Source organism: Xiphias gladius, chromosome 5, assembly GCF_016859285.1.
Source record: "Xiphias gladius isolate SHS-SW01 ecotype Sanya breed wild chromosome 5, ASM1685928v1, whole genome shotgun sequence".
Taxonomy (NCBI): Eukaryota; Metazoa; Chordata; class Actinopteri; order Istiophoriformes; family Xiphiidae; genus Xiphias; species Xiphias gladius.
The window spans coordinates 15,285,626-15,402,521 of NC_053404.1; the positions used below are offsets into that span (position 1 = coordinate 15,285,626).

General features: G+C 39.1%; 4 protein-coding genes across 6 annotated transcripts; 2 read left to right on the plus strand and 2 right to left on the minus strand.

The window, feature by feature from the left end:
• The first annotated feature begins 53,169 nt into the window (after positions 1-53,169).
• rnf32 (ring finger protein 32) lies at positions 53,170-61,824 on the plus strand. Its single transcript, XM_040126578.1, has 7 exons — positions 53,170-53,276; positions 53,750-53,990; positions 54,073-54,215; positions 55,571-55,728; positions 56,294-56,402; positions 59,895-60,062; positions 60,997-61,824. Exons 1-7 carry the CDS (start codon positions 53,190-53,192, stop codon positions 61,225-61,227), a joined length of 1,137 nt encoding a protein of 378 aa, XP_039982512.1. The 5' UTR covers positions 53,170-53,189; the 3' UTR covers positions 61,228-61,824.
• A 28-nt stretch (positions 61,825-61,852) lies between these two features.
• lmbr1 (limb development membrane protein 1) lies at positions 61,853-96,181 on the minus strand. Its single transcript, XM_040126577.1, has 17 exons — positions 95,973-96,181; positions 92,597-92,669; positions 91,474-91,513; positions 90,019-90,158; positions 88,089-88,192; positions 81,486-81,612; positions 80,931-80,999; positions 80,789-80,853; positions 80,361-80,433; positions 76,368-76,457; positions 75,228-75,304; positions 74,651-74,728; positions 70,539-70,612; positions 70,186-70,276; positions 69,425-69,491; positions 65,355-65,516; positions 61,853-64,782 (listed from the first exon to the last, which is right to left on the minus strand). Exons 1-17 carry the CDS (start codon positions 96,033-96,035, stop codon positions 64,697-64,699), a joined length of 1,479 nt encoding a protein of 492 aa, XP_039982511.1. The 5' UTR covers positions 96,036-96,181; the 3' UTR covers positions 61,853-64,696.
• Positions 96,182-96,239: 58 nt separating this feature from the next.
• On the plus strand, positions 96,240-104,671 carry nom1 (nucleolar protein with MIF4G domain 1). 3 transcript variants are annotated; one of them, XM_040127268.1, is made up of 12 exons: positions 96,257-96,328; positions 96,505-97,439; positions 97,544-97,656; positions 99,080-99,275; positions 99,841-100,164; positions 100,345-100,455; positions 100,806-100,976; positions 101,647-101,768; positions 101,914-102,046; positions 103,225-103,356; positions 103,474-103,583; positions 104,036-104,213. In XM_040127268.1, exons 2-12 carry the CDS (start codon positions 96,507-96,509, stop codon positions 104,211-104,213), a joined length of 2,523 nt encoding a protein of 840 aa, XP_039983202.1. In that variant the 5' UTR covers positions 96,257-96,328; positions 96,505-96,506. The 3 variants fall into 3 exon arrangements, with proteins under 3 accessions (XP_039983201.1, XP_039983203.1, XP_039983202.1); XM_040127267.1 differs by having other exon boundaries at positions 96,240-97,439; positions 104,036-104,671; XM_040127269.1 differs by having other exon boundaries at positions 96,240-97,439; positions 104,044-104,671.
• A 2,556-nt stretch (positions 104,672-107,227) lies between these two features.
• On the minus strand, positions 107,228-109,674 carry mnx1 (motor neuron and pancreas homeobox 1). Its single transcript, XM_040127270.1, has 3 exons — positions 109,176-109,674; positions 108,172-108,332; positions 107,228-107,515 (listed from the first exon to the last, which is right to left on the minus strand). The coding sequence occupies exons 1-3, from the start codon at positions 109,672-109,674 to the stop codon at positions 107,228-107,230; spliced, it is 948 nt and encodes a 315-aa protein (XP_039983204.1).
• Between the last annotated feature and the right edge of the window lie 7,222 nt (positions 109,675-116,896).

Below are 116,896 nucleotides of genomic sequence, written 5' to 3' on the forward strand. Positions count from 1 at the left end.
GATGGCCTGTGCGCTTGGCACACTGGTGTGTAAACCCGACCAAAATACTCGACTACCAGTGATGGCTTTCAGTCTACATATCACTGAATTCCCTCTGTTTTACCTAAATGTCGTGGAGTTTCTCAAGATGTCTTTCTTAGACACATTTCAGCAGCTGTCTCTGCAGAGGTGCTGTTCAAACACAGAGCTGACAGCAGTTGTGGTGCCTTGAGGGGCACTGGAGGTGCTGTTTGGCCTCGGGTCAGAGTCTTGGTTCAGGTGGTCACAGCTCTGAGATAAAACCTGGCATGCCACACGAACGCCTCAAAACCACGGAGACAGGACAAGGAGGCAGTGAAAGTCCTTGGAGGTCTCAGTCCTCAAGTCCCGAAAAGTATAACGGTGTAATAACAATAATAATAAAAGTGACTGTAAGGGGTTCTTGGTAAATGAACCAAGTGACAAAATGTGATGCTAAGGCAAATGAATAATGCAGAGATTGCAATGAATAATGCAGCCTAAAAGAGCAAGGTGTGCTGATTTGACAGCTTAGATGTGAACTTGAGTTTCTCCCACAGAGGAAACCAAACATCTATCAGCTAGACCTGGGGCAAATAGCATTTGCAAACATTAAACTTCATTGTTTGGTTTTGGCCTCCTCCAGTGCCAGATGGGTGGGGTTTGCAACTAAAGGCAATGGAAATCACAGCAGACAGTTTAGCCAATTAATCAAAGTATGTAAGGTCAATTTAGTATATGAACTTTTGGTTGAGAACATAACACTGATAGTGTCTGAAAAACTCAAACACCTTAAGACAAACACAAAAAACACTTGCGGTTCTGCAAAATGCAAAAACAGGGCTACTGCTTTTGGAGTGAGCGCCTGCTGAGATGTAAACCACATGTCACCAGACTGTTGTAGGGTTAACACATGATCGAGAATAATATATTCACACACGTATGGACAATCTAGAATTTCCCCTTCAGCTTCTGAATAGCTGTTTTCAGTTTGCCAAATGGGTTTTGAAAGGATTTTATAAACCCAACAGCTAAACCACAAAGGAGCACATAATCCCGTGATTTAGGTTATAACAAGCAAACTGGAAATTTTCACCTGACAACAGCATTATCTGAGTTTTTTGGAAGCGTGTCTGTTGTAAAAAGTATCTGAACATCACAAACAAAGAATTCTTTCAGGTCTTAAACAAAATAAACAGCTGTAAAGCTATGTGACACTCTGTTACTCTTTCATTTCCCCTGACCTTAGTTTCCATATGAAGGTGACACAGCAAACTGAAGCTGATTTTATGAAATAATTCTGGAGGGATTGAGGCCATTTCACAATTCATATTAAGAGGCCTGTTGCATGTGATAGCTAATCCAATGTGAGGCGTGTGACCGGCCAGTGAGTCATCAGTTTTTGGCTCCTTCTGTGTCCCATCAAGACCTGTACCCCAAAACACAGACCTCGCATCCACCCACTTAACCCTCCACCCACTCTGAAATGTCTACATCTGCTCTGTTACAATGTCTTTTTTTTTAAAAGGCTCCTTCTTCAGCCTGACATTCAAGGGAATTAAAAGATACAGTATGCTTCGATTCAGACTAAATCCACACCCATGTTTGATTTCTTGTGCCACAGTCTCGATCAAGCACGAGCGAGATGCAACTAGAAGTGGTTGAGCAGAGTTTTACCAGTGTAAGTCCCCCCAATTACTGCTTTAAAGCCTCCTCCTGTCTGAATGTTTTGTAACATTGTTAGACGGATTAGGACTACAGAATAATCACGCACAAACATATAAGTAGTATCAGGCTTTCTGTGTTGTTTTCCTTTGCTGAAAGTATGGTTTCTTTTCTTCCAGCCTAACAGAAAGCTGGCCCTACCACAGCTCCCTGTGGTTTTCTCTCACAGGTGGGGTGTGCATTTATCCTGTTCTGAACTTTTCGACAAAGAGTATATAGCACAGACATGTTGCCGTCTACCATGTGATCGTGTGTACTCTTTTGTCAGTGTAATAAAGTTTGAATAATGTTTTTCTAAATGGTTTTTGCAAGCTGCACGCATCAAGCATTATGTTGAAGTAAAGAGTCTGAATTCAGCTGAACAGATTCAGGTGCCCTGAGGCTACTCTGTCAAGCACAATGGAAATTTCACAATACAGTATCTGGAATCACAGCCCTCAGCGTGCCCCGGAGTCTGTAAAGGCATTTTATTTGCACTCTCCAGCCGCTCCCAATACTTAAACATTAAACGCCAAGGCTAGACAGGCAAAACTACTTTGAACTGCAGTGCAGGGTGAACTCAGTGGGAGGGGAAGGAGGTGAGTGGAGAGCAGGGGGCTGGTGTATGCGCGATACTCCACCAGGTGAGTCAGTGCTGGCCGCTGTGCAACATCATCGCAGTCTTAGGCAACGGTGTTGGAGAAGGGAAGGGCTCAGTGGTATTGAAAAGTATGTGTAGCTTTTTACTCTCAGACCTAATTGTACTGAGAGTTTCTGAGGAAACACTTTAAAGAATTTTCATCGGAATAAGTTGTTTTGTCTGTTTCTGAGCCTGAGAATTTTCTTTATTTATTATTTTTTTTAAAAAGGTGACTGCCACTGGATTGAGATTATTTCACCCCTTTCTTTAAACAAGTCAACTTGTTAGTTTTATTTTCTTTACAGTACATGTAGCTGATTCCAGTTCACTTATGTCCATAACTGTACAAAAAGTTTCTGTGGTTATACTGTAAAAAATCTGCATTTTAAAGGAATAAATTAGCATTTTAGGAAATACATTTGTTTGCATTTTTTGGCAAGAGTTAGATGAGAAGATCAATATGACTCTTGCATCTGTATACCAAAATGTGAAGCTATAGTCACCACCAATTAGTTTAGCTTAGCAAAAAAATGCAAATAGGGTTTAACAGCTAACCTGGCAGTGTCTAAAGTCTCATTGTCACCGTGAGGTTTTCAGACTACCAGCCTAGAGTCCAGAAAGTCACTGTACCTGGCCAAGAAATTGTCCTGCATGTGACCCCTAGAAAAAAGTTGTTATTTTTACATTTTTGTTTTTGTACGAATTAGACAAACAAGAATTATCATGTTAATTAATGAATTTTAGAGGTGCTGACAAGTGTTTTTTTTTTTTTTTAACCTTTGGACAGAGCCAGGCTAGCTGTTTTCCCCCTGTTTCCAGTTTTTATGCTAAGCTAAGCTAAACTAACTGTCTTCTGCCTCCAGCTTCATATTGAATGAACAGACATGAGAGTGATATTGATCTTCTCATGTAATTCTCAGCAAGAGAGCAAATAAGTTGAACTATTTCTTAACCTAGGAAAAGTCAATTTGTCTGTTACTGTACTCCTAAAATGTTATATATATCATTATTATTGTAACTTAATATCCTTGAAGGGATATTAGGTTATAAGATTCACATGAGACCAATTGAAAAAATGAATGGTCAAATTAATGCAGCAATGGCCACGATATCTTAACTTTGAGTCCTAGAGGGGGTCAAGTTCCGAAAACACTGGATCCTACAATTCCCCTAATGCAACTCAACAGCGTCTTTTGCGACTCACTGCCTGCCTTGTAAATGCCCACACCTTTCAAACTCCATGTCCTAAGTTTGTAACACAGGCTTTTTGCTAATAATTTAAAGTCTGATAACCCTGATGACATCACGATAACATCATCACGGTCCTTTTCTTAGACTTTCGATGGCTCCCTTTGGAGATACAAAGGCCATCTTACAACTCTTCACAGCTGAGTAGTTATCCTAGACACTGATGGGTGGAGTGTCCCTTTAAAATGAGTGGAAGAAAGAGCCAAAATGGTGAGATTTCATCGCTATCTCATTATTTTTGTTTCATTTTATTGATGCTACACAGGTGCAATCTGTAACCTAAAATATAGTTTCTAGATGTTGAGACTCATTAATAGAAAATCTGTGACTGAATTATGTCACCCTACAGGTAGACTTAAAGCCTGAATATGAGCTCAGATGCCTTTGTACTATTTTGTGTGTCTGTTGTTTAATTGTTGAGTACCTCTCAGAAAAATGTGTTGATCAACAAGATTACAGTAAAAAATTTGATTGAAAACACCACCAGTGACTCATAGTTGTGAAACAGTCAAAGTCTGGCTGAAGTATCAAACGTAATCACACTGGTGTGAGAATATCGGCAATGCAAATACACTTTTTAGAGATGAGCAATCTGCTTCAACATGAACTCTTCAGTGTTCGCTTTCATTAAAGTGAGGACACTGATTCTATCTCTCTAATGAGCCCTGAGTGCTTCAAGTGTGTGCCATTTCACCCCAGGCTACTAAAATGGAGGTTATAATTCTCGTCTGACTAAAATGAGGTGTAAGAACACAACAAACAGCAGGAAAGCTTAATCATGCCCTTTTAGCAGGCTACTACACTACCCATGCCAACCACACAAACCACCTGTGTGTCTGATAGTCAGTTGTGATATGCTAACACGCTGCGCAGGCATTCTTCTCCTCAATCAGCTCTTTCTCATCTGCCTTGATGATATCTGCACACTGTCTGTCATCAAATTGACGCCCAGTTGTTTATTTGTTAGGTTGTTTGCTTAAATATAGATTAAGGGCATATTTCCCATGAATAAATGTTACTAAATGTAATTTCCTGTGCTGTGGCATTACAGCTTCCCTTTGATTCAAACTAATTTTAAGTTGATATGCTGCAGATATTCCAATTTATCAAAAAGAGGAAGTAGTGGCTGCTCTGTGGTGTCACAGTTTTTGCTAAATCAAGGTTGACAGTGATCAGTTCAACAGAAGCCTATATCCTTCCTGCTTAGTGCGTTCATTCAAACTTTACTAATCCAGGAAATTGCTGCCACTGATCAAGGTTATTGCTTTGAAGGAACAAGGAAGCCGAACAAAAGGGACAGTGCTTCATATCTTATAATGAGTTGGGGCTTTGGATAGACACAGATCTTTGTCAGCTGGATATTTGATAGCGTTTCAAAGTGAAAGTGGCAATAAATTATGTGTCCAATACTGTGGTCTGAGCAATGATAAATGCTCTTTCGTGGTTAACAGAAATGATAGAGATGAGAAAGACAATCATACAAATATTTTCCTCTAGCATTTATATTGTATCTGTTGATTTGTTGTGAAATGTGTGGATTATTCACATCCAGCTACTCACATCAAATGGTTTACGGTAAGTGTACCTAGTTTGGCTGATAAATATCCAGACAAAAACAACTCAGTCTGAGCAACCTATTTCCCAGGGTTCAGTTAGGGACTGTATGAAAGTATGAAAGAGAAAAACTGATATACCTTCCCACAATATCTCAAAAAACCTAGAGATAAAGATATCATTTTTTTATTCCACACATTCCTCTTCCTTGTCAAAACCTAGTGCCTACATCACCCGCAATGCAGCACTACCACAGACAGAGATTTGGGTGTGAGTAGCAGCTAAAGTAGCCGCCAAGCCACTAGCCTCAAGAGGTGAGGAGTGGGCTACAGAGGTCTGGTAACCTCCCTTGCTTCTGACTCCACAACTGCACTTGTTTTTTTTGTTTGCTTGTCTGGGTTTTTTTTTTGTTGTTGTTGTTTTTTTTTAAATTTTGTTTGCTTGCTTGTTTTCAAACTTGTAGTCTTCAGCCCCAACCCACGCTGCCCCAAGTGGCATCACTTGAGGCAAATTAAAAGATTACACGTAGCTCCCTCTCGACTCACAATCAGCTTCACACAACTTTTTTTCAGGTATGCAGTGGTACTCTCCAAGACCTGTAAACCGACTTTGATGTGGAAATTCCCCTTTAAATTTTTGAATCAAATAACAGTTTTTACATAGCAACCAGTTTGCACAATAGTGGAATTAGCAGTTGACAAAATAATGTTAAACATGACAAAATGAGGCATCCTATTTACTGAATATTGCAGCCATTCTTTATTTATGAACCAAGAGCTGTCACTTGCATTTTATATGACACAATTCCATTTTTTGACACATTTTTACTTTATTGTAGTTCTGCTTTCTGTTAAAATGCAAAATTAAGTGAAGATGGGTGCTGCTGTATGATAGTACAAGATGGCATGCTCTCTGGAAAGATTAAGTTCAACCACTAAAGCCCCTCCTCCTCCCTCCCAAAAAATATAAACTAGGCTCCCTTCAGCGAAAAGAAAAAAAAACCCATAACCCTCCCCTTTTTCTAGACAGCCCTCCCCCTAATAATTTTCATATAGTCCCTTATCTATGTGAGAGTGAAAAGTGATGTATCTGTTGAGCTTTAATCCAAACAGAAGGGAAAAAGTGCACACTTATCCTGTCAGCACACTCCAAAATCAATTCATCTGATCAGAGGGTATCAGACAGAAAGTGAATACTGCAGCTGTAGTAATTCACACAAGAAGCAAAATGTCAAAACATGTCAAAATGGGCAAACTGACAAACACTCCACTGCCTCCGAGTGGGAAACTTTGACTGTGGATGTATGCGAGTGTGCATATGCAAGTGCACGTGAATATATGACTATAGCAGAGGGAATAACAGCACAACAGGAGTTAATGAGGCGAGTGACTGACGGAGCTGCCTGACTGTGTCAACAGAGTATGGAAGACAGTCTGCTTGGGAGCTGAACGTCTGAGAGAGCCCAGGTGAGGAGAGAGAGCGAGCTGGGAGCCAGTGTTGATTGGAAATGTCAAACTCTGCTCCAGAGGACGAGTCTGATTAGCAACCAGACTGCAATGCAGCTCTCCCTTGCACCTTGGAGATGACCCCTGCCGCTTACACCCTGACACCCTGAATAACAAAATCCACCTCAAGACATCTTCACTTATTTTCTTAACAAGCAGAAACTCCCTGAGAAACTTCAAATGAAACACGGATGGACCAAATCCCTTTATGGAGGCTTCATAAAAAGCTGCCAAACACCAGCACCTCAGACCTATGTTTATGATTTGTTTAGCCGGCGTGCTTGTCTGGGCTCTGGGTTAATTGTCCTACGTGGCAGAGGGTTTTGTTTTAGTACCCTGAGAGAAAACGTGGGGCACTGACCTGCATTAAAACTCCTTTGATCTCTGATCAGTAACAGACAGATTAAACTGACAGACAATATAATGAAGCAGACAGTAAGACAGACAGATAAATAGATGGATGTGTGTATTTACAAAATTGACCCACACCTCTTACCACATGGTTTGCAATAACCTCATTAAGGGAAACTCTGTCTCTTTCTCCAAGGGCGGTTTTGACAATATATTGTTATGATAAGTCTTTTAGTCTGGTAGAGTCGGGTGTGTGCAGGAAGACTTTGGAAGGTCAGCAATGACGTGACACATGCAAGGACAGGTCTGACTTTTATTTTGCCACTGATGCAACACACCAAGGAAACATCAGGAGAACAATGGCGGAGATATTGGGCGATACCATGATGAGATGCCCGAAAGGCTGAATTGTTTGACTTGTTATTTTGGACTGTGTTATAATCTTGGAACTTGCCATCAGGCTTGCCAGCTGTACCATCATGAACAGTCAGCAAAAGGACGTTGAGTCTCGATGTAATACAGAGTTGGGTGAGTGAAGGTCCAATATTCACTGCTTTTTGCTTTATTTTGTTCTCCACCAACTTCTGACGGAAATATCTAGCTCTGTGGCTGTTAAATTCTTCACTGTGTTCACCACCTAGTTGCTAACTGTATCTGTCTGCCGTTTTGTGCCTAGCAGGGAGCGTACAGTGGGTTTATCAGAGCTTTTTCACTCAATGCAGCAGCCTGCAGTAGCCGAAATCGACGCCATGAGAGCTATGAGAGTGAACCAAAACAGTAAAGTTGCGGACTGGAAAACCAAAACAGTGAGCTTAAAGATGCTAAAAAGCTCCCTTGAGCTGAGTGGAACTGCAGAGTTTGGTGACAGTTCTTTATGGGTTGGTAACTACAAGTGACCCTTTTCACATGAAAAGTACTAATTAAGGTGCAGTGTATCGAGCTCTCTCAGCCAACGTCATATTATGATATACATCAATATTCCCATATATATATATATATATATATATATATGTGTGTATTCCTGTCCCTTGACATGTGCTCAAATTAAGCCAGTTACATTCTTTCACACTCCACCAGGGTTCAAACAGTCTAAAGAGCAGACTGCTTCTCTTTCTCGATAGTTCTGTGTACAGCTCGGTGAGCTGGGGCTAATCCTGTAGTGCCACTGCAAATAAAACCCCAAAGGCTAAACACATTTCAACAATAAAAACAAGAAACTGGAAGATTGCTTTAGGTTAAATATACTGTATGGAGAAGAAGAGGCTGCATGGGCATGTCAGAGCATGTTCCAAGCATCATATTTCTTCGTGTTATCACAGAAGGTCAGACCTTATCGTTAGCCAGACAGTTGTCCTGGATGCTAATGTTATAGATGTTATAAATTGGACAGGATAAGGTGTAAGAGGTGAAAGTACAATCAAGCCTGTGTCTGGCAGCTCTGGTTGTAAGTGAACTTCTCTGCGTTTCCTGTCTACAGGTGGGAAACTCCTCATCCTTTATCTTTATTGCCTCAGAGAATGGCTGCTCCATCAGGAGCAGAGGGAGGAGTTTACGGGTTGAAAGTTTTTTCGAATGTGCTACTGCAGGGTGCAGGAGGTTTATAAAAGGCTTAGATCACAGGTGAGGGGATCACAGAGGAGACTGTGCAGGTGTTTGAGGAGTCAACTGAAGGTTGTTTTAGTACCGTGTACATATGAACATAATATCATATCTCACATTATCTTTCAGCTTTGTGAAGACGTGTTCTATCTGCAGATCTAAAGCACAGGAAATTGACTTGCTCACAGTGGGGACGGTGGTTACATCTTGCAGTGCAGCCAATCTCACAGAGATTATCTTGCTCAAGGCTCTTATTATTTAATAGTAGCACAAATTGATTATTGTTTAGTGCTGCTCAAATTGATGTTTATGCTCTAGCTTCACAGAAAAGGTGTTTTCCCACCTTAGATCCTCTTTTGTTTCTTAAATAACCTCCCCTCCTACTATTTCTCATATGAAAATTCCATATTATCGTCACATTATAGGACATTTTCAGTAGCTACATGGATTCGTTGGTGTTTTTGCCTCTTGTTAAGTGTTTTTGTTCAGTTTAGACCCTCTTCTGTTCTTTTATAATCTCACCAAACTATCAGAGGCCGGCTTCCACCGCTGGAACCGTTTTTGGGAAGGTTGGGGCTGGTGTGAGATTTTGCCACATCCTCTGCTTGCGTAGCTCCCTGAAAACTGACAGGGCAGTGTGTAAAAACTCACCCACTCGCTACATTGTCAAGTAAGCTGCCGACCAGACTGGAGTTCGGCGCTCAAAAATGTGTTGAATTTACTGCATTGAATGCTTTTTCTTCAAATTCAGATACTCTGAGACACAGGGAAGAGTTACCCAAACAGGCAGTAAGACTTATACTTACAGAGGTTTTATCATTTTATACTGACAGTGAAAGCTCACTGATGGCTAGACTTTATATTATAATCTAGTTTATGTGAATCTACACTGGGCAACAAACATCCAAAAATCAAGATGTGCATAAATGTAAGTAAAACTGATTTGTATTCAGCTTGTCTACTGGTCTTGTCCCTGTCAGTGTGTTTGTCTGTCTGCATGTCTCGGCTAAAACAGCGTGCAGTGTGGCGCACAGCAGGCTGATATATCAACCAACACTGCAGAAGGCTGATCAGAGGTGTCTTTAAGCTATCTGGCTTCACAGCACTGATCATGACCTGTTGGAGGTCTGTGGTAGTTTATGTCCTTTGATGTTGAACAATCTAATTAAAATGACAGAGGTTTTAACCGAAAATCTGATAGTAGATTCTTATAAATACAGCTATTTCTGTCTTATCTTATTGTACTCTGTACCTTAAGCTTTGGCTGTAAAAACCATAAAACATACAGGTCATCTTCCTTCATCAGATTATTTGGAATGTCAATAATTTAAAGGGAACAATCACAGTCTCATATCAAATGTATACACTTTGCAGATAGAAATTACAGACATGACGTTACATTTCAGAAAAAAATCTCCAAAATGTGAACTTTTTAGGAATTATGAAATCATTGAATTGAATGGCTGAAAGCATATTTGTCTAATTGGTTTTTAAAAGGTTACATAAGGGTTACACAGGGTTGACAAAACTAGTGAAGGTCAAAAAGTAACAAAACTAAAACTTGAAAATCAACAAAACTGAAAATATAAGGCTTCACACACCAGCAATGAATAATAATAATGTGAGGCTCTTTTCTGAACCCTAAGCTATGTTAAGAGCCTTATTTTGCTTTAAAGGGACATTTAAGGCACTGGTATAAAAGTAGCAAATGAATAAAATTGGAGGTAATGGGCGTGGAAGGATTGCCGGAGAGGCTTGTTTAAAATCATCCTCTGATAGTACTGTCGTTGTTGAAAAGGTGGTTGTTAACAGCTCGGAGAAAGACTTTTACTGAGGCAACTGCCGCTGTGCTTGAAGCACTTAAAGGGCATTGAGTGCATCAAAGAAAAAAAATGAAAGAGTGAAAAAGGACAAAGTGAACAACGTTAATGAGGGTATGATCAGTGTGCAGCTGCAGTTCTTTTCGTGGAGTGACTGAGGAAGCTTGCAGGGCTAGAATATGGACTTCTCCCCCTGCTGCTTGCCATAATTTCCTCCCATCAGAGCACCTTACCTCACTTCTGCCCCTATATATCAATGCATCACAAAAAAAATAGGGAAGGAAGGGGGTACCAAGCAAGAAAAGACACTAAAAAAGAGAGGATGTAGGTAAAAAAAGAGAGAGAGGACAATAAGAATACGTAAAAGTGATGCATTTTCTAAGTTTGTCTTACATAGCAATACCAAATGGATGCATGCATATGTTTTGATGAACATTAAATAATCATTTTTTCCCCTAGTATATTCACAAATTCTCTCAGGATGAAGTCTTGTTTTTCCTGAATGTGGAGGACCAGTGTGTTAGAGAATCAACAGATGATTTGGGGGCCAATAGGGGGCACTGGGGACCTAATCCACAAGTTTGGGAGCAAGCAGTAGTTCAACACCCATGCTTTCCCTTCTACTTCGACACTGTAACACTGAACCTAGTTTGAGCTGGTAAATTGAGAAAGATGAGACTTCAAGACTCTTATGTCATTCGCTGAGATTAATCTGGGTTCAAGTGGCCTTGTGCAATCAATCTACTGTGCTCGGTGAGACCGCGAACTCGGCTGCTGCTGTCTCAACGATCATCAGCGAGTCAGTGATGTCTAATCAGAGCTTGATTGGCACCCTGGGTAGAAACTGCCTGTAAATCAATCAGATGTGAAGTGCTGTTTCAAGGGCTCAGTCAGTTCCCTGCAAGCATAGATGCTTCTGTGCTTTTGTCAGGAATTACATGCATAAATACTTCTCATTTTTCTACATGTTCTCTGTTTGTGCCTTTTTAATATTTTTTTAAGAAAATCTGCTCATTATCAGACTGCATTTACCCTATTCAACATCTTTGAGAAGCCTTCCCACTAATTATAACTCTACTCTGCTTCTGTGATGTATTTGCTTTAGCAAATTGTGATGAAGTACATTGTTGTCACCAATTACCCTGCATAGAGAGGCTGACCTGCTCTCTTTCTATACCTCCTGATCCGTGGTTACCAATGGATACAGTGCAAGGCTAACATTTACCCTCACTCTTTTGTGTGATGTATTGCAGTAAAAGATGAACAAAGCACAGTAGCATACTGTGTGTGTGTGTGTGTGTGTGTGTGTGTGTGTGTGTGTGTGTGTGTGTGTGTGTGTGTGTGTGTGTGTGTGTGTGTGTGTGTGTGTGTGTGTGTGTGTGTGAGTGAGTGTTTTTGTGCGTGTGTGTGTGTGCGTTTGCGGTAGACGAGGCTCTGCAGAGACTGAACTTTCTCAACTAATGTACCTTGTGAGTCTGGTGGTGACAAAGATAAATTAGCCAAAGAAAGAGCAGGCGACGCTTCAGCAGCAACCGACCCTCCGACACCAATTAGCAGATTGATTACGCGCCTGAGAGAAGCGGACGCTTGTCAATCAGCGCCACACAAGGGAAGCGACAGGAAGGAGCTGGCGTGGATGTACCTGGAATGTTAAAGGAACAAGAGGCTGTTCCAGGGGATCCATACAGAGGCACTGATCCATAGGACTGTGTAGCGCTCAACACTGACACATTGAAACAGCAAAGGTGCAAATACCACTATGCCACATGGAGGCCTGAATACCTTCACAGGCTGCAAACTCAAATACCTGTATGACTGGAGGCACACAGGCCTGTTTTGATGGCTGGCCATGCACCCAGCTTCCTGTACTGTATTATCTGAGTGGATTACTACAAACAGTAATTGTGCAAAAGGAAGTCTTTTTTTGGTGTGTGCACAAGTGTGTGCATGCATAGATTATTTGCACACATGTATATTGTTGTTTCTCTTCATGCCCACACACACACACACACACACACACACACACACACACAAACAGGTGTACACATCCCCGTGTTATCCATCAACTCCTGAGGGGCTGGGCAGTGCTGTCCTCTGGATGGTGACAGTCCTGTTCGCCTTCATTTAGCAAGGACACACCAGCAAGGACATAAAGTAAATAAACGCCAGCCACTAAATTTAGTGTTGCCTGACAGATGCAAAGGCCCAAGGAAGAAGAGAGAGTTCATCTTTTTAACTCAGACACAAGAAGACTGCAACTGCTTCTGTTTTTTGGAGGTTCAAACCAGGTTACCTGCATGCTGTCAGTATCAAGAAACTCAGCAGTCCAGGCAGCTCAATCCTTTTCAATGGGGCAGTTAAACTTGGAGATGATAAGGGCACAATTAGATTTGGCTGAAGGAGGAGAGACGATTAGGTCCTGATTCTCTGCCTCCCCCTCAGAATATATGGTGCACAGTCAGTCTTAAAAGGATGAGACGATGACATCACCTCCATATTCAGAATACCTACTGCATGAAAGAATGAAAAAAAGGAGAGGAAACAGAAACCAATTTGTTAGATTAAACATTTCTCAAGCAGTCGCATGATTTAGAAGGTCTGCTGACCGCAGTCGCACAAGGTTTTACCTCCCCTAAGACACAGCATTCTGTCAATCTGGCCCAGCCAGAATTTCTAATTATAGGCTGCAGACGCAAGAAGGTCAAAAGCTTATTAAAAGTCAAGATTAAAATTCCCAATGCATATTATAAGCTACCTCCTCCCCTGACTAGCAATTATTTGCTAACTCATGCCAGTACAGTGAGCAATATTTTGTCAGGAGGAACAAGTTCTGTGTGAGGTGGCTGTGTGAGTGTATCTGTGTGTGGGGGTAATAGTGTTATGAATGATAGTGCTGCAAGTTATTTGACTTTGCTGACATATACTTGCACCTGTCTACTTCCTGGTCATAAAAAGTAATTCAGATCACTTTAAAAGCGTCAAATTGCAGTGTAGTTGGTAGAAACTTGTGTTGTCTTGTGATTCATTTGCCTTTTAATGGTTTGTCCTAATCATTCCATAGATCAACTTTTCCTCCTAGAAAGCAATTCATTCACCCAGATTCTTATGTGATGTTGACACTAATTTCTCACTGAAAGGCTATATGAATGTGAATGCAGTTTGAACAGATGGTGTCCATGTACTGGCAGGTCAGGAGTTTAAGAAAAGCAGAAAATATCCTCCAAGTATCTCAAGTCTTTCACAAATAAGTCATATCACTGTTGGTCTTTATTTGAAATTTAGCATGGAAGCATAATTCTGGTTCATTAGAACTTGGGTCTTATTTGTAATAGTTTTTGCTATCGTTCCCATCGGTTTTTGAAAGTTTGTAGTTACCACGGTCGTTGCTGAGATCTGAAACTCTTTATTTGGAACTTAAATTGAAAGTGAATGAACCTGAAATCTCTCACTGAACAGGAAACTTCATGAACATTGTACATCTGGAACGTCAAAGATGAACGAAGAAGTTTCTGATGTTTACATCAGGCAACTTGGGCAATAATTTTACAGTTTGCCTTTTTTTCTCATCCAAGTAACTCTGGCTAACCTGATGGTTTGAAACCTGTATGATTTTCTGGCTGGCTGCTTGTGTTTCTTACCACATTGGACTTCTTTTTAGTGACACTGCTAAGTTCCCAGATCTCAGTAATTAAAGGTACCCTGTGGATGTTGTTTTCTTGTAAATAAGCAAAGTAATGTTTACATTTTTTCACCATAATGTACTGTATGCATCCTTGAGGCTTAACAAATGTACATGTATTTCAGTCATCATACAACATGTGCAAAGCCGCTTTCACTTTAACACAACAGGGACTCACTGGTAAAGAGGTAGCTCCATAGCACTACTAGTGGTCAAAAACTCCATAGAGTATCTTTAACTTGGAGAGTATAATGTTATTTCTTCTGATAAGTTTGATGACGATAACCATAACTGTTATGAATTAAAGTGATAAAATAGTATTATGCTTTAAAATATTAACACATTTTTGAGTCCTATAAGGATCTGTTGATATGATAAAATATGTAAGCCTGACTGTAGCAGTGAAAGAGAGCCACTTAACAAGTTTCTAGGATGTGCAATGTTAAAAAAAATACAGCTTGAGATGTATTTTGTACTTGACAGACCCCTCTAAAAGGATACATTTTCAGATATCCTCGGTGTAAAGGTTTTTTCTTTGAGCAAAAATTGAAAGACTCAAGGAAAATCTAACTGTAATAAAGGAAAGTCATTTAAAGGCATTTCTTTATTGATGTGTGTTCAAATAAATATGTCATGTACAGAAAAATCTGGCGCTGTACTCCATGCCATGTTGATACAGTTCCAGAGGTCTTTACTTGTAGATCGTCTGAAAGTCTAGCCCTGGAGTAGCATGTTTTTGCACCATGGAAGCAGCCTGACAGTGTCAAGCGGGGTCATCACAATAAACATCTTTTTCTCCCTCTTGCTCAGAGAGACTGCTTTACACACCTTCTTTAAAGAACCTCCCAAAAGATGTGAGGACAGACGCCTCAGTGGACCAGCTAAGCTGTTGCTAGCAGACATGGTCTGTTATGAACCAAGGCCATTTCAGTCAGCAGGATCGATCTAGAAAAAAAAAGTCTCTCTCTCTCTTTTTTTTTTTTTTTCTTCTTTGGAAAGCTTCCAGCGACATCTAATCACCTCGCTGCTCCGGTATACATCTGACTTCACCTTCCATTACAGCATTACAGAGGCTGAATCATAATTGAAAAATTGATTACAAAATAATGACATGACACTTGTTTAATCAACTCACTCCAAGCCAAGCAAATAAACTTACACGTGCACATACATACACTTTCTGGTGTGTGGGTAATGAAAGCTGCAAGGTGAAAAGCACTTTATCAAATGAATGGCTGAAACACTACAGACCATAGTTATTATCAGTCCAGGCAGGAGGCTGAGACTCCTGTGAAAACTGGGATGCAGCTGAGAGTAATCTCTAACTGGGTTTAATTGCTAGGTGGAGAACGGGTGTGGGGAGGAGGGAAGATTGGGGGGATTGCCATATTTATGAAAGTAAACATGATACCTCGCTTCCATGCTGCCTTCTCACATGTGGTTTCCCGATCTCAGGTCATCTTCCCTGCATCTGCTCCTCATGAAGGCAACTGCTGAGGAATAAAGTATTAATTATGGCTGTGTGGTTGAATGGTGTCTGGGGGTATCGGCGTGGCAGAACATTTTAAGTTTTGCCCTTCATAATTCCTGTATGTTTGAGCTCAGATGCAGGACCAGGCATGTTTACAGTCTGAACGGATGTTTTCAGGGTCTAATGCAAACCCTGAGGAAAGCCATACATCTGTATTCATTTATTCACAAAACAACAATGACCCTCTCTGTGGCTCCAAAGGGGGATAACACCAGCTATGACACATCCACACAGTGATCAATTTACTCCGCCACACAAAAATGTTGCTGCTGAGCCCCCTCCTCTTTCTCTCTGATCTTTTGGTTTGGGTGACTGGCATTGCACAACAGACAGTCATCATCTCTGAATCCTGTACTGGCCGTGTTATCTACGTTGTAATAATAGGGTCACTTGATATTTCGTGGTTGTCCACATTGAATCATTCATGGCACCTGCAGGACGCTGGGGAAAAAAAAAACCCACTTCATCTCACTATGGTTTTATACATTTCCATTATGGTAATTTTTAAGTCTCAGTTTTTGTTTTGAATTTCCGGATAGAGCTTATCATCTGCAGACTTAACCATACATTGGATCACCATGTTTTTAGTTTTAATTTTAATCTTCTTTTGATGTCTTCTTCCACGCAGGAGAGGTAGCTAAATGCACACGTATCAGTAGGAATTACAGGCGGGCTCCTGCACACTGTCAGCCACACTTTCTTGTGGCTTTCTAAGTAGAGTTGGCTGCTGTTGAAGATGAAGGGCCACTGTGAAGTTTTACATAGATGATCATGCCTGATTTTTTTATGTTCTCTGCTCCAAGCTTTGAACACAGGATGTGTTTCCAAGTCAGGTAATTAAGTCGGTGCACTGCCATTTTCATCCACAGTCCGTCAACACAGTTCGAGGGAAAGTTACCAAATAATGAAAATGAAAGAGTGATACTTTGCAACATTACATGGCCAGTTGCATTATTGTAAATGTGCATGCGACTCATTTGCAGTGATTACTTAAATTGTGTAATGACATCATTGAAGCAAACTTAATTCGAGCCAAGTTCTAAAACCATTTTTGCTTGGCTCATAATTCAGGAATGCCTCAGTTGAACCCATTGCTCCAAAGAGGAAAGTATATTAAGGATTATAAATTGCAGAAATAATTAATGACAACGCATTTTTTGCATGGGAGAGTGTGTGTGTGTGTGTGTGTGTGTGTGTGTGTGTGTGTGTGTGTGTGTGTGTGTGTGTGTGTGTGTGTGTGTGTGTGTGTGTGTGTGTGTGTGTGAGTGTGTTTGTTTATGCGTGAAAATTTGTCCAGTTTTTTTGTTTTGTTTTTTGTTACTTTTTTTCCCCGCCTAAATAGCAAATGTAATAGAGTGCATTACAGAGGATCAAGGCAACTGTGAAACAGGAAGAGGAGACAGGGAATTTTGACCTGTAATAATGCCAGAGAGAATCAAACTAAAAGTGCATCCACTCTGTGTCCTACTGTGTATACTGGAAAAGAAAAAGAAAAGATCAGACAGCTGATCAGATTTTCATCACAAAATAACTTACACAACATCAAAAATGGTGGATATTATAAACTAAAAGAAAAGTTTCTGTAACTAACATTGTAGCATCTGAATTCCTATACTGATGATACATCTCTGAAACCTAATGATGAGCCTTTCACTACTGATAAACAGAAAACACAAAGAGTACAAAATATACTATGTTGACTAAATCAACTGTGCAAATACTCAACAATAGGCCGACAATACTAAATTGGTAAGTACTGACTCACAAATGGCTAAAACCTTCTTGAAACAATAAAAACAACACTAAACCTTAGCTATAGCAAAAATAGTCCTAACATTTGCTGCACATACACTTAACACAGATCCCAAATCCTTTATGCTTCCACCAAACACCTAAATACTCAGAATTTTTGGACAACAAATCAGTGACATGCTTTATTAGCCAATTTAGCTGATCAGGGGAGTTTAAACACTAATATGATTCAGAACAGTATGTGTTTGTTTCTGTGCAGCGAGGTAGCATTCAAACCCAGTCACCGTCTCTCCGCCAGTGTTGATCAAAGTCCGCGCCTCACTTAAAAGTAACAGTCGGTGTCAGTTTATTCGAGCGTGACAGATAAAGCCATGCCTCTGGTTGTGCGAGCTGTCAAGTGAGCTATAACTTTGCATTAGTTACAGTTTACCTGCTGCCGTGATATGTGCAACACAAAACGAGATTCATTCTCAATTGGAAAGGCAGTCTTCAGTCGGTGACACCGACAGCATGGATTTAGCCAAAATGAAGAAGCAGGCTGGCAGCCTGAGTTTGCATGCGGCTGGTTAGCTGGTTGTTTGCTAGCTTGATAACAGTGGGGCTGCCAAAGGTTTGATGTCGAAGCCCACCAAAATGCATGTAGAGTAAGATACACTCCCTAGCTTGTAACTTAAAGAACTGCTTTTTGTTGTTATGATTTAGTACAGAGCAGCGTCTGTACACACTGCAAGTTAGGAGACAATTGAATAAAAACATTGGTCAGAAGAGTGATAATGTGAAGATTCTTCTCTCCCAGATGCTTTTAGTATGTTATGTATCATCAAAAGACATATTTTATGAAAATGTATATTAAATTAAAAACAGAATATTTACTGCTTATGGTTTTTTTCAGCAATTTGCAAATCAGTGTGAGTATTTAAGGAATTGCAAAGCAAACTTTAGACAATATGATTGCACAGAAAGTATGACTTGAATAAGTTTCGAAGGAAAAATGTGCGCTTTAATGAAACTACTTCACTGGAGACAAATGTGCACAAATAACATCAGGTGAAACTTTGCTTCGGATTTTGTTCTCTCAAATACTCTTGATGAACCCTGAACCTCACTTTGGGAACCACTGGCGTGCTGTGTCTATCCTTGTCCCCAAGAAAGAATGTATAGGAATTAGTTTTCCTAATTAAATTGTGATAAAAAAAAATATAATCACTGCAATAATTATATTCAGAGGCAACATTTTTACAACTGAGGGAAGTGCTACATTTTTTTACCACACAGCTGTATCTGCTACAAGAGCAGATATTGCAGGAAAACACATGAAATATATTGTAAATGAACCTTTTATTTATATGTTCAAAATCAACATTTAGCGACTTGCCAAAGCGTCAAATAATGATGTTTTCCTTCCAAAATGTATCTGCTTTTGCAGATAAGCAGTATCCAAGCATAACTTTTAGGTGTTAGGGTTGCTGCTTAAGCTGCAGACCGGTAGACAGGGAAGATTCTCCTGTTGCCTTCACTATTTCCAGTTCCAGTGATGCCTCCAGTGTCAGTGTAGCCCGAGCATCTCTGCCTCATTGCCAGCCATTGGTAACAATGATGTAATGCTCATCCAGAGGAAAAATACAGATATATGACATTACATCCTCGGTACCAAACCTGGGTAGAGTGCACACACACGTGCATACAGTACACAACCGCACACACACCTACATGCACATTTAGGATAATCAAGTTTTTTATGCTGCTCAGCCTGTATTGTTGACATTCAGCAGCCTTTCAGAACTTTTCAATGTGCTGTTAATTTGGCAACAACGGTGCCTTTATCATATAGCAGATGCTTTTCAATCATGTGTAATACAGTGGGGGAAAATTAGGATCTCAGGATAGTCTAGAGGAGCTTGGTAAGTTGGTTGATTTCGGGGGGAAATGAGGAAGCTTTCAATGTGTCTACACTCAGGGTGGGTAATGACAAGATCAGGGTGCAGGAAGAAGCAATTATATCCCCTGAATAATTGTTTGACAGTTTTATAGTGCAACTTCTATTTTCTCTATCCTCCATATCGACATCTGTCTGGGGAAAAGAGTGCCATTAGTTTCTCTAAAACACATCTCAATAATTAATGTTATGCTTTGGAAAATCACTGAATATGGTGGATAGAAATGTTGTAGATGGGCCATTGTTTTCACATCGGTCTGAAAAAAGTATCAGCCTTTATTCTCGACGTATGCCTCAGGGCATTAAATGTTCTAGATGTGTTCTTACATGTTTAAAATGAGACACTGACAAACATAAATGCTCTTATGACATGTGTAAATCATTTTAAACACTCTCAGGGCTCAAATGTCGAAGTGTTTTTATAAGTAGATATCTTAAAGTCTGTAATTATAAAAACCTGACAACAAACACAGCAGGATCAATAACTGGTTACTCCAGAATGAGATTTCACGGCTGTGGAGAGGTTAATGCAATCTAGACATTGCAAAAAATATCATATCTGTATCAACAGTCAATTAAATCTTAACTAAGTTAAATAATGCAGCACTGCAAAACAGCTTTGTTTCTAATTTTTTTTTTTATCTGCGCCTTTGTGTCCTCTGTCCTTATCTTTTTTCCGGTCCACAGCAGAAAGAGGAAATGCATGGCCATATGGAGTTTAGTTACACGAGCGATAAGGATGAATTTCCAGATACTGCATTCCCGGGCAGCAAATATTTACCTCTCCCTGCTAATGAGCCTGCCAAAGTACAATTACACTCTATAACTTCCAAGAAATTGCTTTTAACCATATCTAATGACGAACCTCAGTGTTTGAGTATCATTAAGCTTAAAATATGCTCCCAAGAAGATGGGATTAAAATCAATACCAATTTTTTCACTTCATTTTTTAAAACAATAATAATTGCCTGCATCCAGAATATCTCTACATAACACTTTTTTCATTTGCCTGTTGTGCAAATTTGTTATAATAAGTGTTACAGTAAGTTGTTATGTTTCTACTTACGTGACCTGACTAATTTGTGCTAATATATGACTTTTTTAAAATCAAAACTCATTAATTCACGTGGTGACTATAAAACACAATCCAACTGGACTAGATGTTATATCAAAGGAAAATTTTGGTCATGAAAATAAGATCTCAAGTACATTTACACTTGAGCAGTAATTTTATGTTTTTGTCTTAACAGTAGACTGTAAATTAAGTTACGCTATCATCAGTCAGATCAGTGAGTAGCAGACAGCATTTCCTCGCACGATTCAAATCGCTTCAGGTCACACACTCTCGCCCAAGTAGCTTCCTCTCCAATTAACTGTCTGTTGCAGTTGAAATACAATTAAAGTACAACACAAATTACAATATATTGCATAAACTGCATATAGTGTAATCTAAGATGTTATTGATTAGCACATCAGCATTTGGGATCAATGAAACATTCCTGTGAGATCTGTCAGAGCCTGCAACATATTACATTTGCATCCCAGTTTATTGCAAACCGGTATGACAGAATCTGTTCATCAGCTGCCAGAAAGATGAGGAGCTACACGTCTTTCTTTTTAGGAGTCTTCTCATCATTATAGGTCCTTCTCTACAGTTTGGAAAACCTGTTACACTCAATGTAAAAATTAAGTGGATGTCTAGAGAGATGACGCATCTTAATACAGATGGCCCTAACAAAACATAACACATTTTCTAGAGCTCCTTTTTCAAGTAGGTGTAGCTGTATTGAGTTAGAAGTTTCCACTGACCAAGTTATTTTAATAAACTCTAGATAGTAATAAAAATATTGCCTTGAGCATTCATATATATATATAGTTCTATTACAAAACAGAAAAACCTGATCTTACTGATAAATGTTTTGGAAGATGCAAGGCTGCAAGAGGTCGCCCTTTAAAGCCCCTAAAAACATTTTCTCAGGGCTCAGTTGGAAAAATGGGATGTCATGTATTTCCATGCAGCAATCACAGTTTAGTGAGATTTGAATCAAAATGTAATGAAAGTTGGGTTGTTCGCTTGTGTTGCCAGCACTGTCAGTCAAATCTGATCAAGCCACTCCCACACAGTCCCGAGGATGCAGAGTAACTGAGTTTTTGAGTGTCAAACTCTTCAATAATATTATAGAATGTCTCTTCTGAACTTTTTACCTAAACACCAGAATTTTATTCTCCAGTTTACATAAAAACCAACATTAGCTGTTTTGCTTTTCTCATCCCTTCAGTATCCTTTGGTTCTAAACTGGAGGGCAAGCTGAATAGAATATCATAACCCAGCTCCCCTAACTTCTCATTCCAATTTATCCAATAGGTGCTCTATTAGTTGGAGATGTGGGACGCAGGTAAGTGGAGTAAATGTGACTACACAATACTAATCCAATGGAAATATCCATTAGGTAAAGGGTAAATTGTGGCCGCAAATCTGATCAGCAGCATCATGTTTCGATGATGGTTTAGATGTTTAGATGATGGCTTAAATGGTTGTGAAGGGTCTAATAAAGGGTCTAATTAATACATATATATGTATTCAAATACATATTTCCATAAGCTTGGAGTAGCTATATGCACTGTTGAAAGTGGATTTGTGTTGTTTCAGTAGCGTAACTCCTGCCAGCGTGTGCCCTGACGTGGCCCTCTGCACATCACTGTGCTGCTATTGTCTTCAGAGTTCTCATCAGTGAGTTTAATCCAAAGGTCTGCCGCAAACTGGATGTTTATTGAAACAAAATTGGCGAATTCAAGTACTTAAAAATCCCCCGACTGCTGCAGCTGACGCGCCTGGCATCAGCAATCATATCATGTTTGAAGTTGCCTAAATCACACGTTTTGCCCATTCTCACCTTTAGTACAATAGAATCTGACTGCTGACTCACTGTCTGCAGGATCAAGCTGTGTGTGTAAACAGGAAGATGCTCCTAATAAAGTGGCCACAGTGTATATATGTAGGGAGGAAAACCCTGTCTGTTTTGACCCACCCAATGTTTCCCCAAAGGAGGTATTTCATAACTATATTGTTATGATGCATAAAATTCCTTATATAACATAGGCGTCAATGTATTGCGGCTTTTGTAGCCAGTGAGAGTTCTTGTTGCCTCTCACAATTACGTGTTAGTGTCATCACTATTTAGCTGAATACCCTGTAATATTATTTCTTCTCACCGTGAATTAGGGACTATGAAAATTACAGGCTGGAGGTCTGCCTCACAGTTTTATGAACTTTAAGTGCTGATATTGATGGAAGGGTAATGGTAGTCCTCGGCCCTTAGTGTAAATAGTATCTAAGGTGATTATTCTTTTATCACGTGGGGAAAAACAGGGAGAAGCACTTAGGGGAAAAGATATAATGTTACACCTAATGCAGAGGGCCACAGTCTGAGAAAACAAACGCTGGTTTCGTTTCATCCTGATATTTCTTTCTTTATTAGTTGTCAGATTTGGTCTATGACTGAAAAATTAACATTAACTCACATTGTGGTATAATGTAACATGCTCATAAAATGTCAGTTAACAGGAGAAATGAATAGAACTGAAACTGCAAACATAAAATCATAGCTTTTCTCTCTTTTTCCACCCTAATTATACTCATTTTCATTATTACTATATCAGTAACACAGTAACAGTTGAGATGTACATATAAATTTAAAGTCATCAATATCTAATGATGCAAAGTAACTAAGTATATTTACTCAAGTACTGTATGTGAGCACAATTTTGTGTCTTCCTTGTACTTGAGTATTTCCCTCGTCTGCTACTTTATACTTCTACTCCACTCTGTTTTAAAGGGAGATCTGACAGCTATAGTTAATTTACAGTTCAAGATTATACGTACAACATATACGACAGGCCAATAAATACGATGCATTATTACAAGTTAAACTACCCAGCAGTATATACTATAGTTCAAAACTGCTCCACCTGGACCAGCTTCAACAGTAAAATGCTGCCGACACATTAATACATCAGTAATAATAATCCAATAACAGAATATATGATAAGGATACACCTATAGGGACCATTTTCCTACACGATGGGGACTTTAAGTACTTTAACTACATTTTGCTGATAATAATTGTAAAACTAATACTTTCACTTGAGTAAGATTCTGTAAGCAGGACTTTTATATTCATTATAATGGAGTATTTTTGCATTACGTTTTTACTGCTTTTTACTGTAATTTTACATGTTGTCATTGTCTCTAATGATGCGTGTCTCGCAATGTTTTATACAGCTGAGGTGTAGTCAAAGACAAATTGCTATGAAAGTAGAAAGTTGTATCCCGTTGTGTTTTTTAAATGTTGGTAGATTTTTTGGCTTTGCTCTATCTGTAGTGTTAAATGTTTTATTATGCCATTTTTTTTTACAATGTGTAATAATTATAATAACATGTATAATAATAACATTTTGGATGCAGCCCTTATCGAAACACGTAAATACACACGTGCAGACAAACTTACCCAAACTGAATAAGATTATAAAAAAAGGCTTACACTAAATCAAAATTATCAATTTTGTATGTGTAATGCACATGTAACGTGTCAAAATATAATTTTATGAGACTCCATCTGTACGGTCAATTTTAACATTTTGACAAGGGGCTGCAGATGGAAATACATCAGTATTTGCTCATTTTTACATTTGAATTGAATGTTTATTAATCATTAATATTCGTGCAATGTGTTGAACTCGGTGTGTGTAACTGCAAAATAGAATAAAATACAAATATATCCATATACTTATGTGTGTTTGGGACAACAAACTCACTACAAACCTAGTGCACTTTATCTCCACTGAACACTGTTCAGCTGCATGTGTGATCTTAAGATCTGGCAGTGGTCCATGATCTGTTCAGCATCGCTCCACAGCTGAGGACTCACCGTCACAGAACAGCAGAAGGCAATCTGAAAGTTGCTCTCCTTTGCTACATCTCCAATCAATCTGCTTGGCAGCTCCTCTGTTCACGGTTAAGCAGCTGTTAAATTGTTTTGGTTAATTTATATCTGGAAGCTCTCGTTACGCAGAGTTCACTAAAAAGCTCTCTTGACACTCATGTCGAAGGGTTAAGATCTTTGATTTTCATCTTTGAGTTGTGCCTCCCCTCCTCCTCTACCCCCCACTTGCATTTGGCCTCCTCTCTTTGGGAAGCCGAACATATAGCTGATATCTTTCAATCAAGAGCTCTCCTGTCCTTGCAATCACAGTGTCATTGTTCGTCTCATGTTGTGGAAAGCTCTTTTGACAGAGCGCTGTGATGAATCACCTGGCTAAGGCTCTTGGAAAAGAAGCCCTTAGATCCCATCGCCCTCTTTTTCATAGAGTTGGAAAAAAACAACATTCAATTCATTTCTCCAGCTCTTTCATGTCTCCTGCTGCTTTTTTCGTTTCATACACACTGTTTTAAAAGTTATTCACAGCAAACCCTCCTCTTTTCTTCTTGCTGGGGTTCGCAAAGCAAATATCTGGCGGGTTTAGTTCATAAAGGAAGCGCTTTTACTTGCTTAAGGTGCTGACGGCAAGGCACACTCTGTTATGTTGGAGGCTTAGAAAAACAAAACTTCGTAGGGTAAGTCTCAGCCGCCAAATTAAGTGGCAGAGGCTTCTAATTCTTCCCTGTTCACCCTGTGGAAAAACGAATCCCCTCACTCTTTTGTCCAGTAAGCTGTAGCAGTGAAGAGAAACTTATGCTCTTTTTCGGGATTGTCATGAAATTCTGCTGTTTTTTTTCCCTCTTATATCAACTCCTAAAAGTGAAAAGGGGGGCAAATATAAACTTGCAGGAGCAGCATGTGAGCACACGATCGGGTCCAGGGTGAGTGTTTTTCAAAAGGCTGAACACATCATAGAAGAAACCGACTGTGGGAGAAGTGCAAATGACACTCCCTCAAACCAGGCAAAGAGAGTGATTTAGAGCACCTGTGATTTTGCTACACGAAAGCACAATGTGCTTTCAAAGCTTGTCAATGATCACTCATTCTCTTCAATAGCCTGGTTATAAACACTTAAATATGTGCAGCATGTATCAGTGTTTAAATCATGTCAAGCGGCAGATTAGCAGGAACATTTTCCTGAGATTAGGAAGCATCTTGTTAGGGTTGGTACCTGTAGCAGCTCTATCAGAGGGGTTGGGTAAAGGTGAAGGATGTCATGCATGGAAGCCAAAGGGAATTTATAGATCCAGACGCATTGTACCTGCCAGCTGTGCTGCGATCACTCCGCCCAGTCCTACGAATGCAGACATAACAAGCCTCCTGAGTGATGGGATACAAACTTTTGCACTAGCCTCCAAAAGCTTAACCTTAATCAAACACTGCAAATTTCAATGACACACAGATCAAACCATATAAATACTCATATACTTATACACCATGAAATTCATGATCACACCAAACACTGCGGTGATCTGCCAAACACCCTAGGGCATGACTTTTTATACACTACTGAGCAATTAAAACACCTTATTGCAGCTGTATACAATGCAGGATAATTATGTGTTCTTGATTAATGTTGTTTGGAAAGAGTTTAAGCACAGTGCTTAAGATTATTGCATACACAATACAAAACTGGATATTAGACAAATGTCAGTTTGTGAGTGTTTAAAGCTCGGAAGTTTTCTTAAGACCACATTTAAAAAACACTACTTCCAAAGGTGTTTTGTAAGATTCTTCTGCTATTTCTCACAGACTGAAATGTCTAGAATACAGGGCATGTTTCAACATTTCAGCAAGGAGCACTGTTATTTTGTCACGGCTATTTTTTAGAGGCTCTTTCATGGTGATATTGAATGAAGCAATCTGTACAATTAAGGCACAGAAGCTTCAGCAATGTGAAGTTCGGAGACCTGGACAAACCCTTTGCTGTCTGCAGCGGGAGGCCTGACACCTGGGCAAACACTGCAGCCTGATGATCTGTCATCAGCTATGGAAACCAGCACCAACCTGGTCGCTTTTGTCAGTGCACAAAAGAAAATGCCTCAAATTAATTTAGCACTCTGCATTCATCTTCTGTTGAGGCTTAAGACCTCATCTAAGCTTGCGAAACAACAAGGGGCTCATGGGGCTTCATGTAAGAATTTTGGCTCATAGGTGAAGCCAAACGCTGTTAAGACATGACATGTTGACTGTTTAGTGAAGTATGTGCATCCTGTTAATTCAGACAGTTGGTAATACCTGGGATCTACGAAGCCCTTAGATGTACTTCTGTGTGTACCCTCCTTCTCTGATCTCTTTTACTCAGCCTTTCCTCCACAATGCCAAACCTCTTGAGGACATACAAGATAATTGTCCCTCAGCCTCCTCTCTTCCACAGACGACTTCAAACAGGGCATTGCCAATTCAAGATTATGTTGAGCATTGCTGGTGATGACTTCTAAAGAGCTCAATGATGACATGTTGAGTTTTGTGGCGGCTGTCCCAGTGACGCATTGCTCAGACCTGAGGTAAATATTCACACAGTCTGGAATGCAAATTATTAATATCGTATGACTTAGACATGGTTATGTGTCACAGCTGATCATTTTTCTTTGGAAAATGTACATCACAAGAAATTAAATGCCTTATTCACCCAATTTACAAAACAAACATGCTGCTGTGAAAAAAATCATTAGAGGTAAACTGTTATTTATTTTTGAAAGTCCCTGCAAAAATGATATAGTTGTTCTGAAGTCCTCCAAAGTCCAACTTACATCGTACATCTTTTCCAACTGTCATGTACATTTCAACAGAAGGGACGCATGAAATTCACGATAGCAGTCAAATTAACTAACGCTAGAGTAAAATGAATTGTTAACAGACAAATTGTATCAGTATCAAAAGTACCATCAGTGGTAAAATTCTACAAATACAATCTTGGTTTCACTGCAAAGTTTTTTTCCAATAACATTTTGAATAACAGAGGGTAATATATGTCCCCTAAGTATTTTTGGATAAGGTCACAAGAGTAAAATAAAGAATATTAGTACCTCTGTGCAACCTTTACTCCTAGAAATAATGTTTATATATTACTAATTTGCAACAGCAAATACTTTTGAGAGAAATGTTAATGTTAATAATAAAAGTAGCTCAAGTCAGATTTTATCTACAAAGCCCATTAATCACAAATCACAATTTTGCCTCAAGGGGCTTAAAAATCTGTACAGATTACCACACCCTCTGTCCTTAGACCCTTGAATCCAAAAAACCCTTTCAGGGGAAAAAACTGAGGAGACTTCGCGAAGAGCAACAAAGGAGGGATCCCTCTTCCAGGACGGACAGACATTCAATAGATGCTGTGTGTATAGAATAGAGCAACAAAATAGATTTACAGGGTGGACAATCAGGACAACAACATTATAGACTGTAAACATTAATGAAGAATATGATCTGGGAGGACATTGAGCAACTTCCAGGTGCCACCAACAGATAGGGCCTGAGCCACACAACCTCCTCTCCATCATGAATACCTAGAAGGGGACAGACTACACAAACATACAAGAGGCAAAACCAAGCACATCATTCATATGTCTAGGAGAAGGAAAAGGACACACTGCTCTTCCGGGCCAGAGACGCCAAATTGTTTTTTCCAATCAGTCTAGGAGTATACAATGATCCATGGTATCAAAAGCTGCCCTGAGATTGAGTGAGAGAAGCACAGAGGTGGGATCTGAATCATTTACTGCTTTAGCAAGTGCAGTTTCAGTGGAGTGACAGGCCCTGAAAGCGGATAGAAAAGGTTCAAAAAGATAATTGAAAAAGGTGGAGATGAGGAACCAATTTCGTATCTAATCTCATCTATTTTATTGCAGAAAACCCATAAAGGGCAGGCAACTAAGAGAGGGCTGCTTCTGAGTAAGTTTGGCTACAGTGTCAAAAAGACATCTAGGATTGTGTTTACTGTCACTGATTAAACGCGACTAATATGCTGCCGTCTTATTTACCATTTGCGCTCCGACCTCCTGCAGGCCAGCTTAAGGGCACATTTTTCTTCAGTAAACCAGGGTGTAGACCTCTTTGACTTGTCTAGTTTTGGTGGTGAGAGGTGCATCTGATTCACAGAGACCAGACAGACCTGTGTTTAAGTCACTGGTACAATTTTCAACAGGGTCTGTTGCGACAGTGCAATGAGCCAGGACCACAGGTAATCACTCAAAAAGAGAAATTGAAGTTAATGGACCAATGTGTATAGCGGTTAATACATCTGCAATAACGACAGGCTGGCGTCATTTCAAATTTGAGAAGGTAGTGATCTGACATACTGGATGTGATAGGGGAGACAGTCAGATCAGAAACCACTATCCCATGAGATAGAATCAGGTCAAGCATGTTACCAGCACAATGAGTAGGTTCACGCACAAACTGGGTGAAACCACAAGTATCAAATAAACTGCAAGAAAGCCTTTCCTTAGAGCATCAGTGGTCTCATTCAGGTGAATATTGAAGTCACTATAATTAGAATCCTATCAGAATGACTAACAAGGTCTGAGATAAATTCTCCAAATTCTTCTAAAAAAAGCTTCATTTAATGGTAAGAAAACATTTGGCTTAAGCCATGTTCCACATAAACCAATCATATCCAGATTATGCTGAAGAATCAAATCATTTATCGGTAAGGCTTTAATAGATAATGATCTGATATTTATAAAACCAAATTTGAGGGTCTTGTTGAGGCTGGGGTTTACAGCAATTGGCCAATCTGTTGAGCTACTAGTAGATGATGTACTTATTGGAATAAGACATTGTGTGGCCTGAGCACATGTGACGGTGTGGAGATACAATTTTGATTACCTTAGGAACTGTATTTTGAGGGACTTTATCAGGTGTTTTGTGTTGTGGTAAGGATGATAATTAGATTTTTGTGATTCACATATTTAGGGAAATTGTGAGTAGTATGGTGGGGGAGGGAGACAGTCTCAGTGTTGAGCCTTGGCTATCAGTCTGCGAGACTTACATTTACAGCAACGATTTGATGTATTAAAACCATTTTCCGGAGACAAACTAGAGTAAAATATTTGAAAAGAAACTACTCGCTGCAGAAGAAATCATTTCTATGAAAACTGTTGAGAGATATTTTGTGGATTATCCAGAGGAGCAGGGACACCGACAATTAATTTTTTTAAGTTCATAAATCTCAGACAAATCTCACAGTGGCATATCTCAAAACCTCCACTAACAAACCCAAAACTGTCTTCATGGCTAGATTCTGTCAGGGATAAGTGAGAAAATATATCGTTTTGTAATTTGAGTCAACTAATACTTTAAATCTCTAAACATTCTCATCCTGATTATATTTGTGCTGCATTCTCTATTTTCATGCTTTAACTGCACATTAAACCCACAGCTATGAATACATACATTTGCTGCAGGTACAACTACTATAGATTGCCACAAAGCATAGCACAAAAGAAATAACCTGGGTGCCATTTCCATAGTAACACCATGTGTCTTGGCTGCAATCAGTGCAGCCTAGCTACGGCTGTCACACAAAGCCATTCAGACAGTCAAATGACAAGAGACCTTGAGAGTAAGACAGAAAGAGAGCTAGTGTGATAGGGCCTTTTCTTCTTAGCTGTGCATTATAAGGCACACTGCACAGACTTGATCGCACACCAGAGGAACTCATCTTAAGCTCTTTAAACTAGCCAGTAATCCACCAATATGTGCAATGTGACATGAATCTTTTGGCTGGAAAGGAGGGCATGCTACTGCATCGCATTCAGGTCACCTAATTCCTTGTCAGTGTTATCCATCCCACATCCATGTTATTATTCTTAACAATACTTGCTTTCAGATCAAGCACTTAAAAGGGAGTTAGTGTATCATCTGGATTTACTTGAATGGCAGGAGAATTTGGCAAACACATCAACATGCAATGCCAGATACAACTCCAAAAATATTTTCACCATGACATATTTCTTTTAATGTTGTTGATCATTGCATCATATACTCCTGCCACTGAACTTAAAGATTGAATGTTTAGACAGAAATGTCAGACAGTTGACACATGCAAGTCTTCTGAATTAGGATGCTTTTTTGTACCTGAGTAATATGGAGTAGCTTCTTATCCGCAGCTAAGTTTGAAAGGTTGAAATTTTTTGTGGACAGAAAATATGTAAATACTAAACTCCTTCACCATAAAATGAGTTATTTAAGAATAGCTCCAACTGGGCACATGGGCTTCTTTACCTGGAAATGTTAACTAAACATTTTGCTGGGGCACCAATCCAGATGCATGTACACCAATTGTTATTGAACTTTAGGGTTAAAAGTTTAGGCAACAAAAATAATTTTGGTCGTACTTAGATAAGGGGTTAACTCATGGTCAAATAAAAAACATTCAAATTAAATCACCTTGGAGGGAGTGAGAAAACCTTCACTTTGCACTTGTGTGGTCTATTCACTTTAATTAGAACATGCAGAGGAAGGTTGAAAAGGTGCCCACAACTGTCAGAAATGAAAAACAGAAACTGCCCGTTTAATATTTATAGCTAGTATATAAATATTCAATAAATGGTTTCTAACACACTATAAAGTACTGTTAGCCAGATTTAAGCCTTTATTAATGTGAATGTCAACAACTATAACTCCTCTTGTCGGCAACCATTAGTGGATGCTGGTGTATAATCGGATAATGAATGACAATATAGTAAAATACCGATGTAATAATATAAAATACGTCTTCACAGAAGAAGCTATAGTTGTTAACAAATACTATCCATTAATAAACACTCAAAATGTCTTTATATCTGCTTACAACTACATTATAGTGTATTATACAACGTGTATTAAATGTTTATACAGTATACTGCTTTTAAATGCTAAGAAGATGGGTTTAAAGTAAAGTGTAACCGAAAAGGTCAAAACATTATATTTTTAACATAAAGTGCATGGCTTTTAATAATTTATGAAATAAGATATGGTAAAGCACACCATGTGCACAGAAAGTCTGTTAAAGACAGACAAAAAATAAAACTATTCTATCTGGGCCCTTCAGCATCCATAGTGAAAAGAGCACAAAGACGTCTAAACATATTACCTCTCTGCTATATTTATTTCTTTAGTAGTATGCTGTTGCTTAACAGCATGACTGCCATCATGCTGGTACATTCCTTAGGTAAAAAGTTTTAATAAAAAGCTTAAAAACTACAGACGTGATTGATTAAAAAAAAACAAATTGAGTGATGTATCATTCAGTCCTCAGTTAACAAATCCTTCCCAGGTTTCCTTCAGTGTAGCCAGAGGATGAAGAATATACTTTGTCAGCCCACCAGTCTCATGGCTGGCTTCCCTGCAGGTTTCTTTTCAGCGACAGGTTAGCCACCAGGGCAGATTAAGCCTTCTCCCCTCCCCAATCATCCAGTAATACCAGCAGGCTGTATTGAGCCCATGTTGGGTTTTGCCTGTTGAATGGTGGCTTATGGCAGCTAAAGACCTCTAGAGGGGGAATCCTGAGGGGATTACTCTCACGTTCTCCATGAAGTGGGAAATCAAAACAGTCTTGAGCGTCTGGGGATGATCCCAAACACCCAGCATTCCCGCACATGCACGCACACACCCTTACCCACCACACACACACACACACACACACACACACACACACACACACACACACACACACCCGCATCTACGCTCATTTGCAAACATGCACAATTACACAGTCTCACAGACACACACGCACACATAAACTTTAGGCATATTCCCAACCCTCTTACCCATTGACACCCAGGGTTTTTTGATACCCAAGTATAGACATCTAACAAGGGCCAACTCCACTCTGAGAGGATTATTGTAAGTTGGAATGATAATGAAATCATGGGCTGAGTAGCTTTTGGGAGGATTTTATACAAAAGAGGTCTGAATTACTTTGTCTTTTCTTTTTTTCAAATCCTTTATTCTCTTTGGTGAGAACATTAAGAACAGTATGAATTCTGCAGCGCATATCATCCTGTGGCCCCTGGTCCCTCTGAGCAGGGAACCCCAACATTTCCACCGTCCATAAAGAAATTGTTTAGCCCGGTCTCATCAGCAGCGGAACACATCGTCATGGCATTAATCTGCTGTAAGGCCTGCATCGTCTTTCACCACAAGAATTTCATCTGGGATTACACACACAATCAGTGTTCTCCTGCATAAATAGATTATTGCATGAACTAGGTACAACAAGTAGGCTGTGCCATGGTGAATAGTCGAGCGCCATCATGAATTTCTGAATTAGTATAGAAATGCAAATAATCATGTCTTCATTTACTCTTCAGTTCTCTTAGTAGCTCTTTGAGTTGTGAGGGATCATGTGTAATATGTTTTCTTTTTTTTTGAATAAACTGTATGGGGCTCATGTTATGATTTTAAAATAACATTTCAGAATAAGGGAGCGCATACATTTTTTGGTCGTTCATTGTATCTTATATTAAAAACAAAATGGTTTCACATCCATCCATGAATCTAAAAGTATGTCCAGATATTGTTGCAGAAATACTTTGAAAGCAGGGAATTATAAAACAAATGAAAGATTTTCATGTTATAAAAGAATCTGTTCCTTACTTACAAATACGTATTGTAAAAAGAATATTGTCACTTTGTTGTGAAATGCATAACCAGAAAGGCTGTTATGATTTTTAAACATTGGTATTATTTAAAAATAATTTAACCTGAAATGCTAAATGCAGTAATTTGCCAAATAACTGCACAGCTTCAGAACTTCACTTAAATGTTTCCCAATGCACACTACTATCTACAGTGATTATGTCCTTTAATTAAGTAAACTAATCACAACAAAGTGATTTGGTCATTTGAAATAAATGAATCTCACAGGAATGAGATGTTTTTAAGTATATCACAGCTATACCGAAATGTGATGTTCCAGTTTTATAAACTTAATTTTGTTTACCTTAAATGTGTTTCCCTGAGGCTGATACCTGTTCACGGCCTTGATCGCCTGCACTGATTTGACCAACAATGAGGATGCATTCTGCTTTAGAGGTTTCAATATACATTATTTTTGGTCTTGAGCATTAATGTATAACATTTTGCCAAGTTGTGTCATGTCATGTCATACTATATTAAGCTATGTCATGTCATGTCATGCCATGAAAATCAATAGTGTGTGTTGTCACATTGTGTCAAGTCTTGAGCATTTATGTTATATTATTCTGTGTCATGTACCATTTCATGGTGCATTATCCCATGTCATATCAATTCATATCATTTTATGACTCGTGCCATGACATATCTTGTCATGCCACACAATGTGATGTTATAGAATTTCATGTCACGTAACATGCCATGTTATGTTAGTGCACTTTATGTCATGTCATGTAATATTATGTAACATCATGTCATACCATCAAATGTAATTTCAGGGAATGTCATGTCACAGTAGGTCATGTCAATTGATGTAAAGTCACATTATGTCATGCAATGGCATGTCATGTTATATTATGTCATGCCGTGGCATGCCATGTCACATTATGTCATGTCATGGAGTGTCATGTTATGTCAGCTTACATCATGTCATGGTATATTGTGCTATTATGTCATGACATATTATGTCATATTATGTCACATTATGTCATATCAGGGATTGTCATGTCACATTATGATGTGCCATAGAATGTCATGGAATGTCCTGTCATATTTTGTAATTAATTGTCAATTGCTGTTGACATGGAATGTCACATCATAATATGATATGTTATGGAATGTCATATCACATTATTTCATGTCATGAAATACCATATCGCATTATGTCATATCACGGAAAGTTTTATCACATTATGATATATTGTTGAATGTCATGTCACATTATGTCATGCCATGGAATGTCATTCCATTTTGTATCATGTCATTGTCTTGTCATGTCATGTCATGTAATATTATGTCACATTATGCCATGTCATGGGATGTCATATCACATTATGTCACACCATGGAATGTTATATCACATTATATCACACCATAGAATGTCATGTCAGACTGTGTCATGCCATGGAATATCCAGTCACATTATGTTATGTCATGGAATGTCATATAAGATTATGTCATACCATTGAATGTCTAGTCAGACAATGTCATCGTGAATATGATGTCACATTATGTCATGTTATGGAATATTATGTCACATTATGTCATGTCGTGGAATATTATATCACACTAATTAATGTCATAGAATTTATTGTTATGTCAGTTCACATAATGGCATGTCATGGAATGTTATGTCATGTCAGTGAATGTCATAATAATGGAATATCATGACATGGAATGTCATGGAATGTCATATCACATTATGTCATGGAATGACATGTCACTTTATGTCATGATTTGATACATTACGCCACACCATGGTATGCTATGTTATATTATGTTACACTTTCATTCTATGATTGTTATGTTATAGAGAGAACATATTTATACAGCCAAACTACATACAGTGGAAAACCATTCACGGATCTGTCCACCCACACCATCACATTATCAAAGGAAGATTTTCAATGTGAGGAAGTTATCTTTTAGAAATTAAAATTCGAGTGAGTCATGCACAAACGCCCTCTTAACTCACTTTGTGGCAACACATCCATAAACAGCTGTTACTTTTGAAAAGAACATTAAAATCTTTGTTTGTCAAACATTGTGAAACATTTGATAGTGATTTGGCTTTCTTTAGCTTTGGTCAGAAAATACAGATTTCCTTGACGCGTTGAGTCAATCCCAGTGAAACTGACCTGTAGCTTATGCACAAAAAGCTTGGGGAGAAATGTAGGTCAAAAGCTAATTATGTGGTCTGGTAAGTGGGGCTTATATCAAGATATTTCACAAGGCCTACCACAGATCTGCCTGCACATGCTTGCTCAAGACATGTACCATGTGATCAGTCAGGCTATTTTTTGTTTGGGTATGGGATACGGTCACACCTTCGCCTCATGAACTTAATGGTCTTCAAAAGCCAAAGTCCAAATGTCAGCACAAGCTGTCACAGTGCTTTTGTTGACTTAAATCAAAGAGAGAATACAACAACTTACAATGATATTTGTCAATTGTCCCTCATGGAGGGTCTCACAGAAGAGCCGTAATTTAGGGATCAGGAAGGGAGAGCCACCTGATGAGAGAAAGAGGGTAAAAAGGTATCTTCAGGCTTTCCCAGCATGCCTCTGTTCAGAATCAGGAAGTACAGTTTCAGGGCTTAACGTTGCATTCCACAAGTTGCCTCAACTGTGATCTCACAGGAATGCTGCTCTCAAAGTGTGTGAGATTAATATTTAACACAACATTAGTTGAAAATGCTGCAGAGAGTCTGCCGTTTGTATGGCTCTGTTTTCTTAAGAGCTCTGCTGCCACCGTTATCAGGTTCTTTTCATAGCAGAGTATCTAGGGGTTGTCTCAACTGACTGATGCACATGTAGGTGTGTTGATGTTGTCCCAGTGTACATGCTGACTTTAACCAGGCACAGGCAGATACTGTATCATACGGGATCTGCGTTGTAAAAATTAAACATTCAGTAAATTACTATGGAGTGATGATATATTCAAAATATATAGATAAAGTAATTTCAGTAATTCGCTGTTTTAGCAAGAAGCGCAAAAGTGTGATTTATTTATTATTAATAACATCCTTATAACCCAAAATACTGCAACAATCCAAAAAATAGAAACTGTGCACATATATGTCTTCTAATAATACAACAGTTATTAATACACCATGTTTTATATGCAGTTGATCTTAGGTTAATCAATAAGACTTATATAGGGAGACCAGCTTTTCCTGATAACTCAGTTCTTTCAATTTAACCAATGTAACACTTTCAGTGGGAGACAAGCAACTTTAGATTATTTTAATTTTTGTGAGTCTTGATGTATCTGTGATTGCAGCTGACTGTCTAAATGCTATTTGGAAATTGCTCACTGAAAATAAATGAAGCCCCCCCCCCCCAAAAAAAAAAATGCAATAATAGTTTTATATTTTACCCTGGGAAAGTTGAATGACAATGCTGCTTTTGAGACACATGCTGCCTCACTGTAACAACATGGTCTTTACACTAATTCAGACCTGGAGGGTGTCCATTTCAGTGTCCTTCTGTGTGAAATCAGTCATTCATACAGATGCATACACTGATATCCTTCTTTATGTCTGTATTTGTAATATAAAATGTTACAGAGACTTTTTAAGATATCCACCACAAGGTACCATAGAGCAACCTGGGTCCTTGTCAGATCCACATATTGCTATAGCAACAACAGCCTGGCCATTGAGATATGAACAATGTGACAGAGCAAATGAAGCAGGCTGAGACTGGAGATACAGAAGAGATGGGAAACTTCAGCTATAATGAAGATGCATTGGGTGTCTCCTCCAGTTCAGCTGTAGATCAGTCAAACTGTGGATCTGTTGTCCTCTTCCGTACGGTATGTTCTTCAAATTCAGAGGGAATGGTCTAGATTTGTGATTAAACTGACACACCATCATTAAATCACTAGATAATAATTGTTATACAGCTTGAGTTATTGCAATTTTGATGCAAAATATAATACCATAGCAACAGATCCAGACAATACACTACCCAACAATAATGTTCAATCAGTTTTTATCAGTTCAGTTTAATATATTTATCCATTAATGCATTTACATTAATACCAATGTAATTTAATTTTCTTTACTAGCATGTGTCACATTGATGCTGCCCCTATGAAGAATGTAGTGTGTACAGTATACCTACACTAACCACTGTAAATATAAAACAAAAACAAAAACAGAAAACAAACAAATGTTGTAGGATTTTTTCATGCAAAATCATATACGCTGAAGTATTACATCCTCTGCTTGATTGCTTTCAATATTCATGAGTAATAAAAACACATCATGGACAGGAAGCTGTATTAGCTGCACATTAAAATCAAATATTGGACATCCTGCTTTTAGTAGTAGCAATACCATGACAGCTTGTTCTAGATGCTAAACTTTTAAGCAACATAAATATAATCAATAAAAACAAAAATATTATATTTAACATTTCAAAGAAGGAAGGAAACCAAAAGACAGTTTGTAGGTAAAGAATGTAGAGAGTCTCGACTAATAAAAAAAAACTTTTAGGCAAACATAACTCGCTCAGAGCGATCATTGCACTGATTGGGTGACAAAGATGAAAAAGGCCTTTTCAATAACTCAGACTAATGTTGTGCCTTTGCTCAGACCGGCTGTTGCCCTGGGTGCGTGTGAAATGCTTAGCGTGGACAAAGTAAACCACGGCCGGTGCCCATGCTCCATTGTCCTCAAAGCCTCCTAAAGAGGTCTCTTTACAGGTCCAGCAAACACACTCTCCAGACTCTTGGCATATCTCTGAAGATCCTCCTTTTGTGTGAGGAAACACATTACTCTCTCAAGGAGAGGAACAGGGGAAACAAGGCAGCACTAGTGAAAAGGCTTAAGTATCTCACCCCCCACCCCTGTCAGACCGCCTCTCCCCCTTGCCAGATGATAATTGGGACTGAAACACTTTTTTTTGGCCCAAGCCTAATTCAGTGAGTAAATTGCAACATGGGAAAAACATGAATGGGGCCCAAGCTGTGTGGTGACTCAGCCACAGAGACGCTAAGAGTCGCTCTTTGTGGTCGTCTACAAAAGGGAAATGTTCTGTTAATCAGCATTGTTATATAAGTAAGTGTGCTTTCCTTCAAAACTATGTGATTGAATGCTCCCCCCAAGGGGTTGAATGAAAAATATAGATACTGAGGGATGAGTATCAGCACTGCAAATAATCTCTGCATACAACGTTGGGAAAGTAGACTTGAGTGAACTCACAGTTGTAACATCTGTATGCCTGGATTGTCTGTCTCTCAACAGAAGCCTGTCAGGTTTCTTAATTTCTTTTGTTTCAAAAGAAAGTAAACGGAAAGTTTTGAGTGTAAAGTGTAACTCGATCAATCGGTGATTTCTCGCAGCAGTTTAAATCCTTGCAGTTGGCAAGGAAAACAAACCACAATGCTGACCTGACCAGCTTATACCGAATTGTTTCCCTCCACCTCTATGAAAAAAGAAAAATGCAAAGCAGATTAAAATGCAATGAGGAATGCAAAAAATGTCTCTCTGCAAGGATCAGCAGCAGTCTAAACTGAACTACACAAATGTTTACTTCACAACACTGACATACAGAGAGGTTAGACTAACAGATGCACCTCAGAAAAAGGACTGTTTTTCGACACATCAACACAAATGGGTCAGATTGAGTTGCATGCCAAATTGCAGTACTAGAAGCAGGGTTCATTTTTTGCAGAGGTTTGACTTTTAATTTTCAAAATATGAGAAGATCATCTCGAACGGTGTCCATATTTAACATATCACAATTTATTTTAATTTTTTGGCCTATAGTGACTGTCAGTATGGTTTAGGATCCATACAGGTATGGAAGTCATTGTCTGTCCTCACGCCTGGTCACGTATTGTCCATGGAAGTAGGAACAGTTGTCCAAGATGATTATTTCCTCCCCAATATGCGTCTCTACGTATTCAAGAGTTGGCATGGAATGGATATCATGGTTTCACCAGTTAGACGTAAACATCAGTCAACCTTTATTGAGAGTTTTGGCATGTACAGATGAGATGGAGTTTCTTAGAATACAAACAACAAATTATGACTTACAGTCAGACCAGGTAAAATATGGACATGAAAACGGTGAGGAAAATAATATAAAAACAATAGTAATATGCAGTATTTGCTAATTTGGGGTCATGGGACTGCATAGCAAATGCTGAGCACAACTGTGCCTTTATATCATAACATAAATCTATGGTGCGTGTGTACAGTGTGCCACTGTGAAATGAAGCCAAATTATGATTATGCACAGGAAATTATGAATGAAACTGCCTCCCTAGAGTAGATACCAACTCACTAAAACCTTGGGCAGGTCCTGCTTATACCAGGAAGTAGGCTGAAAATAGGAACAAGAATATACAAAAGTATAGCTTCAGGCAATCTCAAGTGATAATTTTCCAAATTGCTAGTCTCTTCTTTCTCCTGTCTCACCGTACAAGTTCAAATCCCTCACTCAGACAGACGACTCTCTCATTACCGCTCTCTCCATACATATGATGTGAACAGGTAAACAGTAGAAATACAGTAGTGAGCTGAATGTGCGTCAAAAACTAAGCTGCGCTATGTAATAATATTGCAAAAGAGGTGAAGTTACACAATAAGACAGGGTGGGTATCTGTGAAACATAATTTCAAATCACTAAATCAGCTAAAACCAAAATGTACACTTTCAGATTAGTGTCATACCTGAAACACTTAACCATACATTAAATTGCATAAGTTTCTGTTCCTCCTTGTAACTTTTATTTAAGGGAGTACATTAGCAGAACACAGTGTTCTTGCAAGGACCCTGGGAATGTGAGCTGTGTTTCCTGGTACATTCTATATATTCACCGCTCGCAATGGGTAGCAAACCAAGGGACATAAAGGATGATAATCTCTTTGGAATTCCACGCTATTTTCTTATATAGAAGAGGGGAGTGCTGGACAGTGGGGTTGAAAGGTCAACGGGACCAGTTTGCTGAGGCCCATCTGTCGGCCCCTGCTCTGTTTACGCACCATCTCAGGAGTGAAAGGCGAGCGTCTCAAGAGCTATCCTGTTCTCATAACACCACAGTGCTTCATATTGGTGGAGGAGACACAGAGGGGAGCTTGTGGTGGTCTGCGCCCAGCTACTGGCAGTGTTTCCCCTCCTATTCATCATCTTCACGTCCGAAGAGACCTGCAGACAAAAAGGCTTCGACTCAAGAGGGCCTTTACTATAGAGATTCAGTGCTTTCAGCTTTGATGCTGAGGATTTCAAGATATTTTTTTTAGCAGGTGAAGGCTAGAAATACATGAAAGTCTTGACTTTGTTCTCTGTAAGGTTATTTTTAGCCAAATCATGGCAAAAAAGGTGCATTTATAGACCACTTTAGGGAACAGACTTGATACAAAGTTATCTATAGAAACATGAGATAAAAATAAAGATAAAACAACACAGTAAATACTACGAAATAGGCTGTGTGTGTGTGCGTGTGTGTGTCTGCACATTTGCTATGTACTGTTTCCAAAAGTGTAGAGTGTAATTACAAATATGACCATCAAAATTGGATTGACGCTGGAAAATATAATATAGCTAGTGTAATTAGTAAGCAGGCTTCCCATTAGCATCATATCAGTTTGTTCATCAGTGTGTTTCTGTTTTCATTGCTCCATATCAAAGTCAACTTGTGTTCATATTTCAAATCAGAAAGCAAAGATTTCATGTTTTTAAAATGACGATTTCACACCTGGAGTCTTGCTGGGTCTAAAATACTCTAAGTAAATGCTTCACACCTGCCATTTTGACTCGACAGTGAGTCATTTCATTCACAAAATCTATGATTATATGTTTTAATAACACCATGCCACTCAATGAGAGAAAGGATGGCTGACTGAATATCAAATAGTGATATATACAAAATGAGATGGTTATCCCAGCCATTTGAAACTATGATACTGTATTTAGAGTGCATTTTGCCTTAACTTGTAAAAATTACAGCCCTGGCTATGTATTTAAGAAGAGCTGACTACAGTCGAAAGGCAATATATGAACAGCCCATGACCACATTAAACGGCACTTTAATATTTTACTTCAAAGTAGCAGAGTAAGAGCACCAGGAAAAAGCACTGACAGCAAAAACAATAATTTCATACATCATTATAAATATTAGTTAAAATTCAGATCTACTTTTAGTTGGGATTTTATTATGTTTACCTCGTGTATAATGAGAAGCTTGGATGATGAATGTGTCAGGTGAGTGTCTCATCGTGCGTAAAGATTCATAAAAATGAGAAAGATTATATGTAGAATACTTCTCAAGTTCATTTTGTATCTATTAAGTTACATACATAGGTTTCAGGAAATAGTTTGACATTTTAGCGTTTGTTTTTAAAGAGAAAGACAGCAGCCAGTTACCTTGGCCCAGCATAAAGACTGGAAAAAGGGACACAGCTAGACTTGCCCCCACCTACCAACACACCGTAGTTACACTTTGTTTTTTGTACAGATTAAACAAACAAGATGTAATATGTTAATTAGTTTGTTTTAAAGGTTCTAGTAAGTGGATTTTGTTACCTTCAGACAGAGCTAGGCCCGCTCTTTCCTGTTTCCAGTCTTTATGCTAAATTACGCTAACCGGCTGCTGGCTGATTCATATTCACATTACAGACATAATATTGGTATGAAAACGTCTAATCTAACTGTCAGCAAGAAAACAAATAGCGTACAAATATTAACCAAAATGTAACTATTTCTTTAAAGTTGGAAAACAGAAAATGTTCATGTCTTTTTTAAAAATTCTACATCTACAGATTTGTAACAATATAAGAAATAGAATATATTTCCCCTGTCAAAGAACACATGATAAGTAAATATTAAAGAATAAATGTTTCAATGTTTTACTCATAGTTATTTCTAAATTGAGGTTTATATGAGCCATACCACAAGTGTACAATATCATTTTTTAATATGGAAGAGTATGTAATTATAAAAAAAAAAAACAGTCCTGTGAGCAGTGTTCATTACATCAATCACTGAAGATAAAGTCGGCTTAGTTAATAGATTCTGAAGTAACATCAGTCAAACACTTCAGTAGCATGAACCCTTCCAAATAGGGAACAATGAGGCTAAATCTTTAGAGATAACCTTGCTTTGTGTTAGAGTTGTGTAAACTGGGGAAATTCCTATTGTTGGCAGATGTACCAGCAGGCCTTGAAAGTCCTTAAGGCATCTACCGTGCAAGTCTTGGCTCCACGAGACACAGCCTGAGGAGAAAATATACAAACCCCAGATACAAAAGAAGTCGTCGCATAGGTGAGAGAAGAAACATAAACTGTCATGTCAACTCATGGGGTTTCATGTGAAAAAAAAGCACAATTATGTCACCTCAATTTCATGCAATTCAGTAAGTGGCTAATATGAAATAATAATGGAGAGTGTGACAAATAGGAACATCAGAGTTCTTGTGAAACATTTAGACTTGCTTTGTGTAGACAGACTTGAGCATGCCTGAACAAGCCAGTATGAACATTTAATAAATCTTACATTGAAGGAGGAAAACCCTTAACAGATTGATTAACTGCTGACAGCTTTATGACAAAATTACTATTGTTGCTCTCGGAGCACTCATCATTAGTTAAATCGATGGTAAGGCATGATCATTAATACTATACTGCACTTCTAGTGTCTCTTTCAGCCCTTTCATTTGGTCCAAGTCTATCACCAGTCCTCTGCAGTACAACACAGAGACTCTCCTAATAGCCAGTAGTTATGACGGTAGCTGTCATGTGACACTTAATAGCTTATAGTATGTTTATGGAACTATAAAGGGATTATACAGTATATTTTAAGATAAATAGATATTCATATTTGGATAATTAATTTGGTCGTTGTAGGTTGCTTATTCTGTTAAATTTTATTTAACCTAATATTTCTTTATTTCACTCTACCTAAAGTCCAACTTAGTTAAAGCTAGCATTTACAATGACTGTGTAACTTGGCAGCAAGGGAACAACCTATTAACAGTTTTCCATCTACACATCCAACGGACACAGGGCAACATTAGCATTCATTCACTAACAGTGCATGCTAGCTAACTGCTAACTTTGTCTGTCTGCCCTTTGCTGCTCGGGATGTCGAGTATAGGGTGTATATCAGAGATTTTTTTTTTTTGTAGAAAACAGTTGCCTGCTGTGGCTGGTAAAGACGCTCTGATGAGAGTGGTGAGACTGAACTACAATAAGAAAGTTGCAGGCCTTTAAAACCAAAACAATGACCTGAAAGGTGCTAAATCGCTTAATAGAGCTTGTGGACACTGCACAATTGTGTGGTAAATTTTCTGTGGGTTCATCGCTACAAGCAATACCTTTCATACTACATTAAGTCATTTGGTCCATAGGCAATATTAAAATATTGGTAAGTGCAACTTTAAAGAAAAGAAAGGTCAACATATCAGTCAGTCTGTGTATTTGTGTTATTCTTATTTGACATCTGGAGCATTACTGGTAATTTCAGTGTGCCGGTGGGTTTCCTGTTTACGGCTGAAATTTCAGAACAAGTTTACTTTAAAGAGGCGTACATCAATAGGCTTTGATGCTAATTAAGCAAAATGGCAAGTGGAAAAACACCCTAAACAATACCAGCTTGTTTGAGTGAAATGATTAGGCTAAATCACATTTGTTTGGCCAAAGCAGCTTAAAGCATGAAGCATGCATCTACACCAGCATAATAACACGGGGACTTGAGAGATTGACTGAAAAGTCTGACAAAACAACACAACAGTTAGGTCTAATGGCCTCATTCTGTCTATGTTTATGTAACAGTTTTTTTTTTATAGCAGTGTGAAGTTTACATTTAAATGCTCAGCAGCAATGCAATCATGCACTGTGAGTGTTGCGATTATTGTTGTGCACCCAGCTATTTACAGCATTTACTTGTTTTCAGATCAAATGTGTACATGAACACACCTGTGCATCAGAGCGGATCTAGAAAACATCAAATAATAAGAGCTATGAGCTACACTCTTTTCAGTGATGTGGTTTTAATTTAGATTGAATTAAATATGCCTTTATGACATTTGGTTGACATTTTCCACAACTGTGATGAAGCCAAAGGGCCCAGATGATAACTGAGTAAATCATAGAGCTAATTAGCACTCAGTTTTGCCTTCTTATAATGATGTGACTAAATGTTTGGCACAAAATATAATCCAACACCTATATAGTTCTACCCTTCAGTCATGGAAGCCTTACCGCTAGTGTTACCTGAGGTTTGACTACTTCTTGTAAGTGCTCACTGTGCTCGCTGGAACTTAGACTCTCACTCGACACGTATCCCTTTCAAGACGGGGCAATCTAATATGCCCTCAGCCTCGGGTCACCCCCTTCCTTCAGCAACAGCCGCGCAGCTCCAGTAGTTAGTAACTTCATCTCATTCACATCATCTTTCACAAAAGGTGTGTCTGTTTACAAAACCCCGGCAAACGCAACACTTACCCCGTCGGTGGGTACAAAGCCCCAGTCGAGTGATCTGGGCCTGGCAATGAAAGATGAAAGCTCAGACTGAGACTGGTGCTCTGAAGCACGTGTCTGGATGATGCTCTCATCAGCCTTCAGATGGACAGGTGGAGGAAAAAGACGGCCAGGAGACGAGGACAGGGACGACGGGGGGGTTAAGGCTTGGCCAAGCTTGGAATAACTTCATTCCCGTTTGATGCACTTTGATATGTGCACTCCACCTGAGCCCAGACTGTAAGTGTGAGGGGCGATGAGCAGGGACTTGTCAGACGCTTTATGGGATGCACCGTTTGTTTATTAATCACTAGGTTCTGTGATGTGTCTCTCATCACCCCAACAGGTATAATTAAGCTTTAAAGGGCATGCAAGGCTTGATGTGTCTGCAATTCATTTTGTTTTATCTCCTTGTTCCTTTTGAAGTCACTGCTGCATGGGTAAGGTGTAAATGTAGACTGTGGAGTGTGTGTGTATGCGCGTGTGTGTGCATGTACAGTTGGTGAGTGTGTGTAAATCTCTGTATGGTCAGAGAGCTTCTTAATAAAGAATTTTCCTGCGGTTTCCATGTTGCATGACCTGAAATGTCTGCTTACACGCCAGCTTGTTTAGCCTGACACGTCTTGTTTAGTCTCAGTCGTTTGGAGGAGTGACAGTTCAAAGGTTGTCAGTTTCTGATGGCCAGGTATTGTGCTCCTTGTATGACATCTTGGGTTCCCAGCAGGCAGCTGTGGCGGCCTGTTTTTCAGCACAAGTATGTGACAAATGTTGGGGGGAAAATAAACACCAAGCTGTCTTGTTGGGATTGACGCAGCGCTATTGACCCTATCAAAAGGTCAAGCGAATTGGAATATACATCAGAGAAACGTTTGAATTTCATGAGCTCCTTCCCACTTCATCTTTACTAAAATTGATTTGTGGTGTCAAATGAAATATGTTGAGTGGGACATCATGTAGGAATGTCAACAAGACACCACTGCGCATTACAAACTTTGATCTTTGATTACAGCTCTCTTTCAGCAAGATAAATTCTTAGATTTACCTTTTAAAAAATCTAGCAACCAACCTTAGGGGTTGTTTTCCTTTATTCCCAGCAAAATCATAAATCTGAAGTATCCATTTTGATAAGGCAATATAGGCATTCAATACACCTCTGCTACCGGTAAGTAGGACAAGCTATTGTCTATACCGTCCGATGTGCTTCTTCTTGATTCTGTTCCATTTGATTCTCTGTCAGGAGCAGGCACAGGTGTGAAAAGATGAGAAGCTCACCCGTTTACTTTGGCAGGAGAAACTGAGCAGGCAAACAGCCAGTGGCCTGTCACTTCTCCCACTGGATCCCCCGGTTGTGTCCCCTCTCATGTGAGTGAATCGATGCAACTCATGCAGAAATGTTACCTGGCATTTCAGATAACACGATGAGCACGGGTCAGGGGAAATTTTCAGAATCAGTCCTGCCTGGAGGAGCTCAAGTAAATTAAAAGTGGTATTTCTCTGACATAAATCACATTCATGTGGAATAACTGATTGTGTCACTGGCTTAGAACACTATATAACACTATATATTTTAACTGTCTCCAATCTTAGTTTTTCCACTATCCATCTTTCCCATCCCACGTCAGTTTGTATGCTGTCTCTCAAAGTCTTCTGTACTGAACTGAATGCACCATGGGAAGTGCAATTAAGTGGTGACAGTCAAACATCACATCAGCAACTTCAAGTTTACAAATTATGAATTCATTCCATGCCAAAGGAAAAACCCTCAGATTTCGCTGTAACTACTGTTGACTTATCATAACTGGAAGGAAATCTCGATAATAAGTAAATAGATGGTTAGTTATTTTAGTTATGGGGTTTATGTCATTAGTATAGTGTTACTTGATACTCGCTGTCAAACGATGCCATTAAAGCTTAGATTCATAAATAAACATTCATCAGATGATCGGAGGAATGGATTTGTTGAGACAGATAGTGGAAACAAAAACATCTGCGGCTGCACCTTTGGCACATTGAGTAACAAGTAAATAAGTGTTGCTATTTCACCTTTCATCACACACTAAAATTACAACAAGAAACCAAGAGGCTGTGCTTGTTTGGCAGAATCTCAACACACTTTGAAGTATGCAAGGGATGGTGAATGACTTGCCCTCTGAATGGTGAAGCAACGTGTCATTTAGACAGCAGAGATTTGACTTTTTTTTAATGATTGGCTTTGCTTTGGACGGTCAGATTGTTTGGGGTTGTTTTACTAAAGCAAATGTTTGACAGCTTAATACTGGGGATGTTGTGTGGTGCAGTAGCAATGCACTGTACATGTGTTAAGCAATGTTTTCTATTATATATAAGTATATTTTTTTGAAATTTTATGCCTTTACTAGCCAGTGGAGAGAGGAGAGCTAAATGAGGAGAGATAAAGACGCGGAATGAATTGACCCAAACCTGGGACACTGGTACTATATGGTCAGTGCCCTAAACCCCGAGCCCACCAGGATGTCGCAGTGCTTTCTTACTGAACTTTAACTTTTGGCTTAATGAAAAACAGTATAGTTGAAGATGTTCAGTGGATAAATGGTTAAAAGTTAAAGCATGCACGTTGTAATCCCTCTCTGATTTTGGTGTTGAATGACACCATTCAAACTTACACCTCCCAGACCCCTGCCTTGCACCTGCCCAACACTATACAGTATGTACTCTATGCTAAGAGGGCCCACTTTGGCAGGAATTTCATCCCATTTGCAATAAAAGCCTTAAATTTAAATACTTTGTTGCGTACTGTATGTTTAGATGTATGTATAATTGCACGACTGTGTACATGTAAGGGTATATGAAGATATACAGTATATATGGATATGAATGTAAATGAACATATGTGACAACTTGAATACTGTGTTTATTAGGGTTGGGAATCATGACGATATATTCCATGAAACTATATAATGTGTCTACTGCTATCCCACACCCATACCATTTATAGTGTGGCATTTATCCATTTAACATATCTGGCTGTATTATGCCTTGGTGGGCAATGGTGTAAATCAATGAGCAGGTGTGCTTTATGGCAATACTTGTTTTTTGATAAATGGAATGATATACCTTTATTTGGTAGGTCTGACAGGTATTCATTGGATTAGCCAATAACGGACATTCCTGTCTGGTTATTTTATCCATAAGTAGTTTTCAATATCACAATGAAAAGAGGATTTTATCCATATCGTTCACCCCTAATGTGTATCGGTCTATTTTCATTTAAGACATGTATATAAAGATGAAGCAAATTTTTTTTTGGCAAAGGTTTAATTCTTTATTTATTTATTCTCAGACATTCTGTCAGGGTTGGTAACCTGTTGGCAGTTTTCATCTGTGAGCACAATTTAGGGGTCCATCATACTTATATGTTTATATATATACTTATATACTGAGATCTTTGAGTATACTTAATTTTGTGACTTTTCCCGTGTTAATGCACAACATAATCAGAATCCAGTTACTGCAGAATTAGTATATAGTTTGGGACACAAAATTTAGGACATGTCCTTTAACATGATCCTGAAAAATAATATTTAGTATGTGAAAAATAACAACAAAAAATGTAAATACAAACTATATGGACCCTTTAAAGTTGCTCACCTGTTATTGGCCCACTTTTTTCTTTAACCGTGTTAAATTTTGTGTGTTGATGTGCTAAATATGGCTCTTCCCACCATTGCCCCACCCCTTATAACCTAAATATGGATTCATCCATAGTAGTACATGTAAGGTAGGAGGAGGAGACAGTGGGGTCCTGTGGAGACGCGGAAAGTCCCCAGTTATGTGGTAATTCTAGAGAGTGGTTGTGATATTTATTCTTATTACCCAAAGAACTTGGCATTTATGAGACTTACCACAAACACATTCCCCACAGCACAGGCAAAAACTTCAGGCTGTGCCCTTGTTCAATCAGATGAAATAGCTGCTGCTGCTGCTGATTTATGGTGGAGTTTGGAAGGAAGTCTCCTGCGACCCTGCTTATTTAAATTCAGGAGGTCCTTTAAAAAAATTAAATAAGTTAATTGCATTTACAGTAGTTCTTCTTTGAGAACGTTGATGGAATATGTCTGTAAATATACACAGCGATGACAAACACTGCTCTGTATATCCTGACCAAGGATTATACTTTTTAATTAATGATCTTAGAAATATAATCAAAAAGCGTTTACCTTCTGTAGCAATGATGGATCTGGGAATTACATCAGACAAATCTGATGTCAAGTTTTCAATCAAGCTTCTTTTAATTATCGGAAATACTGCCATACATTGTGCCTACAACATCCTACAAAGGTCAGTTTTACTTAAGGTATGATTGGACTCCACTGGATATGCATTGTATGTAATCAGGATGAAATAGAATGTGTAGTTGTCATGCCTCTCAGACACAGCGGGGGCAGCAGGATTTTCAGTGCTCATGTCTTCACAGGGCACAATTTATTGCTATTACGATGGTCTATTTCTAGCCATAGTGATGGATTCTGCTCAATTATTGTCCATTACGGAGAATGATGGCCGCACAACCATGCCAGATATTATGGGTCCCCGCTGCAGTGACATTACATTTAGATCATCTCATGTTCAACTCAGCCAAAAGAGGCCTAAACTGAAAGTTTCTTGTTTTGTAATGGATTATTGTAGTCATTCCTAACCTTTTGTGCCTGTGATCAGTCATTATTATTATTATTATTATTATCATTACCCCATGTCTAATTGTAGACCCATATCACAGGTTGTAGTATATCTGCTAGTTGGGAGCATGTGAGCAATTCACTCAGTGATTTTCTCCTCTTTCAATTCTTTAATTTGAATAATTTTTAGAGGCCTGAAAGACATAGTAATTCACACAAAAAAAAAAACATCTGAGAAAAATCCAAAATAGATAATAATTTTTTGGCTGGTTTTACTGTTTAATTCCCGAGTAATAACCTGGTGACCCCTTTACATCAGATCTATTGTGCGTCCCAACCCCCAGGTTACAAATGTTAGCATGACTGACTAAATGGCTTACTGTAGTAACCTAACCCAGCATTACTGCCAAGGCCAAGGTGTTTATCATTTATTGACTACATTTTGTGAGGTTGCAGATTACGTTTTTAAAATAGCCTTTCTCATACTCGCAGGTTTCCAATGTGTAGTACTTCCCCACTGTGGGAAAGCTGGTCTCGAATAGGCCTAACATTAGCTTCTCCTGCTCCTCCGGATTTTGGGAAGTTTAAGCTGCAGAAACCCCAGCCAAACTTACTGACCCAGGCAGCATTACATTTGCCACATTATGAATAATAGAGGATAAATATATTGCTTGTCAAAGCTTGTCATTACATTTTTCAGCATCCTACTTATAATACTAAGATTAACTAGCCCTACACTGTAATACAAGACCAACGCTGTTTCTTATTTTCAATATCTTTTATGTGAATCATCAACTGGTGAGGATGCTGACTTTTTTCCTTGGAGATTTAACTTTAGCCTTAGTATTTTAGCCTGATATCAGATAGGTAGGAAGTGCATATTAAAGACATTTTTACAGGGCCCCCATTTTAAAATGAGCCAGCTGGAAATACTGTATTAAAAAGTCAACCGTAGACATGTTTTCAACCTCTGATGGAGCTAATGTTAGCTTCATTAACTAGCTAGGTACAGCTGGTAAATTTTACCAGTGACAGTTGTCTTTCTAGCCATCCAAATCGACAGTTGCCAGCTAGAAATGGGAAGCTTGCTTTTGTTTACCACTTTCTGAAATCATAGATCCATTGTTAAAAAATTACCATGATTTTCTTATGGCGTAACTGCCAACATTATCGTTGTAAACTGCTAATTATCTAACAGTTTTCCTACATGCTGGTGCTGATCCCATGCACCACACTATATCCAATAAGTAAACCCTTAATAGCCATCCTCTTGTTTTCAATATGTTCATGCCTGAAAAATAGAGAAGAATTGGGAAATAGAGGGTGAGCTTGTTTTATTCCTGGCATCTGGATGCTGCAGTGGCTGTCGTCTCGCCAGAGCTCAGGCTGGGAGTCAGCACAAACTGGAGGTAATTGAGAGGGAGAAGTCCAAGCCAGTTGCACAGTGGGGCCTCCATGGTCCCCTGAATGCCACCATAGCCCCTAGTCGACATTAATCAAAATGCCCGATCAATAACTTCTCAAGTGCTAATAAGCAATGGCACATTTCGTGATATGTGAGCCCCTTCATCATTTCAAATACCCGGAGATTTATAGGAAATCCATTGTTAGGTCCAAAGTATGAGGTAATGTAGCACTTAGTAAATGAAGTAAAACCAAAAGCCTGGGGTGATTTGTATTTCATTTACAAAGGACATGTCTAATCATTAGAAGCTCCACCTCTCTGAAAAGCAACCAAATGGCTGTAATGATGGCTGTGTTCCTTACTCAGCAATGACGCAGGAGACAACAGCAAATAGCAAAGACTCGCTGTCCTCCACCCCTGACTGGTTCACTCCCAGATAGCTATGGGGGTCTCCTATCCTCCATGGAGTCATTAAAGCCATGTTAGGGAAGCATTATGGGTCAAGTCATAAAATAATTCGATTTCTGTCCCCCTCCACTGTCTTCTATCAAATTGATTGGTCTCCCGGTCATCTCACTGGCTGACATAATTGTTAATTAACCCTTATGGGCTGCCCTCTCTCATCTATATCTCATGGCAATTACTCATTTGACAACAAAGCAATATATCACAGTGTACAATGTATGGACACAGACTTGTTTTATGAGTATGAAATGACTCAGTATCATGAAAGTGTTGCTCATTTACTCACATCTAGATGCTTAATTTACGTAAGTACTGATTAGCGTCATGTTTGTTTCACATGATGTTATCTACAGGTTAAATCTTGGCAGCTTTGTCTCAACTGTTTGATTATTTTCCTTTTGAACCTGCTGTTGGTGCAAATTTGCAAAACAGCTCCTCTGCACAGGCTTTTTTTTTTTTTTTTTTTTTTTACCTTTTGCTTAAGTCATCAGCTCTTTGCACGTCAAGGTGCGTTGTCTTTTCAAAAATACCACAGATCAGGTAAAGAGGTCCGGGGGAAGAAAGTTAAATAAAAAGCTCTTTAAAATGGTATTCATAAAGAAAAAGACAAACAGTGTCCCTGTTGAAAATAAACGCGCACACTGAAATCCATTCTGATGACAGTTGGAAGAATGCAGGCTTTATGGGGGACTTGAGCCCCATCTTTGCCATATCTTTTAAGCATGATTATTTACTTAAAACAACAAACCAAAGCCCCAAGTCTGGCATTGTGGGGACAGGCCTTTGATTGAGCTCTGAGCTTGAATTCTTAACTAATAAATTGTTCCACGCCTTTGTCTGGGGCATTAACAACAGTGGTCTGCGTTTTTCTTGCCCTAATCTCAAGAATGCAGCAGCCTCTTGAGAAGCTCAGGGGTTTCCTCCTCTCCCAGAGCCAGATCTTCACTTTGTTTTCTTAGAGGACTCCCTGGATTGACAGGCCTCACCGTTAGCCCTCTCCTCGGCCATCTGTTTTCACTGATTCTGACTGAGCACATCAAAGTCAATCAAGACTGCAAAGCATTTTAAAAGTCACACACCCCTGCACTGTGTGTGAGAAATAAAGCAAACTTTTCATCAGGCTCACAAAAAGACAAAAAGAGATGGTTTGGACTGTGTGTTTGTGTGTATGGTTTTCCATGTAAGAGTGACCTGTGAGGGATCCCTTAGCTCACAGCACAGGTATGAGCAGCTTAGCTTTGTTCAATGCCTACTCTGACGACAGCTTGGTGAGTCACCTAGACACATAGACTAACCTCCTTTGGTCAGGTTCCAAATGTTCACTGACACCTCCCTGACAATAAAATAATCATTAGTGAGATTGAGACACTGCACGTAGTTTTCAAAGAGCAAAATTATCTTTGCATGGTGATATAAGGGGATTGAAAACTTTGTAAATGTAGAGCTATCAGCAGTGGTGTTATCCATACAATGGTGTAGAATTAACAGTAAGTATAAGTACAGAAATATTATCAGGAAAATCCACTTAAACATCCAAAGTAAAAGTACTCATTATGCAGCAGAATGCATATACACATACATACATACATCAGTCCTATATTATTTTATGTAACACTATTTCATTACCATTAAAAATGAAAGAACATATTGAAGTATTTTACTTTCAAGAGATCAAATTTAACTACTTCACATGCTGCTGGGTAGTTTACATACATCATATTATATAAATCCATTCATCTGCAATCTAATCTATTAATCTACAAAGTACCTGGTAATTATATCTGTCAGGTAAATTAACCTAAGTGGTTAATTTCTCTCTGAAATTTAGTGATGTACAAGTATAAAGTTCAAGTTAATTTACTTGCCAGTGAGTTTTTGAGATATCATTAATTTGTTTTCTCTGTGGCTTAACAAAGTTGCAACCCCATCCCATTATTATTTTTCAAAATCTAAATTTAAAAAAAAAAATCACTACAAGTTATACTTCCGTACAGCACTTGAGTAAATGTACTTGTTTACATTCCACCACTATTTAGAAACCACTGAATAAAAATTAATATTACATAATTTTGAAGTTGTATAATTTAAAACACAGAGAGGCTTTAATAGGCTATTGAGAGATTCATCATATATCAATATTTAAATATTACATTAAATATTATGAAATATTACAAGAAATCAAAACGCGCCACACAGTTGAATTTATGCTGTTTTTAAATCGGAAACCATAACCAATCAGCTAACCCAGAGATCTCAGCTCAGCCAATCAGAGGCAGCGATGAGGCTCCGCGGTGGTGACGCGAAGGGCGGGGACAGGTTACCTGGTAACAACTCAAACACTGTTGATAGGATGGCAATGCGGAAGGTTTGGATTTTCGCTTCACTTTGTTAATTTGTTCATTCATGAAAAAGTCTTAATATGAAGAACTGCGGCAGATTTATCATCAGGGTTTCGCCATATCTGTACATTTAGTCTTTAGACTCTGACCGGCTTGTGTCCTAGAATGAAGTTAAAGCGCTCCGTTGTCTGTTTTGCACCTGCTAGTTTAATGAGATAGAGAACACCTGCGTGAACTGAGCTACACGCGGTTCAGTTCACAGTAAGAATAACCAAAATAATGTTTTAATCAATGTATAAAATGAGGTATGCTTGTAGGGGAACCAGAAGAAGATTGTTGTCGAGCTCTGTCGGTTTTAAAAAGTAATTTCTTTGACACACTTATTGCTGCATTAGTGAATTATTAAGAGGTCTACATTTGCTGGTTTGCCCAAGTTATAAAGTTACCAAATGCCTAATGCATCATTTTATATAACTGCAATGATGAACATCCTTTACAGAGCTTGAAGTCTAAAACAAGCAACAAGTTGGTGATCACCTCCGTTGCCTTTCAAGACCACATCACACAGAGCCTGCTGCATCCAAATTTCTCATTTTCTGACCCTTTGCTGAGCTGCAAAAGAAAAGCATCCAGAAATCGACAAGCACAAAGAAGAGCGGAGGAGATGGGTTCACAGGGACAGGACGAGCGAGACGAGAGAGAATATGTGCTTGATTCTGCTCCACCTCCATTAACATTAGGTAGGACAAACTTTGGAAATGTCTTGCAGTCTAAGACTTCCATTCATGAAAATCACGCCAGCGTATTTCTTATATCTTTTAGCTCAGAAGATGGGTTTGGTGGCTTCCCCAGTAGGGAGACTGAGGGAGGATGAATGGACGCAGGTCAAGGCGAGGTCTATTCAGCAGGGGGAATCAGCTCAGCCCTGTGCAATATGCAGGGAGGAGTTTCGCCTTCAGCCTCAGGTATTCCCCCAACACAGCAACTACTGTTAAAACACTGTGAGCGAGCTCTTTCTTTCTTTTAATTTTTTTTTTTTTAACTTGTGTTCAATGGTCTGTGTCTGTCCTCGGGGAAACCTGTGTTTCCGTATACACACATGCGCACACAAACATACACACACAGCCGCCTCCGCCTCCCCCTCCCCCTCCCCGCAGTTCCTGTGTGTTCTAATCTGTGTAGACAACTGTACAAATTTACCCATACTGCCTTGGAACTCAAGTGTGACGTGATGATGTGGCAATCAGTGTGTAACTGTGAAGGTCATTCAGTCTTTTACACCTTTCCGATCCCCTTTTAAGATGCCAATCTCCTCAAGAATGCGGGACTAGAATAGGCGGCCTCACAAAGCACAGTTGCCATAGATGCACATGTAAATATTAGTTTGACTCAGGGTGAAAAAAAGAGTTAATTAGAGCCTGCTAACAAGGGAAAGTGACAAGAGGGAATCTTTGTTGATTTGGCATTTTCCTCGAAGCCTTCATATTGTAACAATGCCACTGGGCTACAGTCTTGTGTTGCATTCAAGCATTAATATAACAGTGAAAAATGCTTACAACTACAGTTGCTCTGAACCAGTTGTGTGGACTGAAATCTTTGTCACTCTATCCAGCTCATAAAAAGAAAATTCCTCTACTTTCTATCAAATTTTTATTCCATTTCTTTATTGTATGTCTGACCTTAAACTGTAGCTTGTGCCCCTTAAAATGTTGTGAGAAGTGAAATTTCTCTCTGGTCTAATGGCTTGTGGAGCTTTTGGAAATTGTACACTGCAGGGGGCCCTTTCACTGGTGATGGAGTGTGTTGGTCAGGCCAAAAACAATAGGAAATCAATATGCCTCCCCTCTGCCCTCTAGAGATCTGAGTAAACTGGTTTGTGTGCAAAGCCCCAATGCTGTGCTGTCTCCTTTCAGACAATAAAAGAGCCCCTCTCGCAGGTAGAAGGAGACTATAGTCCAGGTCCCAGTTGGCCCAATGGGAGTCATGCTGAGTCCCTCTATCCCCTTGGCAAATAATACTTAAAGGCAGATAAACACATTCACATATGTGCATGAATACACACAGATTTAGCATGGCTTAAAGCTCACATAAACACGCTGCATTAGCACAGACTGTATACTGTCTGAGTGCCTTTCTAAGCACTTAAAGAAAATTTGAAAGCCAATACACATACTCAGGAGACATCAAAACCTATATAGTCAACACATGAAATCTAACCTCTTAAGATTTGTTTGGATGCTGCTTCTTGATTTACAGCATGTGTGATACTAGTTTGAAAATTCACATAAAATAATTGACTTATCTCACTGTCCCTTTGTAGGTGTTGCTGTCTTGCTCTCACGTTTTCCACAGAGCATGTCTGCAGGCCTTTGAGAGGTTCTCCGGGAGGAAGTGCTGCCCTTTGTGCAGAAGGCAGCAGTATGAAACACGGGTGATTCATGACGCAGCTCGCCTCTTCAGACACCAGTGTGCTGCTAGGTAAATGCACTAGACCAAAGACACAAAATCTAACTTTAAAAATTAGTTTTAAATGTGTTTTTAACAAAGGTATAGTGGAGACATTTCAATTCACATTAACGCAAACTAAGAATTGGAGATCACACTATCTCATCAATTAGTTTCCATAAAACTGCAGCTTCTTCAACCAGTGAAAAATCATTCTCAAAATAAAAAATTACTTCTATTATTATCTTTTTATGTTGGGTGTAAGTCAAGCAATGTTTTAGTCTATAGAAGACTCAAATTGCATGATCAAGATTCACTAAAACAAATTAATTGTTTATATGTATATGACTATATGAGTTGGGTTCACTTATCTGTATGAGTTGGAGTGTTACATAACTATATTATACTATAGCTTTTAATTATAGCATCTCTTTTTTAAAAGATAAGTTAATAAGTTCAGAATGTTCTTCAAATCTCAGCCTAGCTTCAATTTTACCACATTTCTGCAACATTTGACTTTTGAATTTTGAACATCCCGTTAGATTATATCTGATTGTTGGTTCTTTGTTTTTTGTGGATGTATTTTGTGCATGTGTAGAATTCAAGCATGCTGGCGAGGCTATGTTGCTCGAAGGTGGTACAGACATATGAGGAAAACAATCTGCCCAAAAGACAAACAGCTGCGACACAAATTCTTCGAAGCAAAGGTGAGTTTGGATTTAAACGCTGAAGTGATCACATCAGGATCTTACAGATTAATCGTGCTTCTCTGACCACACTGAACTGAGCAGGCTCATTTTCATCTTGCATTTCACACTGACATTCTTTGACCATTTCTTAGGTCGAATAAAGGCTGTACCGAGCATCACAGCTTCAGGGTTGAGATATGGGTCTCAGGGACTCATAGACCCCCCTGCTTACACACACACACACACACACACACACACACACACACCTACACACCTTCACCTGCTCTGAACCTCTCAAGCTCTTTTGATGCTTTGTGAATCATACACTGTTTGTCCACTAATGTGGAGAGAGTTTTGTGTTTTAGTCAAACAGTCTGGGCATTCCCGGGTCAACTCAAAAGCACAACGTCTCCTTGGCATGTTTGGGTTTGCTTTTCCTTCATTGATCAGTGTTTGAGTAGCGCTATTACTGAGTTTGATGGGAAAGGGTGAAGAGGTGAAGTTGGCCAGGGTGTTTGGAGGTTGTCATTTCAGGCTTTGTTCTCGTCCCATTTCAAAGCTTTAATCATACAACCAGTGGACTCGATGGAGGGAATATTTAAAAGTGGCTGACCGATGGTCTCCAGAACAACCAGTGGATGGGGTCGTTTGACTCTGAGGCTTTGTTTTGCCTTCATCGTGGCTCCCAGGAAAAAGGAACATTGCCACCTAGTGAACCTCCCCCATCTGAGGCCTTGGATGACTGAAGATGACACTGATCATTTCTCTTAACCTTTGAGATAACTTTGAAATAATCATAGCTCCAACACATGTTGTGTATGTCCAATGTGTTCAAGAACAGGCGTATTTATTTCTGCGTAGGGTGTTGTAATCATGCAGAGTGCTCCTACGCTTCAAGAAGGCTGATTAAGCAAAAGTGACAAATGCATGAGGGCCACACTTATAATGTGTTGCAAGGGTCAGAGTGTCCTATCCATCCCCCTGTCAGTCTCCATCATCTCGCCTATAAACCATGCCTTAACATGTCACGTAAACAAAGACACAGCATTTACTGAGCCAATTAACTGGTTTCTAACACATTGGGTCATGTCCGGGTGCACATGCTCCGGATGGAGTCACAGATGTGGTCGTGGGTGGTCATGAGATTGTCTCATATCTTTTGTCACACTTAGGATGATCTTCAAGAGCTGCGAGCTGTGTAGCACAGCGCTGACAGGTCTGATTGACATGATTTTCAAGGGGAAGACTTATTTGCTTAGCTGACTGTAATGCAAACAGGCGTGTAAGTGCTGGGCTGGAACCTGTGTGAGACGGAGAAACCTATTCTTTCAGTTTTCCTTGTGATAGCAGGAAGCAATAAAGCATCTTAGTACCACGTAGTCCCAGGTGTTCCCTGGAAAAAAACAAACCAAAAAACAAACAAACAAAAAAAACCTTCTACGTATCAGGTTAGTTTCAGGGATCTTATCAGCTGATCCTGATGCCCAGCTTTCAATTTTTACTTGCTTCGGAGGTCCGACCCTGAGTCAACAAATTAAGGGGGACACTACCGACATCTAGATGGATTGCTACGAGATAACGTCTCTGTGCTCCACCTCCTTTCCCCCTTCTGTGTCCTCTCCTGTCCCCATCTACTGCTGGGCAAGGCAAAGTTCACCACAGGCTGTACTGTTTGCCTTGACTGTTGAAAAGTCAGCCAGGCTCATAAAACCCTCCATCCGAACAGTTAACAGTTGTTTAATTAGTGATAAAAGCCTAGCTGTAAAGCAATTCTAATGTCACTGTGGCAGGCTAAGAGATGGGGTGTGTGTGTGTGTGTGTGTGTGTGTGTGTGTGTGTGTGTGTGTGTGTGCGCGCGCATGCGCGACAGAGAAAACAAGTACATGTGTGCAAGCAGGTGCCGAAGGAAATGCTACTTTAAGTAATATGTTACATTACCTTTCCTAGATGTAGTGTAGCACATTAACATAGAGCTGCCATATTAGTTTATTGACAGAAAGTTATCAACTGTTTTGATAACCATTTAATCATTCAAGTCATGAGAAAGATTCCCTAATGCCAGCCTCTAAATTGTGAGGGATTTTGCATACAGTGAGCCTTGTCTTACTGTATGAATGAATGTGACAGTAAACGGAATATCTTTTGGATAGATCTCACAAAACAACCAATCTGAAGATATCACCTTGGGCTTTAGGGAACTATGATGGGACTTTTCACTGTTTTCGTCATTTTCGAGACCAAATGATTAATCCAGAAAAATAATCAGTGGTTTAATCAATCTCTTGCAGCCCTACATTAATGTCCAATTTTCTGTTATCACATACAATCAATGAACTGGGGAAAATCGTTAACAAAAACATTCTTATCATGAGGCCCACTTACTTGGTTGGTTTTTAGGGAACGTTCAGCCACATCATGGCCCTCATCAGTGGCTAGAGTTCGCTCAGTTGGAGATGGCTTAGTTGTCATAATTTAATTTTAGTTGCTCCTTACGTTACATGCAGGAATTTATGTTGCTTGATCAATTGCATAGTGCTTTTAAAATTTATATATATAGATCATTGACTACTGAATGTGTTTTTGATATAAACAGTAATATGCATATGCAGGCATTAATTGTTGCCTAGCAACAGCTGTTGTAAATGGGAGAAAACATGAATTATGAGATGACAGACACTGGAAGGCGTCTATAAAAATTGTCAGTTTGAGAGTTGATTCGGTTTATCAGAAAATTGAGATACTTCAAATTTAAAATTTAAATTTACCAAAAAATCACATCCTAGAATCAGGGCTGTAGAAAGAACAAGATCAAGTTTCCCCCCAATACCATTCATCCTCATAAAAATTTGACCATACACCAGAAATAAAGTCCCTAAATTGATCAAAGTATTTGGATTTATATTTTATTTATTCTCTTAATTGTTTAATTTATTAAATGCCGTTTCATAGCCTTTTTCACACAGACATTGCTCTAAAATAGCCAAATTTGAATATATGTGTAATGTAATCTCTCACCAGGTGGCTAAAATGCCAATGTGTAGGAGCCTGGCTGCTGGGTACATTGGTCTGGAAAAATGACAGTAAAATCATATAGACAGTAATTAAAAGTAATTTCATAGGAGAGAAACTGGTAACTCAATAACAATTCATTTGGAGCAATTAGTAATTCATTTGTTTTTTTTGAGAATCTACCTGTGTGCAAGACAGAGGAGAGAACATGTTTATGTGAGCATGTATGAAACAGAAAGTGTCAGAGACGTATGTGTTACCATGTTTCCCAGCACCGTCTTCCATTTCTTTTCTTTTTTTTGTACTGGTTTCCATTAATTCTCCATGTTAGTCGGAGACGTGATTGTATTGATCTGGCTGTTTAACAACTGCACCCTGTCAGCGTGCCTCAGCCATTACAATACACACACACACAATTAGCCTTCGCCGAAAACACGACTCTATTGTGTGTCTGAATGAAACATGCCTCTTTTGTGCCAATAATGTGGTTTTTCTAATTAGTTGCAGGAGTTGAATGACAGCTTTGTCCGATACTGTCACACCGACACAGAGGCTTTTCTGAGTGATATCGACCGCTCCCTGTCATCAAGCAGACGAGTGTTCAAGCAGCTGGAGAGAAAAAGTGTCTCCGAACCGCAGGAGAACGACTGGGACCGAATACAGAACCAGGTCAGGAACAAGACACACTCTGCTGAATCAGAAACCATTTTTATCATTAAACATGGCCCTGTAAAAATATCCAATCCTAGTCTGATTCTTCTTCACCCAGTTTTGCCTTTCTTTGACATGTTAACGCTTGCATGGGGACAACAGCATCACAGCTGCTATATATAAAGTACACATCTCTCCTGAAGTGATCATTCACTGTATCAAATGAATGGCAGTGGGAAGGCTAATAATCCTCTGTGTTTACAAAAAACACGAGCCAGTCAGATAATGCATGACAGGCTTTTCATCGCCTGGACTGCTGCGGAGGAACTGAAAAGACACTAAGATTTGCTCTTCCATAAGGCTCCATTGTTGGCTTTCATAGCAGCCAGTACCATTTTCCAGAGAGGGGGTGGGGTGTGCACAAAGTATCTTTTTTTTTTTTTTTCCTTTTTTTCTTTTTATCTGGTGTGAAAAGGTTGAGCACAAGGCAGGAGTGGCCCAGCTTTGACATGGGAGTATCGAACAGTGAATGTACTTTCAACACATACCTTGCACCTTGAACATTTAACAAACATTTGACAGCAGAGCTTGTTGGCCCCTAAATACAGGTAGCCGTCTTTGGTTAACTATTTGCGGAGCTGTGCTCGTATTGCTTTGTTTTTGTAACGATCACTGGTAAACATGTTATCACCTTGTGCCGGATCAAACCTGTCAAGTAGTTGCCAACAGATTTGGTTCAGAGTCCTTTCAAATTAAATGGATTTCACTTGAGCAGTGGAAGGAACAGAGTCACTGTTATTATCTGCTAATCAACAGGACAGTTACATGTTGGCAAAAAATTCTGTATTATATAGATATCTATGTATCTTCCTATATAGACCTCTGTAACGGGAGTTTTAAATATTCTTAAGGCAGTTGAGGAACCTATATTGTTTGTTTCAAACTCTGACAGGTTATCCAGAGAGGTGTCTGGGACTGCCCCATCTGCCTGAACGCGCTTTGCAGCCTGAACCTCCCGACAGAAGCTGGTAGATCCAACCATCAACAACACAGACGAACCGTGCTTCTGTCCTGCTCTCACCTCTTCCACCAGCTCTGTTTAGAGGCTTTCGAGGCCTTTACTGCAAACAGCAGACCTTCATGTCCCCTGTGTAGATCTGTCTACCACAAAAAACTAATCTAAAACAGGTACAAATTTATGCAAGATAGCATTTTAAATCATCCCATCTAGTAACATTTATAGTCTCAAGTACCCTGTACTTAAAGAAAGCAAAATCATTACATCTTACGATAACAAGATGAAAGGAATAATTTGGTATTTACTATTTCTGGAAATTTTATTTATTCACTTTCTTGCAGAGTGTGTTTACAGGGTGTTATGTTTTATCCAAGCACAGTATACAACTCCCCGTAAATACACAAGCTGCCATGTTTACATTGTTGTTTGTGTACGGATTAAACAAGTGAAATTTAATTTGTTAGTGAGCTTTAGGGCTGCTGATAGGTCATTCATTTATTTATTTTACCTTTGGACAGAGCCAGGCTAGTTGCTCATCCTGCTTCCCGTCTCTATGCTAAGCTAAACTAAGCTAAGGTAATTGGGCCCTCTAGCTCCGTACCTAGTGCAAAAGCATGAGAATTGTATTGCTCTTCTTACCTAATTCTCAGCAAGAAGCGAATAAGTGTATTTCCCAAAAATTTGTAATATTCATTTAAGTAATTTGTCAACCACCACTGATGTCCTGGATGCCGCAATAATAAACAAAAAGATGTTGAAGCATTTTCTACTTTTATTTGCAAACACATATACATCAAAATAACAGAACGTAAATTTAGCAAACTGAGAAATTGTAAAAAATACATTCACAAGACATGTACCAAAAATTACATGCAGAGACTGATTGACATACAGACAGAAATAAAAGCTGCTTGACTTACAGTACAGGCCAACTCTGAACTTTTGAGACCCCCACACAACACAGATGTACTGTAAAGGCAACCAGAAAAGCTCGCTTGAATAAAAAACAGACCCGTCTGCTCTCACCAGAGAAGGTACTGCGAGGAGAATGATTGTGATGCTTTATTAGGGCTTTGATGCCTCCCGGCCAGGTATTGCAGAGCCCAGAGTCCAGTGTCGCCACAATCTGCAACTGAGTAAATATAAGCACAACTATGAGGGAGTTGTAAAAGAAATCCACATTGAGCCATTTTAGTGATTGTAGTTCATACAGATCGAATAATAAAATTCTTTTAACTAATTAATCTGAGTTAAAATTCTCTTATTTACAGTATCATCCTTTTTGCTTTACCAAATTACTTTGTGCCATCTTGATTTTTCAGAAGTATCCAGTGATCAGCATGGTCCTAACATCAATAAAATAGCTGAAGACACACAGTACGAGCATGAGATGGCATACAACGTTCTAGAAAATCTACCAAATGTTTCTGCCAGTAGAGAGTTGGGTAACTGGGACTCTTGGAATTAGAAACATGGTCCTGCTTTAGGTTTGGGATGCTAAGAGCTGTTATATGTATAGATCACCCTTTACAAAACATTCTCAGGTCTGATTTGCCCATTTTGGAAGATAGCTTTAGCATGAATTGTTTGAGAATTGCAAATTTGTCTTTAAATCCAGTCTTTGTAATACAGCAACAACCAATGGTAGACAGCTTGTAAAAACATTCCCTGTCCTGAGAAGAAAAGTTTCAAATGCATATATAAATTAAAATTCCTTAATACCTTTTCTTTTGTCATCGTCATCATGTCATATTGGTCACCACAAAAAACGACATTTATAAAACCATAAAAACATAATTTGATCGCCCAACCTCGCTCCTACAAGAGCTCAAGTTTTGTGTGTAATGAATGAGTCTCAAAATGGAGCATCTGACTATGAGAGTTACTGTGACAACATTCATGGCAAAAAAAAAGTAGTATCTAGCTGAAACTGGGTGGTGTACAGGGGATCACAGTGGAACTGTCCAGAAACAATGTACATGTACACATATATACATGTACATAAACAGACTTCACAGAACAGCAGAAAACCTTAACATTAAGCCTGTGAGATGCTTGTCGTATAAGGCATTTAAGGTGGTTCTGCAGACAAAGAACATCACAGTTCAGAAGATTATGCAGCAATACAACAACATGTAAATGGGGCCTGAGTCACCAAGTCTTTCTGCCATCTGCAAACTTGCTCATTTTTCACACATGGACTCTGTATGTGAAGATTGTTACAGGTTTGCATTATATTTAGGTGTTTATTTTAAAAAAACAAAAAAACAACAAAATACAGATTGCTTAGTGAGTCAGACCCTCAGTGAGCCCAATATTTACATCCAATTAATGCAACAGAGGTATGAAACACAATTTAATATGTACATGTAAATACATTTAAAAAATGACAACTCTGATCAATTTTTCTGTGCCCTGTGAATTTGAAATATTTTGTGGATGAACAATAATATGACGACATTTTCTCATGTGCATAATAACATTTTAGGAAACACAACTACAGGCTCAGCTCCAAATGCACTAAAGCATTCTGCTCATTGGCTATTAAGTCGATAAAGCCCCTATATAGTTTCCCATTTGTAAAGTAGCTCAAGTCAAATCTAGAGCACCTCAAAAAAGGTCTTACCCTACTTCATACAAACTAATGACATCATCAATAAAGTTAAAGCGCACTTTAGTAAAGCCAAATAAAAAAGACGGTTGACAGCACGAGTGCTAAAATCTGAGGCCTATCAGTAACGACAGTACCAATGCATATGTGAACTGTAACGACACCGTGCTGTTTTACCGAACTATGATGTGCGTGAATAAATGACTTCTTTCATGCCTCACAGAGCACATTTTACAAATCAAAAATGATTTGTAAAATGTGCATAGTTCACATACCTTTCAGAGACCAATGATTAGAGACCATAAACTGCAAGTGCTCCATGTATCACTGACACCAATTACCATGGACATGATGACATTAGTACATGAGTCTAACTGAACTGTGGGGGTGTATTTACTTTGCTGAATACAGAGGATGAACAGGGTGATGGGGGGGAGAAAACACACACACACTACCTTTATACACACAAACATACCACACAGACAGTGCATTGTTTCACCTGCTGTACCCTCTTGCTTTTATCTAGTGCAGCTTGACGAGATTGTAGAAGAATACCAAGTAGCAATGCTGGGGGGGCGTGCCCCAAAGCAAGAGATGGGTGGTTTAAAGTCACAGTCGCAGTTAAGGTCAACATCAAGGTCACTGCAGTGATGCCAGTCTATTTCACTCCTCAGTCGCATCCCTGGCTCTGTCCCAGCTTCCATCCGAGATGCAGAGGATGGAATGTCACGAAGCTAAATTGCTCTCAGCCTCCATTTGCTGCATCCGTCAAACACTGACTGGGTTTATTAAGTTCCTTCCAATCCCTTTCACCTTTCAGCAGTCAGACAGTGCGGAAATCTCCTTTTGGCTATGCTAAGGTGTTTGTGTTTGCTATGTGTGTGTGTGTGTGTGTGTGTGTGTGTGTGTGTGTGTGTGTGTGTGTGTGTGTGTGTGTGTGTGTGTGTGTGTGTGTGTGTGTGTCTGTGTGTCTGTGTGTCTGTGTGTCTGTGTGTGCGCGCTTGTGTTGATCTGTCGTCCCTTTCACAGAGTTTTCTGATGCCCGTTGGCCGAGAGCTTCCCTGATTCAGGGTCCGTGGGGCTGTTTGACAGTTGCAATTTATCCAGACCTGGGCAGGAGGAGATAAGAGAGAGAAATCTCATTAAAAAGCCTCCGACTTTCACTTAGACAGAGGTATTGATGTGCTTTTTTCCCCCTCAGTCCTTCTGTCTGACATTTTCTAACCCTATCCCACCCCGTGTATCAAACATCCAAGGCCTGTCACCACAGGCCTTTGAGACTAGCCCCATCCTCTGTCACATGTCAGTCCCGCAGCACACTGGATCTAGCTGCAATTTCTTCCATTTTGTCACTTCAGGTCATGCTGTCTGACAGAAATAAACACTGTCTCCCTCCAAAGCCACAGTGTAGGTCTGTGCTGTCAAACAGCACAGTGTTTCAGACCAAACCTTTGTGGAGTCAAAATTAGGATGAAATTGAGTAGTCAAAGTCTTACAACAAAATAGATTTCTTTATAGTCTACACAAAATCCATCCTATCAAAGGGATATACTGTTTGTTAAACATTGAAGGACAATGAAAGAATATGTGGTTCACTCTGGAAATGGTATTTTGTAGTATATTAAAAAGGGACTTAAAAAGCCTCAGGATACATGAATAACAAATTAACAGATAAATTTACCTAAGGCCTTTAGGAGCTCTTCCCGTACTGCTGAGGTGAATTTTCTCACCAGACAAAGTGTTGTCACGACTGCAAACAGCATGTTGTAAGAAAAGACAATGTAAAAATTTCCTAGCCAATTAAATCTCCCAAAGTCTCCCAAGAGATCAAATCTGGTGATGCCTGTGAAGAGAGAGACAACAAATAACTGGGTTAGAGAGCAAGTTGACGCGCGTTATTTCTTACATAGGACTATTACAATGCAATTGCTAGCTGGGTTTGAACTGTAATAATTCTCATAAAAAGGTGTGATAACTGAGAATAATTTCCCCTAGACACAGGAAGTTCATTTTGTCAGGTACCTCCTTGGCGAGGTAAGTATTGCGTTCATAAGTGAGATTCTTCCCAGCAAAAGCCAGGGACAATTTAGGAGTTTTCTCTGCAGGCTCTCGAGGCACTTTGGAGAGTGTCTCTCTTCATTGGTCCAGCTCTTTCAACAAGTACAAAAGCTACATCTGAAAGAAGGGCTTACATACAAAAAAAACAAACAAACACATTTTCATGTGTGTTATATTATAAATAAAAAGAAAAAAAAAAAAAAAAAAAAAAAAAAAAAAAAATTAGTTACCCTTTATGTAACTGATTATAAGGTTGTTTAACCTGTTGGATCCAAGACCAGCCCTATGGGATTCATGTCCATTTTTTTTCTCTTGTAAAAAGTTTCAATTTGTGATTCAAAAAAGAAAGCCACTCCCAAGTCTTCCATAGAATCAAAGTCACCTGTACACTCATCTACCTGAGCCAGCCACTGAGCTAAAGATACATCTAATTCAAGCAATAAACCCACAATCGTGAAAGTTTCTGTGAAGCTGAGGGGTTGAACAATTTTTAGCAGATTTCAACCCAAGAATCAAAAGATAACTCTTACAAGCAACCTCTAACTGATATTTCCAGTATATGTAATATCTAGGTTATGTATCTTATTTTTCTAGAGACAGAAACCAATCCATTCAGACTTACACAAACATCACTGCACCGCAAAACCTATGCTTATTTCCATCACTTGACTGTGTCTTGGTTAGGAGTACTGTATTGTAAGGACTGTTCCCCATGGAATATGAAAGAATGGGTGACTAAGTATAGCAGCAAAGGTGGTATGCAGGTGGACTTCATCTCTCTCCCAGGACCTTCAGACAGAGATAGCAGTTTCTCCTGCAGGCTCCTCTTTAACCCTATGCACCACAATAACTTCCTATTCGGTCATCTTTATGCTCAAATGACATTCGGATGTGTCAGACTGAAGAAGCCCTGGTCTCTGGACACTGGACTTCTCCTCTAACATCTTCACAACCTCTGTCGTCAATTAGATTGGGCAATCGATTCACTGTCTTGTGAGATGTATTTACAGCCACAGTAAGCAGTTTGCAAGCATCAAGGACCTTTAACAAAATTGCCTGTGAAGAGACAGGGAGAGAGATGATGGAGACCCCAGTCGATAAAGCTTGCCACTGCGGTCTGGCCAAATTAATTTCTAATGCCAAATGTTTTTGATCTTGGTTTGGTAATTTGAGAAAATCAATTGGGGTTAAAATGATTCTTGGCATTTGAAATGTCAGGGGTACAGTCGCAGAGTTGGAGACATTAGCATGCAGCTGGCCATGCATCCAAAATGCATATCTGATTCATCAGGATTATATGGCACAGCGAGATTCTTTTTTTTCCCCTGTATGTGAACCAAAGTTAAGATTGTCATTCTTTAACGATTAAAAAAATAATAATAATAAAATAAATAAATAAATCACTACAGGAAAGCACGTATCCATCACCCATTATTTTTAAAATGAGTTACAAGCCATTATATCAAAAAAAAAATTAACATGGTGTTGTGTCCCGGCGATGTAGGGGTTTAACACACTGATCAGGTAATGGCAGCATCCCCTGTTTGCATCCAGCCGGGCACCATCGTTGCATCTGCCATCATTTCCTGTCAGCTCTCTACAGTATGAATGCTAATGAATGCCCACCAAAAAACAGAAGAACCAACCCGTTTGAAAAAAAAAGTATTTCGGTGATAGTATTTTTTAACTATATAAATAGTATTGTTTCACCATGCAATACATACAACTTTTGTTACAATCCAAGCTAAATACAGTAACAGTATGACATCCATGTGTGATAATATACTAACTATAACTAGGTGATACTGTCAGATGGTGGGTGGGATGATTAACTGCGATAAATACTGCGTTCCCAAAATAACACTATTTAAGATTCTGGACTTTTTAAAATTCAGGAAATTTCAACTATTTCTATTAATATATATTCTCCTACATCTGCTCCGTTTTTCACTAAGAACCAACGAGGCCTAGAATTTTTGTCAAAGGAAATGGCTCCCAAAAGAAAAAGATTGTTCACTGGGACAGAAACATTGTTATTTTGTCTGTGGTGACCATAGATAACCATTGATCACGCATTTATTAAATTATCAGCACAGTCAGCTGATTTTCTCTTTTGCTTTAATAAAAATAATGTCCTGGGTTCCCTAGTCTGAAGTTCAACTTTGTATTTGAGACAGACAGAAACAAGACGAGTTTCTGTTTAAACACCATTAGTTTGTTCCACAAATTTCAAAAGATACATTATAACTAAAAGTTATAAAGTTCAGCAACATAAAACATCCTTTCAATTGGGAGTTTCCAAACAACCATTACCTGTGTGGGAATCGGTTGATATTTGGTTTAACACTATTTGTCACTACATTGTTATAACAGGCAGAATTCAGCATACTGTTGTGTTGTAAACGGTTCCTCATTCTCTGGTACATTGCATGTTTCCCACACGGACACACCAACGTGCACAAAAAACACCTCACATCAACACACAAAACCCTTTCTTGTCTCGTAACATCTCACTTCGTCACACTCAACTCTCCATGTCTTTTTTTTTTTTCCCTTTGCTGGGAGGCCTTTTTTCTTTAACTCTGTCTCATGCATTTTATTCCTTTTCATCTATTCAGTGTCACAAAGCAGAACCTGTTGATATTTTGTAAAGCTCCCAATGAGTCACTGTATGCTTGCTCCGTCCCATTCTCCCACTCTGTTGGTCTCTCTCACACACACTCACACATACACACACACACAGAGTAGTGCTATTTGAACAGCTGTGCTCTGCACTCTGCATGTTTATTAGTGCCATTGTGATGGTGCTACTCCTGTCATTTTTACCCCTTCTCCCTGCACTCCTTTCTAATGTCACTATGGGAAACTATAGGAGAATTCAACTTGCTAACCCTAATGGTCTGGTGTTGGTGGTGGTAGTGAATGCGGCTGTGGGGGAGGAGCATTTATTCTTTCTGGTCATTATGACACATCTGAAAAGTCAGTTCAACCTATATATTTCTTAAAGAAATAGTTTGACATTCTGGGAAATATGCTTATTCTCTTTCTTCCTGAGAGTTAGATGAGAAAATTAGTACCACTGTCATTTCCACAAACTATAAAGCTACATCCACATGCTGGTAGCTTAGTTTAGCATGAAGAATGGAAACAGGAGGAAACAGCTGGCTCGTTGCCAAAGTATAAAATAAAATCCACCTACCGGATCCTGTAAAGCTCATAAATTAACATTTTATCTTGTTTGTTTAATCTGTACAAAAACTAAAAATGTATAAACAACAAGTTGCAATTTTATGGTGGGTTATGTGCAGGATTTCTTGGCCAGGCACAGTGACTTTAGTTCTTGTTTGGTCTTTCCTCAATTTTTGTTCATAATAAAAAAAAAAAACAAGATATAACTTGTTTATTTGTGATCTGTTAGGTGGATTTTGTTACATTGAGAGGGAGCCAGGCTAGCTGGTTCCCCGTTTCCAGTCTTTATGCGAACCGGCTGCTGACTAGCTTCATATTTAGTGGACAGGTACTGGATTGTTATCAATCTTCTATTCTAACTTAGCAAGAAAGTGAGAAACCCTATTTCCCAAAATGCTGATCTATTGCTTTGAACACTTTATCTGTGCACACTAGGTGTGAATTAGGAAATGAGCACGCCCATAACATCTAATACAGGCAGAAGAAACACATTCCTGTACTCACCTAGAGTTCTGGACATCACTGGCAGGGCTGAACTCAGGACCAAGATTGACACACAGCAACCAATGATCTAAATCAAAATCAGAACAGATAATCAAACTAGAAATACTCAAGATCATAACATACAGTTTTCAAAGGAGGAAAACTATGAGAATTGGGAGGAAAAAGCACCAATTAAGCCAACAAATTCAGCCATGACATGCTCACATATATACACACACACACCACTTGATGTTAAATTGGTTCCACATATTGTACAATTAGTACCTCTGAAGTTGCTCATTACCGGTTTCTCTCCATTGTCCTTTCAAGTCCTTTCACCCGAGCGTCATGGCTAGTTAACAAGCTTCAACATTCCCAAACTCATTACCAAGTGAATAGGTACCACTATGGGCCAAATACAGCACACATCCTCCACCTCCCACCCCCCCTAAAAAACAAAAAACAAAAAACAAACAAACAAACAAAAAAAAAAAAACTCCACTCTCCCTCTGATGTACAAGAAAGGGGCTTGCACTTTGCCAGTGTTTGCGCAACCCACAAACAAATATTGGACAGATCAACTAAAGCCATTGAGGGGGCCCTGAGGAGAACATTAGGAGAAGTAGGAGTTTGGATTAGGGAGGAAGGCGGGGGAGAGAAGGGGAATAAGAGGAAAGAGGAAAGAAACACAGGGGGTCCCAAACACATCCGCACCTTAGGAACAATCTCAGCACTCTTTCCCCCACTTCACCCCACCCCCTGTCCTTCCATCCTATATTTACCGTTGTCATGGTTGTGTCATCCTTCCTGGGAGTGAGTCCCTGAAAGACACGCAGGCTGTAGAAGCCAACGACGGACGACACCATCAAGTAGCTGTCGGGCAAATCAATCAAGGACCAACACTTCTCTGCTGGTAGCAAAGCAGCATCATTGAGTTGTCTTTTAAAGTATCCCAAGTCTGCACCTTTTCATCTATGATAAAAGGTGACGAAACAGCAGAACATGTCTTCCGGAAGTTGTCTGGCTGACCTATGTCCCTGATAAACAAAGCTGGCTGGACAATGTTGCTTTTGGCCATAAAGCATGCTGCTCTGGCCACAGACCGGGGGGGGGGGGGGGGTCACTAAAAGGATACAACATGAGGATGATCTCCAGCACTGCCTGAGCCACGCCAAATGTGGACAGAGAGGTGTTTCCAATGCCTCGGTCCTGGAAGATGGAGATACAGACAGAAAACTGGGTTATCCAATCCTTTATAAAACACATCACAAATATAAACAAGAAAATGGGAAACAACAGCACTGCGAGCAGTTGCACACAAATGCAATTACAGAAATCCCGCAAAATAAGTACACGGTACATGAAGAATTTCCCCACTTGAAGAAGACAGAATCAAATTGGCTAAGTAATGAATGGAACAAGATGAAAGAGTCTATTTTCAAATCACTGTCGATCATACAATATGTGAACAGGTGTTCAAACAAAAACGGCACATTGCTTACGGTAAGAAGAGTGTACAGGCTGAAAGCACGCCAAAAACATAAAAACAATGAAATAAATACTTCAGCAAACATACTAAGCATACCCCCTTCCACACCCCCAAGCCCCTTTTGAAACCAGAGCAGGAGAAAGGCATAAATCTACATACGCTTCACATACCGAGCATCTGTGTTGTCAATTGATTAGTATTTGCTTTCGTTGGACTTGGAATCAGTATTGATCCTCCAAAGGATCACTGTGTTGTATGGGGCATGTACAGTACTATACATTATGTCCACAAGTAAGAAGTTACCAAACTGCTCCCGGTAAGGTTAGAAATCTATTATTTGTAGGTTTTTGATTTTATTATATTTCTTCTTACCCACCTTGAGTGTCCTTATCTTGATTTGTTTTGTTAAAGAGCCTGAAGAAAAAAGGAAAGCCTGGCAGGTTGTTTCATGCCTTTTTATGCAACTGTCATCCCTGGGAGCTTACTGCAGAGCCATGGTGCAGTGCTCTTTTTCTCTTACACAGGGAATTAGCAGACAGCATCTGATGTCATTTATTAATGGCGGGTGGGCGAGCATGCATTAAGATTGTGTGTGTGTGTGTGTGTGTGTGTGTGTGTGTGCGAATGTGTGCGCACTTGCATACGTGTGTATGCGTGTAAAGAGGACAGCTAGCTTTCACAGTACGCCTCCTTTCAACTCCTTACTTCTTTTCATTCCAGTAGCGGGAAGGGTGATGGAGTGTATGTTTGTATGCGTCAAAGAGACGGAGGGTTATATTCATCTGTGCTGCCTGCCACGGCTCAGTCAGCAGACACGTTGTATTTGTTGCTTGTAAGATTAACGCCATACAATGCGTGCGCATTGGAAAGGTTGTCTGGGCTTCTTATACACACATGCAGAGCTACATATCACGTTGTGAGCATTTGAACTGAGGTTGGTCCTCTAAGTAATGGTATCTTTTCTTAATTTGCTTTATTTTAACGTACAAAAACAAGGCATATATTTTTTTCTAGGGATACATATTCTTACCAAGAGATATTCTTATACTTTTTATCTACCTTTTACAATGCTAAAAATCTTTCTCAATCCCAATCCCTCCTAAACCTTATCCACTTGCCCACTTAATAATTGGAACAGACATAAAAACACAGTAAATATAATATATAGAAGGTGCTATTAGCTTTACGTACATAGTTCTGGCAGTGCTTGTGTTAGTGCAACCACCTTACAGAAAATGCATCTGTTCTTAGCTTAAGTCTTGCAGTTTTGAGACATTGGTAACCCTTACTTTCCACTGGGCTATGGCCTTGACCAAAAGACTGCCATCATATGACAAAGATAATACCGCATGGCAAAAGAAAAAGCACACACCAGTGAAAACACCCAAAATGCATTCACTGCCAGTGCCACTTGTAAGCATTTGCGCTTATGTGCTTTATCTTACAAAGTATAGCCTATTAAAAGACTGAATGATATTATTTTAGTAATTTGTAGCTCTAATTGTAGAGGTTGGAAGTTTTACTTTTCCCTACTGTACACCATATTTTCATAGACACATTCATCTATTGATTTATAAATTTTGTCATGGATGTCTGAATTAAAAATGGGAGGGATTCCAAAAGGCACATTATCACATACTGTTAGCTCCAATACCACCATATTGTGGCTTTTTCTTCATTCATTTGAGTAATTAAAGCTCTGAATCGGGCAATCTATTCTTTTAGCCATAGCAGTTTCATGTCTGTAATTCTATTTTATCTTGCCATAAAAATGTCATCATACTGTAGAGTATTGTAGTCCCACTGGTACACATTCACTCTCCCTTTAAAACCATCTTGTCAAATTGTCACTTACTTCAAGAATGAATTTCCCATAATTAGTTTTATTATTGCAAAGTGACAGAATTGATGACAATCTTGACATATCTCAACTGCAATGGACTTACACCTTGCTAACCTCAAGAATCATTGGTATTGACTTTGATATTTATTCATTCTGTTTGCCATGGCCAGAATGGATGTGGTTGGAATACTTGTACACGTTCATACAAGTGAAAATTTGGTAAATAGTTTTGCAATGCAGTCAATCAGTATAATGTAAGTTTCCAACAGTAGTCACATTTATTTCGCTCTAAAGTGAGTGCCTTAGATAACCCCTAGGAAGAGATGTACACAGACATGGAACACAGGGTCATCAGACAAGTTGAGAGGTCGTAGTTAAGGTGCTTATGTGAGTGAAAGTCTGAAGATGCTTCTATATAAGTTTATGTGTGTTGAGAGAAGGGCAACTTTAGTGAGGTCAAAATTTCAGTCCAGACACAGCTAAATGTCCATTTTACAAATTACAGTGTCAAGTGTGGTGGCTAACCAAAGAGGAAGGTCTGCAATAACAATTTTATTGGTCCCTCTTAGTGCTGGTTCATCAAGCTGTAAAACATATGTCCTTTGACAGAGGCAGCTCCTGTTCCCCTCCTCCTCCCCCTTGTTGTTTATACAGCATCTTTGCATTCTCCTCTTCTCCATCCACCTGCTACTTCACCCTGCTCTTCCACTTCATCTTTCATTGCTCATCATCCTCCTCCACCTCCATCCTCTGCTCTGTAAAGTTGAGCAGGGCAATGCTCAGTATGCTAAGGCCTACAGGGGGATGCTTAGTTAGAAGGGAAGGCAAACATTGACAGGGCACTTCCATTGTTCTCTCCCCCCACAACAATCAGCACATCAGGGCCTCATTTGACTTTCCCACAGTCTGAGTCCCCTTGCTCCAGCAGAACTTCATCCAAACCTCAAACCAGCCACTCTCTCTACTTCTTCAAATCACTTTCTCTCCCCTGTCCTTATCTCCTTCCAGACAGTGTGCAGGTAACTTCGAGGGATTTTCTGTGCTAGAGGGAAGGAGCTTTAGAGCTGGAGGGCAGGGTTAACAGGTGGATAGATGCATACAATATCGGTATTGATTGTTTGGAAGATGAGACCCCCCCTCCCTTATCCTTGTAGTACTTTGAGATCAGAGGTGTGGCTTCCATCCAGCTCAACAAACACGTAAACCATTTAGTGGGGCCACAGTGTCAGGGAGGACAGCTTCAAGCAGCATGACAAGTGTAATTTGGGGGATTTTCTGCAACCTTCATGCCAAAGAAAACATCTCTGCTCAATAAAATAATTGGAATGTTGAGGGCAGCTCTGTCAGTTGCCCGCAAGACGTGAAATGAAATGAGGGAGAAATAGGATACATTATGTTGCCCCCTCTCAGACAAGAATGCAGCCACAAAAACACACATGCTCAAGCACATGCACGCACGCACCTCTGTCACTGCAGATGAGAAGAGATAAGGAGAGCTTAAAACACATTGCATGTTAGCCAGAGATGTGAATCTCTGAGAGCCATTCCACACTCAGTCTGCCAGTAGAGCCCTTCACCTGGCCCTGTCTGCCTTTGCAGGAGGGAGGAAAAGCAGCTTATTCATCCACTGTGATCTTGAGACACGCAGCTAGCTCACTGAATCTGCACACTGCTGTGAAATGACTTTCAATGAGCTTCCAAAACAAAACCAGAGGCACAAGGTTGGGGCCTGATTAACATCTGGCCGGGCCTTTTCTTCCAGCATGCACCTGAGCATATCTGGAATTTGACTTATGTCTCAGCCAGGAACATGGCAGGTCTGACAGGCAGGCTCTTCTGCAGTTTACATTCTGGGCGTGTGATTGTGTTTGTGTCAGGGGGGTAAAAAAGTACTTCAGTTAGACAGTAGGCTTACTGTGGATCCCTTGGGCATGGCAGTCTCATCCACTAGAAGATAGAGGATATTCAGTGCCACCATAAGAACTGAGATTGTCTGCAGACATAGAGGAAGATAAAGATTTGTTTACACATGGTATAATTATAAAAAGATTGATCAAATCCTCAAAGTATCCGGCATCACGATATAATTGAATTGTAGGGGCCTTGCTGATCCTTAAGTATGGTAATGCATAATAACCATCTTGTGATTGTTAACTGCTCCAACATTAAGCTTCTCAAAACCCGAACAATGTGGGGGTTGTTTGATTCACGTGCCATGCGTCTCACATGGCTTCTCTGCCTTATCTAACAATATCAGACTGCATAAATAGTATTCCCACACTATAATCTATTGAAAATCACAGTTGTTGCAGGTGGCTATTCAGCATTGTCTTAAACAGCTATTAAACAAAAGTGGTTTCCACACCCAGACACTGTGGGAAAACTGTAAGAGGATGGGGTTTGAGGTGCACTGTTAGTCAGGCCACCAGCCAGGCTGTATACGCCATGAGTAAACAGTTAAGGCTTAATGATAGGTCAGTCTCAGCACTCACCGTTCCTGTGAGCAGGCTCAGCATCACTATGGGATACAACAAGTTCTTCTCCCAACCTGATGCTTTCTTTCTTCTCTCTGAGAGGAAATGAGAGTTAGACAATGTGTGAGGTTATTTGTCTTCAGAAATATATGTGGAACCAGCTTTTTAGAAGCAGGTTTCAATGATGAGCTAAACTACTCCATTACAAACAACTCTCAACGAGTAAACACTGGTTAATAAATATTTTCATCAAAGACAACCATTTAAACCTCCATCCTCTGGCTTTATTTACAAGGTTTGTACAGCTTGGTTTGATAAAACATATCGCGAGTATGTACTAAACACAATTCCCCCTCATCATCTCTCAATGTTCCCCACCCGGTAATACCTGTTTCATAACCTTCAATTATTATGCTCTTCCTCTTTAATTAGCCACACTAATCATCGCCTTAATTAATGGAAACACTAATAAATCCTGGATAAAAAGAAATGCAGCAAAATTAATTCTGTGATTTATATTTTGGTCAGAATTTGTGTGTGCATGTGGTGGGCAACTAATGTGTCTCATTCTTCCAAGCTAGATGAAAAAAATTCCTCTTATTTCCACAGCTCATCAGTCATGTTTGTAGACAGTGATGAGAGCCTGTAGACCACATGCACCATGTCTTCTGTTATGGACATCCACGGTCCTCTTACAATGTGCATCTCACTGCCCTCTAGTCCTTACCATATTGACTTTCTTTCTCTATTTCCAACCATGTCAGTCCTCCTTATTCTCAAAGTGCACCCACCCTGCCTGCCCGAGAAGTTTGCCAAGTGCACTTTATATGCACCATCCTTCTAAATTAATGACATCACTAAAAGGCTTGCTACAATATAAAGTTTGCATCTTGTCCAATATACTAAGTGCCTTTGTGCACTCCTCCCCCCACCCTGCTCCCCAAAAGGCTCAAGCCTCATTTATAATATCCTAAAATGGATGGAAAATTATCAGGCAGTTCTGGTCAAAGTCCAAATTTAGAAATGAAGCAGACAGAGAGAAAGCAGAGGCCTGTCAGCAATATGCAAAAAAGCTAACTTCTTTGGCATATATTTCCATGACAATTCAAGGTTTTAAGACAAAATGTATCAGACCTGTCACATAATACAAATACTTACCCAATTTATTTCTCTGATTTCTAATATTGTCCAATTCTTTGTTGAGCTGGTGAGCAAAGCTCCCTCGAGTATAAGTATGTGAAGATGATCCTGGGGAAATAGAAATCATTGAAATTAATCAAATTTGTTTCATGATTAGATGTTGTCGAAGAGTTGTAACTAACAGTTATTTTCATTATTGATTTATCTGACTAACTATTTTTTTCAAATAATCAATTAATTGTTAAGTCTATAAAAACAGTCCAAAACCAAAAGATATTCTTTTTTTGGGGGGGGATTAAACAACCATAATAATTATTCTATTATCAAAATAGCCAAAAGAGCCATTTTTTTGTGAGTTGAATAATTCTTTCAGCTCTAATGTTGTTTAAAAAGATAAGATACTAAAGCGCCAATTTTTTAGTGTGATATGTATACTGTATCTGCCAGACCACTTAAGAAACTCTTTATTCAGTTGGAAAATACTATATTCAGAAATTTCTTATAGACCAAATTAGAAAAAAATAGAAGTTTATATCCCAATTAAAAGGACATTAACTTCTCACTATTTTCCACTTACCTTAGCATATGGTATATGATTAATCTTAATTAAGCAATCCCATCAAAACAAGTAATCCTGCTCAGAACATAACAATGTGATTTCAAACAAGTAAAAATAATCTCTTGTGTCAGGAGCTGTCTAGCACATGCCACAACGGGTTGAGTGGGCTAGAGAAGACAGCAAGGGATTCTCCAGGAAAACCACAAGGCCAGCTCATTTAAGGCTCATTTATCTATTTTACTCTGTTTACCTTCCAGCTTGACGCACTAGTGTAGAGGCCCCTCAGAGCCAAAGTAGAAGAGTATCCATTTGCATCCCCTGGGGTGATTGGCAGATCAAGACCAATTAGTTCAGTGTTACACTGTTACTAGCGTGCAATAAAAATACCATCTTTCATCTTTGTTACAAGAGTGAAGGACCAATCACTTTGATCAAACCTTTTTCTTCCCTCTGTCATTACGACACGCCCTGTCTGGATGGGTTGAAGTTGGGAAAAGAGGTGAGATAAACGGGGAGAGAGAGTTAACAGTCTTGTCTGTGCCCTCGCAGATACCTGTCCTAGGATCTAAGCAGGGGGAAGTTTGAACCCTCGGAGCAAATGCAGTCACAACACAACCGGAAATGTCAGGGACAGTTCAACAGCTCTTTTTCTCCAGAGACGAACTGAACACTCTGCCTAAGGGTAGCCAAATCTGCTAAGGCACAAGTGAACTAATCTATCACCGATGTGAAAAACATATCCAAACATGTCATCCAGAACAGATAAATCATTGATCAAATGAAAAGTAGATTCTTAACAGCAATGAAAAATAGTAGATCTAACTAAAGACAAAGAAAGATATCATCACTTGTTCCAAGCAGAAGGGTAAAATGGTGAGAAATGCAACTGCAGTATCTTCAATGACATCATTCCAAACTGAAGTTAAATATATCCTTCTCCTGCTGGCAGCATCAGGTAAAAGACTGAGTTACAGCGAGGCAGAGATGCTGAGTGAGGCTTCTGGCAGCCAGGAAGGCCCGGAGTAATTCAACGTATCCTCTCCAACCTTCACCACAGTCGAAAAATTACGTCATCTACAAATATGCTAAACACCACGCTGAGACAACAGAGGCACTGGCAAGGTCATTGTGCCGCATAGCATCTGGACAGGCACTCTGTTGCTCTGATATCAGCAGATCAGGGTCTTGAAAGGGCAGTGTGGACAAGTATGGTTGCCACATTGCCTGTGCTGCAGTATATTCGTGGACTATAGGTATTACATTGTAATTTTGAGCCAAATTACCCGTTGAAATCATACATAAAATAGTAATTTAACTGGGTACAGCTGGCAGGCATTAGGTATAAGCCCCTTTTACCCCTATAGCCTGAATTCTTCAAAAAACGTACATAACAAGTTTCTTCCAGCAGGAATTATTCATCTCAAAGAGACTTTACTAGGTTAACGTCTTGGGGCTAGAGTGATCTCAAATACCTCTCATGTTCCATCTAACCATCTTTAGAGGAAGCATTGTTTATTATTAATCTTCTTGAAGTACTGAGTTAAAACTTTGCAATGAGGCCATAAAGAACTGCACCTGATCAGAAGCTGGTACTCTGGCGTTTGATGTGAAGTGAAAATCCTTCACATTATCATGCCGTCTCAGCCTGTTTGTTGTTTATGTTTGAGAAGCTGGAAATACCAAATTTTAGTATTTTTGCTTGGAACTTGAATTATGATCCATTGTGATGATGATTAATGAGTTATCCAAATTGTTGCCAAGTCATTTTATGTCAATCAACTAATCAATTAATTGACTATTCGTTTCAGATCCAATAACAAATTACCTTTTCTGTCTGGAACATCTACAAATTTTGTAAACCTTAGTCTAAACACATTTAAAACCAGGGGTGCACAATTGCAAAATTCAAAGATTGTTGTCTCATAAGTTGAGTGTTTTCAGAGTATCTAGAGGTTTGAGGGGCATGTCTTTAAGCATTGTACTCATTAGGTTCATCATGCTCTTGAAAAAGAAAACAGGCACACGTCCAGTCAGCCAGTTTAAGCCACAACCTTCTGATCTGCAAGATTTAAAACGTCAACAATGTCATTACAAATGGGCAATTGCATGTAAAGGGAGTACAACAAAGGCACAGACGTGTAAATAAACATAGATGTATCAACTGATGTGGCTCAACCGTCCACATCTACAAACACAAACCAGCTAAGAGGATAATCTGTTCTAGGAGCTGGATGCAGAGAGAACGCAGGTGAAGCAAGAAGACAGCATTGCTCACCTCTGGAGTGTGTCCTGTGAACTGTTCCTGAACTGCCTTCTACTCAGCGCTCTCAGCAGATCAAAGGAACACCACTCTAGCCTTCAGTTTCACCTACGTGTGAGCATGGACGTTGAGTGTGTGCATGTACATGTAGTGTCTGCATAGAAACATTCATGTCAACATCCTCCTTTGCCTTTAATTCCCCACATCTTTAACAGCAGCTCGGCATCAGTGTACACATGGAGATGTTGACCACTGTTATTTTTTTTGCCTCACAGTGACTTGTATAGATCAAACAGTCTTGCGGATGATAAGGAACAGATTACAATTATTCTATCATTTAGTTCAAAGCATTGCAGTGTGGAATGAGCCCTAAGGAACCATACGCTTAGATGGTAGTCTATGGAAGTGGGCAGCGTAGCATTCAAAAACAAGTGTTATCAGGGAATGATCTCCCTTACCTCCCTGGTTTGAAAGGACGCTCATCCTCTTCATTTACTCGCATCTGTACACTTGGTTGCGTGCTTGAGTTAATATTAAAGTAGGTTTTGGAACGTGGCCTAAATACTTCCTGCTTTTTGAGATTATTCAACGTCAAACAAGGAATTTGGGAACACAGAGGAGTGGACATGAAAAGGAAATGCAGGCTAAAAAAAATAACATCTTCACCTTCCTTAAACTCTTTAAACGTTCCCTTTGTACCCAAGTCAGGAGAACAGCACAAGGCTCCTGGTTTCTTTTCAGAAGTCACTGAAAAGTCACTGCTCTTTAATGTCCACAGGACCAAGCCAAAACTTCTTGTAAAAGATTTAATTTCCCTTCTATTACCCAGGCTACCATTCTAGGCCTGACAGTAAATGAAGCAATCATTTTGCCTGCAGTGACAGTGGCACTGCGAGGTCTTAAATGGATCCTTAAAAACTTCCTAACCAAAAAATATGGTCCTTGCTATGGTGGATGCTTTGCTCTTAATCAGAAAGTTATGAGAGTAAGACAGTGGTAGAGAAAGGCTGGTGTCAAGTATGTGTGGATTTTTGTGAATGTCTGTCTATGTGTGCATGCGTGTGCGTGCGTGTGTTCCTGGCTGAATTTTCAATGCTAATTGATTTCAGTTTGGCATGCTCTATCACACCCGATAGGGCAGTCAACCCCTCCCCTCCCCTATAATGTGCCAACACGTCTCCCACAGACATACCGTTTAATCTCCTTTGAAGGGCTTCCTCCTGCAAATGGATGCAGTAAATCTGCTCATCCAGGTCCTCCAGGATCTGAAGGGGAGGGAGCAGAGGAGAAAGAGATGAAACGGGTTATAATTAGGCCCAAAGTGGGACTGGAGAGATGGCAGATGGGAGGATGAGTTGGTGATGTATTTGTAGTCCTCTGTCGTGAATGTATATGGCTGACTGAGATTGACATCTTTCAGAGAGGAGGAGCAAAGTGGGTTCAAGTCTGAGCTGATCTGTTCAAGTTCAACTGGCCTATCAAAGAGAACCTCTTGTTGTTAAAAAAGAAAAAGAAAAAAAGAAAATGAAATTAATACTATTCAATAAACTTTTTCTATTGACCAAACCATTTACAATCTAACCATGTATATTTAAATATTTAATCCAAATGATTACTTACTGTTGGCTTCACTAGTAACTGGCCCATGACGGTGAACATCCTCGACAATCCCACAGGAGTGCACACTACATAGCAGACAGAAAATGGTGTGATCAGCTTGTGTGTTTAAGGTGAACTAACTGATGGAAGTTAAATGGCTTACTTAGTAAAAGCAGTCCTCCCATCAAAGATATACAGGAGTAGAGGTATGGTAGGTAGAATTCCCAAAGATCTACAGAAAAAAAACAAAAAAAAAACATTAATTTTGTAAAATATACACTATAAAAAGATAGTTTTGGAGGCTGCAAGAACACTCTGCAAGAAATAGTTCCAGCATGCAACTCCAAGTAAAACCACAATTTGTCTATATTTTGATTTTTGAAGGGATTTATCAAGCAAGGTATAATTTGTTAATTTGTTAGTTTTAGAGGTGCTGGTGGGCATGTTTTTGAAGTGAGCCAAGCTATCTTTTTCTCTGATTCCAGTCTTTATGCTAAGATAAACAAATCAACCTGCAGCTCAAGCTTTATAGGTAATGCACAGTCATGAGAGGGGTGTAAATCTTCTCATCAATGCTCCATCAGAGACAAAAAACTGCATTTCCCAAATTGTCAAATTATTCCTTCACAAAAAATACGAAAAAAAAGATTTACAGTCACAAATAACACAGAATCCATAAAAAATTAAAATTAAAAAATTAAAAAAACAAAACACGTACCGTAGAGTGACTCCATACTGGCTGCGTCATTGTCAATGAGCGCGGATGCTACCCACACGATGCCCAGGATGAGCAAAGCCAGCAGGAAGAGCATCACAAAGGTCTCAAGAATACGTGCTTTAATGCCCTGAGCGTAAAAAGTGCACATAAAAGAAAGGAATCTATTTAGATATGGTTGGTATAGTTGAAATCAGTATCACAATATACACAAAGAGTTTTATATTAACACATGGTTTCATCAAAAAGCTCATTAATCAAACTGATGTTCATTGTCATGAGCTAGAAGGTGGCATTTCATACATTTTATATCCAATTTTTAAACACCAAACAAGATTTGTTTTACTAGACATCTCCTTCCTCACTCCATCCTGCCTCACTCATACTAAACAGTATCATTTCCATTCACGGCACACAAACATGACATAAACACTCCAACTGATTCCTGTGTAAAACAGCTCTTTTATACACACATATTGAAGTCTATAAAGTGGGTGTAACGGGGCTGGTGATGGCTGAGGTGAAATTAAAAAGAGGAGGGGGCGCGGGGGTGCTGTAAGGAGCATGAAGCCTGGCTGGGTCAGCTACTGTCTGCGATCAAGAGCAGGCCTCCCATCTGGGGTCGATTAGGAGCTCCCTTAGCACCACAATTGTGTCCCCGGCCAGGCCGACAAAAGGGTTTGGGGGTAATTTGGGTTTTCCGGGTCACAAACTGCTGAGTGGTTAATAAAGTCCTCCTCTACCTGTTCACACAGTCTCCATTTCCCGCCCGGCTGGAGAGCCGAGCCGTTTAGCACTGTAAGATAGATAGGCGTTCTCATACACATGTCAGGTAGGCTACCAGGCCCAGGATAACAAGGGCTCTCTGCCTTTGGAGAGCTGCTTAAATTGGGTACATATGAGCAATTTGTTACCAGCTAACATAATGGCTGTGTGGTTGCTGTTCAGTATTTGCCAACAGGTACATGAAGGGGGTCTCTCTTTGAAAGTTCCCCCTGTTAATCATGAAGCCACTTTATAGAATGGAAATGGTTTTAATTCTGCAGATTAATTGCAGACTAAATCAGACAAAGTTTTTTTCTTTCTTTTCCCCCCCAGCACAGTTTATGACCATCATCCAGACTACCTGTCCGTTAGTGTTTGTATTACAATTTGGGTCATTGTTAAGTAGCTGTCTTCTCTCCTATGCAAATTCAGTCCCTTCTAACTCACTCTTAAGCTCTCATCTCTTTTACAAGCATCTCACTGACAAAACGCATTCGTGGGTCAAAGACATATTTGGTAAGTTAACGTCTACAAAGTATCACCAACCCCTTCAGTGCATACTTTGGATATTTATACAGGGATTTAAGATTATTCCATTCTATGTCAGCGGTTGAAAATCCCCTGTAGCATCCTTTTGCTATAAGCAATCACTTGTCATCTACATGCCACAACCCTCTGTGAGTGAGTCTAGAATCTTCTACCACAACAGAGAGGAAAGTGGGCAGGGTCTGGAGTGCCCCAGTGTGGCCAAGGTGGACACTGCAGCCACTTGACAGGTAATGTTAGAGGGGGTAAGTGGGCCCTATAGAACCTTTAATCAGCTTGAAATAAACCTAAAATATCTAATATATTATGAATAAAATATAACATTAATGAATACATTACAAAGGAACCATATATGTTTCTGTACCATTACTCCATTAACAATAATGAGGATCAATATTCTAAAAATGAAACCTCAAATGTGACATGGAAATGAATTTTGCTGACAGCCTCATTCTCTTTTGTACACACTCGCATACTCTGAGTACACTAGATGGATGCAGCAATCAACCATCTCACAGCCCAACTCAACTGGGCAGTGGGGAAAACACTCAACACCACTGAATATAAAAGAGGGAGATGGAGAGCGAGAGAGAGAAATCTAGAGAAATATAGAGAGAGAACAACAGAGCGAGACTGGTGGAGGAGAGGAGTCAACGTCTGAGCGCATCTCATTCCCCTGAGGTAAAAGAGGTGAGAGAGGAATGCTTTCAGGGACTTCAGCCGCGTCCCACACGCGCTCTCTTAAGGATGCATCAGGACAAGCAGAAGCTGCAAGCAGGACGTGCGTCTGCTCAAGCGCACCAGTCCACCTTAACAAGCTGCCCATGCCATGCTGAAGGTGTATTCCCTTTAGATAGGTCTCTCAATCATTTATAAGACTCAAATCATTACCCATTCAGATCATTTAGGGCAAAGGCAATGCTTGTCACCTCCCTTACTATCATCCCTGGTTCCTGCCTTGCTGGAAGAACAATCCACAGTGTCAGACATGATTTGACTGTACAAGAGAAAGAGGACACTGAACGGAGAAGCCCGATTGGTTTCATTGATCCAGCCACATGCATGACATTGCACATTGAAAGTTCTCTCTATCATTGTCTATTCTTGCAAGGGAAAACTGAGTCCTTTGTTCCTCATCAAAAAAGTTATGAAAGGACAAATGCGTGCTTTGAAAAAAATATGGTATAAAAATAGGAAAATCCAACTAAACAATCATCAATGATCAAAGATAAAACTGTCAACTGGTGAAGTAATTGAAGAAAAAAGAAAAAGACCTCTGCCTTGGCATTCAGAGCGCCCGCTGAAAGTTTCTATTCTTGCCATTCTAAATGTGTAACTACCTCTAAATATAGCAGCTCTGAAATATTCAGCATCCCCCAATCCTCACACTGACATCGAGTGAGGGGCTGGTTAACTGCAGCTATGTTGTACAAGACTTGAGAGACTTCCAAGAAATGCATGTAGTGGCCAGAGAGGAAAGTAACCTCTTCATATGCACTACCAAACAAACATGCATGAATTTGCATACACACACACAGACAGACATACAGACAGACGAGCAGTCGAGTAAATCAACCTCCAAATCCACGCAATTGCACAAAGCTGCAGAGGGCTTGGGCAGTAACAGTTTACAAGCTTTTCGCCTAGACTGTGTTGCAGAAAAACTAAAGCACAATCTGCCACTTTCTTTGATATAGTGCTTCGACTGGTGAATCCAGCATAGAGTTCACTTCTGGAAGCCGAATGGAATAGTGGACAAGTGTGAGAGAGAGTGAGGGATCATAGAAAGAAATCAGACAAAGGAAGAGAATTAGGTGGTGCGGGAGCTTCCTAGTTGCTGCCATCAATCCTTAGCAGGTCAGCAGGCAGTGGCAGAGATCATCCCGCGGACCATCCTTCTGCTGACTGTCAGGGACGTGTGGAACAAGGGCCAAGAGTGTAATAAGTGAGGGAGGGGGCAGGGTCCTTTTTTGCACCTCAGCAAAAAGGACTGCCCTCTTTGCTAAAGACATGCCAGATGCCCAGGACCTTATTAGTGTATCCTTCAACCAGTCGGCCACAGCGCAATGACTGTGTCAAAGACAGAAAGCAGAGGAGAGGGACACTCCCCTGTAAAGCTGCAGGATGAACTTCTAAAGACTCTTAATAAGACTTCTTAATAAAGCCCCAATAACATGAGAGCATGGAAAATGATCAGCATCACGTCGTATTGTTCAAACTGTTGGGTGGGGATCGGGGTAGGGGGTTCAGTCAAGTTTTATTTGTTATCCTACAGTGATGACAGCATGTTCATATTAAGACAAGGTTACATCGAGTACACCTAGTAGCCCATCAACATAATACTCTGCCCTTCTTCCTTCTCAAAGTATTTGAGTAACTCAGTCCACACATGTGACAGAAGACGTCTTTCTTTAAAATCAGCAAAAGCAAAATATTAATCTGGTACCGAATCAGTTAAGTTTTTGCTTAGTTTAGAAAAACTGAGTCACGAAAGGAGGGGAAAAAATCCTGAGCAACTCGCTTGTTCTTTTTTAAATTCCCAGCTCGAACTAATATGTTGCCATGGTAACGAACATTGTAACCGGCAGCTTTAGGGAGACATTGTGACCTTAAAGGAAGGTATGTAAACACCACTTTATATTCTCTGGCTGGCCCTGCCCGAAAGAAGGCCTGGGAAAAATGTCTGCATGTGCAGGAGATTTGAAATAAATATCCAGGCCCCATTGTGGAGCTCCAACAAAGAGGAGTATCTTAGTAACACCACACGGGTTTGCTTGGCGAGACGTTTTCTATCTCCCCTGCCCCTCCCCTCCCCTCCCCTCCCTCCACAATAAACACACTTCTCATCATCGGCGGGTTAGGGCTTAGGATGAGATTGATGAGGAGTTTCTTTAACTACCAGATGAAACCTGTTGGCCCTTTGCTAGGTCAGTCAGGGGGTCAGACTCGTTCCAACTCGTTTCAGGATCAAACACATTTCAATACTATGGGTAAGACCAAAAGACTATTCAATGCAAAGCACACTTTCTGCAATTTATATGGTTTCTTTACAAAAAACCTATATCTAGGGAAAAACATAAAAACATTAAAACTAATTGGAAATTTTGCATACTTTTCATCATACTAAATTTACAATAATTTAGCTAGAGATAACAAACATCTGAGCGTCAGTGCAAAGAAAGTAAGATTAGACGACACAAGAAATAGACCAGGTAGTTGTCAGTTAAAACTTTTTTTTTTTTTAAATCGCTGACCTGTTTTTGAGTAAATATAGCTTCAAGATATCATACTCATCATGTATAATTGTTGAACTAATTTAAGTGCCTTTATATAAAGTTTGAACAAAGGCTTGTGCTGATGTCTTCACAGTCTTTGTCAGAATATGCTGGTCATCTACATAAGGATAACACCGATGGCTCTCATCAATATAATGCCATCTACTGGTGGTGTGGAGACAACATAACAGATCAGTGACAGAAGTGCTATGGTGGGACATATAAGCCTCAAAAGTGGACACATTTTTCTCCATCCCAATGCACTCAAAACATCCCAAGAAAGAAGTACTTCATTTAGAATACTGCTATATATACACACAAGATGCAAAGCCACAAATACATCATGGCACAGAGGTTTCTTAACAGGATCAGAACCTAAAAACCTGAACCACACAAAGACCTTTAGTGGCCTCAGTGATGCAGATCTTCTGCAAAGATTTCAGAACACAGCCGTAAAGTGGGAGACATTTTACAGCAGCAAATAAAGCCAGATCATAACATCTGACATTAAGACCCTAAGTCACTATGATTCATCCACAATTTGGACAATTTGTTAAACAATGAATCATTCAGGTGAAAGAGCCTCTGAAGCATGAAGAGTTCACCCCCCCCCCCGAGAGAAAAAAAAAAACAAAAAAACATCCACATTTCCATCTTTATTCTGGTGACGTCTTTTAGTACATCGTCAAAAGAAAACACAGCCACATGAAAAGGCTGACTTACAACGTTAGCAGTGAAATTCATCATTCACTTCATTTCCGCAGTCAAAAGGACCTCATAGTGCCATAACATTCGCCCAGGAGGTTAAAATGCCACATTAAACCTTATGACATTGTGGTCTAATGCTGTTATTGGGGAAGGGATAATATCACATTATAAAGACTTGGATCTGTGTTTTACATTCCATTTGCTGTCGGCCGCATGATTGACTCTGCAGGCAGCTCAGTTCTTTAGGTGCAACAGGAGTGTCACCTCCACTCCTTCCTTAGCACACACACAATATATACCAGGACGTGCAGCTCAACATTGAACAGTGCTTCCTCTAAGCAAATTTATGGAAGATCAGTAGCAAGAAACAGTCTCACTAAAATGAAAAAGAACAAAAAAAGAGAAAAGTGAAAGAGGCCCTCATCCTGCTTCCTACACATCAGGGCCTGCCCTCTGTTGAAGAAATCCAACCGAAACAAATTAGTGAGGCTGACGAAGAAAAGAACTGGCTATACACTACAGTACAGACTAATTTTTATGTTCTTTTGCCAGAAGGGACATAAACCAGAGATGGTTTCAAACTGTGACACAGGATAGAGGTGTATTAAAAGTAAATCTTTCCCCCTCCATTTTGCGAGGCTCTATTGTGCTGTCATGTTGCTGCGACTTTATGGACTTTTGGAACACGAGCCCCCAGCCTTTTTTTTCGGGGGGTAATCAATTAAACGAGGAAGTTCGCTGAGCCTTACAACTCGATTATTAGCCTGTCCTTTTGAAGTTTTATTTTAGGGGGCTGGGGAGGGGGTGACAAGGAATCAGGCATTAAATCAGTAAGGCCGATGCAGCAGTGTTGAAGCGTTTGCAGCCTATGGCCTTATTGGAAGGGTTTGTCAGGATGTGGCGCTGAGCGAAGACCAGATTCAGACTTTCATGGTTAATGAGATTGCTGCGGTGGCAGTTACAGTCAGTTGTGTGAGTCAGGGAGAGGACAAGGACTAGGCACCTGCCGCTGTTGCTGCTTTAGCTGTTGACAGGGAACCTTTATGCATGTATAGCAAACCATACAAATATGACAACAGGCAAAAACACAAAAAATAAAAAGGGTTCCAAGTTTTATCTTTTTTTTGTTTTAGTTTTTAAATTTTGCAGATCTAGTTTTCACCTATGACTCACAGTTTGAAAGTATCAGGCTCATTTTCTACTTCTAATGCTTTTTTGATGATAGTTGGTAACCTTGCTTGACTAACAAAGAAAATAAACAAAACTAAGAACGATACATAAGATACTACAGCTAACACTTGAGGCGATGTACCTTTTTCGATCCCGCAAATCCCTCAGACTCCAAGAAGAAATAAGCAAATGGCATCAGGACAAAGAGGCAAAGATTGGAGAACAGTGACACGAGGTTCCACAGACCTGCAGAAACCCAACATGTGAGATTGTACGCATACAGTCGTGTACAAAAACAGTATAATATGAATCAATAGTAACTTTTATTTTTAATTTAACAATGTGACATATTTTTCTCAGGCTCAGTGTCCACAAACACATTTTGCCCAACCTTATGTGTTTTCCCTTCAATATTATTTTACAATAGTTGTTAAGACAGTTGTGATGCATTACTAATACAGGGTTTTTTCTGGCAAGTGTCTCTTTCACAATTTCTAAGTCATGGACTCTAGTGCCCCCTGGAGGATGTTGGAAAACCCAACAGCCTTAACAACACAGTTTTTTAGTTGACACTGACTCAATTCAGTGCTTGCATGGCTGATTGTGACACAAAGGAGATCACATGATCTGATATGTAGTGACACTGCAAATAATACAGATTGACTTTTAAATTGTGGTTTGAGGATCTAATGAGGGAAAAGTGAACTGGCTTCTTCCATCTGCCAGCAGCGGTGGCTGGTGAGTCATCATTTATCAAAGATTAAGTCAAATTTATAAATCAAATAATATTTCTTGCTTAATCTGTTGTATGTAACATTTGCCTTAATCACAATTTGTACTCATTCTACAAGACTTACAATTTTTAGCAGAATTAAGAATCCGTATTATTTCAGCACTATTAAGAGAATCGTATTAGAATGTCCAGTCGTGTTGCAATATGTTTTATCTTCCTTTCTGTGTTTTACATGTTTCTAAAAATGTTTAGTGGAGTTTAAGTCTTTTTTGACTATGGAACAAAAAAAAAAAAAAAAAAAAATCTCCAGAACAGACAATTCCCTCTCTTTTAAAGACAGCTGCAGGGTTGGTCAATATGATGATATATACCATGACACAATATAAATTTCCACCATCAGAAAGCTTGAGTCTAAATTTAAGTATGTTTTCTGTATCAATGTTATAACATTTCATGATTTGTCAAGAATAAAATAAACTGGATTAGACACGAACACAGACATTCCCATCTGATTATTTTAGCCATAAACAGTAATTCAGTTGATTTTCGAAAATTTCTTACTGTATTCCCATAAAGATATATATCTAAATGACAGTGTACAGTAATATAATGTATATCATGATTTTTCTTAGAAAAAACAATTTTGCCCCAAAAAGCTTCAATGACAGTCTTAAAATTGTTACAAACAACTATTCTTTTCAAAGCCTGATTATGAGCAACAGTGACAACGACAAAGAGAGGGTCGTATTCAAGCATGTTAAGCAGTATCTGGTTCTAAAACTAAAAGAGAAAACAAAAGGCTGCATTCAACCAAGAATTTAAGATGTGGGATACAATAGCAAACATCAAAAGGTTTGCACACCCATGTCTATTAATCTATTTTTTAACCCAGTTTCTGTAGTAGTTTAAGTAAAACCAAAACCCTGAAACTATCTGTCCTTTTTTGACGTAACTCTATTATTATATGTTTTATATAGTGTTACAGCACAAGAGAAATTATTACTGACTTGGGTATTCAAAACAACTTGAGAAGGATTAGGTTTAGCTTTTCAAACATTAATATAAGTGTTTGGATATGAATTCCTATTTAAAACTTTTAAAATTATAAAATATTACCTACATTAAAAGACAACTGTTTCTTATACCACCATTTATGTGCGCACTAGTCCATCTCAATTTTCACATCATGTTAATCAACAAATCTTTTGATTCTGACATCAATTTAAAAAAGTTCAATTTGATTCTAATTAATGTTATTCTAAATATGTAAGGAGTGAGAGGGGGAGAAAAAAATTGTTAATTAAACTAAAAAGACACATGTAATATGCAATCTACTGACCGTGAATGAGGGAGCCATTGAGCCACTGTATGTAATAGTTTTTGGGGAAGGAGAGGAGGATCTCGTTACTAATGATTGAGAAAGGCAGTAGGAAGACAGCACCACCCGACACTGACAGGGTGAAGGTGCACAAGTATAATCTGCAAATGGAATCCAACACACACACACACACACACACACACACACACACACACACACACACACACACACACACACACACACACACACACACACACACACACAAAGATGAAAAGACAGACACACACAAGTGTTAGGGCTAGTTGAGATAAAAATGAACACATGCAGAGTCACAACAAGATAATAACACCACTTTTTCTTCTTCTTTTCTGTAGCTTTTCTTTTCAAATCCGATTATATGTTACAAGCTTGGTTACTTGGTTACTGGAGGATTAATTTTGGATTATATGTTATATTCTAAAAGAGTCACTTGATTTACAGTGTGACAGGAATTAATAAGCAAAAGCAAGTGAGGAATTAACTTATTTAGTGACCACATAAATAGCACCGCATTTAACTGCAGGTGGGCTAACTGTCAATCTAGTCTTTTGGTCATCCTTCTACTCCTCACTTTATCCACCCCTGCCCCAGTCCTGGAACAAAGGACATGGACTGGCTGTGTTTCTGCAGCCTGCAAATTGTGGATATGCCTGTGCAGTGGGTTTCCACATATGACCCAAGGGGGTGACCATCTGCTCGGTGGTCCTCAGTGGGACGGCACAAAGTCACCACTTCACCGTATCACTAAAGAAGCTCATGAATCTGAAATGCTTTCCATTATTTCGCTACGACTTGAGTACCATTTTCTTCAGCTGGACTTGAACAGGCAGGATGGATTTTGCTACAAGAACCCTTGATTGTGATGTTTAATTCTAGACTGAGACATAAGTGATACTTGCCACCAATGTTCTAGCTTAAGCAACACATTGAGAGAATTAGTGTTAATCAGTGAATTAGTGCAGATATTTCAATTTATCTAACTAGTTTTTAGTAATAGGGTTGCAACTAATGATTATTTTTGTAATCAGTTAATCTACTGATAATTTTTTTGATTAAAATCGATTCATTGTTTGGTCGATAGAATGTAAGAAAATTGTAAAAAATTCCCATTACAATCAAAATAGCTACAAATTAATTTTCTGCTGATCGATCAATCGTCTAAGCGCTAATCTGTAACATTCAATTCAAATAATTTTTGATATGTTGTATTTTATCACTTTTTTCCTTCTTCAAGCGGGTGACTAACTTTCTATACTTACATTTGCTTACATATGTTCACTTTAATAAAAAACAAACTTAGTTTACTAGTTTCTACTTAGGACAATAAATTAAGTAACTAGTTAGTCTGAAAAGTTACCTATCTCAACAGTGCTTGCCAAATTTTCTAAATTACATTGTCCTTTAAAAAAAGAATGCACTGAAATCAGCTTCACTCACGATATTCTGTTGACAACAGCATCTTCATCCTCATGGTCATCTGTAAATTAAACGAAACCACTTCAGTCACAAGGTGGGAAACTGGGTAGGCTAATGAGACATATAAAGGTCCGGATTTTTTATAAATCACATCATACTTAAGACAGAAATTACAAGACCAATACTTTGCATTTTTTTTTATTTTATTATTATTATTATTATAGACATACGGATGTGTCTGTAGAAGACAAGTTAAATATCTGACATTTTTCCACCCATATTAGTCAATACCAAAATTCATTAATGTAAGAGTGGTAGTGCAAATGCGCAAGCAAAGCAGGTTAAGATTTGAGACATGCCTATCCTATAGGAAATGTTTTTCCCCAGGCATCGGATATTGTTTTGAAAACAATGTAATGCTAATTTGACATGTATGGAAAGTGACTGAGTCCTTGTTCTTACACCTAGGTGTAAGAACAAGAGCAGCCTAGATTTCTACTGTACAAAACTCCAGAAAGAGACTGGTCTACTTTCAAAATGAGACAAGGGAAGCCCAGGTGACCTGGACATACTATATTTGTCCTGGGAAAATGGGATACAGTTCATAATACCCACCCAGGCCTTCTTGTTTTCCTTTCTGTTTTCTCCTTTATAACTTGGTTCAAAAGATCAAAAGATGTGTGAAAAACATTCCATAAGAATAGAATGTATCATCTTCCTACAGATCTCACTAAATGTCTCACCGCCCTTGAGTCTTGTATTTGTGATTATCATTTCACAAGACAGGTTATGTCAGTATTAGCCTAATTTTAATAATGTGACAAACTGTATTCATGCTGCCACAGCCCTAAAAGCAATTTGGGGTAGTTACAGTGTGGACTCTCATATGTACACCTCATGCCTTCTTGGCATTGTCTTATTTTCACTGTAAACACAAAGAAGGGCTCTGTCTGTGTGCAAACACAGCATCAACAGAGATAACCAAACTTCTGCAACGTTAGCTATGAAAATGGATCCACCGTAGACACATTTCTGCTGTGTAAGCATTGAAAGTGATGCTTTAAGAAGTGTGACAGTCTAACGGACCCACATGCGGATGCCTGTTCCACAAGAGGGAGAGATCATATTCTGCAAGGACACTTACCACTCTTCCTCTTGTATCTGGTTATGATGCAGTAGGACACAATGTAGAGGACTGCAAACAGGAGGAAACAAATCTGAAACAACAACATAAGAATCTTAGAATAGGATCTATATATAACTGGAGATGAATCAGCACATCAGCAAGCAGTTACCTACAATACAGAACACCTAGCAGATTTCAAACCTGCGTTCTCTGTTTCCTGTTTTGTCCAATACCATAGACCATAGGATGGTTGAGCCTTAAAAATCATTTTACAGGTCCTAAAAATTGTTGATTATAGAAAAGGTATTTGTTACAGCATATACGTGAAGTTTTGTCAGATTATTTGTCTGCAAGACTTCAGTTTAGCCCACAATCGGTTACGCAAATTTTAAAAAAATGTATACTAGGCAAATACAATGTAATGCTTTGATGTGATAAACTGATGAGAACTAAAATCATGGATCCAGGTCATGTGAGAACATTAACGCCTCAGTATTTTCCCATGACTAGTAGTCTGAATGATCATAAGCAGGTAGATTGAAAGTCATACAGGGCATTTAAGTGTAAAAGTGATAAATTTTCTACAACATAAAGAAAAAAAAAAAGTTTAAAAAAAAAAAGCGATATATAGTGTCACCTGTAGAAAGTAGATTGCTGAAGCATTGGACTGTCTAGTCAAGAGTATATAAACACTTGCCAACCTCAGCCTGTGAACTTCCTCCATGTCCTACTGTGGTGGAATAAAATACGTTGTCTCTTAGTATTTGTATGTAGATTTATGCTGCCTAAAACAACCTTTGTGGGGTATAGATTTGTTATAATGTGCAAAATAGGGGAAAACTTCCTCATGTTATTACAAGAATCAGTAATTAGTCAGCTGTACAGTTAAACAATATCCATTTATTTTTATATAAAGTTAAAAAAAACAAACAACGCAATAAATCACTGTTTTCCGAAATCTGATGACACTAATTAGGCCAATGCTGCAAGCATATTGGTGCAAAATTTACTAATGCAGGGAATTTATTAGGTGACCCCAGGCTCGAAAAAAGCTGGATGGTCTTACAGAAAGATCACATTCCACATTCTCTCCTTCTACTGTGACAGTGACTTGGACGTAACTAATGTTAGACGCTCCCGCTTCAGCAATTTGCACCCTGTCAACATTGCACAACTCATCATTGCCAAACTGGGATTATGAGATGACTCAGCCAGACACCAGGCAGACCGTGCACATTTCAGACAGAGAAACTAACATTACAAATATACCAATGCTCCCTGGTCAATCTGAGAGGTATATAGTGTTATATGACAACTGTAGCAAAAACTGTTTTTCTCATCACTTGAAGTCCCTTTTCCAAATGAAAAGAAATATTAATTTCCAAGATACAAACTGTGATTACACTAGCTCAAGCAAAGTCTTTGTCCACAAAGGGACAGATCCAGAATAATGAACAGTCAGGTGCACAGAGCAGATAAACTGGCACAGACACAAAGACAAAGACACAACGGTGTGGGAGATAACAGCAAGCTTCAAGCACACCAGTTAAGGCCACTGCCACTAGCCTTGATAGTACTCTGTTAATTACATTTTTTCTAAGAGGGGTCTCGTCAGGTCTTGTCACTTAAATATTCCTGCAAGCAAGCATTCACCTGTCAGTTTGTTTCATGCACTGTAGTAAAATCTCATTAGTCAATTTTAGCAATAGCCTGATCACCGAGATATAAACAAGAAATGTGTGTTCCTTTTGCGGTTTAAGGCAAAAAAGAGAGAGATTTCTATACCTACTTACTTACTTGATCATGTAAATCACTAGCTGAGTCTATAAAAGTTTTTTTTTTTTTTTTTTTTAAACTTTGAGAGCCTTGGTTGGAGGTAGCAGAGGAAAATGTAATTACTGACCAGATCCCATGTAAATTAAGTGACACATTATGCTGCCTTAACCTGATTACTCACGGTAACCTGATTTTCTATGTTCAGTGTAAACACAGGCATGGCATTGTTTGATAAATTTTTACAGTTGTGCCCGCAGTTTCCCACACTAAAGGTCTCATAAGAGCATACCATCTTGCTTCTGAATCACATTTACTAACTTTAAACTTAACCCAGAAAAGCCTTGACTTCAAAATAAGCAAGCACAACAATAAACATCAATCCACTGGTGTCCTTAGAAATGAATCCATAAGAGGACCCACCATAGACATTAAATGACAGTGACATTAGCGCATCAAGCAAAGGGATTTTAGGTAAAGCTATGTGAAGAGAGACACTTAGGACAAAATGTGCAAGCTAAAGCTGAGATGTTTAGCTTGCCTGCTAGTGGGACATTTGATAGTTTCTATATTTCAAAAGTGTCAGGAATAATCAACAAGACCGGCTACAGACAAAGTGTCCCCCCTCTTGAACTTTATAGCTTAAGTTGTTTTTTCCCTGAAATTATGGCTAGACATCAGGAGACTCTAAAAAACAATGTGGTTTATGGCAAAGAAAGATCATTAGCAACAGCAGTTTTTCAAGGCACCAACAGTAGTTGGTTAGTTATGTTGTTTACTGTGTTATGCTTTTACAAGGGGACAGCCAACAAGGACTAATAACTCCAAAAGTATAGCTTGAGTGGGGATCGATTTGTCAGACAAGAACATAACTTCTTACATATACCATTACACTGCAAAGAAAGAACTTTGTCTCCTGCCCCAAGCCCAATAAATAAAATCTACAAAAAAGTCTCTTATTAATACACAACTCAAGTATTTTATAATCATCCAACCAGATGAACTCATCAGAAATAAAGAACATATTTCTAGAAATGTGACCATTAAACCATCATGTAATGAAATAAAAGCCTTAAATCTACTTCAATCTCACCTATATCACCAAGCAAAATGTCTATTTACACATATGATTCCATTTGCTTTGACAAACATGAAAGATTTAAAGAATAATATAAAAGTATACCGAATAAAGGTTTCATCTCTCTAATTCAGGGACACAGCATTACTGAAGACTGTGGCATTTTGTCCATGCCCCAGTTAAAGATCTTCCTTTTGAACTGCAGGCATACTTATTACATGTTCAAATATCCCCTAACATTTACATTAGCTGAGTTAAACTACAGCACTGTAATCAACTAGTTAATGGTAGCTAACGTTAACGTAAGATAATTTTAATTAGCGCGTTCACTCGCTGTTTTTCATACAAACAAGATTTGGCAAAATTCATCGTACATGATTCATCACATATTTGGGTGCACCACAAAATAAAGCATGAAGCTTTGTAAATTCTGCCGAGTCAAACTGACAGCTGAGGCTAACGCTAGCTACCGTAAACGTTACTGTGCAGTAGAGGACGTTGTTAGCCAGCTAGCCTTGACTAGCCGCTCCGTACGCTACTTACGATGTACTCTCGAACTTGGCTGTGGAAATTCTGCTCTCTGATAGTAACATCGTCTTGTTCCATTCTTCATATTGCAAATACAAAAAAGCTACAGACCCGCTACATGCTAGCTCATACAACTGGCATCAACGAATCCAACTCAGGCGTCTTCCCTGCTCTGCACAAATAGCCCCGACTGGTTAAAAAACAGTTTACATCGAAGGAAAACCGCTCTGTGCTCTTAAAAAAAAAAAAAAAAGCCCCAAAATAAAGGACGTCATTACTAAGCGTCAGCTCGCCGGCGTGCCCCGGAAGGAAATGTTCACATGTTTGTGGGTCACATTAACAATATTGTCCTCATGGAGAGACATGTGCAGGTAAATATCTGTCTTAAACAGGCGACAGCTTTCATCTCGTGCGTCTTTCGGTTGTTTCAAATCCTAAATAACATTAGCTTATTAGCCAAACTGACCAGCCCTGTGTTTTGAAAGAAAGATATCAAGTTGAGGTTAACGTTATCCAGCTCAGTCAATATCTCGAGTTTAATTTGTAGAGATGAAGGGAAAATGGAAGCAGAACAGCAAAAAGAAGAAGGGAAATGCAGTTTTACAGAAATACATGGTGGCAGTGGATGAATTTGTTAAAAGCAAAAGTGGCGAAGAAGAAGCAGAGCATAACCATGGATTGAGAATTGTAAAACAGAAAAGGAGAAAGGAGATACGCAAAGAAAAGCGAAAAATGAAAAAAGCCAAAATGAAAAGTCATTATGAGGGTAACAAGACCCTAAGTTTACCACCAGGTGATGGTGAAAACTCAGGAATACCAGCTGAGAAACAGCCACAGGTACAGCAGAAGAAGAAAATGGAAAAAGCAAAGAAAGAAGTGTCAAACACACATTCAAACCAATCTGCCAGTGCTACTAACGAAAAATCAGTTAACTCCAAAATGTCGTCATCATCAAAGAAAGGTAAGAAAATTAATAAGCTTCAAGAATCAAGAAAAATGGCACTTATGGAAGCAAATGAACAAGAGGATAGAGAAATAAAGAAGCTAGAGCGCTGCCTGAGATTAAACAAAAGGAAAAACAAAAAAAGTCTCCCACAATCCTTTGTGGCTGATGGACTTGATTACATCCTTTGCATGCTTGACTCTGGCTCATCAGCAGTAGGTATGTATGATGATGATGACAACATGGACATGGCCAAAGAGAACTTTGAAAAGCTTGATGAGAATGGCTCTCAGTTGTCAGATGAGGATGAGGGAACTGGAGATGAGATGGCAGGTGAAGGCAGTGATGAAGATATGGCTTCATTTGATGATGAAAATGAGGAAGAGGATGATGATGACATGGTTGATGAGGAGGAAACGGAGGAGGAGGAAATGGAGGATGACCAAGATGACATGGATGAGAGTGATGAAAATGAAGGGGAAACAGGGGAAGAAGCAGACACTTCTGACACGAAGACATCAGAATCCAAGTCAAAAACTGTGAGTTCACAAACTTGAAATATATGTTTCACTCATGTCATAGCACTGACAACTTGTATGGCATATAATGGACCTAATCGTAGTTTACATCTTCCATTGTCTAGGTCTCCTTTACAGCTGGTAAGTATGTGCCGCCTCACTTGCGTAACACCGGAGATGACAAACGCAAAGCTGAGCTCGAAAAACTGAAGAGGAATGTGAAAGGACTGGTGAACAGGTAACAGTCTTACCAAAACACTGCATTTTAAACCATTTCCAGACCTATCAAATCTTTCATTGGATACTAACTAAAATACATTTAGCCAATTTTAATATCCAAATCCCACAATTCACTCTTCCTATAAAGAGTACTTTTTTTTTTTTTTTTGCTTATACATCATGCATTCAGAACATATATGAAAATTCCACCCAGTAATAGATGATCCCTTTGGTCATATAAAAAGCCTGCACATCTACCTTCATCTTTATTATAACTAGTTGTAGAAGCAAGAAGTGAAACGACAAGAGAGCGGACAAGAGTGTGAAAAGACTGTTGGTGCCCCTCAAGACTCTCATGGGTTCTGCTCTGGAATATCCACTCTTGGTTTACATTTAGAAAGAAGGCATGTTAGTTAGGGATGGGGTTTGATAGCATTTTATCTATCACAATTCAATTTCTTTCAGATCTCTTGTCAAGTTTACCTTTCAACAATGGCAAGTATTAGTCTCAAAACCCTATGACTGGTTGAGAAGGTATAAACAATACAGTGTTTAGTGGCAGCATAATTAATGTTCACAATCTGTATATGAAATGTTTCATTAAGTGTATCTGACATTCAGTTGACAGCTGTAGCATACTGAACTCAACCAACTGCTTACTCCAAATAATGAAGGTATTGTTTTAGAACCTATTTATCAAAAATGTTGAATTAACAGAATTAATGTTTTTTAGAAACAGCTGATAAAATGTGCCACCATTACTGTAACCGGTGACATTCAGCTAAAAATGAGAAGCCTGCTACCTACAGTATATGTTTTCCACTGCTCTTTGGTAATAAAAACAAAAAAGTGTGAGGAGAGAGAAAATGTTTGATAAGAGACTTGTTAACCTCAGTGCTTAGCAAGACCAGCTATCCCGCAGAGCGGGAACCAGATCCAAGATGGAACCAGCTATTGGAACCAACCCCTAATGTTAGTGGATCTCTAATCAGGGTCTACGCTGACAGATTGAGGAGATGTGGGGCTACAACTAAAGATTATTACTATATACTAATATTTTAATTAATCATAAATCATGAAAAATGTTTATCACAATTTCCCAGAAGCCCAAGGTGTACATCTAAAAATGTATCCGACCCACAGTCCAAAACTCTCAGATATTCAGTTTACAGCAGTATAAAACAAAGAAAAGTCCTCACATTTGAGAGACTGGAACCTACAAATGTTTGGCAATATTTGCTTGATAAATGTCTTCAACAATCATCTGAATATCAAAATTGTTGGCATTTAAGAGATATAGATAGAAATGGAGGCTTATTGGTCAGTGTTATAGTCAGAATAAACACTGACTTCTAATCCAGATCTCAAGTATGTTCTGTTTGAATTACAACTGAAGTTCTTTTAAAAGTGATTATTCACCCATAATTCACCAACTCCTTCAGGCTGAGTGAGCCCAACATGGCATCTATTAGTGTTCAGCTAGAGGAGCTGTACATGAGCTGCAGCAGGAAGGACATGAACGACACCCTGACAGAGGTGCTACTAGCAGCCTGCGTCACCCCGACCCTGATGCCTGACAGACTACTGATGGAGCACGTCCTGCTCGTCAGCGTCCTCCATCACGCAGTCGGGTTGGAGGTAAAGACAGCAGCTTCAGGACTGGCTTTTGAGTTTATGCACATTCAAAAAAAAAAATTCTTTTTAGCTTTTAATTTCTGGAGGTATTTCCCCTTTTAGAGGACCTCCATTTCTCTGTCCGCTCCACTGATAGTGGTGACAACAGGAATCAGGCTGCTTTTGGTTTTACTAGCGTGTGTGTGAGGAAATAAACAGCAACCACTGACTCTGCAACTGACATAAACTTTTGTGCCAAATAAGACACATTTAGAGGGATCTCTGAAAGCACACACCATGCCGGTTCAACAATATTTTACTCACCAGCTTTATTGTTGAGATCTGGGGATTCAGTAACATGGCTAGACTCAAGTCCATTAGGTTTGACTTAACGCTGTTTAGACACTGTTTTGCAATGCAATGGGCAGATTTTTCAGGGGTGTTTATGTAATTGGGTTACACTGTGGGGTTTGTTTACAACCTTTATGGGCTTATATTAAACTGATCACATGTCATCATCAGGATATTCATATATTGAACAGTACAATGGATCACAAGTCTGAAATGTTCACATTTCATCCTTTTCCAGGTGGGGGCCCATTTTCTAGAGACAGTGGTGCGAAAGTTTGACGAGCTTTACAAGAACCCGAGCGAGGGCAAAGAGTGCGACAACCTGGTGGCCATTGTTGCTCACCTCTACAACTTCCAAGTGGTGCATTCCCTCCTCATCTTCGACATCCTGAAACTTTTAGTGGGAGCGTTTAAAGAGAAAGACATTGAATTAGTTCTGTTTGTGCTGAGAAATGTCGGCTTTGCCCTGAGGAAGGACGACGCTTTGGCTTTGAAGGAGCTCATCTCTGAAGCCCAACGCAAGGCCAGTAATTTGGGGTCAAAGTTTCAGGATCACACCAGGGTAGGGAATTAGTAACTCATGCAAACAGAATCACTTTATACTTAAATTATCTTTCATTTAGCTGACATTCTTAAATACCTAAAATCTATCATTGACTACAGTATTGTGCAATTTATTTCTCAATTGTGTGTCAATTTTTAAGCTTATTTTACATCAAATCATGTGTAAACCTGTTCCCAGGTGCGTTTCATGTTGGAAACCATGCTGGCTTTGAAGAACAATGATATGCGGAAAATCCCAGGCTATGACCCTGAGCCTGTGGAGAGACTGAGGAAGTTGCAGAGGACTCTGGTGGGTGATTTTCACAGCATGACTACATTTGGTTTGAAATATCCTTATTTCCCTACATTAGTGGAGATAGATTTCAATTTTAAATGTGTACATCACAGGGACTAATTTTATCATGCGTAATGATACTATTTTATAGTAGCTTCAACCTGTACCACCAGGTGGCTCCAGAGTACCACCTTTACAGACTCAGGGTCCAGAGTGTTGCTACTGCTTTCAGCCTGACCATCAGTATGGCTGGGTTAACAGTTGTCAACTTCAGGATCGCAGGTGTCCTCCTTACATATCTTAAAACTGGTGTTTGCCTGTTAAGTGTACTTGTGACTGATTGCTGGTGTATGTGTGTAACTCAGATCCACCGCAGTGCAGGAGGCAGTGACTTGAAACTGAGGGTCTCTCTGGACAATCTCCTGGCCGCAGAGCAAGTCGGCCGCTGGTGGATCGTCGGCTCCTCGTGGAGTGGAGCGCCCATGATCGGCGAACCAGGGAACACAACCACAAAACAGAGTACTGCTGAAGGACAGGTAGAGTACTGGAACTGCAGAAGATACCAGGATTGAAGCAGAGTGCAGTATTTGTAGTACATGCAATACTGTATTTAAATCATTTGAATTCGGATTTTCTTCATTTCTAATCAGCAAAACTAGATTATTTCCTAATGTAAAATTGTTTTAGAAATTAAAGCTGTTTAAAATAAAACACTTAACATCAAATAATACATCATTACTCACAACTGAATTACATTTGTCAGTGCAGTCAGTAGGCTACAGTATATCTCAGTTCTGTCACTTGCCAATACAGTTTTATCAGTATTAGGTCCCACTATCAACCTCAGTACTTTTTTTTTTTTTTTGCTGTCAACCAAAATGTGTCAGTAGCACTGAGCTACTTATTTCTTATTCAGATAGTTCCTGGTTTACGATAAGATTTTGCCAGCTTTAGACTATTTTATTTGATTTATTATTTTCATTAAATTCTTGTGCTTTAGTTTATGTTTAGACACACTGAGAGGTGCATCTTGTCTTTTTGTTAAATGAAAGATTTCTAGACAAACATTTTTATATTTCTCAAAGTAAGGTATCCAAAAAAGTATTGTTTTAGAATCAGTAACAAAAACTCACACATTATGGGGAATCTGTGTTGGCCTTAGCAACATTTCTTACCTAACTGTTGTCCCTGTTTTATCTTTCTCAGTTTAGTGCCAAAGTCTTAGAGCTGGCTAAGAAACAGCGGATGAACACTGATGTAAGAAGAAATATCTTCTGTGTCCTAATGACCAGCGAAGATTACCTGGATGCATTTGAGAAACTGCTGAGGTTTTTTATAGCTCATGTCTATTGTCTCTGTTAAGTTGGCTGACCAAAATTAGGAAGAAAGAAATGAATTGTACAAATTTTACATTTCCAAGTCACCCAGCTAAAAGGTTGGTGTTTCAAAGCCTTTTGTTTGTTCTGTGTGAAGAATGGGACTGAAGGATAAGCAGGAGAGAGAGATTGTACATGTGCTGATGGACTGCTGTCTGCAGGAGAAAACCTTTAATGCCTTCTACGCTGTACTGGGAGAAAAATTCTGCACCCACGATCGACGCTTCCAGGTACTCCCGCTAAACCTTAACAAAAGAGAATAAAAAACTATAAGGACTCTCACTTACTTCACATAGAACCTTGCAAATAAACAGAACGTACTGTAAATCTCCTGTACTATATATACATCATTAAATAAACATGCCCCAGTTCCACAAAGTTTAATGGACTACCACCACAAACGATCAGATTAGTAAATACAATGAACAGTTTCCTTGGGCAATTGTTTGATAAGTAAAAACATTATATTGTTACCTTCAAAGCAGTAAAGATTTATAACTATACATATCTTTATCTATATATACATATATTTTATCTATATATGGTGCATATGCTTATACATTCTTTTAGAAAAAATTCAATCATCTTTTTATGTTAGAGATACTTGTTATAATAATTTCACCTATAAATGTTGTTTCTTTAGTCATTAAATCTAATGAAAGGTAACATCAGTTATGAGCTTTTTTATGTGTTTCTCATAATTATTTTAAGTGAGGTGTTTTCATTATTTCTTACATAAATGTGAATGATCACTGTTCCTTCTAAAATCCTTGTACACTCTGTACATTGTCCATATTTTAATGCAGACTGAGGAGTTTGGGTGAAAGTGTTATCATACACAAGTTGTGGATTTGTGTTTTAAAGTTAGATAAGTTGTTATTGTACATTTTATCTTGAGAAACTCTGAAAGAGAGTGAATCACTGTGTGTGTGTGTGTGTGTGTGTGTGTGTGTGTGTGTGAGTGAGTGAGTGAGTGAGTGAGTGAGTGAGTGAGTGAGTGAGTGAGTGAGTGAGTGACCACCCAGTCTCATAAACTGTGTGTGACCTGCCTGTGGCCTGCAGTTCACCTTTGCTGTGAGGGAGTCTTTCACACCTCTTACATTATTTGACTCAAACTGTGACTACAAACAATGGGGCGAGACCACACTTCCTTCTTTGTTGCCATGTAGGCCACGGGCCTATATCAGAAACTCATGACCATTGTCCTCATCAAAGAGCTCAAACCACGGCTGGTGGGAGTGTTTGCTTTTCACATGTAAACTGAATCAGGATGAGAGGATTACCTGTGCAGGGAAGAAGGTTCCTGATATTTATAGTTTGTACTACTGTTCTCAAGAATTATCTGTGTGCTCAGTGTCATTCAGTGCAGTCATACAATCTTTCAATTTGATGTCCTGTATTCTCCTAGATGACTTTCCAGTTCAGCCTATGGGACAAGTTCAGGGAGCTGTCCAACCTTCCCTGCAGCACCTTTAACAATCTTGTCCAGCTGGTGACCTGCTTCCTTCAGAGAAAGTGCCTCTCACTCTCCATACTTAAAGTAAGAGACGTGCAGGCGGAAGCTTTCACTCTAGTACATACATATATTTGATGTTATAAAGTGAATTAAATTTTAAATCCCATTAATTAAAGTCACCTCTGTGTTTTTTCTATGTAGGTAATAGAGTTTGGGGAACTAGATAAGCCCACAGTGCGCTTCTTGCGTCAGGTGCTGACTAAACTACTAAAAGAAGCTGAGCCAGAGGACCTAGCCAGCATATTTGGAAGGTGAGCTACATTGTGCATTTACTTAATTCTTAGAGGTTTGGAGATTTAAACATGTAAACTAGTGGAAAATAACACGGAAAAAACAGAACAAAGAGTCCAATCTCCAGCCATGATAGCTGCTCTGTGAGGCAGTCATAGTGGCGCCAGAGGAGAACTCGGGGGATGACCGAAATTATTAGGATTCATCCCCTGGAGACTTTGAATGTCTGTATAAAATTTTGTGGCAAATCATTCAGTAGTTGTTGACATATTTCAGTGAAAATGATAGAGACCAGAATTACCATCTTCAGAGCCACACTTCTAGCCACACTACTGGCTAAAAAGTCTACTTTAACTGTTCAGCAATGTTAACTTCTATTAGCCCACATCTTGTAAAATTACTCCTCTTTACTGCGTGGAACTATGTGAACGTCTGAAAATCAATGTCCCTCATTGTTTTTCCTGTCTTCCAGGATTTCAGGAATTCCCAAGCTAGGAATGCTGCGCGAGGGCTTGAAGCTTTTCATCAGCCACTTCCTACTGAAGAATGCCCAGTCACAGGGACCAGCTGCGCAAGCAGCGATGCTGTCGGAGCGCGCCCAGGTCGCCACCAAAGCCCTGGAGGCCAAAGAGGCTAAGCTCAAACTGTAAAATGCACAACAGACGTACTTTCAAACAGAACTGTGCAACAGAAGGCTTGTTGGAGTGAAATACCTAGAGAAAGAAAAGACACCTACAGTCTAAAGAAGAAAAAAAAATAGGATTTTGATATTAAATCGATGTTTTTGCTTTAGTCCATGTACATAATTTTTTCAGTGAAGATTTTCAAGTATGGTGGATCAAACACACACCAATCTTAGCACTGTGTGTATTTTAATACGATGCGTATTTGTTACGTTTTAATATTGTGTATTAAACTACAACAGATTGAGGTTATGATAATTTAGTTTAATGATAATTTGAAAGCAACACATTGGATGATTTATATATTTCAACTCCCAGATACTTTGTCCATGATGGTGCTTGTATATTTGTTAATAAAAAGGGCGAATGTCAAAACCATTGTACCTTACCCGAAGCCTCAATAAATCACAGACGTTTTACCTAAAGCTTTGACTTATTTGTTGAGAGAAAGATTTTCATTTCTTTTACTTTTATGTTTTAATTTTTAATTTTTTTTTTCGTGAGACTGCCCTCATGATGGCAGTGTACAGCAAGAGCTAATATCACAAGGTTCAGACACCTGGAACCATTCTTCCGGGCTTCACTGAGTCTATTTACACTCTTACACAAAATAAAGCACATTATAATAAAGTGTTTTTCAGCCTTAAACAACTGATTAGTGAACATTTGTGTTTTCATCATTTTCTGTTGATATTTCCACTTGGCTGCTGCGAGTGTGACATAAACAAGAGCAGTGAAAATAGAGGGGCGGTGGTGTCCTTCATTCAGTGTTTACACGCCCTGATGAAATGACCCAGGGCCTTGAGTCTAGCCTTTTCTGTTTGCTTGCTGACACCAGTATCTGCCCGCGTGGCTAGCATAGCGGAGTCGTTCTGTTACATTTTATACTTGCTCCTATTAATTAGCTCCATTGGTGCGGCCTGTATCAATATAAGGCTGGAGCATGGTCTGAGGTCAGGAGTGGGCCATCAAGGTCAACCAGAGGAAATGTCCTCCACTAGTCCACAAGCTACACAGTAACCTCATGCTTCGGGGGAGTACAGAGGTGTTTTAATTACAGGTGTGATTCAGTGTTTTGATGACAAAGAGCAGATCCCTCCATCACCACATGGGCACACATGCACTGGTGGTGTTTTCAGTGAGAAATGAAGCAAACTGGGAAAAAACTTGAGAATTTGTCAGTTAAAAAGTGGAGATAGTGGGATCAATGGGCCAGTTGATATACTGGCCATTGTCTGCAGCTGTGAGCCAGAGACTTGCCATAAGCTTTACCTGGTGTACTCTGGTTGGGCTTGACCCTCAGCTAAACTTTGATTTAGTCTGCTAAAGCTAAAGCAAACAGCTGAAGATAACCAGCAGATCCCTCCGTAATCCTGTTACAAATGGCACATAATCATTCAACCCCTGCTATAGTTTAAGGCTGATGACTGCGGGAACAATGATAACAAGCAAGACCATTTTGTGGACTGTGTTTTCTGGAAATGAACTGATGTCTAGTGTAAGCACATACACAGGCGAGTTATTAAATTGTGCCAATATCTCAGTCACATTGGTAGACATTGCCCAATTTCATCATAAGATTATAAAATAAAAGACTAGGCTGAAAGATCATATTGGATATCAGTATAGCAGGTGATAACACACCCTAAATAAATAAATGTTTTGTGTAGTAGGAAAATGATGCTGATGGGATGTTTGGATTGCATTTAAAGAAGTCTCTTATTTTCTTATAAAAAATAAAGTTCACCCCTAAATTATGAGTTCAATTTATAGATGTTGTATCTAAATAATTTCTCATCTTTTCAGTTATAATCAAAGGAAGGACATTCTTACATCTTGTGTCCAAATCTTACCGATTCCCTAATAAAGATCATTCAAATACCCTTCAAAATAAAAAGTAACAATCCATGATCATATTTTGACAATAAAAGCGCAGGCCGTAAGTGTTTATAGTGACATTTCAATCGCTCTTTATAAATAAAGAATGATATTTGCAATTATTTTTGGAGTTGTAAATGCGCTTGAAATGATTTCATTCCACGTTGTCGCTTAACAAGACGTTGAAAAGGTTTATTAATACGAGCCTATTGCTAGTGTGGTGTGAAATCTTTCCTCCGTCCGCCTGCCCACTTGCTGTTTGCTCTCACTGCACGTTTGCACAGATCCGACAGCGCTATTAACAGTAATTCCCATGACCCCACCTGTCAGAGCAAGGAGAAAAACACAAGCCTCTGTCCGCCTCCAGACTGAAACTCCGCAAGTACATCATAGATCAAGGGACTAGACTTTTTTTTTAACTGAATAAAAATAAAATTCAAAAAACAAAAAAACAAAACTTAAGACTTGCGTCAAAACGCCAACTGAGTTTTATATAAAAAAACATTTTATTACACATTCGCTGCACCAAGAGAGACGCTAAACAATAATTTAGCATGCACTGTTATTACTATTTTATAAATACAGTATAGAAAAATAAACATAACATTTTTTTTCAGCGTGATGTGACACACTATGAAGGTATAACACCACAAAGAATAAAATAAGGCCAAAATAAGACAAATCGCAGCGGATTATTGACTGTGTGGGCTACAGGATATTATTGAAAGGCTTCTGCTTTAAAAAAAAAAAAAAAAAACTAACCATCGCAGCAAGGAAAGATTGCAAAGTCCTGTGCCAGTTTACAGCCTTTTGCATATAAACCATGCAGTGTCACAGCTGGCCTATAGCCTACTGCTGAATGGTGTTCCTACAGTGTGTGTGTATGTTATGAGACGTAAATATTCTGTTTTTATTGCTTGTTTAGTATGATATGCAGGTCATTTATTTTTGGACCTCAATTTTAATCTTTTCATAACAAAAAAAAAATGCTCATTTATACCATGTAGTTGATTAGAGGTTGGATTACATGCAGCTGCATTTTATAGCGAATATCCCCCACAGTCATTATAAATGGAGATCGCCCCTCATCTTCTTCTCCAGCCTCAAGGCTGCGGACTTATGTCACTGGTGTGATTCCTCTCGTCGTCCGAGGAGCAGTCTGACGAGTTGTACAGGAAGTTATCGCCTTCATCCTCGTCACTGTCCCTGAAGTCTCTTATTCTGCCATTTTTTGAGTCTGTCTTGCTGTGATAATCCGACTGTTCGAGTCCGTCAGATTTCTCCTGGCCGCTCTTGGTGCCTTTTTGCTTCTCGGCCTCCTGGGCGGCCTGCTCTTTGGCTTTCTTACTTCTCTTCCACTTCATTCGTCTGTTCTGGAACCAGATTTTGACCTGGAGTAAGGAAAATGTGTTTATAGTTATTGACTTAAGCATATACGCGCTGTAAAAGAGGAGAGTGCGCCCTATGGCCTAGTGGCTACTGTGGCAGCAGCGGAACTTTGTTGCACACCATTCTAACCCTCTTTCTCCTTTCATTACCTCTCACCTCTCTAGTGTGCACTTTCAGTTAAAAGCATAAAATGTCCCAAAAATAATAAAACATAACATAAAACGACGAAAGCAAACTGCGCGCAACTATGCGTAAAGATTGCGTAAAAGTCACCAGTCCACCTGACATTGACCTCTTGGGTGTTGCAAACATGTCTAAAATGCTATTTAATCTAGTCTTGAGTTTTTAAAAATCCATTGAATCAAGTAAAAACACGACATAGATGGGATGACTCAATTGCCATTTTCGATTGCAATTTAGATACCAGTGGAGTGATGGCTTTCTCTGGAAAATTTCAGAAACAAGTTCGATGAAAAATTAATTTCAGTACAATTTCTCATTTATTTTTATATAAATTTATTTTTTCATTCATTTTATATATCAAAAACCAAATATAAAAAAACTTGCTGGGCATTTTTATGGGGTGAACCCTTACAAAATACAACTATAAGAGGAAAACCAGTTTAATATAAAAGCTAAGTGTGCAGACATAATTTACCTGTGTTTCTGTCAGCATGAGGGACGTGGCCACTTCGAAACGCTTCGGTCGTGACAGATACTTATTCAGTTTGAACTGATGCTCCAGCTCCAGCAGCTGCTGACTTGTGAATGCAGTTCTGGGTCTTCTGCACTTGCCAAGCAAGTTGGACTGCGCCTGAGCTGCAGGAAGAACACATCAGCTTCGCACACTTGAAAGCGTTTTACCCCCAATTCCTCACATACAAACTGGGTCCAGTAATGTCCGCAGTCAGCAGGCAGTTTAAGACAATAAATGGTAATAAAAATAATGATGATATCATATATAAAAACGTTCATGTTGTAAGGGAAACTTAAGCAATCTTCAAAATCAGAACAAAATTTCGAGCCCTCTGTTTTTATGGTACGCAAAATATATTTTTTTTCCACATCTCTGAGCTCCCTGCTTAAGCAACAAGGTCGTCCACATATGAATATGTCCATAGAGAAGCTATTTGCCACCCCATTTTGAACGAATCTGTTAAAACGAGCAGAAACAAAAAGGCACTATCTGGTGAGCAAACAGCATGTCGACTGTGGGTTTCACACGCCTCTGCTACTTTCCCACTGTCCATTACCTGTCAATTTTAGTTCCTCTCAGAAAACCCATCACTCTATGACAGCCTTTTTGTTCAGACCATCTTAATATCTGATCGAAATAGTGCCCCAGAAACCTCCAAAACCGATTTTATTTTTAAGTAGAATAAGAATGCCATGCCAATCTACATCCGTGTCTCCAACTCAGTAACATACGCTGTGTTAAAGCAGTATCACGTAGGCCTACATTAATTGTAGGCCTTTTTCTTTTTAATATTTATAGCAAAATTACAAAACAAAAAGCAGACTTTTTTGGCTGCCATCAAACGTTTTTAGCTCATCCTTGGTCTCCATACATAACCGATTGGCTGTACAGTGGCATGTTGAGGTTTCTGGAGTAAAAAATGGCAGACAATTGCCAGGACATTCTGTAATAAAACAGCTACTCACAATTAAAGTCGGACATTTTTGGCAGCATCATCCCGGCTGTGGAGACCCGGAGCCAGTGGTCCAGTTGGAAGGTGCTGGCTGTCAGTTTGATGGGATCACTGGTGTGGTGATGATGGGAGCCGTGTGGATAGGAGTAGGACAGTGCAGGGTGTTGGCCTGTGAGGGCAGCAGCGGAGTAGGTATACATGGGATGGCCGTAGAGAGCCTGTGCGGGGATCCCTGCGGTACTCTGCGGATGTAATCCAACCATGCTGTGCGGACTGTTGAGGAAACCCGGTTTAGGAATCAGCCCGCAGGTGGAAATCCTCGGCGGAGAAGGCGTCTCGGCGCGTAGAGACTCGGCGCTGGTGGTCAGCTCCGGGGCTGCCACACTTCCAGACGACGGGATGGAGGAGGAGGAGGAGGAAAGGGAAGTCACAAGCGCAAGCGGAGAGGTCTGCACCTTGGGTGTATCGACTGCTAAAAGCGCGTCAATGCGAAAGTTTTTGGATTTCTCCATTGGTCCCCTCGGTGCACGTCCTTGTCGCCTCTGCTGCTGTTAAGCGAAGGAGAAGTCAGGGCCGTTTTCCCACCTCTCGAAAGTTATGATATGGTCCGGAGTGTGAGAGACGAGCTCCGTGTGACACTTAATCCCTGTCAGATGGAGGCGATTGGTGCAGCCGCCTGGCAGGGGGCTGTCCCAAGCTCTGTATCGGACCCAACGACGCCTCTCTGCTCTAATCACTGTAAAGCACGGTGTTGGTTGCGTTATTGCTTTCATAATATATTGCTCTTATAGGAAAATGACGCAAACGTTAGGAAAAACAAAAAAAAAGAACTTCAGAATTTGGATCTGCTATAACTGGATGTCAGTTTTTGCTGTAGGCAGTGATATGCAGTTCATTAACAGGAGGTTTGTCGAGTAAAAGTTTCCAAAGTGACTAATAGGAGTAAGTGTGCTGCACATGTCTGGTGACTGGCTTACTGCATATACATCACCAGTTTGAGCAAGGTCACAGGAGCAGGTGTTGTAACCTAGCATTTCTTATAAACACAAACAGCCCACATCATTAATCATATAAAATGATGTAATATTACATTTAAATTTTTAAAATTATTTTATTTTTCTTGTAATCAAATGAAAATCCAATTATTATTACACAAGATTTTTTTTTTTTTTTTTTAAATTACTTTTTCTTATTGTCAAAGCGGTGATCTGTCCTGTGTCTTTATACCCCATCCGAGGACAGGAGATGGCTTGGGGAAATGTTGCCAGTACTGACAATACTGGACATGGTGGACTAGTATTTGCCTCTAGTAGAAAACTGAACTTTCGGTGCTGGCATGTAGGGTGATGTGTAAGGTTATAAGTACCAGATTCAATTACTGAATTTAGATAGCAAATTATATTTAGATTAATTTAGATAGCAAATTATATATATATATATATATATATATATATATATATATATACACATCGGCAGCTATATATCAGCTGTTGAAAAAAGAAAGAAACCATGTGAAAAAATGAACATCTTGAACCGAGGCATCCTGAGAGGCCAACAGGGAAATTTAAGTGAAAGCTCTCCTTCTGTCGCCCCCCCCCCAAACCTGAAGGTGACAGGCGCACACTGACATATGTTATAATAGAGCTGTATAACCAAATTAATTAGGTTAAACCCTCACTGGTTCCCGCGTGATGTTATCCGTTGTTTTGCTCTGAGACCTTTGCTTGTGGAATTTCCTGCAAAGGCTTGAGTTTTTGCCCCTGTACTAATGAAAAGACTGCGGGAGTTTTTTGTTTTTTGTTTTTTGTTTGTTTTAAATTAAATCATAACGTAGCCATCACCACGAGTAGGCAACTGGATTTTTTTTTTTCTTCCTCCAGAGAGAAAAGCCACGAGCAGCTTTCAAAATAAGTCAAATTTAGGCAAAATCTGTGAGCAACGAGCAGCAAAATAAATAAATAAAAATTGTAATTGAAACCCATCAAGTGTGATGAGGAGAGAGATGTAATAAGTCCCTGGCTCCTGGTGACTTCGGTCTAATAAGCCACTTAAAGTTAATGGAAGAGGGGGGCAAAATGAGAATTATTGACACCCCATTGCCCTTAACCTGTCTACCAATAAAGCTGATTAGTTTTTGTCAATTCATCAGCCCGCCGCGCTCCTGGGACGTTTATTTGCTCGGGGGAAATCAACAAGTCACCGGGTAGTTTCCAAGTAAAGGATCGCCATTTAATTGTGAACCTTGATGATCATGACCAATTACAGAATGATAACGGGGAGATTGATGTGGACGGGATGTGGGCCTGCATGGATGCGTGGATGGGGTAAAAAAAAAAAAAAAAAAAAATAGAAAGAAAGAGGAAGTCAGTTCACTAATGTGCTTCTGCCACCAAACAGCCAAACTTATTTTTTTTGCGGGAAAATGGTACAATGATGCATGATGTGACAGTTATTAGGCTGAGGGGGGCCCTCCAATCTTTGAGCACTGTAAGACTTTCTCTTCCGAGTTCCCGAAACGAGCATTTTTTTCTTTTACACAAATGTATATCTGATTATTTGTTTAACCTTCGCTCTCAACTGTAATGATAAAAACATATGTGTCATTTCCAATTTAGAGTGAATGAGACCACGAGAAAGGCTGAGAGAGCGTGACAGCTATTTTAAAATGATTGTGATATTAAGAAGGGCAAAATAAACATCATCACCTCTGGGCATTAAGCAGAACTGAGTCACCAAAACGGAAGTCTTATTTTGTAGTTTTCTCATCAATTAAACGCATTTTATCAGCCATCGGCATGATTACTAAGATAACAGCCGGACTCGTGATCGCCACACGCCCGAGCTGCGCCTTGTCCCCACCTCGGGTTTAATTTCATTAAGGGGCCCCGCATGAATATTTCTATTAAAGCAGCGGTGAAATATGGAGCCATTTAGTATTGGCCTTCACCGATCCCCCAGATTTATTGCCCCTTTTCATCACATCTAGGGGAGAGAAAATTAATACGGCGCCCAAGATGGAACCGGACCCTAAAACCCTGGTCTTTCCTGAAAGCTGTTAATTTGCTCCGTAATTACTTTCACAATTAACTAAAATACAAATCAAAGTGACAAATGGGGATAGTTTATATATTAATTACGTTCGGTAAATTTGTTCATTATGAAAAGGCAATGTAAAGGGACCTGCGCTGTCTCTCTTAATGCAACAACTGCGTTTGGTTAAATTGGCACAAATGGTCGCTTCCATCAAATGGGTGAAACTGCTTCTAGAAACATTTATGGCTCATTATAATTCTTTCTTATCCGATTTTTTCAGTGCGACATCCCATAGGCTGCCTGATTTCTGTCAACCCCCCCCCCCCAAAAAAAACCCAAAACCAAACAAAACAAAAAAACTTAGTATCAATGTAAACATCGCTATGAGACAGTTGCAACTAGAGGAAAGACTGGAAAGGGCAACGAGATATCAAACTCCTTGTGAAATTCAGTATCGTTGGCTAATTTATCACGTTATCCAAACGCTTTGAACGGAGAGTAAGCCTGCGTCCCCTTCAACGCGGTAGGCCCGCAGTGTTATATATATGGCCGATCAGACCCTATTGATGAAACCATCTGCCTGAGCCTCATGCTCACGCTTTTAAAGCCTTTATTCGTTCAGCCAATAAAAAGCCCGATGAAATAAAACGTCAGTTTTTTTGACAAAATGTGTAAAGGGTGCAATAATAAGGATAATAATAATAATAATTTGAAGAAAAAGAATATGCACCCTATAAACACTTATATATGCTACAAAATCTTCATCTGCTATGGGGAAAATTTCACTTACTATAATATTAGAAAATGTTACAAAAAAATGCAAAGACAGGGAAATCATAAAAACGGCGCTGATAAAAGAGGTTCCAGGTTAAAATATTCTTTCTTTAACATGTATATGTAAACACAAATGTAATTTCCAAAAGGCACAAATCTATTAGGTGTGGAAGCCCCATGGGTGACTTCCATTATATTCACATTTTATTGGCTCTGGACTCTACTGCAGCTTATATAATTTTAACGAAAATCTCACTTTTTAAGTCACTATAAATGTTAACTAACAGGCAGAACTAATGGGGCTTTTTTGTGAGTCTGCAAAAGCTGGGCCGAAAGTGGAAAAAGTCAGTAACACTGATATTTATAGACTGACTCATACACCCAGAGCATTTAAATTTTAAATATGACCACAAAGCTACTCCGTGCTGTCTTGATAAGTGATCACACAAGGGAGGTTTTTGCTCTTTGCTCATTACAACAAGCATAATTTCACTTATGATGCTGTATTAGATGGAAGGCTAGGAAAGATGGAGTGTACTGAAGTGAAGCTTATAATTTTCAATTCTTGCTGACTCTGTCAGAGAAGCTTTGTTTCATAGTAGAGGTTTTGTATTGGGCATGTAAAGGATTACTGTGTATCAGAAATATTAGGCTTTCTTGTGGGGCAATCATATCGGATTTGATTTTATTATACATGTGAACTTAATAGCTTGTATATGTATAAAAATTAATGGAAAAGATTCAGCATACTCTTCTGTAGCCAGTTGCAATTAGATCTTTGAAGATCTGATTTTTGCATGAGGTCAGGCAGGTTCAAAAAGCAATACCAACAGAAACAGAGCTACTTCTTCTACTACTGTTGATAATAATCATCATACTTATCATACTTATTTTCATTTTTATGTGTAAAATGTGTATGTAATACCTTTAAGAACAAATGTACATGCTTCAAAATCATGATAGATAAAATAAAAAGGACAGATCAGTAGAATACAAAAGTCTGTAAAAAAAAAACAGGCAGAATAGTAATAAATTACCCTCACACAAGTGATCTCATCATATAATAACATAATAATGTTAATTTCCATATGTACAAATAATAGCAACAAATGAAAAGAAATAGATAAATCTGAGGAGTCAATAAGGATAAAATATAAAGGAAACTTAAAGAATTAAAAAGGCCTTGTACTATATTATTGACTTAGCCATTCCAAGTTGCTCAGGCATCTCTCTTCACTTCCACTATTGCCTTTTGAAACAAACCCCATAATATACTACATGAAGCTGTTCAAAATCTTAAAGAGGGCATTGTAAACAACTGTTGATAAAACAGTCACCATCTGTTAATTCTTATACTATTATCGTTAACTCTCCTGGACCGAAGGGCAAATCTGTGTGTGATCAGCGTAACACTGGCAGGAGATGCCATTCTCTTCAGTTGTGTATGTTGTAGAATATCATTTGTCCAAAGAATGAGCCACAAGGTACACCGCAGGTAATTTAGGACTGTGAGGAGATGTACACATCCACCCACAATTTTCAATTAGTCAAATAAAATGATCATTCCAGCGCAACTCAGTTCATCAAACAAAAGATGGTGTACAGTACCTAGTGCAGCTCTAAAGTTATGCAGTATGAAAACTCGCCCACAGTGGCGTTCAGTAACATATCAACACAAGAGCAGCTGCAGTACTGTGCTTGTGTTTCTAATATGTTAGAGCACTAATTGCAGCTACTAATACTTAGGGGATTTGAATGCCAAAAATATGCATTTATAGTCTATACGTAATCCTATTCTACTCCAGACATTTTTGTGGCTCTCCCTCTGCTCGTGGCACAGTATGTTACCAAAGTTAACACTAGTACCAATAAAAAGAGGCACACTAATATCATTACTATTATGAATACCAACACCAATATTATACCAGTACAAACACCAACAGTAACATCAATATCAGCAGCAAAAGAGTTGGGGTCAAAATCTATAAAAACAGCATTGCAATTTACTGTACATGGGAATTTTAGGAGAGAATTTAGTTTCTCCCTTGGGCCAGCAGGGAATGGCTATTTTGGCTGTATTTGACTGGCCCCTTATCACATCATGGGGATGAATACCAGTATGATTTCCCATATGACACAGTTTTAACTGCAGATGTTTTTGAAATAAAAGTCTTCATTTAAAACTCTAATCCAGAATCAACTTTCTCCAGACATAAAGGGAACGTAAATATGTTGAGATTTTTCTGTTCACTTAAGTTTATTTAGTAATATAAAAACTCATTTAAGTATTTAAATGTGGCTGTTTACAAGGACAATGATGAACTCTCAATCTCAGCTTTTAAGCCAACATGGACAAGAAGCCTCTGAAGTGCTCAATAAGATGTAAATTTGAATATCTACAGTTCCATGACAACTGGGTAACTCCATATACTGTTTGATACTGTACATTTGAAAACTTCATAACAGCTACTAAATTGACCTTGTGGTTAGATTATTTTGTTGAATTTAATTATGATTTAATTAACTTTTATTTATGTATTTATTTACAGTTTTTTATGATGCAGCTGTGTAAAGAAGGTTCTATGAAACACTTTCTTGTGTCAGTAAAAAGAGACGTGGGTACCTCTGGTGATAATGCAATACACCAGAAAATAAACTCTTCCAAAAGGCTCACTAATACACATTCATTTTCGGGGCCATTGCCTATGACCTTACAACTTCAAAGAGATGCGTGAGAAGCAAAAATGTTTTTGTACATATGCCAATTGCCGGAAAAATCTCCTGTATTTACATGATACACCAACATACCGCCACTTCAGATGTTAGCAATTAAACAATTAAACTGGCCCATGATTAAGCAATCAATCATGGGCCAGTTTTTTCAGCATTGATCACTGTGGGGCCATCATGTAACAGGTGCAATGGAAACACAAGCCTGTATGTTTGTAATGTTTTCATTTCTTTTCTAAAACTGTTTTTTAGGATTCTAGCTTAGTAGTTACAGTGCCGTGCAAAGGTTTTTGGCACTTTCATTGTTTAGATTTATATCCATCTCACAATACCATCAGGGAGGCATCTGATTGGTCTTAAATTCATTCTGCAGCATGACAATGACCCCAAAAACACAGCCAGAGTCATAAAGAGTTATCTTCAGCAACAAGAGGAATAAGGAGTCCCGTAGCAGATGGTCTGGCCCACACAGAGCCCTGATCGCAACATCATGGAGTCAGTCCAGGATTACATGAAGAGACAGAAGACACTGAGACAGCCCAAATCCACAGAAGAACTGTGGCAAATTCTCCAAGATGCTTGGAACAACCTACCTGTAGAGTAACTAGAAAAACTGTGTGCAGTTGTACCAAGGAGAACTGGTGTTGTTTCAAAGGCAAAACGTGGTCGAGCCAAATATTTGTTTGATTCACTTCTTTTCTGTCTACTGAACTTTGCATGAAGTTAATTGACGATTAAAAACTATTCATGGCTTTATTTTTGAAGGCATGCTTGTGTTACTTTTAGTGCCTAAAACTTTTGCACAGTACTGTATTTATGTTTTCCTATTGGTGAGCAGCTTATGTTAATATTCATCTGTCAAAAAGAAACCCATATATGTGAATATATTTGCTTTGTACCACAAAATGAGACTACATATATAATTGATAGTTTATCTGCAAAAAATATGTGAAATGGTCATATTTATTGAAATTTACACAAGCTGTGTATTTAAATTCATATGTACATATTCATATCATATCTATCTTTTATCAAGGGACCAAATATTTTTGTTGGATAGCCAGATTTGGCCCAAAGAACGCTATTTGCCTACGACTGCTCTTGTGTAAATGATCTTGTTTGGAGTGCAAATAAATAAATAAGCACACAAACAACAAACCATGTGGAGTTTCTCTTCAATCTATAATAAGTACAATT

What these genes read in the sequence shown, in the direction of transcription:
- rnf32 (XM_040126578.1), top strand. Translation starts at nt 53,190, where the DNA reads ATGAGGCTCCGCGGTGGTGACGCGAAGGGCGGGGACAGGTTACCTGGT. An exon ending in ATAGGATGGCAATGCGGAAG is followed by an intron (nt 53,277 to 53,749) that starts GTTTGGATTTTC and finishes CATCCTTTACAG; the next exon opens with AGCTTGAAGTCTAAAACAAG. An exon ending in AGACACCAGTGTGCTGCTAG is followed by an intron (nt 55,729 to 56,293) that starts GTAAATGCACTA and finishes GTGCATGTGTAG; the next exon opens with AATTCAAGCATGCTGGCGAG.
- lmbr1 (XM_040126577.1), bottom strand. Translation starts at nt 96,035, where the DNA reads ATGGAACAAGACGATGTTACTATCAGAGAGCAGAATTTCCACAGCCAA. An exon ending in GATTTGCGGGATCGAAAAAG is followed by an intron (nt 81,613 to 88,088) that starts GTACATCGCCTC and finishes TTTTACGCTCAG; the next exon opens with GGCATTAAAGCACGTATTCT. An exon ending in TGAGCCTGCTCACAGGAACG is followed by an intron (nt 74,729 to 75,227) that starts GTGAGTGCTGAG and finishes CTATGTCTGCAG; the next exon opens with ACAATCTCAGTTCTTATGGT.
- nom1 (XM_040127267.1), top strand. Translation starts at nt 96,507, where the DNA reads ATGAAGGGAAAATGGAAGCAGAACAGCAAAAAGAAGAAGGGAAATGCA. An exon ending in GTGAAAGGACTGGTGAACAG is followed by an intron (nt 97,657 to 99,079) that starts GTAACAGTCTTA and finishes CAACTCCTTCAG; the next exon opens with GCTGAGTGAGCCCAACATGG. An exon ending in ATCACGCAGTCGGGTTGGAG is followed by an intron (nt 99,276 to 99,840) that starts GTAAAGACAGCA and finishes ATCCTTTTCCAG; the next exon opens with GTGGGGGCCCATTTTCTAGA.
- mnx1 (XM_040127270.1), bottom strand. Translation starts at nt 109,674, where the DNA reads ATGGAGAAATCCAAAAACTTTCGCATTGACGCGCTTTTAGCAGTCGAT. An exon ending in AAAAATGTCCGACTTTAATT is followed by an intron (nt 108,333 to 109,175) that starts GTGAGTAGCTGT and finishes TTCTTCCTGCAG; the next exon opens with CTCAGGCGCAGTCCAACTTG. An exon ending in TCATGCTGACAGAAACACAG is followed by an intron (nt 107,516 to 108,171) that starts GTAAATTATGTC and finishes TCCTTACTCCAG; the next exon opens with GTCAAAATCTGGTTCCAGAA.